General features: G+C 48.9%; 1 protein-coding gene across 7 annotated transcripts; it reads right to left on the reverse strand.

Moving 5' to 3' along the window:
• Nucleotides 1–8908: 8908 nt before the first annotated feature.
• On the reverse strand, nt 8909–100177 carry CIC (capicua transcriptional repressor). 7 transcript variants are annotated; one of them, XM_083162205.1, is made up of 22 exons: nt 100023–100177; nt 89080–91889; nt 26283–26432; nt 25990–26197; nt 25600–25729; nt 24518–24700; nt 24135–24300; nt 23402–23601; nt 20912–21140; nt 20704–20804; nt 19455–20601; nt 19158–19366; nt 18830–19002; nt 18453–18637; nt 17178–17465; nt 16685–16874; nt 15672–15936; nt 13482–13729; nt 13177–13328; nt 12526–12657; nt 12272–12403; nt 8909–11626 (listed from the first exon to the last, which is right to left on the reverse strand). In XM_083162205.1, the coding sequence occupies exons 2-22, from the start codon at nt 91856–91858 to the stop codon at nt 11352–11354; spliced, it is 7542 nt and encodes a 2513-aa protein (XP_083018331.1). In that variant the 5' UTR covers nt 91859–91889; nt 100023–100177; the 3' UTR covers nt 8909–11351. The 7 variants fall into 7 exon arrangements, with proteins under 7 accessions (XP_083018331.1, XP_083018332.1, XP_083018330.1 ...); XM_083162206.1 differs by having other exon boundaries at nt 12272–12406; nt 13177–13331; nt 20912–21107; nt 100023–100176; XM_083162204.1 differs by having other exon boundaries at nt 12272–12406; nt 100023–100176.
• Between the last annotated feature and the right edge of the window lie 44002 nt (nt 100178–144179).

Genomic DNA, 144179 nt, shown 5'->3' on the forward strand with positions numbered 1-144179 from the left:
AAGGCACCATCACAAGTCCTGTTTTGTCTCCTATTGGGAGGGTTTCAGTCAACATGTCGATATTCTGGATGTCTACATGTTCTGATTGTTGACTTATGTAAAATGTCCGCATCCACAATTTCATCATGTTGACGTATGGACTTAGTGGTAGGCCTAACAGGCTAAGGGGCCCATTTATCAAACCATATTTGCGGCTAAATCCCCGTAAACACCCGTTTTCGGGGTTTAGCCGCAAATATTAAGTATCCCCTAAATGTATCATAGGGGGGACGCAGCAGGAATCTCCGATCCCTGCTGCGATCCCCCCTGCAGCACCGCTGGCCGCATCCCTCATAGGTTTCTATGGGGGATGCGAAGCTGCCCGATGTATCAACATTGGGCAGCCCAGCATCGCAGCCCTGGGCTATCGCCATTCTGGGTGTAGCCAATGGGTGCACATCGCAATGCCCGAGCGACAGTGTGGTCAGCGGGGTCGCGGGGGGGTCAGCGCATAACCACGCATGTGCAGACCCCCCGGCTTCCGGGTTAGGGCTTCGCAGGGACGGGCTCCTTTCGGAGCCCTGTCCCTGTGCCCTTAAAATTGATACATTGCCCGGATATGATTGCATTTTACAATGCGATCCTGGGCGGTAATATTCCGCCCAGATCGCATTGTAAATGCGATCATGATAAATGTGCCCCTTAGTATTAACCTTAAAAACTGATGTGGATATTCTGACAGGGGTGACATATACCTAAACCCTTTTATAATCGGTTTGGTAATCTTTGGAGGTAGCCATTGTATGGGATTGTGACAGAGGTATCCGGACTCATGATAGATTGACTCTAAAGGCCCCCATACACTAGTCGCCCCCGACTTCCCCCTGAGCTTCCCCGGCTGCTCCCCGGGGGAGCTTGATTAGATTGGCACTTGCTGTGCCGTTTTTTACATGTGATAAATCGTCTCGAGGGGCTACAGAGCAGGGCTGCTGGTGGGAGCAGGGGGGGCTGGGGACGCTGCGGGGGACACAGGCGGCATAGAGCCGGGCAGAGGGAGCCGGGAGCTGTCAGTGCTAGAAAAAAAAGCCTATACAATGAATGGGCAGCCTGTGATTGGCTGAGCGCTCTCTCAGCCAATTGCTGACTGGCTGAGAGAGCGCTCAGCCAATCACAGGCTGCCCATTCATTGTATGGGCTTTTTTTTTTTTATTCAGTACTGACATCTCCCGGCTCCCCCTGCCCGGCTCTATGCCGCCTGTGTCCCCCGCAGCGTCCCCAGCCCCCCCTGCTCCCTCCACCGCCGCGCCGCCCCACTAAGTCAACGGTGAAAAGGTTGTTCGGGGTCAAAAGGTCTACATGCATTTTTTTTTACTAAATATTGAGCTGACATGTGCCGACAGGCGGCATTTCAGACCCTTCCATCCACTATGGCGTGGAGGGACAATTTAAGTGTGCCGAGCGCAGTGTCCATGTTGACCTATGTCGACAGACACCAAACAAAACCCTGAAAAATTCATGTCGTCCTTTTCCATGTTGACCTTTGACCCTGTCGGCCATTAGTGGTCAACCATATGACTATAGACCTAGACATTGTAGAATCTAATATACCATAACGGTGACAGAAGGGATCCGGTTGAATGGGTGACAGTCTATTGGTCGACAGTGAAAAGGTCGACATGGTTTAGGCCGACATTAAAAAATGGTCAACGTGAGTTTCAAATTATTATTTTTTTTAAACCGTCTTCTTCTTACTTCACGATCCAAGTAGGCACAGAGTCAGAGGTGCGCGGAGCATAGCGAACACAGCGGTACTAATATGGTGTCCATGTTGTAAGATTTTGACACGATACCATGAAAATTGAAAAAAATTGTGTTGACAGTTTCCTGTGTCAACCTAAACCATGTTAACCTTTTCAGTGTCGACAAACAGTGGTCGACCTTGTGGTCGACCCTGTAATGATCCACACCCATGACAGAACACCAAACTGATGTTATGAAAGGATGTATGTAACACTGGGCAAATGTTGCTGGTGATCTGTTACTCCCGCGGGTGTGGTATATAACACACCGACGTCAGAATCCCAACTGCCCGGACTCAGACAGCAGGGGGAGCGCAACAAAGCCCTTGCAGGCTTGCTGCACTCGCCATCTATTCTATTCTCCCTCTATGGGGGTCGTGGATGAGGGAGACTACCCGCTGCCCGTGTGTCGGGCTTTTAGCAGTCGGGATTCTGACTGTCAGAATCCCGACTACTGGTTAGTCCTCCAGCACCCGCACCCGCTTGCTTCACATGGGAGGCACCAGCCAGTCAGCTCCTAACTGCCATGTTACAGGCAGAGCTTACAAAGTAGCTAATAATAGCTACTTAGATTGGCTGGTACTTCCTTTCCTAAAGCCTAGTACATCTGCCCGCATTTCTGTTTCCCCTCCACATCTCCCTGAGTCACAGGTCCGACATTGTGCAAAGGGATTCACTTTGTTCTTAGGTGATGATCTTTTCCTGCACAGACTGCTGCCATATGGGCCCCTTTTGTGCTGTAGGGCCAGTTTTAGGCAACATTTTATGGATGCCAGTAATGAATTTGGTGCAGGCCAGGTTTTACATGTGCGACATTCTCTCTATTTGCAAGCTGCCAATAGTGGGCACATAGATTGCTGGGCGGGCAGCGGAGTGCAGGGGTGCAGCGGGGTCAGCAGAATTGAAAAAAAAAAAAGGGTAAACCATTGGGCGGCCCTCTGATTAGCTCTCAGCCAATCAGATCACCTACATCACTAACTTGCTTTAATATCCACTGGAACCAAATATAGTTACATCGGAGCCCTATCCTCTTTCTGGGACAACCTGCACAAACTTTTGGTATATTGATGCTGATCAGTACCTATTACACCATAGTTGCCCCTTATTCAGATCTGATCACAGTACAAAATTGTTCTCAAAATGGGCAAAACCATGTGCACTGCAGGTGGGGCAGATGTAACGTGCAGAGAGAGTTACATTTGGGTGGGGTGTGTTGAAACTGAAATCTAAACTGCAGTGAAAAAATAATGCAGCCAGTATTTACCCTGCACAGAAACAAAATAACTCACACAAAGCTAACTCTCTCTATACAGGTTACGGTACTCATGTAATATCTGGGCTCCCGTTTTTCTTATGAGACCGCATCCCCTCGCGGGGCTCGCCACGCTTCGGCACGGTGGCTCGCTGCGCTCACCACACTATATAAAATCAACTCCATGCGTAGTTGGATAGTAGGGGTATGAAAAAATGGGGTGCATTTAACATGGGAGCCCAGATAATACATAAGTACCTACGTTACATCTGCCCCACCTGCAGTGAACATGGGTTTGCCCATTTTGAGAACAAATTAGTACTAGGTTCTGATTTAAAAGCAGGATATTATTGGCTAACAACTTTCATGTTATTTGGGAAAGCCAATAAGGTCCTGCTTTGAAATCAGAACTTGCACATCTCTAATTAGTACTGCGATCAGATCTGAATAAGGGCCTTTATATAATGTACCCATACTGCTGTACTGTGATCTATTGCTGCTAATCTAACAACTCTCCTACCCCTCCACTGTTCCTTACCACACATTATACACTGCCCGTTTGACCACTATTGCTTTTTTGTTGTAACACATAGTATTTAATGTACTGTGACTGGAACACTCTCAGCAAATTGAGTATCCACACTTCAGTGTCTGTGTCCTTTGTATGTTACAATAAATCATATTTGCACCAATACCTGAACGCAACATACCGTACTACATCTTACCCAGTGAGGACCAGTATCACTGCAGGTATCGCCTGTACGGTTACTGCCATACACACACACACACACAAACACTTGGCCAGATTTATTAAGGCCTGTAGCAGTGTTTAGCCCATAACCACATTTTAGTTTATATGCCTGTTAGGCCTCATCCAGAGAGAAGTCACAGCTGCAGACGTTGCAAAGATCAGGTGTCACCCATGGGCCTTTGGGCAGTGGATTGCCTGTTTTAAAGAAGACTAGTAAAATCCAGCCTCCAAACCCTTCTGCAAGAATGACAGAATCCTGGCCAAATGGTAAGTCCTGGGATTTAAATGGCGAGTGCAACACCAGGAAAAGTAAGCACGCCAGATGTGATGGTAAGCACCAGCCAAAGAAGGCTTGTGGGCCTTGAGTAGAGTTGAGATGACCCTTCAGTTAAAGCCTTTGGCCGTTAACAAGGAGGTCTCAACATTCACCCTGTCAAAGCCAGACGCTGCAGGTTCGGATGTAGACACAGACCTTGTGTTAGCAGGTCTGGACGTAGGAGGCAGACTGATCGGAGGGGCCACTGATCGCGCCTTCAGATCCAAGAACCAGATCCGTCTGGGCCAATGTGGAGCCACCAGGATCAATGTGCCCCCTTCCATCTTCAACTTGCGGATTACTTTGACAGGGCGTCTACCATGCAAGCCCCCAGGTTGCGAGACCTGGACTCGTATAGGGTGACCTTGTGGTTGTGGTGTGATGCCATCAAGTCCACCTCGGGTCTTCCCCAATGGTGTACAAAAATCTGGAACACCTCCGGATGGAGGGCCCATTCGCCCGCATCCAGAGTCTGACCGCTCAGAAAGTCCGCCTCCCAATTGAGGACCCCTGGGATAAAGATCGCTGAGAGAGCAGGAATCTCCCTCTCTGACCATTAAAAGATGCTGGAGGTCTCTGCCATAGACACCTGCCCCTATGGTGGTTGATATAAGCCACCGTCGTCACATACTGGAAAACTGGACCTGCACAGGGCGACCTCAGAGCCAAGGTTCCGCCAGGCCGAGGGCCAGCAAGACTGCCCTCAGTTCGAGGACATTGATTGACAGATGGGATTCTTGTGCATTCCATAATCCCTGGAAAGATTGTTGGCAAGCCACCGCTCCCCAACTGTGGAGGCTGACATCTGTGGTGAGAAGAATCCACAGGTGAACCCAAAACTGTCTCCTCACTGTGAGGTTCTGGTCTAGAAGCCACCAGGATGGAGATCCGTGCGCCTGGTGACAAGACAATCAGGTGGGACCAAATATTGGAGTAGGATCCTGACCACTTGGTGAGGATCTCCCGTTGTAGAGGGTGCAAGTGGAACTGTGCATACTCCACCATGTCAAAGGCCGATATCATCGAGTCCAAGACACTCATGCAGACATGAAAAGATACCCATTGATATTGGTATCAATACCATTTAAGAATCTAATAAGTTGTGTGCAATTTCCCTTTTTCTAATACCATCCCTGTTTTTCCTCCCCTTTTTCTATAAAAGGTGAGGTCACTCATTGCGCCCGATTGGTTTGGTTTTTCCAACCTTAGTTGTTAGTTTTATGAAAAGATACCCGCCTGAGGGAGAGGAGACAGCGGACACGGGACTGTAGAATCCCACAACATTCAGATATATCAGAATATTCAGATATTCAGATATATCAGCTGACAAACTGTATCCAACTGGGCCCCCAGCTGGATCATGGATTGTGCTGGTAGCATGGAGGACTTGGGCCAATTAATCATTCAGCCGTGATATTCCAGGACTGTATACCCCATTGGCCAAATGAGCCTGGAGAACCTCTGGCGATTGAGCCAGGATCAACAGGTCATCCAGATATGGCAGCATCTGGATACCCTGATTGCGCATTCTGCTGCCCATCCGTGCCATGACCTTAATGACAATCCTGCAGAGCAAACCTGCAGAAACCATCAATGTTACAGTCTGATGGGTATATGCAGGTACGCATCCTGAATGTCCAGGGATGCTATGTCGTCCCCTGGTTGTAAGGCCAGAACTATGGATCACCTGGTCTCCATCCTAAACTTTGAGACTCAGACAAATTTGTTGAGCCATTTTAAATTGTAGATGGGGCGGAATGACCCGTTAGGATTCCGGACCAAGAAGAGGCTAGCTAGAAACCTGTGCTTAGCTGAGGCGCAGGGACTGGAGCTATGACCCCGGACAACAGGAGCTTCATGATGGCCTGCTCCAGAGCTGTGTGCTTTTCCAAGACCCTTGGAGAAATTATGGAAAAGAAAGAGCTTGGACGCCGCCGAAAGGTTGAGTAGCCTCGGGAGATCATGTCCTGAGCCAATGCGTCCGTTGTGGAATCCAGCCAAATGTCTGAGAACATTAGCAGGTGACCCCACCCCAGGTGGAGTGCCACCCCTTCATGCTTATCCTCTGGCTTAGAGTCAGGTCGCCTGGTGGCCCAGGGACCCTTGGAGGACTTGGCGGGCTGGGTTCTTGTAAAAGAATGTCCCCTACTCCGGGACTAGAGGGCGGCACAGGGACATGGCAGGGCTTGACAAATTTCTGAAAAATCTAGGAGCCAGGATGAAAATGTAGGAGCCAGAAAAAAAAAAGTGACAGTGTGCGCCACAAAGTAACACCATAATGCCTATTACATATGTCACATACCCATTACACATACCACAATGCCCATTACACATTATGCCACACTCCGAAAAACCTTTTGCATACTATACCACACACAATAATGGCCATTACATATACAACACACACCGCAATGCCCATTACACAGTGAACCAAACACCGTAATACCCATTACATATAATACCACACAACGTAATGCCCATGGCATATTATGCCACAGTGCTGCTTACTTACATGCTCAGTGCTATGGGTTTCTGGCTTGATGCCAGGCAGGGGCAGACTGAGAAAAAAAGTGACGGGGGGGGGGGGGGATGTGGTGGTGGTGCCTCTGGTGTCTGGTGCCTCTGCATGAGCAGTGGGTCCCCGTGGCTGGTTATACGATCAGCACTTACAGTAGCCTCGGGTGCCCCTGATAAAACAAAGACACGTAAACAGATGGCCCCGCATGTGGGATATTATGTTCAATATAACAGCCAGCACGGCGGCAGCCCGGCAGAGCGGTGCACAGCTCTCCCGGCTGCCGCTGCATCAATTAGCTTGTGAGCCGCCTTGACTTATGTAATAGTCGCGCCGCGGACCTGCTCTGATGCAGCGGCAGCCGGGAGAGTTGTGCACCGCTCTGCCTGTTATAATGAACATAATAACCCACCGCGGCGCCATCTGTTTACGTGTCTGAAACGGGCACCCCAGGCTGCTGTATGTGCTGAAAGGATAGCAAGCCAAAAGGGACCCACTGCTAACGCAGAGGATGCTGCCAGCTCCCTGCCTATCCATGTCACTCTCCCGGCAGCCAGGAGAGTTGCGCCCTGCTCTGCCGGCTGCTGCCGCGGTGGCTCTTACCGTATATCTAACAGTATAACCCACAGCGGGGCCCGCTGCTGTAAAGCCACCACTCTGCCCGGGGGTTCTGCTTCCTGGCAAATCTGGTCATCAGGAAGCAGAATCTGGTCGCCATGGCGACCAGGCCCCCAGGTTTTGTCGAGCCCTGGACATGGAGTAGGGGTGGATGGTAGGAAAGCTGCCTTGGACGCAGCAACAATTTGGTCTAGTTCTGACCCGAATAAGAGGGAACCTCAAAAGGAAAGTGCTTCTAGGGTTTTCATAGAGTCCGACTTCCAGGAGCGTAGCCACAGAGACCAAAGTGCAGGCTCTTGAGAGGATGCCATAGCTGTGGGCTGCACCTGTGCATCGTGACAGCTTGTGCATAAACCATTGTGTACAGTCAAGTGGGGATAGGCCAGCATTACAGGATGTACAAGACATCAATGCAGGGGCCCCAGTATCACTAATACTGCTATCCCTGGAAGACTAAACCTGTGTACATACAGGGTGATTTTAAGCTGAGCGACAATATTGCCAGCCATTTGTACGTGCTATGGGCGATAAATCGCCGGGTGCGCACTCCCGTATTCAGCAACTGCTGGTCGCAGGAGCTATTTCCCCCTGTGGCTCCACCGGCAGAGTCTCCTTTTCATCAGTGACCATCTCTGGTCGCTGATGAAAACGGGACACTGAGCAATATATTACACAGTGTGTAAGTCTTGTTTTGCTGAGACAGGCAGCTTAAATGGACACAGTTAACACAATATAATTTTGACAGGCAGTGATAGTGTTAAAACAGTACACAACATACAGCAAGCAGACAAGGCAAAGAAAAAAATGGTACTCAGCTCCTTTTGCAGCTATGGCTGACTGGAGCATAAAACTCTGTAACCTGTGTCCTTATAAGAGAGGTACAGGGGGGACTAACCCAAGTGTCCTGGCAGTGAAGGAGTGGTAGCAGTGAGCTCTGTGTCCCTCCACGGGTGCCGGACAGTTTCCCCGACGTCGGGATCCTGACAGTCAAAATACCGACACTTGGGGTCCCTACGGACCCCGGCTATGCTCCCTCGTGGGTGTCCACGACTCCCAAAGAGGGAGAATATTATAGGTGGCGAGCGCAGCGAACCCGCAAGGGGCTTTGTTATGCTTGCCACGTTGTCTGAGTCCGGCCAGTCGGGATCCTGACGTCGGGCTAATGACTGTCGGGACCATATACCACCCCCCCCCCCTCCACACGTGCAGCAGGTAGGCAGGCAGGATGGATCGGTGGTGGGAACCTGTCTGGGCATGCCTTCCTACTGTCCCCGGAGGAGGGGCTGTGTGAGGAGAGCCCACTCACCCTGCTAACAAATGGCAGCCAGGGAAGATTACTTCATGTGGCGCCGGTAAAATGTCGGGGATCAAGTGCGTGCCGGGCAACCCCACTGTCCACACACTATTCCTGGTGGTCCAGCAGGAGCTTGCTAGCGCAGCCCAGCAGTCCCTCTTGCCTGGCTGCTACAGCCGCTAAATGCTCGTGTGCTCTCAGCGGGAAGTTATTAGTGAATTACAGAATAACGATCTTGAGATCATATAAGCGGAAAGGTACCAATTACAAGACTTCACCCAACCTCTGATCACAGAGAACTGGAGGTCGCTATGACAGAGCTAAACATGGCCGCCTCAATGAAAAGCCAAGAAAAATTTTCGCTCACATAACACAGTGTAAATCTGCTTTTTAATGTTTTTTATTTCATTACAGTAAGAAATATTGCACATGATCAACATGTCTGTTCTGTCTCAGTCCTCTCTTTGAACAAACGAAAAAGTTAAGCGCAAGATGTCTCCACGGTCTGATCTGTGGGCACGCTGGTGGCAGGGGACTGGGCGCGAGGCTTCCTCTCCCCCTCCCTGTTCAGTCTTCCTGGCATATAAGGGCTTAGACGATACAGGTTTGTGCGGTGCCACCGTGAAGCAGTTCATCTCCTCTAAACACAAGTTGTCACATAAAGGAACACTGAGTATCAGCCCCCGCGGCACACACCCTGGTATATAGAACCTTGTCTGTATGGCAGCTTGTGATGGAATGCTCTGGGTGATGTACCCATCCTCTGCCACCAAACATGTGCACCCATTACAAGAATCCCATTTGTAGTCATCTTCCAGGCCTGGCCAGAGTCCAGAGTATATGTGCTGCAGCACCTTTGAGTAGCAAAGCTTAGTAGCACTATATAATGCAGCATGTTTTTGTTGAAGGGGGCTGATGAGTCACCCACACAAATACAGCATCAAAACTCAAAGCAATGTGATCAACAGGCAAGCCCCTCCCCGTTGCAGACTACGTCGTCACATGACTGGAAGGGGCCAATCCTGCGCCCTGACAGCACACATACATTCAAGGACATTTATGAAAATTGGTGCATTGCCGATAGCAACCAACGATTTCAGGGAGAGAAAAAAAAATAATAATCCTGGTTGCTACGGTCAAAAAAAATAAAAAATAAATTGCACCAGTTTCCATGAATATCAGTATAATAATAGTGCACCTTTCTGTATCCACCGCAGTCCACATCGCTCTACCCATTGTACATATTATTATGTACCACTGTGTCCGATACACATTAACACTATCAAACGTCATGTTATTCCAGGGCTTTGCTGCGCTGCAATAGATCCACAGCCCTTTAAATCTTCCTGTAGGTCACCGTATGGCGACAGCGAAGCGTCTATGGTTATAGCAGATGGTACATACAGCACACAACCACTCTATATGCATGGTAGCTGGTGAACCCTTGCTTAACAGGTAGCCCAGACAGACAGACTATCTATGAATAAAGCAGTAAGTGTGCAAGAAGAGCATACACCGTTCTCCGTATACATGTGCGTCTTGGCATACTGATGGTGTACACTCCCCTTTATATACAGCAGAGTACGGTCTGATTGCTGGGGGAGGGGGGGGGGGGGGAGGTCTATATATACACAGCAGGATTTACCCCCTGTATAGTCACCCTGTACAGACTGCACACATGGGGACATACAGAGAAACCACCATGTATTCCGATAAAAAGCTCCAGAAACAGCCCATGCCATCACTCCTGGGAAAATTATAGTATAACGCCATATGGTTGCTATGGGTTACAGTTTCCGTACACAGCAGTGTACGCCCGGACGTTCAAAAGTAAAAGTACTAAGAGGAAATCCAGGGGAGATGGTGCGCGACTCGCACTAAGATGTGTCTGTGTGCAGTCTGTACCCAGCCAACCCTCGCACCTCCCAGATATATCCACACACCCACATAATACAGACATACACATAGTGTATATATATGTATCTAGAAGCGTGTGTTTATATACGACTTGTTCTGTGATTGACATTCTTTCTGCATCATGATGTAATCAGGATAAATTTGTAACTTGTCTTGCATAAAAAGGTCTATATATATAATTATATATAATATATTTATATATTTATACAGCTCCCCATAGTGCAGCTGCTTCTCATTGAACTAAAGTGTCATAAGAAAATATGTTTTTTTTTCCGCTAAAAAGCCCCGTCCCTCCCCAGCACGGCACTTGTGTCCACATATGCAGGGCAATTTCACACCTACACCTGCAGGGGTCCTCTCATACCCCCCAACACACACACACACTCACACTCAGCTAGTACACGCGCACTGTTGCATCATGTAACCTGACCTTGCTGCTGCTGCTACACCAGTGCTGGACCGTCATACACCCCAATTACACCCCATTCTGCTACATCACTACCTGCCTCCTTTACTGCTTCAACTCCTAATTCTGAGCATCCAGTGCCTTACAGAGAGAGCCAAGGCTGCCCGTTTCCCCTTTACACTCAATACAGAATTAGTCTGTTTGCCATTTTTAAAATGGGAGAGAGACCTAGAAGTAACTTGAGCCGAGCCGGGCCGGGCTGGACCTCAAGACGTTGCTACTGCCTGAATTGTCTCTGCTTGCGGGAGGGAGCCGCTGCCCACACAGAGTGCACATTCTACCAAGGAACAGGTGGATTGTCTGTGCATGAGGGGGCAAAGTCTGATGCAGATAAGGGAGTAGGTAATCCCCATGTCAGCCATGGTTATTCCTCAAAAGGAGGCGTCTCCTTCAGTCTGGGAGTTTAGTGGGTGGCTATACACAAGGGGTCCCACCCTTGACCACTCATCTGCCGCTTGTAGGATCAGGAGGCTCTTGGGCTCCGTCCCAGGTGGCATCAGAAGCTTCGCCGGGCCGAAATACATGATCTTGTGGGGGCTGCATGTCAGAAGATCCAGTCTCGGAGGTGCTAGGGGAAGAGTGCTCAGGAAAAGTCGGAGGTTCTGTTGGGGTTGCCGCCTGCATGATCTTCTGTCTCACCTCACGGATTTTCAGCTGAAGACACACCTTTGTGGGAAAGATGTCCGAGAAGCGGGACTGGAAGGCAGCAGTGGATTGTGCTATGGGGGGAGGGGAAGAGAAGTTGAGTTTGCAAAATTCTATTGGAGACATATTCAAATAATCACTCTGAACCAACATCCATATAGCGTCATAGATTTCACCTTTCCTAGTGATTATCTGCACATTCCCCACCAGGTTATCAAAAGCCACCCACAACACTATTCTGTAAATCATTTCCATGGCTGCATCTCCACAAAGTCTCCTGTTAGTGTTCCTCTTCTACATTTCAACTCGCCAAAAGGCCCGATTCTGGTTCAATCGGTCCCTGGAGTATTCGTTTTGGGGACTGATTGTGCGGCTCTGCGCATGGCCGCTGTACAAATGCCTATGGCGCCATTTGGGGGGGAAGGGGGGGCAGAAGGGCAGGGGCTGGACTATGGAAATACCCAGCGGTTTAAGGGCAATCCTATGGTAACCCATGTGGACAATGCCTGTTGGGGGCGAATGGCTAACGGCACAGGAAGTGACGGACTTATTTCTGAAAGGCATCAAATCCCCTCGCATGGGGGGGGGGGGGGGGGGGGCAGTCGGCGTGGCGGCATTTCAGCACTCGGAAGCAGCAATTCTCACTGCTTACTGAGCCAACTTGAATCACCCCAATGTTCTATCCCTTGCGCTATATTCTTCCCTCCATGGACACTCACAAGATGGGAAGAATCCGTGCTCCTGAAAGAGTTGCATCACCAGGGCGCGGCGCTGATCCAGAGTCCGGCGTAGCGACGAGTAGGGAACTTTATCATACTCCAACTCCGCCAGCATGTCCTCCGCCTCACTGCCTGCTGGGGAACAGAGAGAGAGAGATACACCGAGATCTGCAGGAGGAGGAACGGGCGTTTGGATAAGGGAACGGGTTTGGCCAAAGGAATCAGCCAGGCCAAGAGAAGAAAACAGACTGTACCTGTTCGTTCAAATGTGAAGATGTCGCCCTCACATTTGGCGCTCTTCGGAGTGTTGGGCTCGGAACTGCAGCTGGAACGTCTGCGCATCTTTCTCTTCGGGGAAATAGGGTCCTCCGTAGAAGAGTCCAAGTCTGACAAGGAAAATACAAATGACATAAAAAAATAATTATTCTATTATACAAAGCAGAATATTTCTGTTGCCCCACCATGATACAACGATCACAATGATACTATGGGCCCAATTCATCTTAAAATGGTGATTACTGAAATTCACTATTAGGTAAAATGTGAACGCAGTCTAAGGGCCGACACAGGTGAAGAGGGGGGCGCGTCCAGAGAATGCAGGTGCGTCTTGAACGTTTGCGGGGCATGGCGTCACATGCGGCCGCTGTGACCCAAAACATGGCGAGGACTGCCTTCGGAGGCAGGGGACTACCCTTGTCATGCGAGTGTTTTGCAGTATATGCTATTGCAACAGTTGGGTGGCATTCGGGAAAGGGACCTGGCATGCGGGGTGGCCTTGCACTGTCCTAAGTACCCCTCCACGTTCTAGAGGAAGCGGCTGAAGTTTCGCAAAACTACAACGGATGCAGAATTAGGCCCTATGTCCTTTGTCCAGTCGTGCAGCCTCATATCCTCAAGAATCTTACCAGTAGAATTTTTGCGTTTCTTGCGATAGGAGCCTAGGATTGCCCGCGGGGAGGTGGCAAGAGACTGAAGCGTGGGTGACGGCAGAACCTCTTCTGGCTTAAACTCCGGAAGTTCGGCAAAGCGCTCTTCGAAGTCTACCTCTGACAGTACCCTGCTGGTGGTAGAGCAAGAGATATAAGTAGCTTAGTATAGGTGCCTGGTCATTCACTAGAGTAGGAGCAGATAATCACAGATAAGACAACGGCAGACGATATATCGCCATATTCTGTATGTTAGTCACATAAGTTACACGGCAAGGACTCACTTGTCAACAGAATCAAAAGTCTTCTTCAAGGGAGGGGGGCGCAGTTTGGGTTTTTTGACGGGTCCGTCCTTTCTGTCCGGGACATCAGAGGAGGTTCCTGCAGACCTGCCAGGTTCTCCTGGAGAGCCGCTAACACTTGCTGAGGCTGGAGGTGCCGCGGGAGAAGACGGTGGGGGAGGTGCAGGTGGAGCAGCACTAGGTGTATCGGAGCGATTTTCCGCTACGGTGACTTTCCATTCTGTAGAATACTGATCCCAGAAACACAGGGAAGGAATGTGCTCATTAATCAACACGTATTCACTATTCAGTCATGACAATGCAGCCTTTTACTTAACTGAAAGTAAACAATATAATAAAGAACAGAACGCTTATGTTATATTATAATGTGTTGTTTGATGTTCTGTATACTACGAGAACATACTATTCTGACAACACTTACACCTTTATGAATATTACATTAGGGAGAAATTTCCAAAGATGGGAGTTCTATGTCGCTATGGGCGACCAATCAGAATCTACTTCTTGTTTATTTAGCACCTTCTAGAAGATAATAGATAGTATCCGATTGGCCCATAGCAACATCCCAATTGAAATAGAATTCCCCCCCCCCCCCCCCCCCCCAAAAAAAAAAACTTGAACCCTGAGTGGTCTCTCTCAGCCAATCAGCGGTCTTGCTGCCTCACCGCTGATTGGCTGAGAGAGAGATCTCTCAGCCAATCAGCGGCATGCCTATCTTTTGAAAAAAAATTCACAGGTACTCTTTACCTAGAACGGCGCCCGCGATCAGAATCGCGGGCGTCGGGGGTAAAAAATCGCGGTAATCGCGGGCATCGCGGGTAAATCGCGGGTACATCAAAATCGGGTACCCGCGATTACCGCGATTTTCCCATAGGGAACAATGTTAAAAAGCCTGATTGACCGCGATTTTACTGTAAAATGCCTCAATGGCCGCGATTTTCCCATAGGAATCAATGTTAAATGGGCTACAGAGCCCAAATAGCCCCAATTAACCCTTAAATGTCCCCCCAATTTTTGTACGCCACCCCACGATCCACGCCAACCCGAAGCGTGGCGAGCGCAGCGAGCCCGCGAGGGGCGGCGGTACGCGTCCTCCGACCTTTTCATGCCCTACTATCCACGTCGGCGTGGAGTTGAGAATAGAATAGTGTGGCGAGCGCAGCGAGCCACCGAGCCCGAAGCGTGGCGAGCGCAGCGAGCCCCGCGAGGGGACGCGGATACCTTCACAGGTAAACGCGTCCCTTCGCGGGCTTCACAGGTGTCCGCGTCGCCACGGACACCTGTGAAGTCCGCGAGGGGACGCGTATAACTGTGAAGGTATCCGCGTCCCCTCGCGGGGCTCGCTGCGCTCGCCACGCTTCGGGCTCGGTGGCTCGCTGCGCTCGCCACACTATTCTATTCTCAACTCCACGCCGACGTGGATAGTAGGGCATGAAAAGGTCGGAGGACGCGTACCGCCGCCCCTCGCGGGCTCGCTGCGCTCGCCACGCTTCGGGTTGGCGTGGATCGTGGGGTGGCGTACAAAAATTTGGGGGACATTTAAGGGTTAATTGGGGCTATTTGGGCTCTGTAGCCCATTTAACATTGATTCCTATGGGAAAATCGCGGGCATTGAGGCATTGAATGCAAAATCGCGGTCAATTAGGCTTTTTAACATTGTTCCCTATGGGAAAATCGCGGTGATCGCGGGCATCGCGTCGCGGCCGTTTATGTGCTGCCCGCGATGTCGCGATCACCGCGATGGGCGCAGTTCTAGGTAAAGAGTACCAATTCACATTCTACCGCCGCTGTCTGCTCAGCGCTTCCCGGAGATTTTGGACTGCCCGCCCCGCCGTACCCAAAGCCCCCAGGGAGCTTCAGGCAGCCCGCACCTCCCGCCCCTGCAGCTCCCCGAGAATTACATGGGATAAATTGCATGCCAAATCGTAGTGAGCTCTTCCGGACAGCTGCCGGGGGAGCTCAGGGGAAATTAGGTGTGACTTGTCCTTTGAACAAGTTGGCCTAATGTATGGGGGCCTTTAGGTGCTGGTAAATACTGTACTGTAGGCATGAGAAAGCAAAGGATCTAGTACGATGTATGAGCCCAACATTCAGCAGGAAGTCGGATTATTATAAAAGGGAGTTGATTAACCATGAACTATTCATAGATAAAATCTTGTGCTCTGCATTTACCACCGATTCCTTCTTCACAGTGGGGGACTGTGGGGGTTCTCTTTTGACGTCGGCAGCCGAACTCTGCAAGGGGGATCCCACAGACTTGTCCTCAGATATATTTTTCGCCCACACTTCTCGTGTCCTATCATCTGTCGCCAACGACCTAGGCTTCCCTTGAGCCGGGTCTCTCTGTGGGGCTGCCGGGAAGGGGCCGGCCGAGGCGGATGGCTGCTCCGATGTAGCTTCTCGGACGATGGACACTCCACGAGGTTCTGTTGTGTACCTAGAAAGACACATTGGTAGAGGTGACCCTTTAGAGACTGGACTATAGGGTGGGAATGGTTGTTAAGTGTTCGCTGTGGGCATCAGGGACCTCTGCGGATCTGACAAACAGATTGTGCAATGTATCTGTGATGTTTCTAAGTTATTCAGCTACTAATCAGTTGTGTTCGCAGGCTGAGGGGGACATATTCAATGTCGGACGCTATTTCTGACAGGAAATAGAGGCCGCCGCCGTTTCAATGCTGTTTCCGACAGCATTGAAGGCGGAGTTCGACAAAACAGATCTGATCTGACTTGATTTAAAGTCGGATCTGTTTTGTTGGAAATGGCCAGGATTGTCGAATTCACGTCCGTTTCTCAACAATCCACTGCCGTTTTCGCCAACACGCCAACCTTTCGCCACTCAACAGGCGGATAATTGAATTCCATCGGTCGAATTGCAGTAGAGCATACCAAAAATGACCTGGGATTCCGACTGTCAATACATTCCGACATTCGGAATCCCACATTGAATCCCCCCTAAATGTTGTGGTCGCCTTTTTCTTTTTTAAATTCATTAGTTTTTACTGAAACTTCTTGTAAATAAATAAAAAAAAAATACATGCGATGAACAATTAAACAAAGCTGCGCATCACATACGTGTACATGGCATTATGCTAATAAAATGAGGAGGTTATACCATCAGAACAAGCTCTACTATGTGATAAAGGGAAATCACAAGCTGGCCGTACACTGCGTGGTGCTCTTACTTTGGTTCAGGTGTCTCCTCACGAGGCGGAAGTGCTGCAGGACGGGAGGAGGTGCGCAAGCAAGGAGAAGGTGAAGTCGCCTCATACGATCCCACAGGGATATTGGCGATTGCTGCCTTCACTTTCTGAGGTGGTTTGGAGAGGTTACGCTGAGGTTTGGGGGCTACCAGGCTGAAAGTCACCGAGGAGGCTACAAAAGGTGTAAGACAAAACTATAATCAATGAGGAGAACAGAGAACGACAACCTGGGATCCTAAAGATACAATAACAGCCTATTCAGCATTAGGTCACATGACTACTATCCCAAGGGGGAAAAAAATGTTCCATCCAAGATGGCTGCTATACTGGTGACATACCCTAAACAGTTTACCGCCACTCCCATATCATGTGCAGAGACTGGATTAATATTTTCTTACCACCCTGTATAGTTGATGGTGGTCATATGCTAAAAACAAAAAAAATAAAAAAATAAAAAACTTTGAAGAGGACCTACCCGTGACCGTGGTGACCTGGGGCGTATTGCCCCCTGTGGATGGAACGCTGATTGTCGGTGGGGAAGTGATAGCTTTGGGCAGGATGGTGGTTGGCGCAGCGTGCATGGTTCCTGTGCTTGCCACGGTGTACACCAAGTTCTGTGCAGGAGAAGTAGCTGAAACAGTCATCGTGGACCCCACTGAAGGGTAGATCGCTGTTAAGACTTGGCTATTGCTGGTAGGTGGCACGGGAGGTGTCGGGGCCGGAGAGACACCTACCTGCCCTTGGGCAAAAATCTGGCTTTGTCCTGAGAGAAAGATAAAAAGTGATAGAATTACTAGCGGCATCGTATTAAATACACACATATTCCCAATGTATCCTTTTCATTGCGCTTATACCGGGTTCCTAAATGGATTACGACATTAACATTTCCTGCATTACTAGTACCCCTTTCACATTGCAATGCCAGGCCCAAGATCCCGGGTCCAACTCGGCACCAACCCCAGCCTGGCGATTTCACATTAATCCTCCCTCTGTAGATCGGGTTTAACCCTCCTTATAAAAATGAGTCGAATTGCAAGGGTTGGTCGATCCGGGTTATAAGATTTGGTGCTTTCACACCGCACCTCGACCCGGCAATTACCTGGGTCCAAGCTGCTGTGTGAAAGGGGTATTATATTACAGCATTAACATTTGCATCACATGACCACGAAAATAACTGAGGAACCACTGCTGTGTGATCTTGCTCCATACAACATGATCCAGCTGTAAACTTTGGCCACCAAGGTGTGTGGTGCAAGAGCTTCAAGATATCATGGTGGGTAGCTGTGCCGAACACCCTGATCTCTCTACACGCGGCATAATACTGGACGGTACATGGGGCAACAGTGTTCATTCTAGCATCCTGCATCTTTCAAAATCCGTGCAGTTCCTCTTCCCTGCCTGGGGTGTGTATTTCAGCACTGATATGCAGACCCGACCTGTGCAAGAGCAACACCCCAGGCAGGGAAGAGGTACTGCATAGGTTTTGAAAGACGCAGAGTGCTTGATTGAACATTATGAAAACAATGGTCTGTTTGCAGCTGAGGCAGCTGTTATATACTTATGATAGATTCACTTCTCAATACAATCAGGAGCTAGTAGCATCAGTGGGGGGGATGAAGACCACGGCACCCATCTCCTGGCTAAGTGCGCTCACAAGCCCCTAGTGAATACGGACAACACAGATGCCAGCGTCACGTGTATGCAACATGTACATAACCCCTGAACACTGTAACGGGTTAGGTGCTCTTACCTGCTAGCAGTGGCTGGACTATGGCCTGACCATTTGGACTTATGGTCGTGAACCCAAGGGCCATGGAGCCAGCCCCAAGGGAAGGCTGTATACATGGGGCAGTGCCAGGTGCCGCCGCCTGGGAATGCGAGCTGGTGGTCACCAGAGGTAGTGTGGCTCCTCCCGCGGAGGGCACATAAGTGATCCTGGCCCAGAGAAAGAAATGCGGATGAGAACGGGGAGGAGGGAACGTCTGCACATCACACACACTACAGTCTATACAATTCTCTGCCACTGTAGATGGGAGACCCAATGGGTAACACGTGGGTAGAACTAGGGTTATCATTTAATGGCAGGGGGTGCTTGGCGGCATATGGGCAAGTCCTTCATATAATCACCTAGTGGTTGATGGTAGAATGACTTTCTGTGATTGAGAAGCCGCCGTCATAACGGTTGCGGTTGTCATGGTGACCGGAATAGCACTCTGGAGTGTTGAATTGATGGGGGGCATTAAGGCACTCTGGGATGGAGCCGTCTGTTGCACCATGGGCATAGGAGTGATCTGTATAATCTAGAATGAGATAAAAGGGAATAATAAAGAAGACACTAGGAGACGAATGACCATCGACAGAGGAGAGAGACGGTCCGAGGAGATGTAACTATACACGAGGAAGAGAACAGACTTGGATGGAGGAGCCAATAGACAGACATGAAAGGAACACTCACTTTGTTGGTGGGCTGCGCGCCGTTCTGCATGGGGAAGGGAGAGGTCACAAGCGGTAGTTGCGTTGCAGGGCCAGTCCGCACGGTCATGTGAGGTGCGGTCACAGGAACGAGCATCTTCCCCTGAACCTGAGCACTGGGAGAAAGTAGTCCCGTACCAGGTAGCAACTGTGCACAACTCCCAGGTGAAGGGGCTGGAGACACCGACTGGGCTGTAGGCGAGAGAGGACAGGATGAGACCATTGACGGATTAAGAATAAAATAAAGAGTCAGCAGAGGAACGGTAGAATAGACTCCTACCTTTGCCGGCTACCGACACAATGCCCAGGGACGGGCTGGCAGAAGGGCCAGGCTGGCCAATCGGTACAGCTTGAGGGGCAGTGATCACCTTAGCGTTTGCAGGAGGAAGGGTGAAGTGGATGCCCCCTGGCAGCTGTTGCGGGATGGTAGGCAAGATATACTGCACTTGGGTGATGTTGCCCCGCTTGCCAGGTGTTGCAGGAAGCAGTTGTTGTGGCTGCAGGATCCCCAGGGGCACTCCTCCGTTGGGGCTGCCTGCGGGATTCTGGGTGATGAACTGCAGAGCTGTAACGGGACCAGATGCTGCTCCATTTCCGGAGCCGGGTGCAGGCTGTCCGTAGCTTGGAGCCCCCACCAAGAGGTTTGTCACTAGCCCCCCAGCTGGTTTGCCTTGTGGGTGGGGGGAAGAAGCTGGAGATGTCAGCTGTTGAAGGGGTTTCCGGTCATGAGCATACACCACTCCAATGCCAGGAATGCGCCCGTCACACAAGTCACTGTTGCTGCTGCTCCGGGTAACAGGCAATGGTTTGCTTGCGATTGGCACGGGTGTGCTGCTAACTGGTTTCACTACATTAGTAACCACAGTGGAAGCTTGTCTCAAGCCTGGGGGCAGGACTCCAAATCCTTGTGGCCCTGACACAAGTACAGTCCCTACTGTAGGAATGGTGGAGCGGCTGTCAAAGGTCCCTCTCTGCCCATCATAAGGTCTAGGAGCAGGAGAATACACAGTGCTGGAGATGTGAGGCGACGGCAGACTGGGCAGAACGAGAGTCTGGGCTGCAGTGGAGGAAATGACCGACTGAGTGGTGTACTGACTCACAGGAGGGGCTCCGTCTCCTTGGATCTTGTGGATCCCCACAATCTCTGTGCTACGCTTCCGCTTGTAGGCGGCCCCAGGATCCACCATGGTAAAACGAACCTCCGGCGGTCTCTTCGATTGGTGTTGGGAGGCAGGCCGAGGAGGAGGTTTGGCTGGAGGAAGCGGCGGATACCCACGTGGGAAAGATGTTTGTGGATGATCACTTGGCTTGGGCGACTGAGCAATGTTCATGGGTCTATTCGATTTCAAGTCTTCAGAAGAAAGTGGAAAATTCCCAGAATGGGAGGAGGAACGAATAACAGGCGAAAAGACCCTTTGTGGCGCCACCTAGAGACAACACAATGGAAAAAAAACAGGATGTGAGCAAACGGCAGTTGCACATTCAAGGCCTAAACTAGAGGACTCTGGGAAAACTTCTCTGTAGCTCACCTTGCCCTCCACCTCGTCTCCAGATGCGCCTTCACTGTCACTGTCAGTCACGCGTTCCTTACATTTCAAGTCTATGTCTGCACAGCCAAACCCATCATCAGCTGGGGAGAGGATACAGTAACGACCATTGAAAACCGCAACGTATGAAAATAATCAGTAACACCAACAAGGACTAAGCGTCATCTTGCAGCTGTAAGTGAACACTCACCAATGACATCATCGTCCCCCTCCTCTTCACAGATGACCATCCGCTCCTCGTCGCTGGTCATGTCCTCACTGGCTGTGCGCTGTGAGCGGTAGGATCCGGGAAGAGGCGGACAAGCGCGGGAGGTTGGGCAGGCAGGACTCTCACTGTGCGTAGGTATTGGGAATGCCGAGGCTTCGGGGCCACCGAATGCTGCCTTCTGATTGGGATATGGAGAACGGCTTGAGCACATCTGTGAACAATCATCATTGTCACAGAATCACTACTGATAAGGATACACTGTCAGCTTAATAACTTAGGTTAACTTAATAAAGTCATATTAAAGCTTCTTAAACAGAACAAGGGAGAGGGCGCAAAACATACATTTCATCCTACACCCCGTGTAGTTCCTCATTCCTCCCTGACGTGTCTAGCACACTCTGGTCTGTATGTCAGTGCTGTGATATAGACCTAAGTGTGATAGAAGCACAGAGCAGACAGCAACACCTCAGGCAGGAAAGCGGAACTGCACGGGCTGTAACAGGTGCAGGGTTCTTGAAGGAACACCATTGGTGGATCTAATGCAGTGCAGGATGCCAGGCGAACGCAGGAGGGGTTTTTAAAAGGGCAATCTCTTACAAGTCATGGTTTTGCCCCTTTAAAAAAAACCTCCTAGTTCAGCCAGCATCCCGATTGGCTGCCCGACTCGCACTGCATTACATCCAGCCCATAGTGTTAATTTTACCACCCATCTCATCCCGTGCAGTTCCGCTGCAGTTCTATGCTTCTAGCACAGTTAGATCTGTATCATAGCACTGCCATACAGACCAGAGTGTGCTAGAAGAACCAGAGCAGGAAAGAAGAACTACGCGGGTTGTGAAAGGTGCAGAAGGCTAGCATGAACACTATACATGTAAATTGAAATATAAGCAAAAACTCCCACACACTTTAAATAGTCACACAGCCCTTTGCTAGGCTGCAGTCATTGCTAAAGATAGTGATGCTTTATAGGATGACTGTAACGGCAATTAGATTAGACCAGCTCCAGATGACACCCTGCACTCAGTATTGATTGCCATCTATCTTAGACCACATAACATTGATCATTACACTTAGCAGCGAGCTTCACCAATATACCCGTGTGCTCTCACAGTATCCATCCTATGCACACATTGACTAAGTATTAATGCAGACGCTGCAATGTAAAATAAACCCTTCTGATGTTGATTCACCACTTCCCCTGTGTTGGTGTGCTTACAGACACAAGCCTAGGACCAATTCCAGCCACAGGTCTCAGACCAGGAGAGAAGCTTACAGGCCCTAAGTGGAATGGAAATCAGAGGAAGCTCATGATGCTGGTATGCAGAGTTTCCACCAATTGAAAATGAGCCATCCCTACAGCACCTGCACTCCCATCGATGCGCCCTCACTGAACTTTGTTTATGTGGTTACAGCTACACCCTAGTTATGGTAGTGCGGTCACCAGTGCACGGGAGACCATGCACGCAACTGCTTCTCTAATGCTTGCATCGTCTTTGGTTCTAAGCAGTGGCGGTTTTAACCTATGGCCTGCAGCGCTGGCTTCACTGTGAATGGCAGTCACCCAAGGCAGTCCCATTGGGAAATGTTCCCTCTATGGGCTGCTGCGGGGGCAGCCCATAAAAACGGGTCCGATACTGTGCATGCGCCAGACCAGGACCATGAATATGCATCTATGCACTGCTGCCGAAGCAGCCCATAGAGCAGAGATGGGGAACCTTCGGCCCTCCAGCTGTTGAACTACAAATCCCAGAATGCTTTTCTACAGATTAAGCATGGCCAATTAGCAAAACTATAGCAGGGCATGCTGGGATGTGCATTTCAGCAACAGCTGGAGGGCCAAAGGTTCCCCATCCCTGCCATAGAGGCTGGAGGCCAGCGCATGCGCAATACTGAAGAAGCTACTGACCATGCACCGTTCCCGCAATGGGATGGGGGGGGGGGACCAGCAGCTGCAGCAGTGGAGGAAGGGGGGGGGGGCATCGTCCCCTCCTTCACAGAGGTAAAAGAGCTACCACTGGTTCTAAGTAAAGCATTGTGCAACAGCATGCAAGATACACTCCGCATAGTGACCTTTAAACCAGCTTGTGGGCCCACAGAGGGACTGATTCTGGTTCACTTGCTAAAGCAAATTCACGCTCTAATGACCAAAACCACGCTGCACTGCAGGGGGAAGATGTAACATGTACAGAGAGAGAGTTAGATTTGGGTGTTATTTTGTTTCTGTGCAAAGAAAATACTGACTGCTTTATTTTTACACTGCAATTTAGATATCTGTTTGAAGAACAGACCCCACCCAAATTTAACTCCCTCTGCCCCCCTGCAGTGCCCATGGTTTTGTCCATTAGAGAGTGAATTTGCTTTTGCAAGTGAACAAGAATCAGGCCCTGAGAGTCTCCTAAGACGACCTTTACTGTTTATGAACTAAGTTCTAGTAACTTGCAATGAAATACGCGGCTTGTGCAGCCCAGATACCTGTTTCAGCTCCTGCAGGGCCTGGCTGTCCTCTCTGTGCTCTATGCTCTGCACAGCACTGTGGGAGAAAGCCCGGGGCCGGGTAAGTTGGGCAGCGGAGCTGGAGGTCGGGGTCATGCGATCGCCTGGAGACAGGCCAGGTGTAGGGGCTCCATGTTTAGATTCCAGGAGCAGTCCTGAAGGGGCAATATCCGGGGGGCCTGTGTGAGAGCAGAGAGACTGAGATATACCTAAAACCTGATGCAAACCTTAAAAAACACAAATGGTTGTACATATATACATACATATAATAGCAGAACAGCATTATTCCGAGCTTGGAGTACAGTGAAAAAAAGTAAGTTCGCACCTGAAACAAACCAGGTTGCAATGTAGGGACAGCAAATAAATGTAGAGTAAATACAGGCTGCCCTGCATGTAGCCTATAAATGCTGGGCAACTTTACTATAACACTGCGATTTAGATATCAGTTTTGGCACGCCCCCTCACATACACTGCTGGGTACACACTAGGCAGATGGACCGATAGATCTACTGCCCGATTCTGTGAACAAAACCAAAGTTGGATCATTCACAAGGCCCTGTGACCTGGTTATTATTTAGGGGACCCACTGAGCCACCGTGCTTAATCTGGCAATAACCAGGGTCAAAGCGGTGGTGTCTCTCTCCCGGTTTGATGAATACTCTTCCAGAGTAGATGGAAAGAAAGAAGAGCGGAGTCTGCACATTTTGCTCACCTCCTGCAGCAGCGGCGGTTCCGGTCTCGGACATGCTTCGCTCCCTCATCTCCTTGGGCATGCTCCAGGGGCTCGGCATGACCTGTTTGACATCGGAGCTGGACTTCTTGCGGTCTTTGTTACACCACTTCCAGTCAGGGTGTGCTTTGAAGTGAGCTTCTTTCACCTGGGGGAAAAAAGACAACGGCAAGAATACGGAATGTCATACACAAGCATTACCTGGAAACATTCTACCCCTCATTATCCTGATCCCTCTTCCTTCCGTGAGCACCATGATCAATTCCCCAATCCCACACCATCATTATATTCTATGAGTATCCTGATGTGTAATCCGCCCATCTCCACCGTTAGCCTCATATTTCCCAGTCAGATCAGCGCAGTACCTGGAAGGCCAGGTCGTGGTACTTCTGTTTCTCCCTGGTCCCCAACGCGTACCACCACTCGCCCAGGATCTTGCTGACTGTACGGTTGTCCTGATTTGGATGACGCTGGTGTACCAGGGCACGGTGGCGCTTACTGAATATCATGAAGGCGTTCATGGGGCGACGGATATGATCCTTTTCCCGCTGTCCATGAAAAAGAAAACAGTGTTAATGTAGAGGGTACACACGAAACCGACTGATTGTACAGCCGCTTCTGGTCACTGCGCCCATATACCCATATACTGATGTACGCGACACTGGTCTAATCATATCCCCACCAGACTCATTGCTGCATTACTGCAGAGCGACTCTTTAAGAATAGATTATTTGCAGGCTGCTAACTTATCACACGGTGTATCTCCAGATGATGTGGTTGTACTACACATCCCAGCAGGTCCTCACAGATGGAGCCCTAGGGTGTCGTAGGCCGAGATACACAGACATTTCTTCCATACACGGAAATACTGGATTTATGTTGGCAGAGAACTTCAGCTTCTTACCAATGGTGGAACTCTTCACCCCACACTGCACCCAGGTCAAGGTTTGGTGGAAAAAAAAGGGTCATATCAATATCACCTGGGTTGCGTTACCTGGGAATTTGACCAGGTAGCCTGATGTGTGAAAGGTGTGTATAGTGGGCCACTCTATAAGCAGGCGAGAGCTTTCATTCGGAGATGTCATTTCCTAAGATTAGTAGAGGAAAGACCCGGCAATAAGCTTGGTACAGGCTGTAGTGTGAACCGGGTTTCAAGCGGCTTGAAACAGTGTTGAATAACTCTGGTTTTTGGTGCAAATGGGATATCCTTAAAAAGAGTGGAAAAGCTGGCCATTGTGGAATTGGGCCACATTAACCAATCAGCTTCTAGCCATCATTTTATAAATTAACATAAAAAAATTCTGCCTCGAAGCCGATTGGTTGATCTGCACTACTTCTCCACTCTTTTCAGTGTTTGACACCTCAAACCCACAACGGAGAATACACAGGAAATGAAATGAATGTGTTTCTAGTAACAACTGAAGCTTAATAGGATTTTCCAAAATACCTTGTTGGGGCTACGCCCGTCCTTCTCGGAGGAGGAGTCCCGCTCCTTGGGCAGCGCGCTGAGCGACTGAGTCCGGCGCTTCCCAGAATGCACTTGGAGTTGAATCTCAGATGGTACAATAGAGAAGAATCTGCAAGGGGTAAAGCAGAGATCCGTGAGTTGGGGGCGGGAACTTATGACATCACAATTAAGCACAAACGTCTTAAATGGTGGGGATATCAAAGGCTCAAGGTGAAATAGATATGTAGGTGATCCAGAGCCAAGAAACTAATGGCAAGTCTGGCTGTCATAATTCTGTACCCAAAGACACCAAAGGCTGCCAAGCTTTCTTGCTTTATAGCTATGCATCAGTAGACGAGAGCACCGACACTACTTGTTGAGTGCACTCACGCATCATCATGGTCACTCTCTGTCTCGCTGTCGGGTCTCCGCTCCCCGGTAGCAACCTTTGTTGTGGCCTCTTTGTGCTGTGACCGCCGTCCAGTCTCCTCGCTGGGCAATGGGGCTGGTTCATCGTTGTGGGGAACTCTACATCGCTCGTCCTCGCTGCTTGGCACGGGCACAGCCTCATGTGCAATGGATGCTGTTTCAGGGGGCTCTGAAGAACGGGAAGAGAGAGACGCGGAATGCTGACTGTGCTCCAATCCAAACACGAGTGGAGAAATCAATGGAGAGATCCCTACCTTTACTCTGGCTAGATACTCCGGGGTGATTAGCAGGCTGCTGCCCTTCAGTGGGTTGGACGGAAGAATCTGGCTGGCTTGGAGCAAGGAAAGGGACCAGGGAGTGCCATGGAAACACCGCAACAGACCTCGGTTCCACGTTAGTCCAAACTAGAGGAAGAAAGGAACATGTGATAAGATCTGTGGAACAGCGAGTGATTACATTAGGTGTAAATAGGTGTACAATGGAGCAAACCTCTTACAAGATTCTGGGGCAGATGTATTAAGCTTGTCGAAGAGATAAAGTTGTGATAAAGAGGTGATAAAGTGAAAGGTGATGACGCACCAGCCAATCAACTACCAACTGTCATATTTCAAACACAGCTGATTGGCTGGTGCCTTATCACCTTCCACTTTATCTCTTTGCCAGGCTGTCTGAGGGGTAGATTTATTAAGCTTGGTGAAGGGATAAACTGTCTATTTTTTAATCCCTGGCCAATCAGCTCCTACTTGTCATTTTTCAAACCAAGCCTGTAACTTCACAGGTAGGAGCTGATTGGCCGGTGATAAAAACCAGATAGTTTATCACTTTACCGAGCTTAATACATCTACCCCTGTATGATGCCATATAGAATCTGAAATGAACAAGCAATAGATAATGAAATAGTTATTATTTTTCAGACATGTCTTTGCTGTCCACCATGGATGTCCCCAAGAAACTCCAACTGTGTTAGGATGTATAGACCATTTCGTTCCACTATATCGCCACCGCATACTATATTAGAGATCACACATACACCTTGTGAACTACAATGCCCAGCATAAGCCTCTGGCTGCAACTGGGAATCCTAACAACCTGTAGCTGCAATTAAGCCTGTGTCATACTGTTCCTGGTTTCTACAGGGGTAAGCTGGTCGTACATCAGGACGACCAGCATTAGATCGGAGTTGTCTAACGATTTCCCTGGCAGCTTCCCAGGCATACTGTACAATAGATCTTATGTGACCATCGAATGATTTGGCCCGTGGGGGGAAAGCGGCAAGCGAGGAGAGGGCGCGGTGAGCCGTGCGCAGTACATCCACACGCAATGCATCACACGGCCCGTCAAAATAGTTAGTTCGGGCCTGAAATCGTTCTGATGTATGGCCAGCTTAAGTCACCTTGCCATATGTACCAGACTCTACCTGGGGTGCGATATAATAATAGGTAAACAATGAAAAAGTCAACCCCAAAATGAAACTTCGACACAAGTTATGTTTTTTTAGTTGTTAATCAGCACATGAAGCTCCAATTAGTGTGCCGCTTCGCCCGCCATGCTGCGGGCAAGGTGCCTCGCTACAGGAGAACGTTCCCCATTGGCTGTCAATCTATTGACTATCGACCTGAACTGCCAGCAGTGAGGGCACGATCACCCACTTCTCTGCTTAGCAGAGCAAGCGGGATATAGATGGCATGCACCTATGCACAGCATCTATGCACTGGAGAGAAACTAGGGGCATGCACAGCACTGTGTACATGGAAAATAACAGTCTCTGGCGCTGTGGGGCACACCACAGTAAGCAAAAAAAGTACCGCCAGGCGACTGATTGTCCAATATAAAACTCGCAACCTGATTCTGAAATCATTATGGAACCCTGACGGGCAGAGAGTTCCGGACACTGCGGCAGACGCCGCTGAGACCCTTCTACTATGCACAGTAAGGAGCAGTTATCTGGTCCTTAGCAACCATGTGACGCAATGGGCTGAATATCCTGCTGCACAATAATATGGTGTAGAGTATACAGCTCAGTCTGTGTACACGCTCAGGAAAGACTACTTTTGTCTTTGTTCCTGTTTTCTCAGACTTGGCGTGACCTTCCGTCCAGGCTCGGAGTGGCCGCTGGCACAATGAGTGAGGAGTGACAGGAGACGGAGGGGGTGTGTGTGTGTGGGGGGGGGCGGGGGGGGGCGGGAGGAGTGGGACTATGTACAGCAGGAGGGCACTGTAGTACAGGGGAGAGAGGGTTGTTGGCTGGCTGGCCAATATTGCAGGTTTTCTGGATCTCATCACAAAAGGCAAATTGGGGGTCCACAGGTGTCAACACAGCCACAGAATTTTTTTTTAAACTTATGTCATCCTTTCTCCAGTGTCCACCAGGCGTAGGCAACCTGTGACTCTCCAGCTGTTGTGAAACTACAAGTCCCAGCATGCCGTGCTGCAGTTTTAGCACTCCCTAATAGCAAAACAATGGCAGGGCATGCTGGGGCTAGTAGTTTCCCAACAGCTGGAGACCCACAGGTTGCCTTCGCCTGACCTACCACGCCTTTTATTATTCGCATGCTCTCACCTAAGTGCACCTGACTGTAGGACTAGGCCTGACAAAGAACTAGCGGCCTTGGCGAGGCATGAGGCACCGGTTACACGCAGTGGAAAAATACACTTTAGATACCATTTAAAAGCAGCTACAATCAAGGCTCTGACGCCGTCCCATAAACACTGTAATGTTGCACATACACGCAATGCCAGGACAGCGGAGGACGATACCACACACCGTTAATTACGGCGGTGTCATATTAAAGCCAAGGCACAGAGTAGCGCTCATTGCTATGTATGTGGCTGGGTAAATGGCGATATACACTGCACGGTTTCAATAAACATCTGAGAGATGTATTCACCACATATATAGGATGCCAAGACTGTGTGGAGTCTGTACATCACCCCGCTGCCAAACCATGACAGCAGCACACACAAGCTGTCTGCTACCATCCAGTGCCAACACACTGAGTGACATAACAGCCGAACTGTGATCTAACAAAGGCAGAAGTCAAAGGCCACTACTAGCATATATACACAACCAGACCACCAAGGCATAATATGGCAACGTTAAGGGACTAACCTCAAATCAATCAACCTCTTCATCATCCTCTTACATCTATATTGTGCCAAAATGGTTCCATAATGGCCTCACAAGGGGTAATGAAGTAACTAAAATAACTTCAGCTATTGAACCTCTCGTCCCAGCTTGCCCATTCTAGCCTCTGGTTCTTTGAAACGTTGATTTCCTATACCGGCGTATCAGTCTGATTTCATGCGGGAGTGCCAGTTTTCCGGTGTGTTATAACATTTTACATGAGCACCTTGTATTGATTTGCATGAGGATTTTCACAGATCCCACAAGAAGCCAATGAAAATGTCACTGGGATGGACTTTCCGAGTGTTATCCAATTATTAGGTCGATAATCAAATAATGTGTATACAGGAGCATCAGCAGACAAAAGCCTTGAAACGCTCCTGGAACAGTCAGATCGGGGATCAGAATCTGGTGTGCTGCATGCGCGACATCCTATTCCCGACACACACTCTCACCCCCCCCCCCCCCCCCCCCCCGGTATATAAGGGTGCACACATATCGGGTAATCTTTGGCTGATCACACTGTTAGTTTGCAGCCAACTTAACTCAGACATTGGGGGCAATTCCAATTGACTCGCAGAGCAGTGAAAATTTGCTGCTTAGCAAGCCATGCAACATCGCCAGTGGTTGCCAGCCTTTTCTTCTTCCATACCCCCTGATTAGACTTTTCAATTATGAGCAACCCTCCTCTCAATTTGAAATATCCACAGTATTTATGAGTGGAGTGGAAGTGAGTGGTATGCGTGTCCTTATATTAAGGAGTAGTGTGCGGTCAGGAATCGGGTCCCTCTGTGTCTGGCTGCTGGCTGTGTACTGTCTCCGGAAGCGGAGGAGCAGTGTGCGGTCAGGAATCGGGCCCCTCTGTGTCTGGCCGCTGGCTGTGTACTGTCTCTGGTAGCGGAGGAGTAGTGTGCAGTCAGGAATCTGGCCCCTCTGTGTCTGGCTGCTGGCCGAGTACTGTCTCCGGAAGCGGAGGAGCAGTGTGCGGTCAGGAATCGGGCCCCTCTGTGTCTGGCCGCTGGCTGTGTACTGTCTCTGGTAGCGGAGGAGTAGTGTGCAGTCATGAATCGGGTCCCTCTGTATCTGGCTGTGTGCTGTCTCCGGTAGCGGAGTAGTCTACGGTCAGGAATCTGGTCCCTCTGTGTCTGGCCGCTGGCTGTGTACTGTCTCCGGGGTTTCCGCTAACACCTGTAGGATTAATGCTGCTGCTTCCTCCACCTGTATCAGCGCAGGGCAGATGGGTGCTGATGTCTGAGGACAGCATGGGTAGCAACCAGTGGATTGGGGTCAGACAAAAGCACCAGGAGACGCTGAAGATGGAACCAAAAGTATCTCCACTCTATGCTATAATCTGTCCTAACGATCGGATGGGAGTGTTGTGTCTCTGCCAAATTGTAATGAACTAATCAGCAGAGATGCCCAAGGAACATTAATAACAACTTTTAAAGCAGAATGGCGAATCCAATCATTTGACCCCGCCAGTTTAATTGATAATAGCAGCTTGTACATGCATCGACGCTGCAACTTTCTGAGAATAACAATAATCATCAGTGATCTTGCATGCATAAACCAGGATAGTTTGTAATCAATAATCGGTGCTCGCATGGAAGTAGCCCTGGCCACTTTCTGATCAATAATCAGTGCTGGTACACGCGTGTACGAGTCTTCACCTGGTCACTTATAGATTAATAAATCGGTGCTCGTATGAGAGTACAGCTGCCCAGTTTCTGATCAATAAATCGGTGCTCGTATGAGAGTACAGCTGCCCAGTTTCTGATCAATAATCGGCGTTCATACAGGAATAGACCTGGACCGCTTATGAGAAATAATCGGGGCTCTTACATGTGTAGACCCGGTGAGTTTCTGACCAATAATCGGTGCTCATACAGGCATAATTATCGGGGAAATCATGCTATCATCAAGCTCATCTCATATGCTGGCTGTATTCTCTATATTGGGTTGAACAGGCTAACAACGGCACCCATTTACCTGTACCAATGCATGTCTAGCACACAGGGCTTGAACAGGGTATATTTTATCCTAAATAATAACTACCACAATCACAGACCCAAAAGCTATGAGATTTACCAAAACTGTACCCAGATAAAGGCCAGAGCTCACCCCCTATGACCTTGCCTACACACTGATCTGCAGTATTGGCTAGCTCCGAGCTGCTGTAGCTTGTCACCTGAACACACACAGGCAGCATAGTGACCACTTTAGTACATACAGTGAGGCTGGGCTGCTGGCTCTGCCCCCTTTTTGGTGCACGACTTCATTAAATCATTTACAACCAGGGGCTGGGCCAGAGAGGGGAGCAGAAAGTGGCAGGGAGCTGCGGGGGAGGCTGGCGCATTCACCAAGTCCTCCCACTCACTCCCTCTGCAAAAACATTAAACACACATCTACTAGCACCGCTTCTCTGACCCAGATCCGCCTAGGGTCCACACACACACACACACATAACAGAAGGCACTATCCCCTGCTGCGCAGCAAGGGCACCAGTAATGCAATGTGCCTGGAGGCAATGGTGGGCACCGGTAGTAAACAGTATGGTAGACATCACTAACCAAACATGCTGAGGCAGCGGGGAGGGGATGGCCACTCGGAGGAGAACATGCTGAGGACAGGTAGGTCACGATGCCCTGTGAGATGCCAGGATGCCCATGTCACACCACGGGTCTAGATCACAGGGAAGGAGGAGACATGCAGTAGATGTCTTGGCAGAGTCCACACTCTCTGGGTCACGCAAGAAGGCAGATGTGCGGGCAGAGCCCGGTGTGCCCTCTCAGGAGGAGCCACGAGGGGCAGAGCAGGAAAACAATAACAAATGCTTGTAAGAGCTGGCACGGAGGGGAGAGTGTACTGCCACCTTCACATGACAGCACCACACTGCACTGGGCATCCCCACAGCAGTCTCTGTGACCCCGGCCTGTAGGATAGGGGGGCTCACTAGGAAGTTGGTTTCATTACTGGACTGGCTGTCTCAGCAGGTAGGTGAGGTATCACTGCTTTCAGGCTGTCTCAGCAGGTAGGTGAGGTATCACTGCTTTCAGGCCGTCTCAGCAGGTAGGTGTAGGTCTTTGCTTCCAGCAGCCCTGACAGGTAGGAGACTTGTAAAAGGGGGTGTCTCTGTGCTATCTGGCTGTCTCAGCAGGTACTGAGGTGTCACTGATTTCCCAGGCTATCTTGGAAGGTGTCTCTGTGCTCCGAGGCGGTCTCACCAGGTACTGGGGTGTCTCTCTGTGCTCCCAGGCGGTCTCACCAGGTACTGGGGTGTCTCTCTGTGCTCCCAGGCGGTCTCACCAGGTACTGGGGTGTCTCTAAGCCACCAGCCGGTCTCGCCAGGTACTGGGATTCCTCTCTGTGCTCCCAGGTACTAGGGTGTCTCTCTGTGCCACCAGGCGGTCTCACCAGGTACTAGGGTGTCTCTCTGTGCCACCAGGCTGTCTCACCAGGTACTGGGTTGTCTCTCTGTGCTTCCAATGGGTCTCACCAGGTACTGGGCTGTCTCTGTGTGCCACCAGGCAGTTTCAGAAGGTACCTGGGTGTCTCTCTGTGCTCCCAGGCTGTCTCAGCAGGTACCGGGCTGTCTCTATGTGCCCCCAGTTGTGGAGTGTCTCTGTGTCTCCAGTTTGGGGGTGTCCTCAGCAGTGAGTGGCTGCCTGTGTGGAGATGGATGTGGGCTGCCCCTGCTGTGCAGGCAGGATGAAGGATACACACACACAGGAATCCCCGCTCTATACTGCAGCCTGTGAGAGTGAGTGGGGTCTCTGTGCTGCCCCCCTCCTCCCTCACCGCTCCCGGCTCTGTGGGTGTGTACTGGGCCCCGCTCTCCCTTCCCTGTGGCCTGTGACAGGGTATCAGGCACCATTCACTCGCTCTCTCTCCCCCTCTGAGCTGGGAGGAGGAATAGCGGGAGGAGTGAGGGGGGACAGGAGGGAAACCTCTCTCCCCCTCACACGCATGCCCATTTACCGCTCTGCGCTCCCATTGGCTGCCCGGGCCGTGTCATTCACATGCAAATCAGTCCTCTCACCCGCTCTGCCTGCTCATTGGATGGCAGAGGAATGTCAGTCATATGCAAATAACAGGCTGCGTTCTACGAGAGAGGTGATTGGCCAGGGCGCGCCCCCCCTGTACATTACGCTAATGAGCCAGCGTCACATCAGTGAGGGGGCGGAGACTGGTGAGGGCTGGCTGTGGCCGGGTCAGATTGCAGAGCAGTGACTGGGGAAGGAGGAGAGGGGGGGGGGAGAGCCCCCGGTATTGCTGTGACACAGGGCAGGGGGAGGGGTGCACACTCTGTCCTGCCACAACCTCCTCTCAGCACTCAGCTATCACTCACAGGGAGGGGGGTGGGGGGTGAGATGAGCTCACAGGGATGGGAAGGGAGCCTGGGGTCTGTACACTGGAATCAATGGATTCTAGATAGCAAGCTCTGTGGGTCAAAAGGGTAATCTCAGACTGGTGCATCACTGCATTACCTATGACCTTTCTCTTGCATTACTCCCACAATGCTGCCAGGGAATGTTGGGATTTGTAGTCCCACCATTGCTTTTCCCTGCACACCCCCCAGGGATCACACCGCTAGTAATACTAGCGGTGTCATTCCCACACACTGCTGCTATGTAATGTGATCCCTGTGCTTACAATCTACAGGAAGGCAGTGTAAACACATGGGCTGGGGAGGGGAGGGCTGTAGCCAGCCATATATACTGTACACTGCTGGTACTCCAGTGCTGGGGCCCTCCCATACCATAAAGCACATTCTTCAGTCTGCATACTGGGGCTAACCAAAGTATAATAGGATCAGTACATACTGAGGTGTATATAGGGTTATAGTGTACATTGTCATGCATCTAAAATATGACCCATTCTAGGTATATAGTGCAGTTTTCCTATAGGACTCCACACCCATAATACAGAGGTGGTGAGACGGACACTTGGGATCATTCGTTCCATCTACACATCCTACCCAGGAACAGGATACGGTCCCTAGGTTACCACTATGAAGGACAACATACATTATGTTGACCTGGCTTAGGGCCACTTTCCAAATTCGGGACAAAAACCCTCATGAAAAACTCATGTCAACCTTTAGTGGTCCACTTATGTTTGTCATACAGTCAATCTTATGACCCATTCCCCCCCTAGGAACATGAATCCAGGCTAGGCAGCCATTTGAGGCGCACTACATACAGCGGGATTATGGATAGAGTAGGGGTATGGGGGTGGGGTGCAAGATGCTAGACTACATGCACGAGCCACGCAAAAGCATTTGAACTTTGCATTATTTATCCGACATGAGACCGTGCCAGGTGAGGCAGCCATCTTGGGTGCGTTCATGAGTTATAATGACCCTTATTCTAAATCGTCACACTCCCCTGCATGTTCGCACAGGGAAGCGATGGTGAGCGACTGCGCATATAACGTTATACACGTGTGCAGCCGCTTTGTGCGAGTGGGTGTGGCTAACTGCTTGCTCGCCGTCCCGTTTGCACCTAGCAGGGCGGGGAGCCGGCGGCAATGTGACATACCCATGGTTCCGCCCAGCAATTCATGGGCGTGTCCATGCATATGTAAGACATCAGAGAGGTCATATTATATCTGCGAGCGCCTGCAAAATCATTCAAGCGGCCAGTAGTGTGAGCGGCGTTTGAATGACAGGCAAAGCTGCACATTTTGCATCTTTGAATGTTAACCAGAATAACCTCCAATGCCAATGAATGAGACAAGCAATACATGGAAATAAGACGTATGGGAGGGGGGTAAAAATGAGACATCCTGAATATCCTACACTCGCTATACGTAAACTTGTAACCATAACGGTATAGAGAGAACCAGTGGCAGCACGGTTCAAAATTAGGGCACACCAACTGCCAGTGAGTCAGGCTGGAATGGCAGTGGGTGTGGCTCTTTGATTTTTGAACTGTACTGCAGCCACACCCTCCTCTGGAGCCTCCCCTGGAGAGAACCGTAAAAGCGAACGCATTGCTGCTACTCGGCCACTACATAGTGGCTTTTAGGTGGCCGCAATGAGTACCTGAGTCTGTGTATAGTACAGCCTGTATACAAGCCCTTCTGTCAGTATACAGAACCGGCCTACAGCATCTGCACTCCGAGACCAGTAACGGGAGAGGGAAGTGGTGCAGGCAGCGTGCACAGTGTTGTCCATATACAACATCTCTTGCGGATGCTGGCGCCAGGTACAGGAAGAGACTATGACTGGTTCATGGCGTCTGACCTCCTCCCCTTAGTATATATAAATCATCAGGGTGGCTGCTATATTAAGTCATAGCCACCTAGTCACATTACTGATATTTGTGATTGGACTACAGCAAGACTCTCCTTTGATTGTTAATGGATAAGATATGTGCTGAACTGCATTTGTACTTCTCTTTTGCATCTGTCTATATTTAGTTACATTGTACATTTAATGCGGCTTCTGAAAGTAGGACTATCCGTTCAGACACGTTCTCCTTCTGTATATGACACTTTATTGCAGTAGTATATTGCGAACACACTGGGTAAGGTGACTACTAGCTCTAAGCGGCTGTAAACCATACCGACATGCTACTGTTTAATCCTGGCACGTATGGTACTGGCACAGGCATGGGCTCACCCGGAGCCTACAGACGGCATTGGATAGGTTTATGGGCACCAGCGCTTGTGAACATATATCGCCTGTTCTGCATCACCGACACAATAGGTCAGTCCAGCCCAAACATACCAGCCCACAGCATCACAATTCATCACCCTTTCTCTCTATGCAGTGGTGTCAAACTCATGGCCCTTCAGCTGTTGTGGAACTACACATCCCAGCATGCCCTGTCACAGATTTTATATAATGGGTGGCTAAAACTGTGGGACGTGTGGTTTCGCAACAGCAGGAGGGCCGTGAGTTTGACACCACTGCTCTAGTTTGTGCCCAGCTTTAGTAGACTGAAAATTACAGATATCGGATTCATGGTTCAAACAACTTCTTCTTTATGTTCAGCGCTAAATCTAATAGGCTGATGACAGCAATTTGGCTGGGTGTGGGCGTGCCTGCATTAGCCACCCACCATAACTGGGTGCCATGTGATCCTGTTTGGCTGTAGCAGGGACTGACCACATCTATCCAAATTGTCCAATCCATGTGTGGCCAAATGGCTCTCAATCCAGATCGCTCTTCTAGAAAGCGATCTTGGTGTCTTGGAGAGAATTACAACACTACAGTAGCACTTGGTTCCATGAATGGGCTGTATATGGTCTTAGCCGATACTCATATCATACGTCATAGGCACAGAGCATCGTTAATCCACCGGAGAACGTAAATGCGAAATCATTTAGGATCAGAGAATCCAGAAATAGGATCACAGAGGGTGCATTACTGTGAAGGCTAGAGGTGGCCCCACTAATACCCCTTTCACACTTGCAAAAATATCCTGGGTTTTTGCACATGAACGCGCATCAACCTGGGATTTAGCTCACTGTGAAAGGGTCTTGGGCGAATATCCCGTTTTCAGCATTCCGGGATTTCTACCCAGGTCCTGACCTGGGGAAAACCCGGAATCGACACGGGATGCGGTCAGTGTGAACGGGTATTCCGGGTCAGCGTGACCCAGATCCCGTTCACTGCAGTGAAAATGCGCTGCTGCGAGGTGCCGACACCTCCCAGCGCCGCCCTGGCCAAGCCTCCAGATGATGCCACCCACCCGACTTCATTCCGGGTCGGGTGGCCAGTGTGAAAGGGTACATTGCCGGGTATGACCCAGGTCTGCGAATGTGAAAGGGGTATGAAAATTCTTCAGGAACCATTTGTACTGGATTTACACAGCTTCTGGACTGGTGCAATGACATAGAATTAGTGTCATTCCGAGACAACAACAATCTATATATTAATAGCACAATGAGAACTTATAATGAGCGACCTAGTTCTATGATGCCGTATTTGGAGCACATCATATACCACCTTAATGCTCTTAGTCCGTAGCTATGCAGATTAGATTAGCCTCTGATTGGTTGCTTTCTTTCTGAGTTCTGTGGCAAAATGTACAGCTGCCATTTACATTGCATCACCATTGTGCTCTGGAAACTGTTACAGCAGTTGAGCACTCCCTGTGCACCTGCTAGGTGACCTGGAACATGTGACCTGTTGGGTGGTCTGGAAACTGTGACAGTTATTTGCAGCCCACCCACTAAGCAGGGATTTTTGAAATTTGATTCCTTAGTGGGTGAAAAGGGGTAAAATGTTCAGCCGGACAAACCGTCATCAGCTAGTTCTTCTGAATTACTGGTCATGGAAGCAAAATGGCCAAAATTTTGGGTCTGGATCTGAGTGACCAATCAGAATCTACTTGCTATTGCCGCCCAATCTACCAAACTGTGGCCCCCAGTTGTGGTGAAAATACACATCCCAGCATGCTTTGCCATAAGTTTTAGCATTCCCTAAAAGCAAAACTGTGGCAAGGCATGATGGGACTTGTAGTTTCACCACAGCTGGAGGGCCACAGTTTAGACATACCTGATCTAAAGTGATGGGAGTTCACGGGGCGTTATTCAATTGATGGAGGTGAACACATCAATGAACAAATGCCGGAGCCAGAAGCTAATCGCGCGCCATTGGAAACAGGGACTTGGCCAAGTAGACTGTGTTACCCATGTCAGAATGTCTCAGCCACATCATGCCGATCGTGCTGTACGGCGTGGAGATGCTAGCCGTATAAGGACCCATCTGAAGCCCCTTTATCACAATCAGCGCACATTTGCGCAAAGAACGATCCTTGGTGTAAGAGATCTCATTGAAATCATTTGAGTTTGCTCTGCCGAGATCTGTCCGCAAAATGGAACGTAGCAGCGTTGAATATTGAGCTGGGGATTGCTGTCCCATATGACGAATTACAGGATTGGAGCAGTTGCTGGAGATGGGTCACAGCTGAACAACAAACAGTTATAGCTCAGTGACTCATTATGACACAGCCTCTCTTTCCCACTCACCTCTCATCACCAATTACGCTAAAGACTCTGCTGAGGTCACCGCAGCAGCCGGAGCACCATGATGTAGAGTGAGACGCAGAACGGGCGCAAGTTACAGCGGGAAAGCAAAACTGCGCAGTCAGAATGTCTAAGCCCTTATGCAGAGTTCCACCGCAGGAAAGTGAGCAGCGTTGGGGTTAAACGAATGGTCTCTTCCTTCTACTTTCCACTTATGTGTATCACGGCGCAGGCTCGATGCCTCGTGCCTTATTGCCATTTCTTTATGCAGGCGACTATTTGAGTGGAAGGTGTCTTTGTCCCTGATAAGAGACGCTCGCACCGGTCAGGGTGACATTGCACTTGGGCGAGCTGACAGCGTAATTGCTCAGACGACAAAATAATGGCAGTATCACGTTTGGAAAGCAGGAGATACGGGGGCCGATGCTACAAACGCTGGCTGCGGTCCTACAGATAATAGATGACACCACAGGGGACAGCAGGTACAACGTGCCACAAGTTACGAGACAACTAGGTCTCATGTTCTCTACAGTGGATGCAAGAAGCTGCATTTATATGCGGTGTAAGGGCTGGGGGGCCCCCTGCTGAAAGCTCTGGGCTGCGTGCCTAGAAAATTGAAGAACGGGCAGAAGAGAATGTCGGGAAAAGAAGGGAGAGAAAATATGGAGAGAGTAGGAATTGTCTAAAAATAATATTTAAAATATGAAAATAAAAAAAATTCAAACATTTTAAAAAGCTGCCAGATATTTCTAGCTGGTAAAAAAATCTCTTGCCGATGTTGTTTTGGAGTCAGGCACCGCATGAAAGACTTGGAATTAAGAGCTCCCATATACAGAGAGGACCCCCCCTTCCCGCAATCAGGTGCAGCACAGACTAAGGAGCCTATTCTGATTCCGTTGGACCGATGTTTAGTGTCTGCGTATGTGCAGGCACAGGAGGTGTGCACCCATGGCGAACTTTCGGTTTGCCGGGTGTACGCACCCTACATGCCGAGCGGGGGGCGGAGTAGGATGAGGGGCGCCGGGCAGTCTCATTAGCTTATGGGAACGCTGGGTGTTCTCGTGGTAATGAGGCCGCAATGGACATGCGGGGGGCGGGCTGAATGTCAGCTGCCCGCCCCCGTCCTTGCACAGGGCGCCCGCAGTCTAGAGTGACTATATAGGTCACTCTGAACTGCGTGCACGGGGGAATCATTCCATGGTCGGCGACCACTGTATGATTTCTCCCCCCCTGCGAATGGACGATTATGTAAATCATCCATTCGCAGCTATGCAGGGAGGGGGGGCACAGCGTGTGGGGGGGGGGCGGCACTGTGGGTGAAGGGCGGCGTCTGATGGACTTGCCCCTTGCGAGTCAATCAGAATAAGGCCCTAAATACCCAGCATCCCTAGATGTGAGTAAGTCCGATGTAATCTTCACTATTAATGTGCTGGAAGGTTACCCGTACTACTGTATACTGTATAGCAGGACTGGCCACACCCATCCTCCACATCTACTAATCACGTTTCCCAGACCACCTAGCTGGTGCACAGGTGCAGTCATTACTAATGGTCACATTTCCCAGATTCCCTAGCTGGTGCACAGGTGCAGTCATTACTAATGGTCACATTTCCCAGATTCCCTAGCTGGTGCACAGGTGCAGTCATTACTAATGGTCACATTTCCCAGACTCCCTAGTTGGTGCACAGCAGTAGTCATTACTGTCACATTTCCCAGACTCCTTAGCTGGTGCACAGGTGCAGTCATTACTAACTGTCAAATTACCAGACCACCTAGCTGGGGCACAGGTGCAGTCATTACTGTCAAATTACCAGACCACCTAGCTGGGGCACAGGTGCAGTCATTACTAACTGTCAAATTACCAGACCACCTAGCTGGGGCACAGGTCTAACGGTCACATTTTCAACTGTGCTGCATTCATTCCTAACCAACACATTCTACAGATCCACAGGTGACCTGGAAAACATGAACTGTTGGTAGCTCTAGAGCAAGGCATGTCCAAACTATGGCCCTGCAGCTGTTGTGAAACTACAAGTCCCATCATGCCTTGCCATAGTTTTGCTATTAGGGAATGCTAAAACTATGGCAACGCATGCTGGGATGTGTAGTTTCACAACAGCTGGAGGGCTACAGTTTGGACATGCCTGTTCTAGAGGACTTGTTTGGCTGCCCTTGCAGTACAGCACAGGTCAGTGACAATAGTTAAAAAGACATAGCAGCTCATTATAATAGGTACTGGCTGAGTTGTCATCAAGACCCGGTAAAATGTAATGGTGCATTTTATTAGATGGAAGTAGAAGGAATGATGGGCATCACTTGGCCCCATTCTAGAGGGCATGGGTCATTACGTCGACAGTCAAAGATTATGCCCAGTGTGTATGGACAGTGATGATCGCGTTCATTGCTGGGGGAAAGTCGCTCAGTGCATACACACTGAGCGGCTTTCCCCCCCTGCCCTGTCAGCAGGGGGGTGGACGGCTCTGTATAGCACAGCGCTATGCAAAGCCATCCACAAAGCCGCTCATCTGCTGGTAATACAAGCAGATGAGCAGCTTTCCCGGCGATGAGCGCTGCTGCGCGCTCCCACATCATCGCCGGGCATACACACTGGTCGGCTTTGCGCTGAAAGACGCTCAAAAGACGAAGTTTGAGCGGCTTCCAGCTCAAAATCGCCCAGTGCATATGGACCTTTAGGTAGACATGGAAAAAAGGTCGACATGAGACGACTCTACACTGACTGCAGGTGCGGGCACACAGCACAGATATAAAATAGCCAAATTAAACCTAGAAACCGATTACGTAACTGAGAAAATGAACGCTTGGTAAGCTGAGCCCCTATATGGTATTTCTAGGTCAGCCCCTCCACAGAGACCACCACCTGTATGTACCACCAGCCCCTGCAATCAGCTTACATACAGTACACAGCAGATTCCACATATAGAAGCTGATTGGCTGGTTGTTTATCACTCTCCACTTTATCACTTTTTGAAGCTTGACTATTGCATCCTAGAACCTGATAGATATAATCTCATTGGTTGCCAAGGGAAACACCACTACTTTTAAAAGATTTAGTAAATTTACTCCAAAAGAAAACACGGTGTCTGTGCGGCAAGAAGAAGAAAAAAAAAATAATAATTTCACACATTCACACAAGAAAAAAAAAAAAAAGAAATCCGCACAAAAAATATTTTTACACTCGTCTGTCTGGAGCTACAATCTTCCCCTTTAAAAAGCTCCTCCCACACATGCTGTTCCCACGGTGACCAGGGCTGGATGTGATTGGTTGGACGACGCTCCCGCAGTTGTACTATCCGTGTAATTGTTTATCTGTGCTGTAGATAGCAGTGAGTCAGAAATAGGAGGCGCGCGCTGTAAGGGACACACACACACACACAGTCAGGGACACACAGAGAAAAGCCAACGCACGCACACACACGCCACAAAAACAAGGTAACGCTCGCTGCGTGCTGCGGATACAAAACAGATCCTGAATTCTATGGCAACTGAATGCAGAATCTACATTTAAAAGCAATAATAATTCTGAATTGTGTAAGTGGTCGCTGGCTGCCCAGAATAAACATATACCGTACCATGGACGCTCCTCCCCGATTCAGAGATGGAGGCAATGCTGATATTTACGGAGTGGTTATTATCCTACTGGGCAGGCGCAGCTATTTATTAGTGACAAATGGGCGCAGTGAGGATTTACTTGTAAAGCGACGGACACAGGCGGTTTGTGGGCGGTAACGGCGGGGGGGGGGGGGGGTGATGGCGATCCCTGCACAGAAAACATGGCACCTGCGCCTCCGTTCCCGCTTAAGCGACCAGTTAAGACGCTGCCCCGCTAGGGTGACATCCCACCTTGCTGGATAAAGGCGTATCCGGCCTGGAGCCGACGTCACACACCCACCCCATAAATGCTCAGGGGCGCCTAGTGTGTTCCTGGACACCCACGTTTTCCTAAACACGCCTCCATTTGTCCGGTCGCTCCAAGCATTTTTCTGGCACGCCTGCTTTTTCCTTAGCACTCCCACAAAACGTCCGGTTTCCACCCCCAGATATCTACTTCCTGTCAATCACATGACGAATAGAATAGCAGGCTTTCATCGCAGGACGGCCCCGCGCATGCTTACTACAGGCTGTACGCATGTGCAGTGTACTGATAATCATCCGCCATACGAATTCCCAGCCGTAACAGGCCCTACCTATTACATCCTTCTGCATGATCTGCTTGATGCCGAGGAGCATGCGCACCTACTTTACGTTCTGCACGGAGGGAACAATGGCCCTTATTCTGATCGGTGCGGACGGAGCCGATTATGCGGCCAGGACCGTGCGTGCGAAACCCCGCCTTCCATACGGATCGCCAACTCCGTCCGTATGCGGTAAAAAGCTGGCCGAACGGACCGCACGTGTATATTTCATGGAATACGCCTCCTCCATCTAAGGGAACCTCCCCCATCATTCGATGGTCGCAGACCATTGAATGCAGGACCGTGTGCTCCACCAGCTCCCGCAACCTCAGACCACACGGACATTTCTCCGTGCAAAAGCAGGGATCTGGGCGGGCAGCTGACATCCGGCGATGTCATATGTCCGCCCCCTACACGTGCGTCACGGCCGCATTACCATACGTACGCCCAGCATTTTCATGGGAACTCCCATGAAACGCGGGGCGTATGCATATGGTAATGAGCCCAAATAGCCCTTCACGCCCCTCTCCACCCCCTGTTCGGAGTGTTCACATATCATGCGGGATTTGGCCGTACGCCCCGCTCGCACATGCGCAGAGACGCCTCTGCACATGCGCAGACACAAAACATCGGCGGGGCGAACGCACGCGGATATTACCGCACCGATCAGAATAAGGGCCAATGTGACGAGAGGGCGCTGTTCTTAGGTGTAAATGACACTTATCAGATAAAATAATTATGTTTTTCCCATTGTTAAAAACATGTATAGAAAAGTGTGGTGCAGATCTACCAATATTATTAACTGTTATTTATTGAAATATATCCTGCAATACAGACTACAACCCAGAATAAGGCAGATTAGAACATATCCAAGTAGGGCAGACTGAGAGACTGGGATCATTAGAGCGTACACTGGGCTAAATCAAGTGCTAATCCCTGTTGCGCTGTAGGTGGGGCAGATTCCTTTGGAATGTATTGCACAGTGATCCCTATTGGAAGTCTGAGCAGCTGCAATGGTTAAACTCCCCGTGTCAGCCTCTACATTGGCTGCCGCTCACCCGGTCCTCTGCTGGCATATGACCAAAGTTGTACACTGCACCGGCATCTAAATACAGAGGATGCCTCCAGTTCATGCTGGAACCTGTAGTTTTCCCAACATTGCGTATAAATCCGAAGGTGGAAGGGGTGGCCGAGGGGGGGGGGGGGGGGGGGATATTACATGTGCACAATGCGGGGTTATTTTCAATGCCTCTTCCAGAGCCTTTATTTTGGAAGCGGTGACTCTTCTTGAGATCATCACTGCAGATGAGGCAACGATTTCCTAACGGTCATTATTTATACATTTCTGATGAGTCAGGATGGATCTGATGAGTCAGTACCTGTTGTTGTAGTTATGGATTAGTTTTGCACTATGCACATTCCGGGGCAGGTACAGAGATGTAAGCAGGTTGGGTGTAACTGCTCCGACATTGCGAGCCCAGAGCTAAACACCTACATAGGATACACACGATATCCCGGTGGTGGGAAGACGGTGGTTAAAAGACTGACAGGGTCTCCGTAAGGTACCTAACCCTCCCTTCTAGCTGAACCCTAATCCTTCCTGCTAGTGCCCAACTCCAAAATGTATTGGCCAACTCTCCAAAGCCTGCAACTCAGCCTTCAAATCCCATCAGTGGGAATGTGTACAAGTCAGCATCATTGCACGTACTTCCGGATGTGCTTGGTTCCGGTGTATGTGCCGAGCGAAAGCACAATAGATACGTTCCATAAACACTCATCGGTCATCGAAGGCTATACCATTGATGGGCGATGTAACTAAACCATCGGTAGAAACCCATTCATTCTCTAGCCATCGGTGGCTTGGTACTGCACAATAGCAGGCCTCAGGCATCGAGCATGGCTCTGCCAACGTGTGCTAAGGATCTGGTGCAAGCTTATTATTTCTCTTGCGATTCCGTGAGGAGATCTGGAAAACATGCACTGTATCCGAAGACTGGATTAGAGAAGCAATGAATTAGGCAAAGGGGAGCGACGCTAGCTCTGCTAACAGCCTGCGCCAATGAGTCCCAAAGAGGGGAAACAGTCACACTATACATTGCTTAGGTCTCCAGTCTCTGCGCCGGAGGGCTGATCGCTGTTGTACGAATTTGCAGTTTGAGCGATGATCAAATGACAGCTGAAGCCCAAACAGCGACAGAAATAGCGTATGGATCGTAATCGCAAACCCCCCCCCCCCCACACACACACACACATACACATACACACACACACACCTCATAGTTTGACTGACAGGAAGCCAGCGTTTGGGGGTGGTAACTGCCATTTTCTGTGAGTGTCAGGAAGAACGCAGGTGTGCCCAGGTGTTCTAAGGGATGGTCTGTGACATCAGCCGATCAGCCTGTATGTCACAGATGACAACTCGTTTAAGGGAAAGGATTGCTTCCATATGTTCATTAACAAGACGGTCAGAAAGTTATTCTCTTTGTCCATGACCTAGTCCAGCACCAACTGCACCCGAGGCGTATTCCACCACAGGTATTATATGCCCGCTGGCAGAAGAATCCACGCTCTAGAAAGATTAGGAGGGGACACAGAATATTGTAGTAATCTCTGTCTAAAGGTGGGCATACATCGAGACGATTTGGTCCGATTTCGGCCAATTGCGATCAATCGGCCCGTTAAATCGGACCAAATCGTTTCTTCATGACATGGTGTCGGGTCCGATGCGCGGTCCCGTGCGTATCGGACCCAGCCCCAGGGGTCGGACCGGCGGGACATAAGATCCGTCGCAATCGGTGGGGCGGGCGCAGTGCTGGGGCGGGCGGCGGTGACCAGAATGATCATCAGTGTCCACTGTGTCCAGCACCGTAGCGGGCGGGCAGCAGCCGCGGCAATTACAACTTTAAAATAGCATGTCAAATGACTGCCCGGCTAATGATTGGCTGAGATAGAGTACTGTCAGCCAATCAGTGGCCTCCCTCTGCGGCCGCTGATTGGCTGAGAGTGCTCTATCTCAGCCAATCAAAAGCCAGAAAGTCATTTGACACATTATTTTGAAGATGTAATAGCCGCCGCTGCGGCGCTGGACACAGTGAGTCTGATAACGCTGCTGCCCCACTCCTTCCTCCCCAGCCAGCCACTCATTTGAGAGCTGCCGCCGCCCGCCCCCACTGCTCCTCACCGCCCTGCAGCTCCCTGTTATTTTTTTTTTTACATGTGATAAATCGCATGCGATTTATCACATGTAAAAAATGGCACCTCAACTCCTAATCGTATGTGAGCCTGCCGGGTAGCTGCCGTGCGGCTCGGATGAGAATTGGGTCCGACTTGTCCTTAGAACAAGTCGGCTCTATGTATGGGGGCCTTAACATCATGACAACAAAGCAATCCTGGCAGGCCCAGAAATGTCAGTCCTAGACACCCCCTCATGATCTCACCATTAACAAGTTGTGATTATCAGAGCAGTATCTGGTTCCTCTGCTCTTCTGCGCCACAACAAAAATCAGCAGCTGCAGGTCCCAGACAGAAACCCGATTTCCTGCTGAACTCACGGCGAATGATGCAATGCATGCACGAAGGGGGGGTTTGTTAAAGACCTGCGTGGGGGGGGGGGGGAAGGGGGGGGGGTGGCATGTATCGTTACCGATATTGAGCATACATGCTGAGCAATTTTACGACAATATTACTCGGAAGGGATAAAAAGAACAATATCATTTGAAAGATCACTTATGCTGCATTCTCATTGCCGCCCCTGCAAAATCCCGGGTTTTTGGCGGGGCACAGAGCATCTCAGCTCTACAGACCCCATTCATACTGCACCTTAGACCTGGGAAATTCCTGTGTCTGCCCCGTTCACACTGCTTCCCCTGGTCTGCCTGCCATCAAGTGTGTGGCATCTAAGAGCAGCTTTGATTGGATGTTTAAAAAGCAGGTTTGAGCAATGCAATGAACTTGCTTTTTTGCATTTTGTGAGAAAAACCCGGGTCTAGCCTGTTCACACTGCTGTCACACACCCGTGTATTACCCAGGAAAAACCCTGCAGAAAACCTGTGTGTAATTCCCGGGGCATAACACCTGGGAATTTCACAAAGACTCGACACGGGAAATTACTGCTCGCCCTGGCAAATACCCGGGTTTTTGTGGCAGTGAGAACAGGGTATTTGTATGTATGGGGCTTAGGTCCCTCTGCTCCTATCATAATCCCAGAGTACAAATCTCTACAATACATCCCAGATACCTCTGGTGAAATGAGAGAGCATACCCCAGCTGGTCTGGATGGGGTCATTAATACCCCGTTCTCACTGCCGCAAAAACCCGGGTATTTGCCAGGGCAAGCAGTAATTTCCTGTGTCCTGTCTCGGTCAATCACAGCAATTTGTACAAATTTCCCAACACCCAATCAAATTCCACACACTTGTTGGAAGGCAGACCATGGAAAGCAGTGTGAAAGGGGCAGTCACAGGAAATTCCCGGGTCTGAAGGGGGTCTGTTGAGCTGAGAAGCTCTGTGCCCCGCCAAAAATCCGGCAAGAAAACCCTGGATTTTGCCGTCCTTTGTTTGCCAGCTCGGTCTGCAGCTCCCAGTTTTGTTGCTCTATGTACATTTGTCGTGACACTGTCTGCACTGCAAGCCCACGGCAGCAGCGTAATGCTCTCAGAGAGCCGTCCCTGTGCAGGTGGTAGCGATTTCCCAGCAGGCATTTAAAGTGTTAAATGGCTGGTAGGAGAAAGCAGAGTAAAGGCTGCAGTGCCAACCAATCCTGCGTGGCGCAGCATTCAGCCAACAGGGAGAGAAGCAGGACTGTAGCTCCTCCCACTACAGCCTACAGGAGTCAAATCAGTTCATGATAGTAAACAAGAGAAGTGGAATAGAGGAGAGGAGGGGGGGGAAGGGGAGGGTGAGTACGGATAGAGGGCTGGGTGCGAGCAGGGGGGTTATGCTGAAATATGCAACAATAAAAACCATAAAGGCAATCAGAACAAGACATGAAGGTTATGGGGGGGGGGGGGGGGGAGACATATAGACAGGGAGGGAAGGAGGGGAGAGAGCGAGAGTCTCTGAGTCAGAGAGACGTACGCAAAGAGTGAGACACACATACACCAGGGTTACCAACCCAATGGCAGATATTAGCTCAAATCGGATTGGTCACCCTGGGCAACATTTCCACTTTTTAAAAAACATCATTTTAATGACAGGCACTCACACAGAGTAACAGCAGCAGGTACACAGAGGCAGAGAGTGCCAGAGGGACATAAGCCAGCTACACTTCAGAACATCATGCACCCGGCTCATCAGGTGGGAGAGGGGACCCTGTACCAGCTGGGGCATACACACCTTCCAATGCAGGGGGAGTTAGAGCAAGGAGGGATGCAATGATGCATTTGGCAGGTCTTCTGGTTAACCCCGCAGCAGGGCCGACCAGTAGTCCTCATCACTAAGGGATGGGCGAGTGCGCAAGTCACAGGTACACACTGCCCAATCTGGCCAGAAACTACACATTGGGCACAGATTGCTGTAATGTGTACCCACCCATTGTCAGCTTCCCACTGTACTCCCACCCCCTTCCCTCATCGGGCCCCATGACCTCTTCCCATTTCCAACTATACTGTTGGATTTTCCTCATCATACACTATTATCTGCACATCCTATAGGGTCCACTATGCCGTTGGTTACATGTGTGTGTATGTACACATCCATGCGGCCATGTGTCAGCACCTCAGGAAGGATGCTGCGGCCTAGTGGGGTGCATGCGATTGCACCCTCACACTATGCCATTGTAGTAAATGAGAGCAGGTGTGCACATGCGCTCGCCTCCCATTCACTTCAATGGGACTCTGCAGCGATACGGACGAGCATGGTGTGCAGCGCTGTGTTCCTGCTACACTAAGTGGCTATACACAGCAACAACATAGGGGGCCCAAGACTGACTATATGGCCCCTTCTGGAACCCCCAGCATGCCTCTGCTGTTCCCAACACTGGTTCTAGTAATCTACCTCTACATTGCTCCAAGGGAAATGTGAACGTTTTCTGTGACAAATTATACATGACGGTTCTGGGCCCCCTTGTGGTCCGGGGCTGGAGTCCCTTCAGTCCCCCCTTGATTGCAGCCGCATGTCCAGCCCCCCCCCCCATCACATGCCTTAAGTTAAGGCATGCGATGCGACCGATGCGATTGACGCGATTTTACATAGGGAACAATGTTTAATGGGCCAATGGACCCGATTTTTCATTGTATACCCACCCTTATGGGTATTTTACATGTGAAATCCCCCCCCCCCCCCCATTGTTAACGCCACCCCACGATGAACGTCAACCCGGTGTGGCAAGCGCAGTGAGCCCGTGAGGGGCGGCAGTACGCGTCCTCCGACCTTTTCATACCCCCACTATACACGTCGGCGTGGAGTTGATTTTATATAGTGTGGCAAACCACCGAGCCCGAAGCGTGGCGAGCGCAGCGAGGGGAGGTGTAATACCTGTGAAGTAATGCGCGTGCGCTCGCAACGCTTCTGGATCGGTGGCTCGCTGCGCTCGCCACACTATATAAATTCAACTCCACGCCGACGTGGATAGTGGGGGTATGAAAAGGTCGGAGGACGCGTACCGCCGCCGCTCGCCACGATTCGGGTTGGCGTTCATCGTGGGGTGGCGTTAACAATGGGGGGGCATTTGACCCATCAGGGTGGATATACAATGAAAATTGGGGTCTGGGGGCCATTTAACATTGGTTCCGATGTAAAAATCGCATCGATCGCATGGACGCAATTTTTTTGGACCGATGGATACAATCAAAATCGCAGGCGCTGTGCTAGGAAACAAGTACCAACATTTCTTCTATTGAATCCTAAAAAAGGTTACGAGAGGGGACAGGTGGGGACACAAGGGTGCGTCTGAGCTGCTTCCTCTGTGGGGACAGGCAGCAGGGGTGCAGTGCTATTGAGGCAGTCCTGAAAGCTGCATATTTGAGATGTGACACATTTAAAAGGTGTGATTAAAAATAACACTGTAAAGGAATCATTGTAATGAACCACAAATGACACCGCTAACTGGTTACAGTAAGAAGTCTATGAGGAGAGAGAACAAAACAAGACTGAATGTTGGGATACAGAAGTCCCAGCTCTGCCCTCTGGTGGAAGCAAAAGGCATTTCACTTAATCTGATGCAAGAAACAATAGATGTGGGAGGGAGGCACTGAAGAGGTCATTGTGTTGGGGAGGTTAGCAAATCTAGGATAGACTGAGGTCCTGGAGCTACAGAATGGTTATTCTCACTCAGCAGGGCATATGTGATAAAGAAAGACTATTATGAATCGTTTTATGTGCACAACAATTGCTACAATCCCAGGTGGGAAGCTGCTGCAATCTGGGACACAGACTCTTACAGCGAAGATGAAAAATTAAACTTGGCAGCTGGAGAAGGACGCAGGGACAGTGATCGCACTCAGCAATATAAATGTGCGAGTCCCAAGGACTGCGCAGTTTAATGTATGTGTGTGGGGGTAGGGGGGGCAAGGTGAGGGCAGGCAACAGTTGGGATCGTGCTGGGGTCAGATGACAGCTTGGGAAGTTCTGGGGGCAGGTAACAGCTGGGGGTTGAGGCAGGGGGCAGAGGGGTGTAAGGGCATATGGCAATTAGGTTAGGAAGAAGAATAAGTGTAGATAGCAGCTGGGACAATACTGGGAGAAGGGGGTTAGGGGAACGAAATTCTGAGGGTAGCAAGGTGATAAGGGTAGACTGGGGGTATTACTGGGGGTAGGCAGTACTGGGGTTAGGGAGGGAAAGGAGTAGATATCCACTCCGGGCAAGGAGGGGGTTAGGGGGGGGGGGGGGTAAAAGTATATATCAGCTGGGACAGCAATGACCAAAGTGCTGTAATGCGGTAGTTCTAGTCCGTGTAGAGAGAAACAAAAGGAGGTTTGTGAGTAAGAGGAGCGCATTACTGGGGGTAGGCAGTACTGGGGTTAGGGAGGGAAAGGAGTAGATATCCACTCGGGGCAAGGAGGGGGTTAGGAGGGGGGGGGTAAAAGTATATATCAGCTGGGACAGCAATGACCAAATTGCTGTAATGCGGTAGTGCTAGTCCGTGTAGAGAGAAGCAAAAGGAGGTTCGTGAGTAAGAGGAGCGCATACAGAGGCCCACGAGGAAGAGGAGCACGCACAGAGGCCTGCGAGGAAGAGGAGCACGCATAGAGGCCCGCGAGGAAGAGGAGCGCACACAGAGGCCCGCGAGGAAGAGGAGCGCACACAGAGGCCCGCGAGGAAGAGGAGCGCACACAGAGGCCCGCAAGGTAGAGGAGCGCACACAGAGGCCCGCAAGGTAGAGGAGCGCACACAGAGGCCCGCGAGGTAGAGGAGCGCACACAGAGGCCCGCGAGGTAGAGGAGCGCACACAGAGGCCCGCGAGGTAGAGGAGCGCACACAGAGGCCCACGAGGTAGAGGAGCGCACACAGAGGCCCACGAGGTAGAGGAGCGCACACAGAGGCCCACGAGGTAGAGGAGCGCACACAGAGGCCCACGAGGTAGAGGAGCGCACACAGAGGCCCACGAGGTAGAGGAGCGCACACAGAGGCCCACGAGGTAGAGGAACGCACACAGCGGCCAGTGAGGAAGAGGAACGCACACAGAGGCCAGTGAAGAAGAGGAACGCACACAGAGGCCCGTGAGGAAGAAGGGTGCGCACACAGAGGCCCGTGAGGAAGAAGGGCGCGCACACAGAGGCCCGTGAGGAAGAAGAGCGCGCACACAGAGGCCCGTGAGGAAGAAGAGCGCGCACACAGAGGCCCGTGAGGAAGAAGGGCGCGCGCACAGAGGCCCGTGAGGAAGAAGGGCGCGCACACACAGGCCCGTGAGGAAGAAGGGCGCGCACACACAGAGGCCCGTGAGGAAGAAAGCGCGCACACAGAGGCCCGTGAGGAAGAAGGGCGCGCACACAGAGGCCCGTGAGGAAGAAGGGCACGCACACAGAGGCCCGTGAGGAAGAAGGGCGCGCACACAGAGGCCTGTGAGGAAGAAGGGCGCGCACACAGAGGCCCGTGAGGAAGAAGGGCGCGCACACAGAGGCCCGTGAGGAAGAAGGGCGCGCACACAGAGGCCCGTGAGGAAGAAGGGCGCGCACACAGAGGCCCGTGAGGAAGAAGGGCGCGCACACAGAGGTTCGTGAGGAAGAGGCGTGCACAGAAGTAGCACTGCAGTGGAAGGAAGAACATAGATCACAGAAGCACTGAAAAGAGGAGAAACCTACAGTACATTCCAGAAGAGAGGTCAGGTGAGGACAGACTCCCTGCATCCTGCAGGAGAGTTCAGTTCAAAGCTCACACCTCCCACTGCCCTGCATTATAAATCAAATCCCCCCTCCCCCCCCCCCCCCTCCCAATTCTCTGGAATCTTCACTGTAGTCGGGGGACCACCAAATAATTTTTGGGCAAGGACAGAGACTTTCTACAGTCACTAGTATGACTACTGTCTGGGACCATCAGCCTCTGCTTTGGAAATTTTGACGATCTCTTGTACAATAAACAAGGCCGGTGCAAATACGTGCTGCTGATCATGCGGAGGACTATTATGGCTACTCTGAGTAGCGGTTGGATATAGCTGCTGGGATCCCTCAGGTGTGGTTCAGGTCGGAATAGACGTGCATCTCTGAATCAGGCCTCAGAAAGATAAATTGCCCCTAGTGCCAACACCTGGAAAGCAGTGGCGTAACTATAAAATCTGCGCTCTCCAGCCGGCAGCCCACCCTCGGGAATTTCGTCCTGCCCCCAGCCCTGCCTTAAGGCCCCCATACACTATGCGATTTGGGCACGATTTTGCCCGATTCGGATGAATCGGGCCGTAAAATCGTCCCAAATCGCATGTGGAGACATGCCCTCCGACCCGATGCGCGGCCCCGTGCGCATCGGATCGGAGTCGGCAGGTCGGACGGGCTGCACTTAAGATTTTATAAATCTTATGTGCTGCCCGGAGCCGTGCGGGGACTGCAGCTGCGGGGGGACCTACCAGAGCCGGGCGGAGGGATCAGGGGGGGCAGCGCATGGAGCCGGGCAGAGGAGGAAGAAGCTGCCGTCAGCGGGAGCAGGGGGGGGGGGCGGCGCAGAGCACCAGAGAGCCGGGCAGGAGAAGACACTGCAGCGGCTGGCGAGTGGCGCCGGGAGAAGACCACTTAGAAAAAAAAAAAGCCCATACAAACGCATAGGAAGCCATTGATTGGCTGAGACCTCTCTCAGCCAATCACTAATTGGCTGAGAGAGGTCTCAGCCAATCAATGGCTTCCTATGCGTTTGTATGGGCTCTTTTTTTTTTTTTTTTTAGTGTTCTGCTCCCGAGTCCCACTGCTGCCCGGCAGCGTCTTCTCCTGCCCGGCTCTCTCCGGGACTCTGCGCTGCCTCCCCTGCGCCCGCTGACGGCAGTGGCTTCTTGCACGGCTCCCTGCACCCCAGCCCGGCCAGCTAAGTGCTCAGGGACCCGCCGCCCGCCCCACTGCTCCCCCTGATGAGGATCACCAGCGCCCCACTGCCCTTCACCACCTGCCCCCTGCTCCTCACCGCCCGTAGCTCCCCGCAAGCGATTTATCACATGTAAATTTGGCTCATCAAGTGACAAATTGTATTTGAGCCTCCCGGGGAGCTGCCGGGCGGCTCACAGGAGAATTGGGTCCGACTTGTCCTAAGGACAAGCAGGCCTAATGTATGGGGGCCTTTACCCCTCCACCTGCCCCCGCTGCCGGTCTGTGGCCGGGATCCGCAGATCTACAGTCTGCGGTCCCGGTGCTTCACCTAATGAAAAATTACCTTCATAAAAATGGCTGCCCCTAACAGCAGACCATAAGGTGTCTGCGGTAAGGGGGCGGACATTTTGTTAAGGTCATTTTTCATTAGGCAGAGCAGGAGACAGTGACACTAGCAGCTCGCCGGGACCGGTGCAGACAAGCAGATCTCCAGGTCCTGGCAGAGACGGCGGCGAGCAGGGGGGGTGGGAGGTAAGGCAGGTCCCAGCAGCAGTGCTGCGCAGCAACAGCCCACAGACGCCCGGCACCCTCACTTACTCAGCGTCTCCCCGCCGCCGCGGGGTCTGCGGGATTATAGTTACGCCACTGCTGGAAAGCCATACGATCAAATATACAAGAATGAATTATTCTCGGCCCTATGGACGATGCTGCTGGTTACAGGTCTACAGTAAACACCTGCAGGCACACATACTACAAGGCAGAGCTCCAGGCTGAATCATCGGCTAATATTAGAGGCAGATTAAGAGCGAGAGGGGGTTGCTGGACATCCCTGTGATGCTCGCTGGCCACCTCACACTCACACCGTATCCTGGCAACCTGCCCAGGTTCACTCACACTCATTGATTGCAAGTAGCAGCTTCAGGTTAACTCAGCACTCCCACGCCACGAGGCCTAGCCAGCAGCAGCTCTGACGCAGCATTTCATGCTTTGTGCTGGGACGAGGAGGGGGAGAGGTCCACACACACACACACACACAAGTCTGTTTGTTTTCTACCACATCTGTGGTCAAATTGACAGCTTTGGTAGTTCACCAACAAAACACAATTGTGTACATTAATAACAAGTAGTGCCTGCAGGAGTCTGAATGGTGCCATGCATGCAGGACCGCTGCTTACGCAGAAATGCTCAGTAATTGCATACGCACAGAAATGCCGGATCTATATAATAGTGCTCAGTGGTACGTCCCGAGACCGGCATGCGCAGCAGGAGTAAAGGCCCCCATACACTAGCCGATTTTGGTCAGATTTCAGCCAGATCAGTCGGATCTGGCCGAAATCGGACCAAAATCGGCTAGTTTTGATGTCCCCTCAGATCCGATGCGCGGTCCCGTGCGCATCGGATCTGCGTCGGGTGGTCGGACCTGCTGCACGTCCGACCACCCGACTTGGGACCTAGTGGGGCGGCGAGGCGGTAGAGGGAGCAGGGGGGGCTGGGGACGCTGCGGGGGACACAGGCGTAGAACCGGGCAGGGGTAGCCGGCGGGAGCTGTCAGTATTGAATAAAAAAAAAAGCCCATACAATGCATGGGCGGCCTGTGATTGGCTGAGCGCTCTCTCAGCCAGTCAGCAATTGGCTGAGAGAGCGCTCAGCCAATCACAGGCTGCCCATTCATTGTATAGGCTTTTTTTTTCTAGCACTGACAGCTCCCGTCGGCTCCCCCTGCCCGGCTCTATGCCGCCTGTGTCCCCCGCAGCGTCCCCAGCCCCCCTGCTCCCTTTACCGCCTCGCCGCACAGACGCTGTCCCCCGCAGCGTCCCCAGCAGCGGAGGACACAGACGTGTCCCCCGCAGCGTCCCCAGCCCCCCTGCTCCCCGGGTTTTTTACATGTGATAAATCGAGACGATTTATCACATTGAAAAAAATCACATCAAGTGCCAATCTAATCAAGCTCCCCCGGGGAGCAGCCGGGGAAGCTCAGGGGAAAGTCGGGGGCGACTTATCCTAAGGACAAGTCGCCCTAGTGTATGGGGGCCTTAAGGGTGCATACACGCATCCCGCTGCTGCAACAGAAAGACAGGACAGACCACTAGTCTGGCTGATCGCATACAAGTCAGCAATCGCCAGATGAAATGGGCGAATAGAGATTTAGCACAGATCATATAAAGCCATGTATGGATCTTCTGTAAATAAACAGGTTACATTTTTAAACGCCATCCCCTCCAGCTGTTGTGCCAGCATGCCTTGCTATTAGGGAAGGCTGAAACGTATCACATGCAATACCAATGAAATACTCGCCGTATGATTTGCCAGGGTAACGCATACAATACCTCGGTCTAGTGTATGGGGCCCTTAAGGCAGTGGATATCCCCTGTACACCAGTGAGCCAGTCTAACCCTGCACAGTGGTTCACATCCACTTCCAATATCTACCATATAGGCCTGGATTTATATTATCCTCCAGTATAGCGATGTAGTGAAATTCTATGTCGATATCAATAGCTATAACTGTTACTTTTATTAGTCTTCTTTGTTGGATAAAGTTGTGCTAAAAGGCTACCTTCATAATATTAGCTGGAGTCCAAAGACCTCATATCTCAAAATAGATATAATAAATGGGCACAATTGAAGGAAGGGTGACATCCAGCTCCCAGCATGTAGTGCAGGTGTCCGTCAGTGCATCCAGCCAGCAGTTTTATGAAGGTAGCGTTTTAGCACAACTTTATCCAACAAAGACGACTAATAAAAGTAACAGTAAGATCTATTGATATTGACATAGAATTTCATTACATCGCTATACTTTGAGGCAAATATAAATCCAGACCTACAGTTGTGCTCATAAGTTTACATACCCTGGCAGAATGTGTGATTTTCCGGCCATTTGTCAGAGAATATGAATGATAACTCACAAACTTTTCTTTCACTCGTGGTTAGTGGTTGGGTGAAGCCATTTATTGTCAAACAGAAACTACCCAAATGACCCTGATCAAAAGTTTATGTACCCCAGTTCTTAATACCATGTATTGCCCCCATTAACATCAATGACAAGTCTTTTGTGGTAGTTGTGGATGAGGTTCTTTATTTTCTCAGATGGTAAAGCTGCCGATTCTTCTTGGCAAAAAGCCCCCAGTTCCTGTAAATTCTTGGGCTGTCTGGCATGAACTGCAGGATTGAGATGTCCCCAGAGTGGCTCAATGATATTGAGGTCAGGAGACTGAAATGGCCACTCCAGAACCTTCACTTTATTCTGCTGTAGCCAATGACAGGTCGACTTGGCATTGGGCGGTATTCAATGACCTGAATCGTTGGTCACAGCGATTCAGATTTTACATTCGCCAGCCATTCACCGGTTTTTTAACGTCGATTCGCCACGCGTAGGGATTCGTCGGGAGTCGCCGGGACTAGCTGTGTCACCCTATTCAACGTGGCTGAGAATCGCCGCCCCCAACGGCGATTCTCAGCCAATCCGGTGTTTCCCTAAACAGCTTCAGTACTGTAAGAAATTGCAGTGAAATGCAAGAAAAATGCAAATTACCCTGAAAAAACGATTCCAATACAGCAGACTGCAAAAGCTGTGTAATCTCCTCAAAGGCCAAACGAAGGAGTGAGGTGGGGAGGAGAATCATGGGTAAGTGAGGTGCACCATGGGTAAGAACAGTGCTTTGTGGGAGAAAAAAAAAATACCAGAAAAAATTAAATATATATTTGTATAGCACTTCTACGACCATCACATCACACAAGGGCAGCAAATAATAATACATTACACTTGCAGAGTTAAATTGAACACTTAAAACCAATTATTTCACAGGTTCCTATAAAAGTTCACCATAAAAAGATGACGAGGGACACTCGGTGAGGAACGGCGATATGAAACAAGAAATAAGAATCGCCAACTTCTCATTGAATACACTTTTGGCGATTCATGGTGATTCCCGTCGACTACCGGCGAATCCCCATGAAAATTCCTATAGACAAAAACCGGCGATTTGTAGAGAATAACATTTGGCGATTGGTGCTTCATTCACCGGTCGTCATCGGCGAATAGAGGTTGTTGAATAGGGTGATTCGCTTTTTCAGCTCCAAAAATCGCCGGCACACACGAAAAAAACACAGAATCGCCATAAAACTTGGCGATTCTGCCTCATTGAATACCGCCCATTGTGTTTTGGATCATTGTCATGTTGGAACGGCCAAGTACGACCCATGCGCAGCTTCCTGGCTGATGAGTGTAAATTTTCTGAAAACAGGCTGCATTCGACTTACCATTAATTGTGGCCAAGTTTCCAGTGCCTTTGTAGCTCGCACATCACACAGCGATCCACCTCCGTGTTTCACAGTAGGATTGATGTACCTTTCATCATAGGCCTTGTTGACTCCTCTCCAAATGTAACGTTTATGGTTGTGGCCAAAAAGTTCAGTTTTGGTCTCATCACTCCAAATGACTTTGTTCCAGAAGTTTTGATGCTTATCTCTGTGCTGTTTGGAGTATTGTAAGCTTGATGCTTTGTGGCATTTGTGTAGTAATTGCTTTCTTCTGGTGACTCGTCCATGTAGCCCAGTTTTCTTTAAAATGCCTCCTTATTGTGCATCTTGGAACAACCACACCACTTTTTCAGAGACTCCTGTATTTCAGCAGAAGTTATTTGTGGATTTTTCTTTGCATCCCGAACAATTTTCCTGGCAGTTGTGGCTGAAATTTTTGTTGGCCTACCTGAACGTGATTTGGTTTCCACAGAATCCCTAATTTTTCACTTCTTGCTGATTGGCATTCTCAATTGCTTGGATATATTTTTATATCCCTTTCCTGTTTTATACAGTCCAATTACCTTTCCCGCAGATCCTTTTGACAATTCTTTTTCTTTCCCCATGACTCAGAATCCAGAAGCGTCAGTGCAGCACTGGATGAAAGATTCAAGGGTCTTTCAGGAGACCAGAAACTCACTGACCTTTTATACACATACACTGATTACAAGCAAACAGATCACAGGTGACCTTTAGTAGATATTCAAACCTGTTTGTGTCAATTTGTGTGCATGTTATCAGGCCAAAATCTCCAGGGTATGTAAACTTTTGATCAGGGTCATTTGGGTAGTTTCTGTTGTCATTACGATTTAAAAAGAGTAAACATTTTTTGGCAATAAATGGCTTCACCCAACCACGAGTGAAAGAAAATTTTGTGAGTTATCATTCATATTCTCTGACAAATGGGCAGAAATCACAAATTCTGCTAGGGTATGTAAACTTTTGAGCACAACTGAAGCAATAATGGCTTTTTAAGTGAGCAGCCATATTTAATGGTCGAGGTGGTAGTGTAGCTCCGCCCCCTACTAAGTGTTGCAGTTCCGTTCAATAACACATCACCTGACACCATTGTGCTAGTTTACAAGGCCATTACACAGGAATACAACAGTAATCTATCAACAGGATAATACGCTTAAGGCAGGTCTGTGCACAGTGATTAAAATTCAATACCTGGATACAGACCATTAGCATCCCTTGTCCGCGGGCACTCTGACACACTAATCTATGCCGTATAATGAGTTACAATGCCTCAGATGGCCGGAATGAGCAGAGTTCCACAAAGGGACCAGCGGAATAGGCAACAACTAATACAGTGGTGTCAAACTCATAACACAACAGCTGTTGTGGAACTACGCATCCCAGCATGCCTTGCCACAGATTTTATATAATGGATTACTAAAACTGTGGCAGGGCATGCTGGGACGTATAGTTCCACAACAGCTGGAGGGCTATGAGTTTGACAACACTGCCCTAATACATAAAAAACATAAATGTGTAATTTCCTGTACTAAAATATCTGCCTCGTCTAGGAGGTGAAGTGCTGCCAGTGACCACTCCACGGACCAAATAACTCCTTTGTGTGCTAAAAGAGGTCATAACAGAAAGTGAAAGCAACTTTTGCAGGGACACTGTTCTGTTTCAAACTTGCTTCATATGGGGATAAGGAGCTGGGAAGACAGATTGGAGGCAGGAGCGGATATGGACCTGAGGGTGAGGTGGAGAGTTTTTGAGCTAAAAACTGTCACAGCTCAAAGTACATTGCAGAGGCCATCACAAATGCATCTACCTCCAGCCTACATGCGGCTCCGGGCCCCCACGTAACAAATAGGCCCATCATCATGACTTACACGATGCTAAGAAACAACCTCTGAATAGGGACGGACCACCACCAGAAGACCCCCCAGTCCCTCACCCCACCATCCCCATCCTAGATACAGCTATTTATCTAATCACTAACACCCCTTTCACACCCATGATTTGGACATGGGTCTGTCCCGAGAGCGACCCGGCCTTTGCAAGGTGAAGCTCCCTATAGCGACCCAGAAATAAGCCAGGTGGCTGACATCATCGGGGGGAGCGGGAGGAGGCAGAACTTGGAGCAGACGCTGCCTCCACCCGACAGTGTGAATGGGACCGGAGTCACTCGACTGTGTATGGGTCATAGGGTTGACACTATGGAGGTCGACATAAATTAGGTTAACGTGTCTAAGGTCAACACTAGCATTAGGTCGACAGTCAAAAAGGTCAACATGAGTTTTTCACTTTTTTTTCGGTCCTGAATTTCGACGTCAAGTCGACATGGACATCGTATCCGTGTACCGCTGCGCTCACCATGCTTCATGGTCGACACGCCCTAGTGGACAGTAGGGTATGAAATGCTGCCTGTCATCACAAGTCGGCTCTAAAAGTCGACCTTTTGACTACCAACCTTCCCATTACCAACCTAATGTTTGTGTCGACCTTAGACCATTGCTATGTCGACCTATTTGATGTGTCGACCGACTATGTCAACCTTCATAGTGTCGAGCTAGCGACCATATCACGCTCGACTCGGGTTACAGCTGTTTACACTGCCCAGCAACCAGGGTAGGATTTATTATTAACCTGGGTTGGAATGCGGGGTTGCTGCACACGGGATTTTTCAAATGGACCTTTCACACCGTACGGTGACCCAGGTCGACCCGGCAACAACCAGTGTGGGACCCGGGTTACTTGTGTGGCGTGAAGGGGGTATTACAAATACCGCTGTGTTTAATGGTCTCTTACGGTCTTTCTGCGGAATTATTACTCAGCGACCATACACGCAGGGGGAGATAGAATTTTATTTTGACACCCCCATATCGCACACAATGTGTAGAATAAATGTGCCCCAAAAACATAACTAAGAAGGGAGCTACTTCCTGCGGGAGCGGAGAGACAGGACTCGCCCATCGCTCACACTCTGGCTGAGGCTGTGCATGGGGGGTAATAACACAGGGTAATACTTTAAGCTGAGCCCAGTTGGAAACGGGAAGAGATGGTTATGGCTGGACCCGCACTCCTTTTACGTGATGAGCAGAGTTCTAGGGGAGAGGAATCGGGTGAAAAGTTGCAAATCACATGTGTTTTACAATCTATCCGATGCGCAGCCCCGTGCGCATCGGATCGGAGCCCGTAGATCGCAAGTGCTGCACTAACGATATATCGGATCCGGCAGGATCCTGCAACACTTGCTGGGGTTGCATACGATACACTGTATGCAAAAGGACCGCTTGCGGTTTATTTAATGCGATTCTGTCGCCTGGGAAACTTCCAGGCGGTTCAAGTGCGTTCGGGTGCGACTTCTCCCCTTGGAGAAGTTGCATGCAGTAGTGTATTGGGGGGGGGGGGGGGGGGGGGGGGGGGGGGGGAGTCCTTAAGAATACGGATGTCGATAGTTGTAAACCCTTGTAGTCTCTGTAAAAAAGGTAAAGGGAGGCAGTGTCCCGCCCTCTTATTGCCCCGCCCTCTTATTCTATTTAAAGTTGGAATTTGCTTCTTTTTCCAGTCTGCAAGTGATTATAGATACCAACAGTTATGGAGGTTCCAACGGCTCTGGGCTGGCTAATGTCCAGCAAATGCCCCTGTATGGTGGTGCGCCTGGTCTCTCCCCGTGGCATAGTCACATGTGTGAACTTCACCTCAGCCTGGGGAGATGCTAATGGCTTCAGTTAAGTAAGCTTTCTACCACCCGCCTCACGCTACAGAGACACCTTCCGACCATGCACAGTCATTGGTGCCCTCTCCTCCTTTGCTCTTTGTGGTGCACAATAACCGGCTCTCCCCTGCTTCCATGTGCGATGCTTCTGGAATGTGGATGGTGTGTCACTAGTGTCTTCGACAGTGGGAGGAGTAAGTGGCAGTGGGAGGATTGCAGGCAGAGATTGAAGCGGTTTAACAAATTTGTCAAGGAGATTAGGTGCGGTAGGCAAACCAGGCAACCTTAGAGTTAATAAAATACCCAATGGTCATGGGGTCGAATTTAGACTTGATAGCGGGGCAAATTTGTTTTTCTTAAAATGGGAAAAATCAATGCTGCACTGCAGGTGGGGCAGATGTAACATGTGCAGAGAGAGTTAGATTTGGGCGGGGTGTGTTCAAACTGAAATCTAAATTGCAGTGTATGAATAAAGCAGCCAGTATTTACTCTGCACAGAAACAGAAACAAATAAACTTCGCACATGTTTCATCTGCCCCATCTGCAGTGCAGCATGGTTTTGACCATTTTGAAAACAAATTTGTCCTGCGGTCAGGTCTGAATTAGGCCTACGATTTAAAACGGATACTGCAACTTCTGATGCAGGCAGCGGATATGAGAAGCCAGCACTGGGCGCCTCATTACTGACTATCGGCAGACAGAGTGGAATTGCAGCCGCGTTCCTGGTTGGTTCTTGCCAGCAGATATGTTGAGTCAGGGACTGCGTCATCGGAAGACGCAGTCTACTCGCACTGGTGGCCATGTACCATCAGTCATTCTGAGCCACCATAGAGTTGCTGTAGTGTCTCATAGTGCAGCACATATCCGCTTGATGGTGCGACTATTCATGCGCAGCAGATTAGGGCCGCAGCCATTGGTCATCTCTGTAGACAGCCCATTGGATGCAGGATTAGCATAAATTAGCAGTACCGGCTATATAACAGTCACCTCCGCCGCTCTAGGAGGACCTCTGGGAGGAGAGCTAAAGGCAGCATCAGATCATTCACTCCAGGCCAAATTCCTGCCACATTATCTCAGGTGGCGTCATTGTAGGGGACTAATTATATTGCATACAAGTATAAATCCACTACCATAATATGTCTGTATAAGGTACAAGCTGAGGGGGTTACCCTCATTTTCCCCTAACTATAGGAATAGCCACCAAGTTCAGACCTACACATATTACAGCTGTAGTGTCCAGGGGAATAAAGGAACATCCCAGGCAGCCAGGGTCCATGTGACCTGTGTCTGAGGCCAAAGGCAGAGCCGGGGAGGAGGAAGCCCCGTGTCAGGCAAACCACCACCTAATGCTGGGTACACACCAGGACGACTAGGGCCCGATCCCCTCAATCTAGATCCAATTCCGACCAATTGGATGTAGATTGTGTGCTGATTGGGCCCTTTTCTGTCCTGGTGTGGACCGATACCGATCCGATGCGCGGTCCCGCGGGTCGGTCGGTCGTTATTGAGATCCTACCTGCTGCAGGTAGGATCTCAATGACGACCATACAGCCGGGTGCGGGTCGCCATCGGATCGTGAGTGGGTCACCAGTGTCTCGTCCGACCCGCTCACGGTGACGCGGGAGGGCACGACCCGCTCACGATGTGCACCGTGAGCGGGTCGGACGAGACACTGGTGACCCACTCACGATGTGCATCGTGAGCGGGTCGCCCTGGTGTGTACCCTACATAAGACAGGCGAGGTAAGCCCCTCCCAGGCCGCCTGGGAGAGCTCAACGTGTACTGAAATGGTCTGTGCTGCTGTGAACATTCCATGATGGAGTAGGGAATACCTTGAGGAGCAGAAGATGAAAAGTGAACATATAAGGTTTTGGGTCCTAGATACATGCAAACACGGGTACATTTAATAAAGCTTCTAAAAGTGAAAAGTGGGGATGTTGCCCATGGCAATGGACTGTGTCTATCATTATCTAATATGCCATAGAGAAATTAAAGCTAGAATCTGGTGGTTGCTACGGGCCAACATCTTTAAGTGTATAAACACACACTTTAGTAACTATACCCCAAAGTCTACAAAGCAGCGAGGGTCAGTTACAGGCACACACTGAGCACCATCAGCCTAAGAGATCACATTGTACCCAGACACAGGGTCCCATTTACTAAAGGATCACATATACAAGGCCATCTGGACGGGATCTTAATGTCCAAGATCACACTGCAATATGCGATCCTGTTGGTGGGATGTATGTCCCTGCAGAGACAGGTGCTCTGAAAAAGGGGGGGGGGGGGGAGGCTGCAGCGCTGACTTCCTGTGAGCAGGACATGAGGGGGATCTCCGCAGGAAACGGAGATTCCCGCTGCAATCCCTCAAAGGTGCGTAATATTGCAGCAAACCCCCAAACCGGTGTATTCGGGGAACTTGCTGCAAATATTAAATGCTAAATGGGCACCATAGTGACAGGGGAGCAAGCTGAGCTCACTTTCAAGCACAGAACTACAGTATATACACCTCAGCCGGCATGTGAATATGGGCCACTAGAGGGTGCTGTGAGACTTCCAATCTTACTCAAGTCAATGAAAAAAAAAAAAATGAGGGCAGTGAGCAAGATTGAAAACTTGAGAAAGTCCCTTCCCAGGTAGCGATAATACTGCACCCAGATGGAGCTCAGGACAAGTGTGTTCTGCCATCCCCTCCCCAATCTGCTGGGCGTGACCCCTCGGGGCGTCATGTCTGCAGCCTTAGCTCATGAGGTTGTGTGACTGTGACTCAGCGTCTGAGCAAAACAGCCACACGACAAAATACTAGCACTACGTCACAAGGAAGCATAGTGCAACACACAACTACAGGTCAAAGGCAAATAGTAACTGCATGGCTGCTAATGGTCCACAACTCACAGCATGCTCCGCCATCTGGTAGCTGGGAAATTAGTGCTGTGCTACGCCCCGGCCTAGGCAAACACATTTATAACCGCAGGCTAGGACAGAACAAGGAGGTGCCTGGATCTGTGACAGGACACGCACTACTCATTACACAATTATAGCGGATAATCACATTTCATAGCGGCCTACCCTCCTGCATTCTGCAGGAGACTCCCTGAAATAGCAGCAATCTCCCTCTCTCCCTCATTAGTCTAGCAATCTCCCTCATGTCACCTGGGCCACATTACACGGTTACATTTTTGGGGGAAAAAAAGGAATGCGATCGATACATTTACATTGAATCATCAGCGCCATTTCCCAGCACTTTACCAAGTATAGTAGCTCTTACTAACTGCTTTGGGGGATTATCTACATTTGGATATAAGTCGTTTTAAAAGATTCCTCTCAGATGTAGTAGTACACACCCACGCTTCTAGGTGCCACGTTCACAATCTCTCCATATATGGAACATGACACGCCCCCTCAATGGGGCGCTGTGCAATATTCTACTACAAACTATAATCTCCATGAAACTAGTTTTCAAAAGTTGGCAAGTCACATTTCACCATCGATACAATGAGTATCATATAGAGAGGGATCCGATACGTAATCCCGGCAGTCGGGATCCCGGCGGTCGGAATCCCGACACTGGAATCCCGACCGCCGAAATCCCGACATGGGGGGGGACGACGTGGATCGCCCCCGCTTGCGGGCTCGCTGCGCTTGCCACGCAGCAGGCCCGGTGCCTCGCTACGCTCGGCACGCTATTTTACTATTTTCACCCACGGAGGGAGAAAGTTTCGTGATTTCGGCGGTTGGGATTCCAGTGTCGGGATTCTGAACGCCGGGATCCCGACCGCCGGCAAATTGACCGCATCCCATAGAGAGCATTGTACATGTACACAACATTGATAGAGCCTAGGCCTAAACAGACAGGAATAGGGGTGGCCATTGGTGCGGTCACCATCGATGGTTTGCAACCAGCCATCAATGTCAATAAACTATGTGATGGATGACCATCGATAGTAATAGCTATAGATCAGGCATGTCCAAACTATGGCCCTCCAGTTGTTGTGAAACTACAAGTCCCATCATGCCTTGCCACAGTTTTGCTTTTAGGGAACGCTAAAACTATGGCAAGGCATGCTGGGATGGTGTAGTTTCACAACAGCTGGAGGGCCACAGTTTGGACACGCCTGTTATAGTAGATGGTCTTCCATTTTCTTTGAATGACTGGCCTGTGCACCAATCAGAATGTGGGGCAGGGCTATGCTCTGTGTCCCAGCACCTGAAAAAACACACACACATCGGTTCTGCTGTGCCATCGATGGAGAGAAACCATCTGTCTCTCCCCACCAATGGCAAAAGTATTCAACATCGGCCATAAACCATCAATGATTTTGAATCATCGATGGTCATCCCTAGAGTGGATTCCAGACATGTAAATGAAACACTCATAAATCACTGTTTGTAGTGCCAAATGTGGGGGCCTAGTCTGTGTAATATTATATATCGCTATAGATTGTAAGCTTGCAGCAGGACCCACCTACCTCCAAGTCTGTCTGTTGTTACCCCAGTTTGTTTTATCACGGTCTACCATTGTGAAGCGCAACGGAATCTGCTGCGCTATATAAGACAAGGTTAACAGAATCTTCTGCGCTATATAAGACGCTGTAACAGAATCTGCTGCGCTATATAAGACACTAACGGAATCTGCTGCGCTATATAAGACACTAACGGAATCTGCTGCGCTATACAAGACGCTGTAACGGAATCTGCTGCGCTATACAAGACGCTGTAACGGAATCTGCTGCGCTATACAAGACGCTGTAACGGAATCTGCTGCGCTATACAAGACGCTGTAACGGAATCTGCTGCGCTATACAAGACGCTGTAACGGAATCTGCTGCGCTATATAAGAAACTGTAACGGAATCTGCTGCGCTATATAAGAAACTGTAACGGAATCTGCTGCGCTATATAAGAAACTGTAACGGAATCTGCTGCGCTATATAAGAAACTGTAACGGAATCTGCTGCGCTATATAAGACGCTGTAACGGAATCTGCTGCGCTATATAAGACGCTGTAACGGAATCTGCTGCGCTATATAAGACAAGGTAACAGAATCTTCTGCGCTATATAAGAAACTGTAACGGAATCTGCTGCGCTATATAAGAAACTAACGGAATCTGCTGCGCTATATAAGACGCTGTAACGGAATCTGCTGCGCTATATAAGACGCTGTAACGGAATCTGCTGCGCTATATAAGACGCTGTAACGGAATCTGCTGCGCTATATAAGACGCTGTAACGGAATCTGCTGCGCTATATAAGACACTGTAAATATATATATATAGCGCTAACTGCTCCTCACCTCTATGAGGTGAAGTAATGCCATTGACCACTAAAGGACACTCAATGGACTAAATGACTCATCCGTGTGCTAAAAGAGGTAATAACAGAAAGTGAAAGCAATTTTGGCTGGGACACTGACCTGTGGAGAGAGGGAGCTGTTGTGAAGACAGAGATTGGAGGTAGGAGCAGATAGGGACTGGGGGTGGGGTGGAGAGGTTGTGGGCTAAAAACTGTCACAGCACAAAGTGAGACTACAGTGCAGAAGACGGGCTTTTAACTAATCTAAATAACAAATAGAGTGGGAATATAATAGTATACCAGGGACGCAGCAAGCCGCGGTGTCTGAAGCATAGCAAAGGAAGCAGTACATAAATACGGTGTCCATGCCGATGTACAATTACTCCAAAGAATCCTGACAAACTCATAGGCTTGCGTTGGTCTTTTGGTAGAGTTGACCCTTTTTCAGTGTCGACCATGAGTGGTTGACCTAGACATGGTCTGTCATCTATACCGTAACCCAGTGGTGGCCAACCTGAGGCTCTTGAGCCTCATGTGGCTCTCCCCATTGTAAAGTGCGGCTCCTGCTCCCACTGCTGCCCGCCGCCCACCGTCCGTCCCAGTCCCCACTGCTCCCGGTTCCCTTCTCCTTCTGAGGGGAGGAGAGCGCGCATTGCGCATCTCTCCTACCCCTTACTGTGCATCCTTGTGACTGGGCCGTGGCCAGCAGCCAATCAGGAGCCGGCCAGAGAGCTTTGATTGGTGGACGGACCAGTCACAGGGAAGTGAGGGGGGAAGGAGACGTGCGCTGTGCTGTGCTTGTGTGCTCTCCTCCCCTCCCCTCGGTGACATGACAGGAGTCGGCCTGCAGGGGGACGCCAGACTGTCCTCTCCCTGCCCGGCAGCAGCTGCAACAATGGTGAGTGCTGCTGCTGGGAAATTTGCTCTGTGGAGGCATAGCAGTTTGTGGCACTGTGGGGGCATACCAGCTTTCTGGCACCGTAGGGGCATACCCGGCACCGTGTGGTGCATACCTGGCACCATGGGGGCATATGTATATATGGCACTGCACTATTGGAGGCATATTTGTATCACACCCACCCAAGGGGTCAAAATAGACTACACCCCTTTTTTTGGCGCATGCGCCTTCGGCGCGCGCATGATGTCGGCTCTTTAGCTTGACTACCGATATTTTTCGGCTCTTTACCTCTGACCGGTTGGCCACCCCTGCCGTAACCGCTGATTCCTCTCCCTATGTACCAGGCATCTGACGCGCTGTGTTACACTGCTCACCCGCCTCCGCATCACCTGCAATAGTGACTCCCAGATCCCTCTCCTCCTCAGAACTCACCCAGCGTGGCAGCTGGCACCCAATGCTGAGCCACAACCGGTTCCCTGCATATCTGGTGCCAGCCAGCGAGATACCAGGGACATGGTGTCTGCCAGGAAGTAGCCGTATCGGGAGGAAACCACAGAGTGGACTCCTGTTTGGTCCAACTGTCTGCACAAAGCAATGCGCTATATTGTCGCCTACACAACCATGGCTTCCTGTTCTACAAAACACGGCTCTGCGGTACAACAATGAATGAATACAAAATACACACAGAAGATAACGTGGTATATATGTAACTGTAGCAGTCACCGTATGTGCACAAACCACCAGACAATGCGAGTCCTTGGTCATAAAATCAAGCTGAAAACCATACCTGCCAATTAGAATGTGGCTTTCAGATTCCAAATCAAACCAGGATAATAGCCGGTATCTAATTGGCTGTCATAGGTTACATCAGACCATTAATAACTTGCAGTCCTCCAACACAAGGACAAGTCGCTGCAATGACGCTTCTTTCTGTCACTGTGGTAAATACTACTCTCAAAATGTAAAAAGGTGATTTTGTCCATAGCAACCCATACCGTTCTGGATAGCAACCATAACATCTGATTGGTTGCTATGGGGAACATCAGCTCTTTTAATTTTAAGAAGCCTTAGTAAATGTCCCCCTAGACTTGTATCTTGCGCTTTTTCCACCTGAATCAAATTGCGTTTTAATTAGAACGGGGGAGGGTATCGGGATTACAATGAGCCGGCGTCTGTAAGCGCCTCACAGAAGCCATCGATCACCTTGGTCTTTCCTCTCATTAATTAATGATCACACAACTGACTCAGCAATAAATGCAGATTCCAAAGAACGAGATGGGCAGAGTAGTACCACGCTCCCGATCAGGATCCTCTGTTTACGAACACGCTTTTTAGTAGAAATTTGGGGCCCGATTCAGGCCCAATCGCTGCTGTGCAAATTTGCAGCGTCCAGGTAAACTTCGCCCCACTATAGTGAAATCCCACCGTGAGAATGAATGTGCTTGCCGTGCTAATACAGGTCACAACCCCTCCCCAAAACCGCTTGACATGCCTGTATTTTCCATCGGGCATGTGAGCAACCCAGGCGGTCCAGATAAATCACGCAGGTGGCGTCAGTGAAGCCGTGTTACAGCCAATAGCTTTGCCGCTTTTTCGGGGATGTCCACCTCTCCGCCCGCAGACAGTCACTCTTCGGACATCTACAGCTGCACTGCGTCCAACATCGCCAGTCCGGATCTGCACGGTCGCCGCGCGGCTCCTGCTCAGACAGGATGTAAAACCGGCAACCTGTGAAAAACTTTGCACCAGCGTGCGACTCTAAAGAACCGGCCTATTTAGTCTTTAGAACTCCCACTGACCCAGCTGCACAGGAAGGTTCTGCGACTCGGAAAACAACATCAAAATCCATGGCTACAAAAAAAATGGGTACTTGTTTCCTAGCACGGCGCCCAATATTTTCATCTTATGGCATCTTATGCGATCGCATCGCATGCCATATAGCCGCATACAATGCATGTGATGGTATCCGATTTTTTTATTGTACATCCACCCTGATGGGTACTTACAATGTTAAATGGCCCCCCATACTCAATGCCACCCCCACGATCCACACCAACCCGAAGCGTGGCGAGCGCAGCAAGACCGCGAGGGGTGGTGGTACGCGTCCATCGACCTTTTCATACCCCCACTATCCACGTTGGCGTGGAGTTGATTTTAGATAGTGTGGCAAGCGCAGCGAGCCACCAAGCCCGAAGCGTGGCGAGCCCCACGAGGGGACGCGTATTACTTTACATGTATTGCGCGTTCGCTCGCCACGCTTCGGGCTCGTATTCCGCGTCCGCTCGCCTCGCTGCGCTCGCCACACTATCTAAAATCAACTCCTCGCCGACGTGGATAGTGAGGGTATGTAAAGGTCGGAGGACGCGTACCGCCGCCACTCGCCACGCTCAGGATTGGCGTTGAGTATGGGGGGGGCCATTTAACATTGTAAGGACCCATCAGGGTGGGTGTACAATCAAAAATCGTATATGATCGCATCCTATTCCATTGTATGGCATACGATGTGATATTTTATTGTACATCATCGCATCGCATACCATCGTATACGTTATTTAGTGTTATGGTATGCGATGCGATGGGCGCCGTGCTAGGAAACAAGTACCAAAAAATGAATTATTTTTCAGCATTTACTTATTTTTATTGGTTGTTACCTCTCAGGCACAGCTGCGGTAATGGGTGAGGGTGTCACCAGGCTCGCACCCTTCCTCTTTACGTTACACATAACGTGATAGAAAGCGTGGGCCCAAATGACATGTCTGCGGCAGCAGTAAAAGAATAAAAGAAATGGCGTGTAGGTGTTCTAATGCGTGCACATTCTCCGGCGGTTAATAAGAACAGGACTAGCCGATCTGTGCAACCTCCACCCCCTCACATCCTCACCCTTTTGGCTTGCACGGTTGTAGGCCCGACTGGGAGGGAAGAGGTTAATAAGACTCCCACACACATACACTTCCTTCTCGCACTAGAACCATCCCTTCCCTGCTGTCTGCAGCTATTGCCTGCCTCTCGGATCCAGTGTGAAACCTGGGAGAATGAGAGGGGGTAGTGGATTCAGGGAACAGCCGCCCGGCGTAAGCCTGTGGGGACAGCAAGCAGAATAAAGGAGGAACTCCTACTCCCCAATCAGGACCTGACCCTGGTATTGGATTGATCTGGATACATTCCTATGCACAGGGTTTAAACCCCCCCATCAGATGACAGCAAAACTTGTAGTATATATCTTACAGTAATAACAAGGACACAATGCTGCAATAAAGCACAGGAGACGTACACAATGGCATGGATTGGCGACAGAGGCCCTAGGGCTAACCTTGACACTCCAGCTGTTGTTGAACTACACCTCCAAGCAAGCCCTGCTACAGTTTCAGCATGGACAAATAGTAAACCTGTAGCAGGCCTAGAGCTGGAGTGTAAAGGCCATCACTGCCCTAGGGCCACAAGCAGCTCCCATCTAACCTTCACTTGTGGCCCCCAGCTCCTTACATCTGCATGGTCTCATTGAGTTGTTGTAGCTGGTAGGTCTCCTAATATGTTATTACAGATTGATGTCCGTTTCTGAACTGTATCATGTAATCATATTAATGGGAAAATGCTCATATGCAGCCCCTCCGAAAGCTAAAGTCCCCCCCCCCAATGCTGCCCCAGGGGTACAGAATATTGCCCAGCAATGACCTCATAGCCAAAACACATTAAAGCACTCAGCCTCAGCTTCTAGTAGCAGAAAGCCGAAGGGAAGACCTTGTGCCTGTGCTCTGATGGGAAGGCCAAGATACACCCGGGGAGACTGTATCCGGGACACAGCAAGGTGAGAAGATTTACAGTGGTGGGGATTGTGTATGTATAGCCCACCTGGATGGATAAAGCACAAGGGCCTTCTTCGGCTCTGGTTGCTTGGAGAATGTCCTACTTTAGATAAAGACCAAAGACAGAAAGCTCATGGCCAGAGATTGGTGCCCAAAGATAGGGCTCTCCATGGTATACCGGGCATAACATGCTGGCCCTGACCACAGTGTAGGAGTACCCGAATGAAGAAGTCCTGCATAGTATACCGGACATCACATGCTGGGCCTGACCACTGTGTAAGAGTAACCATATGAAGAAGTCCAGCATAGTATAGCGGGCATCACATGCTGGGCCTGACCACTGTGTAAGAGTAACCATATGAAGAAGTCCAGCATAGTATAGCGGGCATCACATGCTGGGCCTGACCACTGTGCATGAGCACCCATATGAAGAAGTCCTACATAGTATACTGGACATCACATGCTGGGCCTGACCAATGTGTAAGAGCACCCATATGAAGAAGTCCTGCATAGTATACCGGACATCACATGCTGGGCCTGACCACTGTGCATGAGCACCCATATGAAGAAGTCCTGCATGGTATACCGGGCATCACATGCTGGGCCTGACCACTGTGTAAGAGTAACCATATGAACAAGTCCTGCATGGTATACCGGACATCACATGCTGGGCCTGACCACTGTGTAAGAGTAACCATATGAACAAGTCCTGCATGGTATACCGGGCATCACATGCTGGGCCTGACCACTGTGTACGAGCACCCATATGAACAAGTCCTGCATGGTATACCGGACATCACATGCTGGGCCTGACCACTGTGCATGAGCACCCATATGAAGAAGTCCTACATAGTATACCGGGCATCACATGCTGGGCCTGACCAATGTGTAAGAGCACCCATATGAAGAAGTCCTGCATAGTATACCGGACATCACATGCTGGGCCTGACCACTGTGCATGAGCACCCATATGAAGAAGTCCTGCATGGTATACCGGGCATCACATGCTGGGCCTGACCACTGTGTAAGAGTAACCATATGAACAAGTCCTGCATGGTATACCGGACATCACATGCTGGGCCTGACCACTGTGTAAGAGTAACCTTATGAACAAGTCCTGCATGGTATACCGGGCATCACATGCTGGGCCTGACCACTGTGTACGAGCACCCATATGAACAAGTCCTGCATGGTATACCGGACATCACATGCTGGGCCTGACCACTGTGTAAGAGTAACCATATGAACAAGTCCAGCATAGTATACCGGGCATCACATGCTGGGCCTGACCACTGTGTAAGAGTAACCATATGAACAAGTCCTGCATAGTATACCGGGCATCACATGCTGGGCCTGACCACTGTGTTAGAGCACCCATATGAAGAAGTCCTGCATAGTATACCGGGCATCACATGCTGGGCCTGACCACTGTGTAAGAGTAACCATATGAACAAGTCCTGCATAGTATACCGGGCATCACATGCTGGGCCTGACCACTGTGTAAGAGTAACCATATGAACAAGTCCTGCATAGTATACCGGGCATCACATGCTGGGCCTGACCACTGTGTAAGAGTAACCATATGAACAAGTCCTGCATAGTATACCGGGCATCACATGCTGGGCCTGACCACTGTGTAAGAGTAGCCATATGAACAAGTCCTGCATAGTATACCGGGCATCACATGCTGGGCCTGACCACTGTGTAAGAGTAGCCATATGAACAAGTCCTGCATGGTATACCGGGCATCGCACTGACCTACCGCTATGTATTTGCCATTAGCTTGGAGTCCCTTCCCCCGGGACCACAATACTCAGGAGCTGCAGGACCTGGCATGAAAGCCAGCCTGGATGAGGGTGTCCGGGCCTGGACAGGAGGAAACCCTGGCACACCATTCTGCTGCTTCAGCCGGCCGCGCAATGACATGTAATTGTGATTTAACTTGATGGATTCGTTCTCTTTAGTATTTGAATATATAAACAATCTAAAAGCACTTTGTACTTGGGCCGGCTGACAGATTTTTCCACAGCCTAAAGCCCATATAATAATAACAGCCATTGTCTGTGCTACTCGTGTCTGTACTGCGGAATTACCACATGGTAACTCACGGCGACAGATCGAACTACGATCCTGAGAACCAATGAGAAGCTGCAATCTTACTCGCCTCTTCTCATTGGTCACTTTCTCCCCTGTTCTGCTGCCACTTTAAAAGTAGTGTCCCCTACTCTGAGCGGTAGTGTACCTTTACTATGGGAGTAAATGTTGGTTTATGCAGTTACTACTAAATATATAAATATTTCCAGCTGTTATTTCTATAGCAACAGTAGCTGTGACTATCCCTGGTTATAGAACGACCATGCGTATGATAAAGCAGCTTTCTGTGTGCAAGCTGGGGGATCTGTGAGCTCCCTGGCAGCCGGCAGCCCTTCATGCGAAAGGTTATTGGCATCCGCCCCTCCTGCTCACATATCTTGCACAATCTCCCAGCAGTGATTTCCAGGCGTGAGTACAATGTGAAGTATGAACACTCCCCAGCACAGCCAATCGCCTTCCCGCAGCCCCCAAAATACGGCTACTACACATGCACCAATTGCAGCAGAGCACGGTGGCATGCACAAGACTCGTGGAGGAAAAGGGAGGGGGCGGCCGGCGCTGGATGGGCCTTTTAGGAAAGTGCCAACAATTTATTCAGTTTGCTTTTTGTGCTGGAGTCAGTGAATATTTGGAAACTTCCCTCGGAAAATTGGATTCGGTTACTTTCATGGGATCGAGTGCCCATCTGGAAACTCCTAACATTTACGTACGGCCCCCATTACCTTCCCAGAAAATTGACAGTTTTAGAAAAGCAATTGCATTGGTACAATGGGCCCGATTTTGGTTCACTCGCAAAGCACATTTGGTTTGCAGATGGACAAAACCATGCTGCTCTGCAGGCGGGGCAGATGTAACATGTGCAGAGAGTTAGGTTTGGGTGAGTTATTTTGCTTCTGTGCAGGGTAAATACTGGCTGCTTTATTGTACACTGCAATATAGATATCAGATTCAAGTACAAACCCCCACCCAAATCTAACTCTCTCTGCACATGTTACATCTGCCCCACCTGCAGTGCACATGGTTTTGTCCATTAGCAAACAAAATGTGCTTTGCAAGCAGAGGCGGTGCAAGGCACCGGAGCGCCTCAGGCGGGGGGAGGAGAGTGAAGGAGCAGCGTCTTGCACCATGGGATGTGGCGGATGGCCACAGCGGAAGGGGGGTTGAGGCTACGCTCCACACCGGGGGGGGGGGGGCTGAGAGAGAGCAGCGTCTCGCTCCAGGGGCGGGTGTTGAGATGCGGCGATGGCCCTGCACTGCACAGGGGGGGAGGGTGGGCGGCTGCTCCAAGTGGCCGCCCTCCAGTTTAAATGCCTTAGGCTGCCTAGTGGTGGCGCCGGCCCTGTTTGCAAGTGAAACAGAATCAGACCTAATGTCCAGTAAGTCTAATAAGACTTTGATGTCTAATGCAGAGGAAGAATATGGCGCACATGAGTCACGCTGTCTCTCTGTACTTATTGGGAGCAGAGTTGGGTAGCCATGTTCTCTTTTGATACTCGCCGAGCGGTGACCGGTGTATCCCGGGCTGTGCATGGAATATCGGCCAGGAATCCATTCCCATGCCAGGGTTTGGAAAACACCCTAGGTAGGAGCGAAGAAACACTTGACCGGACGCTGATTGGCCAGCTGCCTGGAGCCGGAGGTGTAGCACGCCTCCAGGGAAACGCTGAGGTGCCTTAAACGTTCACTGGTGTCCCCACCAGCACGCTTCGGCACTAGCACCGCGCACTTCCCTTTAAGTAAGCATTGCAAGTCCTTGCCCTGGTCTTTTTGGCCTGTTCAATTTTTCCCACCCCCACCCCGGCCTTCTGGCTCGAGGTCTCTTTATTTTTTATTCATTTCTCTTCACCCCTCTCACGTTTTCCATTTTTTTCGTTAGTTTGGTCATTTTTTGGGCTCTGTGTATGACCCTTATGGGCTTCCCTCCTACCGAGGGTATCTCCAAGCTTTGGCAAGGAGAACCCACTGATCCCTATTTTCCCCTCTTGGGTCTTCTGGCTGAGAGGGGTCAGGGGAGGAAGGAGGCTTTTCTCCTTGGGAGAAGGTCCATACTACGTACGTATGCCCCTATAGGTCACTGCACTGGGTGTTTGGAGCACCACCTCGGGCTCCAAGTTATAGAAAAAAAAAAAAAAAACAACCAGGAATAAGACCACCAGGAGCACTATGGGAGCAGGTGAAATAAACTACAGGCAAGAGGCAGAATAATGCTTATCCGACATGGTAACGCCTTCGTAGGAAATAGGCGATTTGCAAACAGGCAGAAGTGCAACAGGCATCTGTTCCCACGGACAATCGCTCATGTCACTGAACAGAGCGACGCCAACGTACCCAGACGCCAAGTACAACCAATAGCCTGGATGAAGGTAATTCTGCTGCCAGCATACCTCCGGGTCTGCCACGAGTAAATCATCTCCTGGCACAGTGCAGGTTACTTCATATTAAAAATACATTAAAAAGAATATATCTCTAAAAGGAAACAGCAGATGCGAAACGAGGGGTGGAAGACGGCTCTTCTCTTAAAAGCTTTTTTTAGGAAACGGTCGCCCCGGGTTACCTGTTGCCGAGAGACGGCTTTGTCACCGATGACGGGAACGAGGCTCCCTTAACCCCCACCCAACCGACCAGACAACCACAGGGAAAGCCATGCGGCAGACTGTTATTACAAAAGTAAAACATTTCCTGTGTATGACCCAATGCACACAGCCTGGCTCCGGGCTTCTGGGAACAATGAGGACTGGAGCAGAACTGTCTGGGAACAATGAGGACTGGAGCAGAAAAAGCTCATAAGCAGCTTTACGAGTAAGGGGGTACTGGTCGGTGAGAGCAGCCCTAGATATAGGATTCCAACAACCACGTGCGGCACAGAAGTGATATCCAGGGCACTAAGCAGAAGTCCGCACGGCAAGAACGGCGTTACATAGGACAAGGCCAGACTGTTCTCCTACAGGTGGGATGCAAGCCCTCCTCTCACCAAGTCATATAGGCCCTTATTCTAGTCCATTCTTTCTGACAAAATCCTTCTTAGATGGACAAAACCATGTGCACTGCAGGTGGGGCAGATTTAACATGTGCAGAGAGAGTTAGATTTGGGTGAGTTATTTTGTTTCTGTGCAGGGAAAATACTGACTGCTTTATTTTTACACTGCAATATAGATCTCACTTTGAAGTAAAACCCCACCCAAATCTAATTCTCTCTGCACATCTTACATCTGCCCCACCTGCAGTGCACATGGTTTTGTCCATCTAAGAAGGATTTTGCCAGAAAAGTGAACTAGAATAACCCCCATAGTTACTTAATAAACTGTTCAGGAATAGGAGAACAATGCCCCAAAATAACTGAAATAATGCCTTCCAACATTGGGGAAGCCTTTTTCCTAGCGCACACCAGACTTCCTGTCTGTAAGATCACTAGAGACTGGCACAGACCCATTCAGAGGCTAACATGACGGATTACACATGAATACCCATCGGGTGTACCCGCAGGGTTCACAAAACCGCTGTTCCACCCGACTATCAGAGCGTCAATGATCTATAGGGGTTACAGTCAAACAGCCAAAATAGTCTCCAGGCCTATATGCTCAACGACTGTGCTTCTGCCTCACACTTCATCTACTCCGATTATATGCATGGAACTAAATGCCACTGAACGCCGCCTAGGAGAAAACTAGAGAGTGGTTCGGGTTCGACTCTCTTAACACTCAGATCTGAACGGTCATCTTACTGGCGATCCGGCTCTCCAAGTGATTTGTACAGCCGGTAAGAGGATTGATCCGAACTTGCCCAAAGTTGGCGTAAAGAACCGTCAAGCAAATCGCCTCTCCAATCGAATGATTTCCCCTGCCTTCGCTAAGAAAAGTCAGCCTGGACTGACTTTTTCCTGTGGCGCAGTTCTGTGAATTTGGGGAAGGTACTGATGTCATGTGAGACCAACAGGAGCCCCAGGGGACCGGTCATCTTTGAGGAAAGGAGCAACCCCCCCCAGAAATAAGATCGACAGGAGCCTATAAGATCTCTCCTATCCTCCTTTGGTTCTTGTTTTGCAGGTTTGGCTGATCTAGAATGCAAGCCAACAATTCGTAACGGAGGAAGGAGGAAATTAAATTAACCCTTTGAGTGCCAAGTGAATTTGGCAAAATAGGTGTGAAAATTGCCAAGCAAACATTTGTACTCATCATAATGACCTGGAATGTGAACTTGTATAGGAAATATCTTTTTTAAAAACACATTTTTTTATTTGAATTTATTTACCAAAATTTGAGACGGCGGCATTTTTAGTGGATATTTTGCATAGAGATGTTGGCACTCTGATTTGCAATTGGCATTGGCATGACATTTTGTAACATGCCGCCTTCCCAGATGGCTCCACGCCACGGAAGAGGTGAGACACGAGGCCCTAGACTAAGCAGCTTTCACACCCAACGGTCTACAAGAGGACACTTGTGAAAAATAGCCCCAAGTACACATACTCAGAACACAGAACTCCCTAAGAAAGTCTCCAGAACTTATACTGGTCTGGAAGCTGCTGCTTTGAGGACTACAGAAGCTGTACGTGTGTCTGGGCAAACGGACAAAGATAGGGTTAAACGGTAGGGTGGCTCTCTGCGGGAGCTGTGGGGTCCTGCAGTTTCCTGCATGCTTTGCAGCCTGGGAAAGGCGGGTTCGGCATTAGAAGCTAGTCTGGACATGGAGGGGGGGGGGGGGGGTGACGATGCTCAGTGAGAGCCAGTTCTCACGCAGAGGCCTGTACAGAGAGCGAGGGAGACTCTGCCAGCAGCAATGTCCCGTACAAGTCCCAGATGGCACTCTGTTGCCCTCAGACAGCAGTAAAATAGTGATTTCTTCCCACTCTTATGCTGGGTACACACCCGAACGATTTGGCCTCAATTCCCCCAACTTTGATGCAATCTCGACAGATTGTATGTAAATTGGGAATGTTTTCGATCAGATTACGATCCGCATCCCCGCTGGTCGTTTTGGAGAGCCTACCTTCTGCAGCACAAGCCGTTCAAACAATAACAGTCTGTAAATGTGATTTCTAAAGGTGCCCATACACGGTGCAATGCAATGCGCGCTCCCGCGGGCATCTCATCGCACAGTACAAAAAAGTATGTGCTGCACATACTTTTTGTATTGTCTTCTGATCGAATTGCATCACACTCAAATTGCATGCGTTGTGATGCGATCCAGCCCATAACAGGTGCGAACATCGCACCGTGTATGGGCACCTTAAGAACACATGGGTGGAACGCTTCAAGCGAGATAAAGGACTTACTTCTAATCACATACAATGAGTCTATCTATAGAACCAACTCATTTGGAGGCCTATTGATCAATGATAGTGGCCCCCCCCGAAACTCCTCATTCGTTATCACCGCATATGGGAGGAAGGCGGAACCATTTTCAGGGCTACTTATCAGAAGGAAAAAAAAAAAACAGCCCTTTGTGGTGACAGCAGGTATGTCATCAGGAGTGTGCAACAATTGGGCCTCATCCTTAAAGTGCCAGTGGGTGAACATGAACCCTACCGGGGAAGGGATCTTCTGATCCCTCTCTGGCGACGTTGCCTCAAGAACATAGTGGGACTGAACACCAAATAGGTAGGTAGGATAATAATAGGTGCAGTTCTAGTTAGCCCAATGCAGGACATATCTTGCATTCACGTTTTGGTAAGCTGCCATGATATTTGGACCATGAGGAAACTGGCGTTTCTGTCTGGTTTTGCAATGGTTTTTATTTTTCATGTTCAGAATTCCATGCCAACATAACAGCTGCATAGGGTACATCCACTCAGTAATCCTACCTCTGCAAAAAAGTAAGCTGATATCCCAACAGATGGATCTATGGGCCTAATTCAGAACTGATCGCAGGACAAAAAGTGCCGATTTCGGCACTTTGGGCTGATAACCGGGTGAAATCGTCCCAAAATCGCAGATGTGTGACATCTGATCCGATCCGATGCGCGCTCCCGTGTGCGTCGGATCGGATCAGGGAGGTCGGACGGTCAGCACATAAGATCACGTCCGACCTCCAGACTGACCGGGGGAGCAGTGGGATAAGCAGCGCTCATAAGGGGGACGCCGGAGCGGACAGCGGGTCCTGATGCTTTAAATAGATGGCGGCGCCGGCGAGTGCTGACCTGGCCAGGCGGTGTTATCAGCAGCGCTGCGGGACGGGCAGTGCAGTGGTATTAGATTTTTTTAAATACTTGTCAAAAGATGGCCGTTCTCTGATTGGCTGAGAGTCAGCCAATCAGAGAACGGCCAGTCATTTGACAGGTATTTTAAAAATCGAATGCCCGCCACTGCACTGCCCGTCCCTGCTGCTGATGTCTGTGATCACACCGCCTGGCCAGGTCAGCACTTGCCGCTACCGCCAGCTAGTTAAAGCGTCAGGACCTGCTGCCCGCTCCGGCGTTCCACTGATGAGTATCGCCGCCCGCCCCCTGCAGCTCCCCGTTACATGTGATAAATCGCAAGCGATTTATCACATGTGAATTGGCTCATCAAGTGCCAAATTGTAAGTGAGCCTCCCGGGGAGCTGCCGGGCGGCTCACAGGCGAATTGGGTCCGACTTATGTATGGGGGCCTTTAAAATGGGCAAAACCATACTGCACTGCAGCTGGGGCAGATGTAACATGGGCAGAGAGAGAGTTAGATTTGGGAGAGTGATTTGTTTCTGTAACTCCCCCTAGCACTGTGTGTCACTATCCCCTGCTGTTTGTATTCCCAGTATGGCAGCTTTGCTGGGTCCATCACCCGATGGGTATATGCTGTCTGTTGTAGTGTACTATAGATTTATACCGCTTTCACATCGCAAAATGCAGGGTCGCACCGGGACTTTGAAACAGTTCAGTTCCGGTGCAACCCTGCATTTTGTGCTGTTCAGATCACTTCAGCGAACCGGTATGCTGACATCATGCGGGGGCGGGGCAGAGCGTGATCGGGGTGGGGGAGGAGCCGGTGCTGCTCCAAGCACTGCCTCCTCTATAGTGTGAACAGGAAACGAGTCGCTCGACCCGATTAACCTCTTAACACCGCAAAGCAATGAACCGGTAAGAACCATAGGTCAACATGGCTAGGTCGACACAAGCATTCGCTCTACAGTCAAAAGGTCAACATTCATTTATCATGTTTCGGTCATGAAGGTCGACACAGTCAACATGGACACTGTCGAAATGTACCACGCCCGCTCACCATGCTTCAAGCACGGTGCCTCGCTGCCTGTCGGTACATGTTGGCTCAAAATAAAAAGTGAAAAACTCATGCGGACCTTCCCATTGTCAACCTAATGATAGTGTCAACATTACAACCCTGTCGACTTTAGCCATGTTGACCTAAGCATGTCAAACTAAATTTGGCCAACCCAATGACCCATACCAGCCAAATATTTTCAACTAGGGCTGTTGGAAAGGTTACGCCCCATACACACTAAACAATAGGGGCCACGGCCGATATAACAATAACGTCCACGTGTCCCGATATGCACAGCCTCTCTCCCCAGCAGGGCCTGGCAGGACTCTCGGCACCGATGGGTTCTGCGTATGTGTACACAGTTGCTGAGGACCTGGCGGTGAATCGTGGTGGGTGGCAGCGTCACTTGCAATGATATCTGTACTGTACAATGAAAAATTGGAAATTGCATAGGTCTTTCCAGAAAAACATGACTTCGGCCCTATACACACACAAAACAAATTAACGTATCCCATTGGCTAGACCTGGTTTGTGCAGGATAGCGGGATTTGGATAGCGGCTAGACCTGGTTTATGCAGGATAGCGGGATTTGGATAGCGGCTAGACCTGGTTTATGCAGGATAGCGGGATTTGGATAGCGGCTAGACCTGGTTTGTGCAGGATAGCGGGATTTGGATAGCGGCTAGACCTGGTTTGAGCAGGATAGCGGGATTTGGATAGCGGCTATACCTGGTTTATGCAGGATAGCGGGATTTGGATAGCGGCTAGACCTGGTTTGTGCAGGATAGCGGGATTTGGATAGCGGCTAGACCTGGTTTGAGCAGGATAGCGGGATTTGGATAGCGGCTAGACCTGGTTTATGCAGGATAGCGGGATTTGGATAGCAGCTAGACCTGGTTTGTGCAGGATAGCGGGATTTGGATAGCGGCTAGACCTGGTTTGTGCAGGATAGCGGGATTTGGATAGCGGCTAGACCTGGTTTGTGCAGGATAGCGGGATTTGGATAGCGGCTAGACCTGATAGCGGGATTTGGATAGCGGCTAGACCAGGTTTGTGCAGGATAGCGGGATTTGGATAGCGGCTAGACCTGGTTTGTGCAGGATAGCGGGATTTAACGCATCACTTTTCCAGCCCATATTCAGTAAGCAGAGAACAACCTTGTATCCTGAAACATTCATTTGTGTGATGCAGAATGCAGTGGCGGGTTTGGTCGACATTAGAGGCTGCTGGAAAGGGGAGGAGTTAGGATTGTTACACGCCCCCTAAAAAAGTCTAGATCCGCCCCCGCCTGCAGTGTCCACCTCCACATAGCTGCTAGAAGATCAGAGGCGTAACTCAGAGAGGCAATGGAATCATCTGCTGCTGGGCTCCTGCTCCCAGGGGGCACCTCTCCTCCCATTCAAGTATAAAGCAGTTAATTGAAAGACATCGATTTCGCTCCCATGGCCAACTCCCCTCCTAGCAAGAGAATAGATGTTCCTGTAGCTGATATTACAGCGATTAGTACTAAGTGTAAGTGTTGTCCTCACCCTCAGCACTGTGCAGCTGGAAATAAATATAATGAGCCTGATCTACCTCACATGCTGCCGTACAGACACCTCCTCTACAGGAGCTGCTAGATTACATTCACACTTCCAGGCACATTCGCAGCTCAGGGTCACAAGCAGAAAGTTGAAGGGAAAACAAGTGCACAAGACATCCAGGAAACCAGCAGGAATGCGGCATGGGATGGTGCTGGGAAATGGATACTGAGAGGGCAAAGATGCCATCTCTCCAAGTAGAGAAGCACTGCTGGCCAGTCAGGGCTGGAAGAGGCCTGGAGTTGGACCAGCAAGGGAGTAAGCAGGAGAGGGGAGGGAACAAGCAGGACTAGGTGTCAGATAGCAGAAGAGGGGAGCGAGCAAGCAGGACTAGGTGTCAGATAGCAGGAGAGTGGAGCGAGTAAGCAGGACTAGGTGTCAGATAGCAGGAGAGGGGAGCGAGCAAGCAGGACTAGGTGGCAGGGCAGAAAGCAGGAGAGGGGAGAGAGCAAGCAGGACTAGGTGTCAGCAGGGCCGGCAACAGAATGGGGCCCCCCATCCCCTTAAACACTATAAACATGTTTCCTTACCCCAAGGCTTGCGCTCTCTATCACACTACGCACTCCCTTACCCTACGGCCTGCGCTCTATCACAGTGATGAACTCCCCTCACACTGCGCTCTATCCCCAAGGCTTGCACTCTCTATCACACTGTGATCTGCGCTATATCACACTCCTGATGAACTCACCTCAACCTGTGGCCTGTGCTCTATCACACTGGTGATGCAGGGGATATAGGAGGGTTTGAGGGGATGGCGGGTGAGAAGGGGTGAGGTGACCGGGCTTAAGGGGGTGATGGGGTGAGGCAACGGGGGGCAAGAGGTAGGGAGGTGACCGGGCTTAAGGGGGTGATGGGTGAGGTAACGGGGGGCTAGAGGTGGTGAGGTGATGGAGGCTTGAAGTGATGGGGTGGGTGAGGTGACAGGGAAAGGGGTGAGAGAATTAAGTGATGATAGTGAGATGAGGTGACAGGGTGAAGTGATAGGAGAGGAGGCAGGTCTCCCTCTCTCCCTGGCCAGGCACGCACCACTGCTGCCTCTCTCCCCCAGGCCAGATGATCATGCCGCTGCTCCTTCTCTCCCATTCTCCCCTCTCTACCATGCTGGGAGCCGCTACTCACCTTCTGCCCGGCCAGGAGCCGCTGCTCACTGTCTCCCCGGCCAGGCGCCACTGCTCCCCTGTCCCCCTTGCCGGGCGCCGCTGCTTACTATCTCCCCGGCCGGGACCCGCTGCTCCCTCTCTCCCATGCCGGATGCCACACTGCTCAAATTCTGCCCGGCCGGGAGCTGCTGCTTACGGTCTCCCTGGCGGGGCACCGCTGCTCCCCCTCTCCCCCAGGCCGGTCGCTGCTGCTCCTTCTCCCCAGGCCGGAAGGGGGGACCTGAGAGGGGGGTTGGCAGGCCTTGGGGCACCCTCAGGACATCGGCTGAGAAGGGGAATGGCAGGCCTCGGGGCCCCTCAGGACGTCGGGGCCCGAGACGCCTGTCCCCCTTGACCCCCCCTGTCGCCGGGCCTGGGTGTCAGATAGCAGGAGAGGGGAGCGAGCAAGCAGGACTAGGTGGCAGGGCAGAAAGCAGGAGAGGGGAGAGAGCAAGCAGGACAAGGGGGCAGTAAGCAGGAGAGGGGAGCGAACATGTGACTTATAACATACGGTAAAATGTGTAAAATCACACGTGTAAAAGAGAAACTAAAATCTGCACCACCAGTAACACATATGTTGTCGATGCAAGTCAATTAATAATAATAATAATAATAATAATAATAATATTCTTTATTTCTATGGTGCCACAAGGGGTCTGCGGTGCTCATATAGGTGAAACAAGACCACAGTGACAAGGAACATAGGACAAGTACATGGTGTATAGCAATAGGAGCCTTAGCAAACCTCAATGACATAAGCATCGGGGTGGCAGATATCTGGGGGATAAGATGCCCTCAAAGGGAGTATGGAGTAGAAGATAGTTTCAATTACAGAATGAAAAGCACACGGGGGAAGAGGGCCCTGCTCGTGAGAGCTTACATACTTAAGGGGAGGAGCGGACAGACAGGGGTCAGTGCGAGGAGTATCTTTAGGGGAGGGGAGACACAGACTAGAGGGCTTACGTAATAGCCAGCCATGTGCATGCAGCAATCCCAGCGTCTGCCTGTGTGACTAAAGCAATAAGCATTTTACAGTCAGAAACAGGTCGCTTTTACCTTATATAAAAGGACTGATGCTTGATAAATACGAGCAGGGATTTGTGTAAGCAGAGATATACGAATAGTGCTAATGAGGTGATTAACAGAGGTCACAGACATAGGAGACCTGGGAGCGAGATGGACTGACAGGGAAAGGACCCAACAAAGTGACTATTTGACATGTGAGATCAGTAATACACATTTTGAAAGTGGGAATAAAATAACCCTTTAATAAGTCAGAGAGAAAGAACAGAGAAATGCAGCTCACAACTGGCACTCTGGGACCATTATACCACCATAGGACCTTATTCTTGTCAGTTTCGCGTAGGCGCATTTCTGTGCATGCGCTGGTTGCGCGCGGTCACAGCGAACAAACTGTTTGCTGGGTGCACACACCTATCCGTGCGAATCGGGGGGGGCGGGGGGGGGGGCGGGGGATTAGCATATGGGAATGCCCAGCGGTTCATGTGCATTCTCATGCTACTGGGCCAATGAAACAGGTGTGGGGAGCGGACATCACCGGGTGTCAGCTGCCCGCCCAGTTCCCTCCGAATGTGCAAGAAGATCTAATGTTGCTCTGAGCAACCTCAGATCTGTGTGCACGTTCCAGATCACTCGATGGTGTAAAACATCCAATCGCAGCCAGTGTGAACGTATCGCACCTTGCGAATGGTCGGCCGGCGTACCGCCATGCGCAAGGCGAGATCTGACCCTACATATAATCAACACACAAAGGAGTACATTTACTAAAGCTTCTACAAATTAAAAAAGGTGAAGTTGCCAATAGCAACACGATTCTGCCTAGCGTTGCTCTATTGCATTCTAGAAAATGATAGACAGAATCTGGATTGGTTGCTATTAGCAATATCACTACTTGTCATTCTAGAAGCTTTCATTTACCCCCCAAAGACTTCCAGGTAGGTGTTGCCCTAAACAACCACTGTCTTATTGAAGCAAGGACCGAAGATTAGTTTTTGGTGTTACCCTATGGACGTAATACAACACTGAAGATTAATATCACATATCTATTCCTTAACCCTCACATCTCTGTGAGATGTGCAAAATAGCCACTAAAAATGCCGGCGTCGCTCACATTTGTTATATTAATTCAAATAAAAAAAATGTCATGTAAGAAAAAAAAAAATTCCAATATAAAGTCAAAATTACAGGTCATTACGATGAATATAAAAAGGTTTGCTTGGCAATATTCACACGTATCTTGACAAATTCACTTGGCACTCAAAGGGTTAACAGACAGCTGGAGACGTGGCCCATATTCAGTTAAGGACGATGTCCTGACTCGGATTTGATTAACTTTAGGGGTCCAGCTGCCGAGTAATAATCCACCAATTCTCACATTAACAGACAGCGCCCTGCCAGACTGTCACTTCATCTGCCTTCTCACAATTACACTAGGATTTACATAGAGAGGAACAGCTCCCGTCTTAATGCAAGATCAAATCTATCGGTCATTCCATGTGACTCACGTTACATTTCCGGTTACTTTTGAAAAATGTAAATGCACTACTCAAAAAAAAAAAATGCTGAAATTCAACATTTTAAAAATATGCCTATAATATATCAGTTAGGTAGTCATAATTAACGCTTAGAAGCAGAAAAAGAAAAAATGGATACTTTCAGTGGAATCACTGTGGGGGTGCGGGCCTACTTTGTGTAATTTCTTTTAGGAGTAACCTATTCCACCCAGGGTAATCCAACGCAGTGCGTCCAAGATGGCTGCCTCACCTGGTACCTTGTTAGGGTGGAATATAAAACCCATGGGAGTTATTATCCAAAATGCCTGCACCAATCCTGCATTCTGCTTACTGTGCTCGCAAGGTTTTCTTTTATGTCAGGTGACCGGTCTATTGCTGTACTACCCAAATCCTCTGTATTATATGGATGGTTTTTGTTGTGCCTGTAAAGCACCTGTTGGACAAAGCACGCTATATAAATACAACTTAAGCTGTGTACACACGGGGGCGATAGGGGCTGAAATCGCTGGAAATATGGTCGCAGGCGAGCATATTGCCAGTGATGGGAGTGCACACCAGCGATAAATAGCCGGGTGCGCGCTCCCGTTTTCAGCCCCGTTCTAATCGGCGACCAGCTGATTACCTCTGCTGCTCCCCCGGCAGGTTCCCTTTCATCAGCGACCATCTCTGGTAGCTGATGAAAAGGAGACACTGGGCAATATATTGCTCAGCCATATATATATATTGCTAGCAATATATGGCTGAGCAATATATCTCCCCCGTGTGTACGGGGCATTACTCACATCCATGCTTTCTATCCTATGTTTTATGGAATCACCCATACACTTAAGTATACACAGTTGAAACATTTAAAGTTTACTAACATTTAAAAAAAAAAAAAAGTTTGCGGTGTATTAACCCCTTCAGTGTTTTTTTTTTTTTTTTTTTTTTTAAGGGAGTGCTCCCTAAACTAAACCCGCCACGCTGTCTTCCGGGGCCGGGCATCGCTGTTGAGCACTATGTCAGCCGTTGCCCAGTCCTGACCCAGGCTACCCAGGTGCCACGTTACAGTCCCATCGCAGACTGTAACAGCCAGGGGGGCTGGGAGAGGAGGAGGAGCAGCTGAGCAGAGGGAGCTGGGCAGCGCTGAAGCTAGCCGATTTCAGTGATCAGCTCAGCGGCGCTGCCCACTGCTAAGCAGTGGCAATCCTGAGAATTTTCCGGGTTTGCCAGTCTGGGTACTGAAGCATAGCCCATAAATTTTTGGGATTACCGCTGAAGGGGTTAATTTCAAATAATGTCTTCACTTGTTCTTTAAAAATGTTCTTTCCTAGTGATCTCTTCATTGTATGGGATCACTCCCTTCCAATCCTGCCAGAATCTGATTAGTTGCTATGGGCAACATCCCCTCTTCAATACAACTCCCATCTTAGTAAATTTACCCCTGTGGATCCAAATTAGAAGCTGCCAATTCTCTTTAAGCCGGTACCTCATTTAGTGATGTCACAATTCTAAACGGATTAACCAAATACAATCTTTCCCTGTATGTATGGGAGATCCTAAGTACTGCTCTGTTACACCCACTCTGCGGAGATGGGACAGATCCATACAACTCTGAATTGCCGCAGTTGCACGCAGGCCACACCCCTAACAATGGCAGCATCCATGCAACTCTGAACCAGGCAATACATCTCTTTATCCAGATCAATACACGGATATGCTCATAGTGCCACACACATGTATATATAATGGGATGCATCCAGGAAAACAAACACTTATACCATTTCTATCAGACTGTAAGCTCCTGAGAGCAAAGCGGTCTCTCCCATTGTGTAAATGTTATAATTAGCTCAGATTTCTATTATCTCCTGATCACGGAACGCCTTATACATTATGTCCAAACTGCGGCCCTCCAGCTGTTGTGAAACTACACATCCCAGCATGCTTTGCCATAGTTTTAGCATTTCCTAATAGCAAAACTGTGGCAAGGCATGCTGGGATGTGTAGTTTCACAACAGCTGGAGGGCCACAGTTTGGACATGCCTGGATTAATGATATACAATCAATGCCAAATAAACCCCAGCCGATCAGGCAGCACCTGTCTGGGTAGAGGATGCATTGCTTTGCGTAATACAGGATATCTTTAGAGGACTAGATTACCCAACCATACGTGCTCACAGATCCACACATTACGTAATAGAAAGGCTTATTTTATAACACAGGGTACGCAGCAGAACTGTGCTGTAACTGTAAATAGTCCTCTGCTTTTCTCAATCTATACTCCCTCTCTTGGCAAACTAATCAGCTCTTTCGGATTTCAGTATCACTTGTATGCGGATGATACTCAAATCTATCTATCAACCCCAGAGTGGTCACCAGTGGTTTTGGGCCGAGTCTCTGATTGTCTCTCTGCCATCTCATCTTGGATGTCTTCTCGCCAACTCAAACTCAATATTTCCAAAACAGAATTACTTATATTCCCACCAGCCCAGAACAGTTACCATCCTGACATCTCCATCGCTGTTGACAACTCGATAATCTACCCTACCCCGCAAGCTCGTTGCTTAGGGGTCATCCTCGACTCTGAACTGTCCTTTCTTCCCCACATTCAATCTGTCTCCAAATCATGTTACATGCATCTAAAAAACATATCCAAAATACGACCGTATCTCACACTACTAAAACTCTTATCCATGCACTCATTATATCCCGCATTGATTATTGCAATAGTCTCCTAACTGGTCTTCCCAAGAACAGACTCTCACCACTGCAATCCATTCTAAATGCTGCTGCTAGGTTGATCTTCCTTGCAAGACGCTCATCGTCTGCTGATCCGCTCTGCCAGTCCCTCCATTGGTTGCCTGTATCTTACCGTGTTCAATATAAAACACTTATACTCGCATATAAAGCTATTAACCATTCTACATCAGCATATATCTCCTTACTTATCACACAATATCTCCCATCTCGACCACTCCACTTTACACAATATCTGCGTCTCTCTTCTGCATGGATCACTAGCTCCCATTCACTATTACAGGACTTTCATCGGGCTGCTCCCATCCTATGGAATGCCCTTCCATGCACAATAGGACTCTCCACTAGCCTCCAAACTTTCAAGCGTTCCCTGAAAACTCACCTCTTCAGGCAAGCCTATCATATTTAAGTTCTACACGCATAACCCTCTGAGGCACTTATGTATTATATAGCTTCCCTTCTGGACTTCTAACTTGGTGGGACTTCTATGCTATTACTGGTGCCTGTCCTTGTGTTTCCCTCCTATGTCCCTATAGATTGTAAGCTTGCAGCAGGGCCCTCCTACCTCCAAGTCTGTCTGTTGTTACCCAGTTTTTTTCATCACTGTCTACTATTGTAAAGCGCAACGGAATCTGCTGCGCTATATAAGACGCTGTAACGGAATCTGCTGCGCTATATAAGAAACTGTAAATAATAATAATAAATAACTGTAAATAGTCAAGCGTATTCAAGCAATGAAATCAATGTCTGATTGGAGGAAGGTTACAAGATCACTATATGGATTTGTAGATGGAAGATCTTAAAAACCTTGACTGCTCTATGTAGGTATATCCTGTACTCTACACAGCACAAAAGTCCCACCTTACCCTCTTCTATACCAGTGAGAGGGAACCTTTGGCCCTCCAGCTGTTGTAAAACTACACATCCCAGCATGCCCTGCCATTCTTTTAACATATCCCAATAGCAAAACTGTGGCAAGGCATTAGAGGACTTGTAGTTTCACAACAGCTGGAGGGCCATAGTTTAAACATGCCTGTTCTAAACCAATGACGACATAAAAGGGATTCCTTACCGGTGCCTGGCCGTCCCATAATGATCTCCTTCTTGGGAGCAGGGTGGCTGCTGTAATCGCTGGGTACAATAACTGGTAGCAGGGCTGCAGGAGACGGATGGAAGGCCACAGGTTGGAATGGCGAAGACACGCTGAACACGGTTGGAGGATGATCTGTGGTCCCAGATGATGTGCAGGTAATGGATTCCCCAGCGCTGGTTTGCCCAGGTGGCAGAGAACGCACAACACTCTGGATTTGGGTAGCATTGATGGGTACAGGTATCTGAAGTTGTGTTTTGGAAGGATGCTCCTTGGTGCATACTTTAACCATGCGCCGGGGACTGCCACCCCCTGACGCTACTCCGCTGACACGAGATCCCCCATCTGGTGGCTTTTCCACAAACTTTGAGGGCATGGGGACATCTGGGTTCCGTACTATAACAGGAGAGTCTCTCTGCACGGCAGGGACCCTGCGCACCGATGGGCTAGGGTCGGAGGTCAAGCCAGCAGGAGGGGATAGAAGCAAAGATGGCGAAGCCTGCTGCGAGCAAGAAAAGATGGTGGCCGGTGACACAGAACGAAATCCAGCAGGAGTGGACGGGGTTGGGGTATGAGAGACCGAATCCACCCCGGAGTCCATGCTATCGCTCTTCTGGAAGTCAGCAGCAGAACTGGCACTGCAATGGTGGGAATCTGGTTTTCTCTTGCTAGGGCTCATGGGCACAGTGAAGGTAAGGTTGGTCTGGAATGAGGGCAGTATGCCAGTCGCTTGCCTATCTCTATGGTGGGAGTGGTGAAGCATCTCCGGAGTCAACACGGCTTGACCTTTGGGGGTGCTTGCACTCACATGTCGGCTCCGAGCCGCACGCTGGATGACCGGGGAAGCATTAATGGGGCTAAAATTGGCTGGCCTAAAGCCAAAGAGCGGAGAAGGTGAGGGCGATGGAGTTGGGGAGAAAGGAGACTGGTTGGAGACAGGCGAGAAGGATGGGGTTCCAGAGCGGGAACTGCCCAGAGACACCAACATATTGGCAGCTTCACACTCATCAAAGTCAAAGCGAGAGAGGTCCGTGGGGGCTAGAAGCCGCGGACGAGAGTCTGTGCGTATGCTGCTGACTTCGCTGTCTCGTGAGGTATCATCCCATTCGAACTCTGCGCTGCCCTCCCGGCCGCCCCGGCCTTCAGACATGTTCTCCATCTCCTTGGTTCGCATGGACAAGTGCCTGGAGCAGTAGCCTCTCCGCTGTGATTCCTTCATGCAGCCGTCCCGAGAACACAGTCTCCTCCACTGCTTCCCGTTAAATTTCTTACGGATGCCATTAGGGGTGCAAACTACGTCTCCCTTTTTGTACTTCTGCTGTGCGGCTGTCAAAGGTGTGCGGGATCGGGATCCAGGGGTGCTGCACTTATCCAGAGACACGCTGCTGCAGCTGCTTCGGCTTCCCGCGTCTGGACTCAACAAGGGGGACGGCTGCTCCGGCAAGCGGCCCATTATCATTCCATAGGCGGGCGACTTAGGAGGGGAGAGAATACAGTGTTGCACAGCGGTCAACTTCTCCTCACTCACTGGCATGCTGAAGCTGATCTTTGAGACTTCAGCATCCTCAAGGTGCTTCTGTTCAGAGCCACGTGGAGATCCAGGTATCTCAGCCGAGCCACCCGGTTGGTGCTCTGAAGGATGAGGCGTTGAAAATCTTCCGATGGCCTGCTGCGACTTCTCCTCTGCCGCCCGTGGAGCCACCAGCATCGGCTCTTTACACCAAGGAAATCGCACAAGTCGGATGCTGCTGTGCGGCACCCAGCCATAGTCACGCTCTCTGCGGCCTGGGCTCTGCTGAAAGCATACTTTGTAAGACAGTGGACTCTGGACAATTTCTACAACGTTCCCCTCTCGGAAAGTTGTGTTTTCAGGTCCGACGCAGGCACACACTGCAGCACCCACTTCTACCTCACCCGGCGTCGGGACCTGGTCTAACAGAACAGGTTCCTGCATGATGTCCAGGAATGTAATGGTCTGTGAGCCGGGAAACAGAACTCCGAGTTCCTGGTTCCTTCGGACCTGCTTCACTTGGCAAAGATGGAAGGCGTCCTCCTTCCTTGCCAGGACTCTCTGGGGCTGCATGTGACCTTGTACATCAGTCTCCGGCCAGGACGCGGCAGGTGCCTCGAGCTCTGTTTGAACTTTCTCGGCTTCCTCTTCTAGATCAGCAGAATGCTCGCTGGCCGTGTCTGTAGAAGAAGACCTCACTGATGGACACATATCCTCTGTATCAATGGCGGGTACGACTGGCTGTTCTGAAGCGCGTTCCTGGGCTGCAGCAGTTCCTTCGCTGCTACTGGAAGAATCCTCTTGCGATCCGTGGCCTTCCACGTATTTTCTCTTAGGGGCTTTAGACTTAAAAGTGGCAGTTTTCCTGCTCAGAGGCATCTCCCACCGAGGTGGGTCATACGTTACTTTCGCTTGCTCATTGTTGGAAGTTTCAATGCAACCATGAGATGTCCCAGCTTGCGCCTCAGCCTCCATCGTGGGTTCCGGGTTATGTGCTGGCAGATCTTGCTGCTTTGCCAGATTCCCTGCATCAGTCTCTGAAGGTTCCACTTTTACCTGCATCTTCCTGGCACCCACATAAGCCAGGGGTTGTCCTGAGTTGTCAGCTGCCTCCTCGGATGTTGCCTCCTCCTCCTCTTCCTCCTCTTCCTCCTGCCGTCCTTCCTCCACCTTTCTTTTCTGTTTCTTGCTGCGGGTGGAGTTTGTGCCTTTGCCGTTTCCTGGACCAGTAGATTTCTTTACTGGTTTCATGTTTGGGGGTTCTTTCTTAGAAAGACGGCACCTGGAAACAAATATAAAAGAGCATTAAACGGTATAATGAGAAAAAGACTAAAGCTGGACATAATCTGGTGCGATTTGGCCACTTTTCACCCGATTCCGACGGCTGGGGACGAAAAATCGGGTGAGCAGTGACCATATCACAGGTGTTTGACATCCGCCCTCCGGCTCGGACAGCATATGATATATCATATGCAAAAGGACCACATACAATATATCGTATGTGATCTGGCTGGCCGGAAAGGTTCCTTGCCATTTAAGGGGGGGGATCGGCTGCGATGTCTCCCCTCGGAGAAGTCGCTGTATTGTATGGGGGGGGGGGGGGGGTGTTAAGTCCAAATACGATTTCCGGGAACCAGTAATGCTGGGTACACACCAGAACTATTTGTTCTCATTTCCCCCAATTTCTATACAATCTCGATTGATTGTATGTAAATTGGGCATTGTTTGGCGTGTTTTAGATCCGATTCCGATCGGATGCGCGTCCCCGCTACAGATCCTTCCTTCTGCAGTCAGGATTTGAAAACGATCCCTTCTACTGGGTACAGATCATGATCAGATCATATGCAGATCCTGTGCTCCAACAGATCATGCGACCATCGTACGATCGTCTCACAATCTGCTCGTGATCATGATCGTTCTGGTGTGTACCCCACATAAGAGGTTGGGAGTTCTCTTTTGACATAATTGTAAGGCTCCTCTGACACCAACTTGTCCAAGATGGACGGCAAAAAAAGTCACCTGTGCTCAAAAAGCATGGACTTTAATGGCAGAGTTTGGAAAAATCTGCTGTAGTCGAAGATTTAAAATAGATAATTTTTTTTTCCCCTAAAAGTCCAGGTTTTAGGCAAATCCAGCAAAAGGAGCTAGATTAATCTTTTAGTCAATTGGATTTAACCATCTGTGCTCAAGTCTGAATATCCTTAGTCTGCCTTGAGGAGAGTGTGGGAACCACTGACAATCAATGCGGGGCTCAACGCAAGTTGGCCACAATTGCCCCTCCCCCCACCATTGTGCGCACAGAGCTACGTTCATATGTTGTCACACATACGCCAGTCTACACAGCCTGCAATTCTACCAACATGCCCTGTCCGAAAAAGCTCGGTCACACATACGCCAGTCTACACGGCCTGCAATATTACCAATGTGCCCTCTCTGGGAAAAAAAGCACGGTCCACATGCGCCAGTCTGCACTTCTACCACCGCGCCCTCTCTAAACTTAACCTATCCGATAAAAGTCTGGTTCCAGCCCAGTTCAGCCAGAAGTATGGCGCCTACAGGTATACGACTCAGAATCACCCGTAACAGTGTACGCTGGGATCCAGAGAATGCGCAACGCAAGTGGACTCTTGTTCAACTCCACATCAACCCCATGAATGTGGAGGTAACTCGCTCGTGCCAGGTCTACCCTACCAGAAGTGGCTCTTCACCTCCAATTCACTTGGGCATACCCTCCAGCCATTGTTTACTGAAAACCAACGGTCTCATTTGGCATTAGGGAGATAGGGGGTCAATGTACTAAGCCTTGGAGACCGATACAGTTGACAGACAAAAAAAATGCGACCAACCAGCTCCTAACTATCATTTTCCAAACAATCAGTAAAGTGGCAATTATGAGCTTATTGGCGGCTACTGTATCTCCATCCACTTTAGCCCTCTCCAAGACACAGCACACAGACCCCTGTATCGGGCTACAAAGAGCAGATTTATCCCTTGATAAAACCCCATTCCAATATTTGCAGATAGCGTTGCAAGGGGAACATGCCCTAACTCTAAATGACAATGCTGAAATAAGGCGGTCCGGTATTCACACGCCACATAATAAGCAGCCAGCACTTTCCCTAAATACAGGAACAACGCAATGCATTGATCACCCCTCGCACCGCGATACGGATGGTCCAGGTGTAATCCTGCACCAATGAAATTCATCTGCGCCGAATCTGAGGCCCCAGGTTCTTATCTTTCTGGCATGGTTTTGGATTTAGTAAACCTTGGAGAAGGTTATCCAATCCTGCACTTTCCAAAAGGACCAAGCACCAGGCTGTTCCGGTGAATGCTGGGAGTTGTAGTCCGAGTACAGCTAGAGACCCACAGGGTGTTAGATCATGATCTATGCGAGGGGTGATGTGACTCATATAACGGGTGTAATCGCTTCCTTCCACCACAGCAACCACTATAAATAGCTGAAGACATCTACACCTATCGCTGAAAATACAGGCACGGTATCTGTGGAAGGACAAGTGCAGACATGTACACACACACACACACACAGGCACCCTTGTCACCACAAAGCAGGGTGGAAATGAAACACATTTGCGTAGCAGTGAAATGGTTAAATCCCGTGTCCTCGCCAAGCATGCAAGGTACCGTAAGGCAGTGTGCATGTGTTATCTACGTGATCAAGGCATGGTCTGCTGATCATACACAGCAAGCAGGCATGTCCGGACACATATAGCCGAGCACACACACACACACACACACACACACGGAGACATGCACAGACAAATGCCGACTGCAAGCAAGGTGCACACTACAGAAACACCTGGGCTTCACACAGACCGGGTTCATGCAAACCGCTAGGCGTGAAATGGTTGCATACCGATGTTATCCGGCCGACCGATGGTCTGCATGACTGATACTCGGAACACATGCATACATACAGCAGGGACGGCGCTTTCACCCCCTGCTGCTCCATCTGATGATGTGTCTGCTCGTGAGCATCACTGAGATGATCTGTGCCGTCCACTGGAGCTCCAACAATGAACCCAGTCACTGGGATCTACACCACAGCTAGGCATGACTGTACGCAGATGCCGTACAGCGCTGAGTAAACCCGTCCGGGCGTCCGGATACTGAATATAGTCACAATTCCTCCCTTATAGAAGTGGTTTTGCTTCTTTTCTTTCTTTTTATGCCTAATATCCATTTAATACATGCGGTGGATCTCCCCGATTCGGACGCATGGTGTATATGTGCCTAAACGCACACAGGGAACCTTCCGGCACACGTACTCCTCCAGAGAACACGTTCAGACACATCTTCGTGCACGTATGCAGATTGGGACATGTACCCACACACCCGTGTGCACACAAGAAAGGCTTAGCGCACACCCACGCACGCAGCAAAAATAGCTACAAATTGTAGGTTTATGGGCAGCACAGCATCGGATGGGGAGATACACTGACACGTAATGCACCTACATCCAGAACACATCATATGCCCGGATTCACCAGCAGACAGGCAACCAGACAGTCTCCGACACGTACACAGAAGCCTATCACCCACACGTTCTCACCCCCTCATGTCACTGCACAATACCGTACACCGTCCATACGCGGATCACCCACTGCCTGCTCCCATCTCCCCTTCTCAATGGGGTATATTCAATGATTTCTGCGCTCGCACGGTCTGTATTCAACTGACCCCCTGCACACGCCATTTCCCCCGTATCTAGGTTTTTGCGGCAACAGGGAAATGGCGTGTGCGGCGGATAAAACATTAGTAGCGAGCATCGCTGTTTGGGGGAATCCTCAACGTCCTCTGACAGAGAGTATTCCCCAATGAACGTAGAATAGGTGAGTGGCCGGCACGTGGGGTTAAACGGCGAGGGTCGCTTTTTTTCGGCAATCCCCGCCGTTTAACCCCCTCGCCGGCTGCACTGACTACGGGCCAATGATTCCAAGCAGGAGGCTGCCACCACAAAATCGGATTATATAGCTGGAGTAAAGGGGGGGGGGCTAGACTTTCATTTGGAGAGCATGCTGTAATATTTTTTACGGTGTGATAATCGGGTCCCACAGTCAGGAATCTGACATTAGACCGACTGCTGGTACTCCAAAAAGGGGGCGCTACGAGGGAGAATAGCCCCTGTAAATCGTGATCCCGACTGTCGGGAGGTCATCCGGCACCCATAGTTTATCCTAGTCCCTTATGCACTACACTAGCGTTTATCATACCCCCACATACACTACGGTGGTGTTCCCCATACCCCCACATATACACACACACACACACACACACACACACATTACACTATACTAATGATCACTCACCATTACTAGCAGAATCGTTTTCAGCACACTCACATTAAATAACAGGATACTACAGTCCCCCCTCCCATTTACACCATACTCGTGTTGAGCACACCCTCCCCAACGTACAATATACTAGCAATCACTTGCTCCTCCCCCCATGACTTATACCATACAGACCAATAACATGATCTTTGTGTCCAGCATGCCACCTAACTAAACTAATGTGTAGTAGCACCCTCCTACCGTTCAGCACAACCGTCCCCATACCTACACTACTAGTGTTCAGCAAAACCGTCCCCCTACCAACACTACTAGTGTTCAGCATAAGCATCCTACCAACCTGCACTACTAGTGTTTAGCATAAGCGCACCCCTACCTACACTATTCATTTTCAGCATTACTGTCCTCTTATGTCAACACTACTAGTGTTCAGCATAGCTCACCCCCCTTACTTATACACTATACTAATAGTCCGCACAGCCGCAACCCCTACTCACACACTACACTAGTGGTCAGCACAGCCACCCCACTACTCACACACTATAATAGTGTTTAGCATAACCGCCCCACTACATTAGTGTCCAGCATAACCACCCCACTACTCACTCGCTATACTAGTGTTCAGCCTAACCGCCCCACTACTCACTCACTATACTAGTGTTCAGCCTAACCGCCCCACTACTCACTCACTATACTAGTGTTCAGCATAACCGCCCTACTACTCACTATACTAGTGTTCAGCATAACCGCCCCACTACTCACTCGCTATACTAGTGTTCAGCATAACCGCCCCACTACTCACTCGCTATACTAGTGTTCAGCATAACCGCCCCACTACTCACTCGCTATACTAGTGTTCAGCATAACCGCCCCACTACTCACTCGCTATACTAGTGTTCAGCATAACCGCCTCACTACTCACTCGCTATACTAGTGTTCAGCACAGCCACCCCACTACTCACTCGCTATACTAGTGTTCAGCATAACCGCCCCACTACTCACTCGCTATACTAGTGTCCAGCATAACCGCCCCACTACTCACTCGCTATACTAGTGTTCAGCATAACCGCCCCACTACTCACACACTATACTAGTGTTCAGCATAACCGCCCCATTACTCACACACTATACTAGTGTTCAGCATAACCGCCCCACTACTCACACACTATACTAGTGTTCAGCACAACCGCCCCACTACTCACACACTATACTAGTGTTCAGCACAGCCGCCCCACTACTCACACACTATACTAGTGTTCAGCACAGCCACCCCACTACTCACTCACTATACTAGTGTTCAGCATAACTGCCCCTTACTCACACACTACACTAGTGTTCAGCACAGCCACCCCACTACTCACTCACTATACTAGTGTTCAGCATAACCGCCCCAGTACTCACACACTATACTAGTGTTCAGCAGAACCGCCCCAGTACTCACTTACTATACTAGTGTTCAGCATAACCGCCCCACTACTCACTCGCTATACTAGTGTTCAGCACAGCCGCCCCACTACTCACACACTATACAAGTGTTCAGCACAGCCACCCCACTACTCACTCACTATACTAGTGTTCAGCATAACTGCCCCTTACTCACACACTACACTAGTGTTCAGCACAGCCGCCCCACTACTCACTCACTATACTAGTGTTCAGCATAACTGCCCCTTACTCACACACTACACTAGTGTTCAGCACAGCCACCCCACTACTCACTCACTATACTAGTGTTCAGCATAACCGCCCCAGTACTCACACACTATACTAGTGTTCAGCAGAACCGCCCCAGTACTCACTTACTATACTAGTGTTCAGCATAACTGCCCCTTACTCACACACTACACTAGCTATCAGCACAGCCGCCCCCACTACACTAGTGGTCAGCATGGCCACCCCACTACTCACTCACTATACTAGTGGTCAGCAGAACCGCCCCACTACTCACTCACTATACTAGTGTTCAGCATAACCGCCACAGTACTCACACACTATACTAGTGTTCAGCATAACCGCCCCTTACTCACACACTACACTAGCTATCAGCACAGCCGCCCCCACTACACTAATGGTCAGCATGGCCACCCCCCTACTCACGCACTATACTAGTGGTCAGCATAACACATGGCCTGACTTACACTAAACCAGTGTTAACCACCCCTCCCTTTGCACCATACAAGTGAACCACACACACATATTTAACTCTACTACAATGTCCGTCAGGGCACACACGGCAGCGCCCAGTACAGACGGATGAGGTCAGTAGAGTATATATGACCGACCTGGGCAGGGACTATCTGCAGACATGTTTGCCAATCCGTGAACTAAAGTTAACTCTTAACATCCTGCAATCTATTAACACTGCAGTCATGGACAGTACACACATTAACCCCTGCTGCTGCATTATGTGCCCTGTGTGTTTATTTGATCTCCGGTGCAGTTGTGTAACAATAACTCAGTGACATGGCCGAGTGGGCAACTCCCACATTCCTTGCCACATGGCACCGTACGGATATATCCTGGATAATGTGGGCCGGGTTACATAGTGGCACAATGACTGGTGCCTTGCAGCTCAGCCTGGAATAACGTGAGATAAAAGGTATACGAATCACATTATCCCAGCGTATGGAGCGGCTACAGACTCCTAATGGGAAAGGTCAATATTGCATTTATCCGGGAACATACGACCTAGATCAGACACTAACCCCCCCCCCCCCCCCCTTCCATTATTTTTAATTCCAAGCAAATATTTGCTGATGTGACATCATTTCCTAGCTCTAGAGTGGCAATCTCCTGCCTGCACCAAACTTTATGCCTGATCTTCGTGTTCCCACAGCCAGCCCACCCAGCAGCTCTCATCTAAATGCAAAATGCATTACTCGCTGCCACTCTTCCCCGTTCCTCCCTGGCTGCCATGCACAAGGTGCGGAAAGCTTCCCTCTGCTCCATAACAAAGAGGGATTTTTTTTTTTTTTACGCAATGGCAAATCAATTACACGAAGACCGAACCATTGTCTCCCAATGATCAGAGGCAGCAGTTTTCCTCTTGCCAGAACTCAGTGCACCCTAATAATATATCAATAAATAAATATATAACGGTGCAATGTGCTTTCTGGCGTGGGGAATCTGCTTGGGATATAGAGAGGAGATGTATATATATTTTTTCCCCCAAAGTGCAGCCCTGCAGCATTAAGGGATGGGGGGGGGGGGGGGGGGGGTGTCTAGTAAGTTTCAAAGCACCCATCCCAATGCAGACTACCCCCAAAATAAGGACAGACATGAGGGGCTGCTACTCCATGAAGGGGTCACATGCACACCCACAGGCTGGCTCAGGGCAGAAGTCTGTGCACACACGATACCACAATCAGGCAGTGAGCAGACACAAAGCTGGATGCAGGGGGCAGTGCACCACAGAGGTACATCCAGGCTGAGGGCTCGGAGGAGCTGCTCTAGGTGACCGGAGGGGAGCCGCGGACACTCACCTGGCCCTCACCCACGGACATCCACACACTGCTGCCTGGCCCCCTTACTCCAGGAGACAAAATGGTGAATGAAGCAGGAACAGCTGGAGGAGGCGACCAATCACAGCCCACAACTAGCCCAGTGACAGATCCCACGGCCAATGGGAGGCCACCTGTCATCTCCAAAGGGGCGGAGCAGACTGACAAGAGGAGAAAAGCTTGAGCAACACGTACAGTAACCAATCAGAGGTTGCTAGCGGGGAAAGGAGGCGGAGACACGCTAATAATAGGTGATAGGCAGGTACAGTAGCCAATGGAGAGCATGGTAGGGCGTGGCTACAGCCCACCAACCACAGGGAGAGATTAAGTGCCTTGTTTATCAAGAGCGGTGTCTGCAGCAGGGCCTGACGGGAGTTGTAGTTTGACAGAGAAAAGGTTCGCCTAGACAGCAGGCTGAAACTACTTGGTAAAGAACTACAACTACCAGCAAGTGCAACGATGAGAGGCTAGTGTGAGGCAAGGGAGTGGAAGAAGTGCAGAGATTCCTTCGGCTGGCCGTGCGGGGCATCGAGTTCGGAAGTGAGGGAGGCTGTGACAGAGAGCCCCATAGCAGCTGCTGGGAGCGGGTACAAAGTGACTCACCCCTCTTTCCCCTCTCCCGGCTCTTCATGAGATACCGGCAGCTCCAGTCGTCTCTTCCCCCACACACACAGCAACAGCAAGAGCCCGTCGGGATTGACCAATCAGCTTCTCCCCTCGGCAGTGGCGTAATCGCATGGAGGGAGGGGCTTTGCTCGTGGTGGACCCACACTGCCCGGCCCGGCCACGCCCCCCTCCTTCACCTCCTTCCCCTCTATCGGCGCGTGCCGGGGGATGGTTGCTAGCTGATGTCACCGCCGCGGCGGGCCATTGGCCGAACGGGGCAGAGGCGGCAGCCAATAGCGCGGAGCGGCGGTGACGTCGGCGAGCGTGTTGCCATCAAACTGGAAAGAGTGGGCGTGGTCCGCCTTGGCGATGAGGGACTGTTACACACAGAGGTGGGCGGGGTTGGTCTGAGCCAATAGACTCGCAACAAGTGAACATTCAGCCAATGGCTGCAGGGCAGGAGGCAACTTTTGTAACACTGCGCTAGAGTTCGTTAACCTGATCGCTGCCGGCAGAGAGAATACTCTGCTTTGTGCAGCGGCTGAGCCACCCAGCAGTAAAGGATAGCAGATGATGCTGGGACTTGTAGTTCCACAGCTGCTGTTATACATATTATATTAATACAGTTGTGTAGATCAAGAGTTAAGGCCTGCCTGGTGTGATAGTGACTAGTTTAGAATTGGCCATTGGAGCAAACTAGTTGCCACCAGCATGTGATAACCACATACCTCCCAACATGACCCTCTCCAGGAGGGACACAATGCTCTGCTCCTGGGATTTCTTCTTAATGCATGATTACCTTCATCTGTGTTAAACATGTAAATTACTAAGAAAGGTGCTTCAACACAGGTGATGGTAATCATACATTAAGAGGGAAGTGCAGGAGCAGAGCAATGTGTCCCTCCTGGAGAGGGTCATGTTGGGAGGTATGTAACCACCGATGGTAAGGTGTTGCGTTTGCGCAATAGACATCAAAAGTCTGCCATGAAATGGATGTCTGCTGCCGTAGGATGATCCATCGGAAACATTGCCAATCACATGGAAAAAGCTAATCCAACGGGTCAGAAACATGGAGAGTTGGAAACCACTGGTTTCTCATAGCATCCCTAGGCCGATAAAAGGCAAAACTCCCTTCCCGATACTCAGAGGCGAGTTTGGACCTCATGGGGTCAGAAGCAAGACACCCATTTGGCCTCTTTCATGATTGATCAGGCAGATAGGCCCTCACCCAGTCACTGTAAGCTGCCAACCAGTCAGTGTATACACCTCCCCTTCCGAATTGTAGCAATGGGTGCACACATCTGCACCAGAACATGTACCACTTCCTCTTCAGTCTTCACTCTTTTCTGGGCTGGCTCGTCTCACTGTGCATGTGATGTCATATATGCCTGGATCATGACATCACATACACAACACAACACAATAAATAGGACACAGACGCGCACTGGAGCCGGAACCCAGCAGCTGTGTAATCATTGACATCCTGTTGGGAGTATTCAGCCAGTCAATTCAGACATTTTCAGTGGAGCTTGTGGTCTATCGGGAATCAGAATTGCATTCCCGGCTCCATGAATCAACCTAAGTGGCTGCCTTGTTTTCCAAGTGGTAAATCTGTTACTGCTGATACACCAATATCACCCATGAAGCCCTCCACATTGTCAAGCCGCTGTTTAGCATTAAAGTAGCAATTACCATAAGCAGGGGAATTTATAAATAGTTCCCTGTTGATGGTTTTCCATAATTGATGTTGACCACCAACTGTACCATGGATGTAGACCATTTATGATTAAACCATTGTTTGCAATCTTTACTCAGGGTATACTTTCTGGCCCCTGGGGTCGCTGAGATGTGTTGTCCCTGACCTAGTAGGTGTGGTTACAGCTACCCTCCACTGGGGTGCATGGGTGTAGAATTATGGGGGCGGGGGGGGGGGGGGAGTGGTGCGCTAAAACCCCCCATTCCCCCTCTGCATCCTGTGTTTGTTTGACCCATATACCACTAGGTTATATAAGTCCGAACAATGTCACCAACATCAGCACCTCATAAGGTACAAAATGGCTCCTTGCCTTCTTTATGGTCCTTGGTATAAACACTTTACAGTATAAATACTTGCATTAATGGACAGTTAGGAGATACGCAGACTTCGAAGGATTAGGGCAGGCATGGGGAACCTTTGGCCCTCCAGCTGTTGTTGAACTACACATACCAGCATGCACTGCAACAATTGTATACATAGCAAAACTAACAAGGCATGCTGGGATTGAGATTTTCTAACGCCTGCCTGAGGTATATTAGAAGAACACCTTCTGCTTAGCTGAAGTTCTAAAATAAAGTTTTCTCAGAACATTATTCAGGTAAGTCTCCATCTTATGGACCGAGTTATGTAAGCGGCTGACATATTTCTGGAGACAAATCTGCCTGTGACTACTGAGTTTGACAAGCAATGAAGAGAAGTGTCAGACTGACTAATGTCTATTCACCCGCCTCCCATACCTCCCAACTGTCCCGCTAAACGTGGGAACGTCCTGGTTTTTGGGGACATTCCCGCGTCCCTCCCGCGGCCGGCAGTGTCCCGCTGCGGGAGGGGGCAGTTGGGAGTCCCCCCCAATCTGACAGAATAGACGCTGTGCGCATGTGCACAGCGTCTAATCGCGGCCGAAAACGGAGATGTGGCTAATTTGCATAAGCCACACCCTCATTTGCATACGGCACGCCCCTTTTCAGGCGCGGGCGCGCGGCTTCGCCGCGCAAGTGTCCCTATTCTGAAATTCACAAAGTTGTGAGGTATGGCCTCCTCCCCAATGTATGTCATGTATAGTTGTGCATGACAGCACAGCAGAAAGGTGTCCATAGAGATTATAATGAATGCACCAATAGAGATGTGGAAACGGATTGGCAAAGATGTAATTAAAATGAAACTAAATCACACAATACTGTGGGACTATTCTTGACTTTACACCTTTTCTCATATACTGCTGTTGCCCAATAGCTAGCTCCCAACTTTGGCTGTCAGGCAACGGGGATCTGCCTTATCCACCCATGTCCGAAAAAGTGTCAGGGCCTCAGGAGGGGTGAGCTTGGCCTAGCACTGCAAGCCCTGTTTTTGTCATTTTGGGGGCATGAACAGTGCTCCCCAAGCAGCTGTGCAGCCACCCGGCTCCCGCTCCGCACTGATAGTAGAGGTTGAAAACTCCTCCAACCAAACCCCCCCCCAGGCCGCAGAGTCAGTGGGACAGCGAGACAGTGTCCAATTAGTGACACTGTCCTGCTGTAATTAAATACCTAGCAACTGTCCCGATTTTTGCAGGGGGGGGCGGTTTTGCATCACGCCTAGAGCTGGCAGTGCTCTACGGTGGGGGAGCAGTTGGGTCCGGGTGCATGGCCAGCAGCTCACAGAGCCACTGGCCATGCCCTCACAGCGGCAAAACAGGGGTGTGGTCTTGCATGAGTGCCAATAGCATAGGCCATGCCCCCTTGCTGCTGGTACACGCCCCCAAATTCCGGACACGTGCCTTCAGCACATACAGGGTCCCGAGTTGGCTTTAACACAAGTTGGGAGGTATGTAATCAGTTAGTTGCCTACCCTCCTGCATTCTGCAGGAGACTCCCTAAAATAGCAGCAATATCCCTCTCTCCCTCATTAGTCTAGCAATCTCCCTCATTTCATCTAGCCCACATTACACTGTTACATCATAATTACCTCCCCTCCTGCATTCTGCAGGAGACTCCCTGACATAGCAGCAATCTCCCTCTCTCCCTCATTAGTCTACCAATTTCCCTCATGTCACCTAGCCCACATTACACTGTTACATCATAGTTACCTCCCCTCCTGCATTCTGCAAGAGACTCCCTGAAATAGCAGCAATATCCCTCGCTCCCTCATTAGTCTAGCAATCTCCCTCATTTAATCTAGCCCACGTTACACTGTTACATTTTTTGGGGAAAAGGAATTAGTGATATATATATATATATATATATATATATATATATATATATATATATATATATAGCCATCCAATGCTGCCGGCACTCCCAGTGTCTCACATACAGCTGCTCCAGGTGCCAGAAGAGTAATCAATATCAGTCCAATGAACCCACTGAAAGCGGGAATAAACGGCACTCGGGGAGACTTGATAACTGCACAAAAAAAGTGTATTGAAGAATACAGGTGTGTGGGGGACGTTTCGGGGTATCAGCCCCGTCCTCAGCCACAAACCTACAGCAATCTTATGCAATACAAACGCACAATATATACTCACCTGGTCCTGGAGTCACCGCAGACGCATCCACAGCCCGCCTCCGTCCACCGGAAGTGACGCGCAACATACTTCCTGTCAGCGGCACAAGATACAGGTTGCCAAGCAACCTGATGCTTGCGTTCCACCGCACAGCAGCATGTGCGTGCCATCTATCCGGACATGACAAGCGCTAGCTGCGGTTTGTCCTTAGGTTCCCCAGGCCAGGTGTAACAATACAAAAACATACAAAAGACACTACTCACCACCTGGATCCTGCTCCCGATCATCGCCAATCATGGGACCTCATGTTGGAGTCGACCATCCCAGACCCAATGTTCCCTGTGACACCTATTTGCGCCACCCTGAGTCATGGTTACCAAGGGACCAGTCGACCGATCAGAGTGTCGACATGGTGTTGATGTCAGGGCATCTTGAGCCAGGTTAGGTGATGTGTCTGAAAAAAAATAAAATAAAACATTAGAATACAATAAAAACACAAAACAAGCAAAGAAGCAGGGTAAATAATATAACCACAACAATGAGAGAAGTAAGCAGAAAACCTTAACCTAAGGAGTTCCAATTGATCTTCTCATTGAGGCCATCAGGATAGATGGTACCCAATCTGAAGATCCATTCCGACTCACGAATAAGCAATTTTTTGGACCTATCACCGCCACATTGGGATTCTTTGATATGGTCAATCATAAAATATTTGAGATCGGAAATGGAATGCCCACATCTCTTGAAATGGCGTGCCACCGGCTGGTCAACATCTCTGCCCCTAAGTGACAGATTGATGGCCGACCGGTGAGCAGCCATTCTTTCCCTGAAAGTACGGGAGGTTTGTCCAACATAGTGGAGCCCACAGGGACAAATGATAATATAAACCACGTGTGACATCCTGCAGGTGAGTACCTGTCTGATATCATACATTTTGGACCCATGGGGATGTTTAAAATGCTTACACACAATTAGGTGCTTGCAGGTCTCACACGAAATGCAACTATAGCAACCTGGTGCCTTCGTGTGGGTGTTGGGAGGTTTAGGCATGCCTCGGCCGGTAATGTCAGCCTTCACTAGACGATCCCTCAGGTTGGGGCCCCTGCGGAATGCTGCCAGCGGTCTGACTGACTTCAATCCAGATAAATCTGGATCCGTTTTCACAATGGGCCAGAGGGCATTGGTGGCATGTGTAATAACTGCACTGGAAGTCGAGAATGAACTCGACCAGGGCAGGACAGCTGCCTGGTTTCTGACCTTAGGCGTAAGCAAATCATTTCTGGACATTTGCAGAACTTCTTGTTTCTGGGACAACAGCGTGTCCAGATTGTAGCCACGAGCCAAGAATTTAGAAATAAGAAGATCCAAGCGTGGTTCAACAGCAGAGCGGTCACTGATGATGCGGGCAACCCGAATCATCTGTGAACGCGGAAGACCACGTTTGAGGGCTGGTGGATGATGACTGGCGCCCATCAAAAAAGTATTTCTGTCTACATCCTTAAAAAAGACATCCGTTTTAATTTTGTTATTAATAATGGATATAGCAACATCCAGGAAATGTGCTGAGACTTCACTGTAAGTAGCCGTATATTTAATGGTGGAGGGACCAAGATTGATGTCATGCAAAAGGTTAAGTAACGCCTCCTGTCCACCCGTCCACAAGATGAAAATATCATCAATGTAGCGGGTGAACAGGAGTAGGTGGTCCCTGACGGCGGGAACATGGAGGAATCTGGCCTCTTCCTCAAAAAACATGAAAATGTTAGCATAAGAGGGGGCCACAGGAGAACCCATGGCACACCCTCTTAGCTGTAGGTAATACCCACCGTCAAACAAAAAATAATTTCTCTGTAACGTAAGGGACAATAACTCAACAAAAAGCTTGTGGTCAAAGATCAAAGGATCCAAAAACTGGCTAATGAATGTTTGTACAGCCTCCAAGCCACCAGTATGTGGTATGGAGGTGTACAAACTGCATACATCTAAGCATACCATAATGGTACCTTCAGGTACCTCATCCACCTGCCCTAGTAGTTGTAAAAAAGTGGTGGTATCTTTTAAAAAGGAAGGTTTAAGATGTAGCAGTGGTTGTAACAAATGATCCAATAGTTGACATACATTCTGGTACAGGGAGTCCCGGGCCGATATAATGGGCCTGCCAGGAGGTAACAAAGGGTCCTTGTGCACTTTAGGCAAGGAGTAGAGCACAGGAACAACGGGATGTTCCCTGTACAGCACCGACTTGAGTTTAGAAGAGATTGTCCCATTGGTGACGGCCTTGGACAGAATGTCTAGCAGTTCCTGTTGGTATTTTGTAGTTGGATTAGCTTGTAATTTTTTGTAGACCAGAGATTCTGATAATTGGTTCTGTAATTCTTGGCGATAAGAGGAGATGTCTTGGACGACTATCGCCGGCGGGTCTGATAACGATATCTTCGTACTTACTTAAAGCACTCAGCGCCTGTGTCTCGGGCCTAGTAAGATTATGTTTCATCTTAGCTGGTGCTGACGAAAATTTTGTGACTGATTCGTCCAAGAGTCTGCCAAAAGTCCGGATCGATGGATTAAATTGAGTACTCGCATCTGCCAGATCACTGACACGGCTGTGAGCAGCCGTTTATTGCCCATAGACTCAGACACTGGCTTGTCACGGGTCTCTCCCCGCAGCGCTTACTGACACACCGCAGCTCTCCGTTCACAGTATCTCCGTGGTCCGCCCTGATTTTAACCTTCCCTCACTTGAGGTTTACACTCTACGGGGGTTCATATTTCACACGCATAGTATTTACTTTTTCACCTTGGTTACCAGGTACACGGTGATGGACACACGCCCCCGGTGAGTCAGAACCTGTCGGTGCAGCAGCGCCGATGATGTCATCAGTTCCCCGCCGGGGGCCAGCACGGTGGTGGTGTGCACAGAGTGATTTGACAGTTTATCTGCTATAAATGTAAGTAATGTTTGTACACTTGTTATGTCTTGATAAAGGGCTACCCGCCTGAAACGTTGGCTTTGCACTATACCAGTGTCTTCCCGTTTTTTGCATAGACTGCCCCCTGCAGTCCTGAATAACGTTACTTGTGCCTTTGTGTCCTGACGACGGGGGCATGACCCCCGAAACGTAGACAGGCAATGGAATAAAAATTCCTCCAGTTTTTTCACCTGCATCAAGCCTCTGAGTGCCTTTGTCCGTTTGGAATATTGTACATGGATGTCTGTGTGTCGACACAGACCATCGACTCATGGCAACAGAGCAAGCCACATGAAAACGCAGCTCACGTCAGTCCTGAGTGACAGGTCCTTCTCTTGGTATATATATATATATATTTACATTGAATCATCAGCACCATTTCCCAGCACTTTACCAAGCGTAGTAGCTCTTACTAACTGCTTTGCGGCTCATCTACATTTGGATATGTCATTTTAAATTATACACCCACGTTTCTAGGTGCCAAGTTCACAATCTCTTTTCACAATCTCTCCATTGGCGGGATGTACTAAAGGGAAAATGCGGTAAAACCCCCGTTTTACCGCATTTTCCTATGTACTATCACCGGTTCGCCCCGTTTTCGCAGGCCAGGGTATCGCCACCCAGAGGGTGGCGATACCCTATAGAAGCCTATGGGCTTCTTTCGCCGCCCGACGTACGCCGTCCGCGCGCCGCCCCCCCTCCCGTCCTCCTTTAACCTCCTCCTCCCCCTGGTGTGACAGCCGGGAGGACATCCGGCTTCAGGGGGGAGGAGGAGACACAGGGGGACGCTGGCAGCCGCCGGGAGGTGACGGAGACCCCCGCAGCCCACATCACAGGTATCGCGGGGGTCTCCGTTACCGCAGCCCGATGCTGGCCGCATATGTTAGTACATATGCGGTAGCATCGCGGCGGCTGCCGTGCGAAGGGCGCGGATGTATGTTGATACATCCCGCCACATATGTGGAACTAGCCACGCCCCTTTAGGTGGTGCATGACACGCCCCCTCAATGGGGCGCTGTGTACAATTCTATTTCCAACTATAATCTCCCTGAAACTGGTTTTCAAAAGTAGGCAAGTATGGTAATCGGGACAGTCGGGAGGTAGGCAATAGCAGCAGAGGCACTATAAGAGAGGAGGAGGCCTGTGTGCAGCTTCCTCCATTCTGGCCCCCTCCTCTCTCCCCATCAGTGCCGCTCTAGCGTAGTAGAGTCTGAGCACTAGAGGGCTCAGACTCTACTACGCATGCACAGAACTCCAAAAAAAAGGCCGCCGCTGCCATTTTTGGACAAATTCGTCAGTCCTGCTGCCTTCATCACAGGATTATAGAAGGGTAAGTATTAAAAATGGGTGCAGTGTGTGCGTTGTGGGCCCCCCTGGGACTCAGTGGCCCATGTGCATCGCGCACATTGCACCCATTATAAATACACCACTGAATAGCATGTCACTGTTCATGTCCTGTGTTTTAATTATAGTGAGATGTTTTATGTCTAAATTGTGCGTGTGTGTGTGTGTTATTAGTACGCCGATAGTTAATGATATTGCTGCTGCCTAGCAGTATATCCTGTTCATGTTTTCACAAGCAGCCGCTCAGCCAGGATTCTGAATTTGCAGCTCATGCGCCCTCTTGTGGCTACAACTCCAAATATGTGTTGACTTGTAAGGAAAAAGTTCCAAAAATATCAGACTCGTCTTTATTGGCCAGGTATACTTGCGTATACTAGGAATTAGATGTGGATTGACAGTGCAGATATATATCACATGTACAGTATGCACCAGGGTTTCCGGGAGGGTCCCGGAAATCTAATCCCCCTCCCGGACCCCCCCCCCCCCAGAAAGAAGGGCAACCCTCCGCAAAGTTGGGCAGCTCCAGTGACCCACCGCCACCACACACGATCCCCCCTCGACAGGGGGATCTGCGGGTCAAATGGCGCGAATCGTGCCGTTTTAGCCCGCCCACCGCAGTGCAATGCCTTAAAAATGGCATTGCACGTCGGGGCATGGCTAAAATGGCACGATCGTTCTGGTCACGCCCACAAGCAAGTAGCCACCTGTGTAGCTCCGCCCCTCCCCACCCCTCTTCACTCCCTGCAGCCATAGTAAGGCAGAGGGCCATAGTTGGGTCCTCTGAGGTTACATTCTGAGGGGGGCCGTTGCTAAATTCTCCTGGTGCAGCCTGGAGCAGGGACAACGATGGGGGAGGAGTGTTTAAGAGGGACACAATCTGTGTAGCAAGCAGGGCTGGTCCTGGAAGTACACAGGTTACAAGAATTGGGAACAGTCCCAATCACAGCATCGGGAGAGCCAAATTCACACACACATACTGTCCACACCCACGCATTTACTGAACACAAGAAACTGGATTTGGACACAAACTCTCTTTATACTTCATTCATGCATTTAACTTTATCTTATTCAGTTGCAATACCCTTTTTTAATAACACATTTCAATATACTGCCATAACCAGGATTCAAACTCATAACCTGTTGTATTCCAGTTAAACACCATACTCATTGATCTGTATGATCCTGCAAATATGATGTTTCTAACTATATAAAGGTTCTTGTACTTTTTAAAAAAATAATCAGCATTTTACTTGAGCAGATATATACAGTGTGCAACCAAACATCCAATCTCCTGCAGGCACACACTACATGGATCTGCTCAGCTGCAATACAATAGGATGAGAGAATCAGAAAGTCAGAGATTTGGTAAGAAATCTCCTTTTTTTTTAAAGCGGCAATCATTTACACTTCAAAACCGGTTTGATGTTGCAGTGTAAATGATTGCCGCTTTAAAAAAAAAAAAAAGATTTCTTACCAAATCTCTGACTTTCTGATTCTCTCACCCAATTACATTTCACCCAAGGTGCGCTTCAAATAGTTGGAGTTCTCTAGCTCTCTATGCAGGATCAGATAATTAATGAATAGAGTGTCTGTCTGCAATGACACAGACTATGGGTTCAAATCCCTGGTATGCCAACATATTGAAATGTAATAAAGGACAGTGTGATCAGATAACAAAGAGCTCTCAACTTAAGTTCGTGAATGTTGTATGGCTATTAGAGATGGAAGGGGTTGGGGAAAGGAAACAGTCAGTAGACGGCAATCTTCAAAGTGGAAGACAGCAATTCAAAAGTAATTAACAAGTGCCAAGAGTGCCCCTCAACCCTGCAGTGCTTCGTTCAGTGGCACACTCCACACTACCCCAGTTACAGCCCTGCCTGCCACGTTCTTGACCGTTTCTCCTGTCTACCTACGTTAGCTCCTCAATCATTTGTTTTACCCTCCAAGAGTGTCTACCCTGTTGCATATGTTTGTGTCATCTACAAAAAGGCATACTTTCCCTCAATTCCGTTTGCAATGTCACCAACTTAGATATTAAAGAGCACTGGGCCCAAGTACAGATCTCTGGGGTACTCCACTTATGACATATTCCTTCTTCAAATGTCCCCTTCATATTGTACCACATTACATGAGCAGCACGGTTGGTGTAATGGTTAGCATTACCAGAGGCGTAGGGAGGGCGGAGCCACCGGAGCTCTTGCTCCGGGCGCTGATTGGTAGAATGGCGCCGCCGGCCCGCCCCCCTCTGCAAATGATCCCTGCATATATCATACTATAGTAGTAACGGGCAGCGTGCGCCGGTGGCTGCCCTGGCCTGCCCGGCGCCTGCCTCCTGGCCTGTTCGCCCCCAGTCAGGCATGTAGTGAAACCAGCAATACACTACACAGCCCAGGCGAGAACACGCCGAGGAGTGAGAAGTCGGAGGTGACAGGAATGCTCCGCACCACTCTCAGCCTTTGCTGCGGTGCACCCGTTCTCCCCGCCCAGCCCATGAACTAATGAATATTTCATTTTCGTGCTTCATGAGCAGGTGGGCATTGGCTGTGGGGCCTGACCATGATCCCCTCAAGACCACCGCCACTTCCGGCGCACCTTCCTCACTCTGAACAGTGCAGTATCACCTGCACTAGCAGCCTGACATTTGCCGGCGCCGCAGAAGGGAGGCTCTAGCCTAGCCTGCCCTCTTCTTCCTACAATATGGTAATAAAGTGGAGAGCTGCATTTAACTAAAACGCCAGACTCGGATCCCCCTGTCTGCTCTCCTGTACCTGCCTGTCCTGATCTGCTGTCTCAGCATGCCGGCTGCCAGACCCCAGCCCACCACCACTAGGAACACCGCATAAGATGCAGGGTAAGTACTGCCCCAACACCCCCCCCCCCCCCCCTAAACACTCTCTCCTATAGTACAAACTATGCAAGTTGAGCACTCACATTCAACGCCCGCCCCAAATATGTGGTCTGACCACCCCACCTAATGAGTACTGACAACCCCCACCCACACTGCAGGGTAAGGAATGACCATCACCCCCCCAATATGTCCTCTGACCCCTTCTCCCAGGGGAAGAGAGAGTGAATCTATCTGGCTTCTGCTGCTGCCCTGCTGTGTTATATGTATTCCGTTACAGTGTCTTATATTGCGCAGCGGATTCCGTTACACTGTCTTATATAGCGCAGCAGATTCCGTTACAGTGTCTTATATAGCGCAGCAGATTCCGTTACAGTGTCTTATATAGCGCAGCAGATTCCGTTACAGGATCTTATATAGCGAAGCAAATTCCGTTACAGTGTCTTATACAGCGCTGCAGATTCCGTTACAGTGTCTTATATAGCGCAGCAGATTCCGTTACAGTGTCTTATATAGCGAAGCAGATTCCGTTACAGTGTCTTATATAGCGATAAAAGGTGGTTTTAGGAGCGCTTTGTAGGGAAAATAGAAATAAAAATAAAAATAAAAATAAAATTAAAGATTAAATAAAATAGAAAATAAAATAAAAATAAAAATAAAAATAAAAATAAAGATAAAAATCAAAATAATAAATAAATAAAATAAAAATAGCCAAATTTTATGCAGTTGGAAAAAACTTGATTAGTATAAATGTTTACACTCTTTTGAGTGAATACTTCATGGAGGACTGGTTCAGTCAGGTAGATTTAGCTTACCCTATCCTTTCCCTACCTGGGCCCAGGTGAATTCAGCTTCCTTTTAGCACCGGAATAGGAAGGTTTACTACGAGCAGATGTCCTTGCTCCCACTGCTTTTGAAGTGCAGCGCTGACAGGAGGTTGTGTTTCGCGGTGTTCAGTCTCTGCGGCCGCCGCTTTGAGCTCCGTGCGGCGCCGCCCGGCAGATGACGTCACTCTCTTGCCGGAGATGTAGAGAGATGTTTCCCGCTTGCGTCCTCCTTCTCCAAGTCCACGCTCCAGTCGGCCAACGCGTTTCATGTACCTAGTTCACTTTATCAAGGATCATATAGTCTTATATAGCGCAGCAGATTCCGTTACACTGTCTTATATAGCGCAGCAGATTCCGTTACAGTGTCTTATATAGCGCAGCAGATTCCGTTACAGTGTCTTATATAGCGCAGCAGATTCCGTTACAGTGTCTTATATAGCGCAGCAGATTCCGTTACAGTGTCTTATATAGCGCAGCAGATTCCGTTACAGTGTCTTATATAGCGCAGCAGATTCCGTTACAGTGTCTTATATAGCGCAGCAGATTCTGTTACAGTGTCTTATATAGCGCAGCAGATTCCGTTACAGCGTCTTATATAGCGCAGCAGATTCCGTTACAGTGTCTTATATAGCGCAGCAGATTCCGTTACAGTGTCTTATATAGCGCAGCAGATTCCGTTACAGCGTCTTATATAGCGCAGCAGATTCTGTTACAGTGTCTTATATAGTGCAGCAGATTCCGTTACAGTGTCTTATATAGCGCAGCAGATTCCGTTAGTGTCTTATATAGCGCAGCAGATACCGTTACAGCGTCTTATATAGTGCAGCAGATTCCGTTACAGTGTCTTATATAGGGCAGCAGATTCCGTTACAGTGTCTTATATAGCGCAGCAGACACCGTTACAGTGTCTTATATAGCGCAGCAGTTTCCGTTAGTGTCTTATATAGCGCAGCAGATTCCGTTACAGTGTCTTATATATTTGAAATGTAACATGCCAACACATGTTAGCCACGCCCCCAATTCATTCCCGGGGGGGGGGTGCCAAATATGCCCTTGCTCCGGGCATCATGGCACCTAGCTACACCGCTGAGCATTACTGCCTCATAGCACTGACATCATGGCCCTAGCTGTGCGGAGTTTGTATATTCTCCCCATGCTGTAGTGGGTTTCCTCCAGGTACTCCAGTTTCCTTCCACAATCCAAAAATATACTGGTGGGTTAATTGGCTCCTAACAAAAACAAACCCTAGAATGTCTGTGTGTGCGTGTACATGTGGTAGGGAATATAGATTGTAAGCTCCACTGGGGCAGGAACTGATGTGAATGTTCATATATTCTCTGTACAGCGCTGCAGAATATGTGTGTGCTATATAAATAACTGGTAATAAATACAATAAATAAATTACAGTGCCCCAGATCTTACTATATAACATCATACCTTCCAACATGACCCTCTCCAGGAGGGACACAATGCTCTGCTCCTGGACATCCTTGGTAATGTATGATTACCTTCATATGTGTTGAACAGGTTAATTGCTAAGAAAGGTGCTTCAACACAGGTGATGGTAATGAAACATTAAGAGGGAAGTGCAGGAGCAGAGCAATGTGTTCCTCCTGGAGAGGGTAATGTTGGGAGGTATGTAACATTATATATATATTTGGTACTTATGTAATATCTGGGCTCCCGTTTTTCTTATGAGACCGCATCCCCTCGCGGGGCTCGCTGCGCTCGCCACGCATCGGGCACGGTGGCTCGCTGCGCTCGCCACACTATATAAAATCAACTCCATGCGTAGTTGGATAGTAGGGGTATGAAAAAATGGGGTGCATTTAACATGGGAGCCCAGATAATACATAAGTACCATATATTTTATACCACGTTACCATAAGCAGGTCCAGGGACTAACTAGACATATTGTAAGTTCCAATATATATCACCCTATTGTGAAAATTGTATATAACACATGTAACTGTGACAGGGTTGGTGGCCCATCTCAGATCTGGGCCCTATAGCAGCTGCACGCCCTGCACCTATGGTAGCTACACACCCTGTATATACAGTGCCAGATTAAGCCTTCGGTATATATATATATATATATATATATATATACACACACACATACATACATACATACATACATACATACATACATACATACATACCATATGAAAAGCCTGTGTTTGTCCCTCTGCACCTTACTCTGTAGGAGACCTCACAGTCCCAGAGCTGCCTCTGATTAAAAACCCTCCCATGACTAGGCTGCTGCTGCTGTTATCCATGGGCCTGAGAAGCATGTAATGAGCTCCACCAATCAGAGCTCAGCACAAACATCTCAGCCTCTGCCCTCTGGTGCAAAGTGTCATGGGACCTAGTCAACTCCCAGTAATGCACTGCACACTTGTCTCCCAATGCTCAGCACCATTAATCATTGTCACATTGGCAGATAGGTGAAGCTGCAGCACTACCCCACTCCCATGCACAAAACCTTTAGCTAAAAATAAAAATACATGCCAGCCACAGGGGGCCCCTAGCTAGAGGGGGCCCAGGGGCACTGACCCCTTGTGCCCCCATTTATAATCCGGCCCTGTGCATATAACACATGTAACTGTGACAGGGAAGGTGGCACCTCTCAGCTCTGGGCCCCAGAGCAGCTGTACTCCTTGCACCTATGGTATCTACACCCCTGTATATAACACATGTAACTGTGACAGGGAAGGTGGCACCTCTCAGCTCTGGGCCCCAGAGCAGCTGCACTCCCTGCACCTATGGTAGCTACACCCTGTATATAACACATGTAACTGTGACAGGGAAGGTGGCACCTCTCAGCTCTGGGCCCCAGAGCAGCTGTACTCCCTGCACCTATGGTATCTACACCCTGTATATTATGCATGTAACTGTAGCAGTGAAGGTGGCCCCTCTCAGCTCTGGGCTCCCTGCACCTATGGAAGGTACATGTTCCATCTTGTCCACACAGCATCCTTTATAGTGCTGCAGCTGCTCGTGCACTGAGACACCCGCTGGCGCGCACAGAGGCGCCGGCTGCAGCTGCTGTGAGATGTCCGCTGCGGCTGCTGTGAGATGCCAGCTGCATAAGGGTCAGAGCTGCGTCAGGGGGAGAGTTATGTCAGGGCAGGGCTGCATTGGGAATGGCACCAGGGGAGACCTGCGTCAGGGGTGAGTGCTGCGCCAGGGATATGACGTCAGGGGCACACTTTTATCACACTTTTGTGAAAATTGTACAGATGGAGCATCTCACATTGAATCCTGGCGATTCTATTGACATTCTCCAGGTCCTGCTACCCACTGCCAGCCGACGGAAGGTGGCACACAGACACAAGACACTGGTGCACCCTGTTCCATCAGAGCTTTCTGCCGCCCCTCTGCCATCTCCCCGCTGCTCCCCCATCACCCCCTGCAGCCCCCACTAACCCTGCCCATTTTCCTTAATTGGAGACAGCCAGGAAATCCGCTCCGCCCGTGCTGATGTGGTCACACAGGCGTGTGAGACACTCGCGCTTCCCCATCAGATGGAGCACCTGACTGCCAGCCTGTGCCAGCTCAAGACATTTGGCGGTGCTGCAGGCTGGCTGGGAGCCGCTCCATCTGTATATAACACATGTAACTGTGACAGGGAAGGTGGCCCCTCTCAGCTCTGGGCCCCATAGCAGCTGCACTCCCTGCACTGTGGGGGCATATATAGCACTGTAGGGGCATATGTGTGGCACTGTGGGGGCATATCTGGCACTGTGGGGGCATATCTGTGGCACTGGGGGGGCATATCTGTGGCACTGTGTGGGCATATCTGGCACTGTGGGGGCATATCTGTGGCACTGTGGGGCATATCTGTTGCACTGCGTGGGCATATGTGTGGCACTGTGGGGGCATAGTTGTGACTGGGGGCATATATGTGTGGCACTGTGGGGGCATATGTGTGGCACTGTGGGGGTATATCTGCCACTGTGGGGGCATATATGTATGGCACTGTGGGGGCATATCTGCCACTGTGGGGGCATATTAGTAAACGGCATCAGTTGTGCAGCAGTGGCGCGTGGGGCATAATGTGTAATAGGCATTACGGTGTGGGAAATATTGTGTAATTGCCATCACAGTGTGGGGTGTAATGGGCATCACAGTGTGGGGTCTAATGGGCATCACAGTGTGGGGTCTAATGGGCATCACAGTGTGCGACATAATGTGTAATTGTCATCATGGTGTGCGGCGGAATATGTAATTGTCATCACAGTGTGCGGCGTAATATGTAATTGTCATCATGGTGTGCGGCGTAATATGTAATTGTCATCACAGTGTGCAGTGTAATGTGTAATTCTCATCACAGTGTGCGACATAATGTGTAATTGGCATCACGGATAAACAGTGTACAATGATTTAAGTAGCCTGTCATTGTTTGGCCTTGATCTGTGAGGCGTACTAGGTCACTGTGTGGGCCTTTATATTTTTATGTCACTGTGTGGCCTTCAGCCCGCCAACTTAAGTGCGGGAGGACAATGGAACTTCCTGCCGTAACCAATGTCTGGTCATGCAGGTTGCAAAAGTGAGATGTAAGGTAATTGTTTTCCTGCTAGACCACGCCCTTATATTAAGCCACACCCCTTTAAAAATAAACCACACCCCTATTTCTTCTATGCCATGTTATGTATTTGGGACGGGGGGACGGGGGGGCGCATTTTTATTTCTTTGCCCTGGGAGCTAAATTGCCTAGAAACGGCCCTGGTAGTGCCCATACCGGAAGGCCTCAATACGTACCGTATTGAGGCCTTCCGGTATGGGCACTACCAGGGCCGTTTCTAGGCAATTTAGCTCCCAGGGCAAAGAAATAAAAATGCGCCCCCCCCCCCCCCCCTGTCCCAAATACATAACATTATATCTATGTGACCGGGCCTGCAGACACTCGTGAGCTGATGATGTCACTATCTCGCGAGCGCGTCCGGGCAGGTCTGCAGCGGCAACGGGGAATTATGTGGGGGGGGGGATGGACCTGAGTCTTTTTAAGACACCCGGATTCCCTGGAGAATCCCAGAATCCGGGAGACTGGAAAAGCCTCCGGGAAGGTGGCCACTGAAAATGGGAGAATCCCGGAAAGCTGGAAGAGGTGGCAACCCTAGCTACACCCTGTATAACACACATAACTGTGACAGGGAAGGTGGCCCCTCTCAGCTCTGGACCCCGTAGCAGCTGCACTCCCTGCACCTATGCTAGCTACATCCCTGTATATAACGCATGTAACTGTGACAGGGAAGGTGGCCCCTCTCAGCACTGGGCCCATAGCAGCTGCACTCCCTGCACCTATGGTAGATACACCCTGTATATAACACATGTAGCTGTGACAGGGAAGGTGGCCTCTCTCAGCTCTGGGCCCATAGCAGCTGTACTCCCTGCACCTTGGTAGCTACATCCTGTATAACACACATAACTGTGACAGGGAAGGTGGCCCCTCTCAGCTCTGGACCTCGTAGCAGCTGCACTCCCTGCACCTATGGAAGCTATACCCCTGTATATACCACATGTAACTGTGACAAGGAAGGTGGCCCATCTCAGCTCTGGTATAACAAACATAACTGTGACATGGAAGTGGCCCCTCTCAGCTCTGGTAGAACACATGTAACTGTGACAGGGAAGTGGCCCCTCTCAGCTCTGGTAGAACACATGTAACTGTGACAGGGAAGTGGCCCCTCTCAGCTCTGGGCCACATAGCAGCTGCAATCCCTGAACCTATGGTAGCTACAGTACACCAAGGGGCGGATTGGCCATAGACCTTACAGGGAAGATTCCCGGTAGGCCAGCACTCTTGTGAGGCTACCTGCCAGCCAGTGACTTCTTTTTAAAAATGCAGCCTTCCCAGAGTAGTGGCCCCATCCCCCTTCTTTCTTCCACACATGCAACCTTTGCCGGATCACAGAGTAAAAAATGCTGCAAATACCTATGTTGGGGTCCCAGCTATATCTATTGCGATGTCTGCTAAAGGGACAGAGGTGGGTGCTATCTGGGGGTGTAACAATTTTTGGGGTGTTTCTGGGCTCCATTTGGGGAGGGGTGGAAATATTTGTGATTTTCAGTGGATTATGGTAATGAGTTGTTTGCCTGCTTGATGGAGGTTTTGGGGTCTGTGTTTATTCTCAGTGTGGGGAGGTGCGGTATTATTTGAAATATGGAGGTTTGTGGTTTGTCACAGCAGCTTCAAGTTTGAGGGGCCATTAGAATGCCAAGCATACTAAAACCAATGGCTTCCACCCAGGTGCGGTGATGTATTAACCCCGCTTAATTTGGTGTTGGTTTCACCAACATGTGATTTGGTGCCGCCAACGTGAGGCCACTCCTAGAAATTTTTCCAGGGCCACTTTCAGTTCCCAATCCGCCTCTGAGTGCTGTATATAACACATGTAACTGTGACAGGGAAGGTGGTCCCTCTCAGCTCTGGGCCACATAGGGTTTGAAAACACAGTTTTTAACATTAATTTAGTCAAAATAATGTTACTTACTAAAGTTATTAGGGAACCATGGCGCTGCAAGGTGTCTAGTTGCCTCACACTGGAAAAACCTGGACCCCCCTCCCCCTCAAGCAGTTACAAATAAGATTTCTACAGAACAAATCCTTAAAATGTATTAAAATATGGAATCCTTGGTTTGTTTTTACCCAATCTCTTTGTGGCAGAAATACTCTGACCATCTTGAGAGTTATGTAATCTAAAACTTAACTGAGACCTCTTCCATGGTAATTCCTTACAATTCCACTCTAAATTTCGTATTTCCCTTCAAATATCCCCCGGGTAAACCCTTTCTATTTCTTTAAACCTTATTTTTCATTTCTCCTCCCATACCATTCACCCTTATAACTTAACCCCTTCCTGACGCAGCATGTTTTTGCCTTCCTGACAGAGCCCTTTTTTCAAATCTGACATGTATCACTTAAGTGGGGATAACTTTTTTTTGCTTTTACTTATCCCAGTGATTTTGAGATTGTTTTCTCGTGACACATTGTACTTCAAGTTAGTGGTAAATTTGGGTCGATACAGTCTGTGTTTTTTTGTGAAAAATACCAAAATGTCGTAAAAAAATGGAAAATTTAGCAATTTTCAAAATGTTAAATTTTCTGCTTGTGAGACAAATAATCATACCACTCAAAATAGTTAATAACTAACATAGACCATATGTACCTGATGTGACTTTGAGGGACTTGTATGTGAGACACCCCCATAAATGATGCCATTTCAAAAACTGCACCCCTCACAGTATTCAAAACAGCATTTTGGAAGTTTGTTAACCCTTTAGGTGTTTCACAGGAATTAAAACAAAGTGTAGGTGAAATTTCAAAATTTCATTTTTTTTGCAGATTTGCAATTTTAATACATTTTTCTAAGGAACACAGTAGATTTTACTAGAGAAATGTGACTAAAAATTGATTCCCCCAATTCTTTTGTTTTCATAAATATCCTATATGTGGCCCTAGTGTGCACGTTGACCAAACCACAGGCTTCATAATAGAAGGAGCACCTACTTGATTTTGGAGCCTCCTTTTTATGAGATTATTTTTTAGGCATCATGTAGGTTTCTAGGCACCATAAGATGCTAAAAGTTAGGAACCCCTCCACAAGTGACCCCATTTTGCAAACTACACCCCTCAGGGAATTCATCTAGGGGTATAGTGTACATTTAAAACCCCCAGGGGTTTCACCAATTGTGGTACAACTGGGCAGTGAAAATGAAAAATTAATTTTTTTACACAAAAATGCAGTTCTGGCTCCAAATTTTTCATTTTCACAAGGAATGAAGGAGACAAAGCACCCCAAAATCTGTGCCCCAATTTCTCCCGAGTACGGCAATGCCTCACATGTGACCAAAAAATACCATTTGGGTGCATGGCAGGACTCAGAAGGGAAGGAGTGATTTTTGGATTTTGCAGCTCAGATTCTGGTGGAATGTTGGTGGGTGCTATGTCGCATTAGCAAGACCCCCGAAGCACCAATACAGTGAAACCCCCCCACAAGTGACCCCATTTTGCAAACTACACCCCTCAGGGAATTCATCTAGGGGTATAGTGTACATTTCAAACCCCCAGGGGTTTCACCAATTTTGATACAACTGGGCTGTGCAAATGAAAAATTACATTTTTTACACAAAAATGCAGTTCTGGCTCAAAATTTTTCATTTTCACAAGGAATGAAGGAGACAAAGCACCCCAAAATCTGTGCCCCAATTTCTCCCGAGTACGGCAATGCCTCACATGTGACCAAAAAATACCATTTGGGTGCATGGCAGGACTCAGAAGGGAAGGAGTGATTTTTGGATTTTGCAGCTCAGATTCTGGTGGAATGTTGGTGGGTGCTATGTCGCATTAGCAAGACCCCCGAAGCACCAATACAGTGGAACCCCCCCACAAGTGACCCCATTTTGCAAACTACACCCCTCAGGGAATTCATCTAGGGGTATAGTGTACATTTCAAACCCCCAGGGGTTTTACCAATTTTGATACAACTGGGCTGTGCAAATGAAAAATTACATTTTTTACACAAAAATGCAGTTCTGGCTCAAAATTTTTCATTTTCACAAGGAATGAAGGAGACAAAGCACCCCAAAATCTTTGCCCCAATTTCTCCCGAGTACGGCAATGCCTCACATGTGACCAAAAAATACCATTTGGGTGCATGGCAGGACTCAGAAGGGAAGGAGTGATTTTTGGATTTTGCAGCTCAGATTCTGGTGGAATGTTGGTGGGTGCTATGTCGCATTAGCAAGACCCCCGAAGCACCAATACAGTGGAACTCCCCCACAAGTGACCCCATTTTGCAAACTACACCCCTCAGGGAATTCATCTAGGGGTATAGTGTACATTTCAAACCCCCAGAGGTTTCACCAATTTTGATACAACTGGGCTGTGCAAATGAAAAATTACATTTTTTACACAAAAATGCAGTTCTGGCTCAAAATTTTTCATTTTCACAAGGAATGAAGGAGACAAAGCACCCCAAAATCTGTGCCCCAATTTCTCCCGAGTACGGCAATGCCTCACATGTGACCAAAAAATACCATTTGGGTGCATGGCAGGACTCAGAAGGGAAGGAGTGATTTTTGGATTTTGCAGCTCAGATTCTGGTGGAATGTTGGTGGGTGCTATGTCGCATTAGCAAGACCCCCGAAGCACCAATACAGTGGAACCCCCCCACAAGTGACCCCATTTTGCAAACTACACCCCTCAGGGAATTCATCTAGGGGTATAGTGTACATTTCAAACCCCCAGGGGTTTCACCAATTTTGATACAACTGGGCTGTGCAAATGAAAAATTACATTTTTTACACAAAAATGCAGTTCTGGCTCAAAATTTTTCATTTTCACAAGGAATGAAGGAGACAAAGCACACCAAAATCTGTGCCCCAATTTCTCCCGAGTACGGCAATGCCTCACATGTGACCAAAAAATACCATTTGGGTGCATGGCAGGACTCAGAAGGGAAGGAGTGATTTTTGGATTTTGCAGCTCAGATTCTGGTGGAATGTTGGTGGGTGCTATGTCGCATTAGCAAGACCCCCGAAGCACCAATACAGTGGAACCCCCCCACAAGTGACCCCATTTTGCAAACTACACCCCTCTGGGAATTCATCTAGGGGTATAGTGTACATTTCAAACCCCCAGGGGTTTCACCAATTGTGGTACAACTGGGCAGTGAAAATGAAAAATTAATTTTTTTACACAAAAATGCAGTTCTGGCTCAAAATTTTTCATTTTCACAAGGAATGAAGGAGACAAAGCACCCCAAAATCTGTGCCCCAATTTCTCCCGAGTACGGCAATGCCTCATGTGTGACCAAAAAATGGCAGGACTCAGAAGGGAAGGAGTGATATTTGGATTTTGCAGCACAGATTCTGGTGGAATGTTGGTGGGTGCTATGTCGCATTAGCAAGACCCCTAAAGCACCAATACAGTGGAACCCCCCACAAGTGACCCCATTTTGCAAACTACACCCCTCAGGGAATTCATCTAGGGGTATAGTGTACATTTCAAACCCCCAGGGGTTTCACCAATTTTGATACAACTGGGCTGTGCAAATGAAAAATTAAATTTTTTACACAAAAATGCAGTTCTGGCTCAAAATTTTTCATTTTCACAAGGAATGAAGGAGACAAAGCACCCCAAAATCTGTGCCCCAATTTCTCCCGAGTACGGCAATGCCTCATATGTGACCAAAAAATACTAGTTGGGTGCATGGCAGGACTCAGAAGGGAAGGAGTGATTTTTGGATTTTGCAGCTCAGATTCTGGTGGAATGAATGGTGGGTGCTATGTGGCATTAGCAAGACCCCCGAAGCACGGTGAAATGATGAACCTAATAATCCATAGATGTGTGGTATATTTTAAAACACTCCTTTATACATAGGCCGGGTTTGTCGGGGCAAGTTTCACAGTGGAAAATAGTATCCTTTCTTATTCCCTTTTTATAGCAAACTTTGCACCTTTTTTGTGTCCTGCCCTTTCTTGCAGTGGAGGGGATTTCGTTAGGAAAATGCTGCCCTAGTACAATACGGGGGCCAGTACTAGAAGTACTGGGGCCCTCTGCCTGCTGGTTCCCAAATATTAGGCCCTTTATGACTTCCTCTTGAAAGTGCATAAATGTCCCCCTCTGGCTGGTAGAACGGAATAGCACGTAAGCGTTATACAGTGCCATCTGGATGATATACACGGCCAGCTTCTTGTACCAGATTTTTGTTTTCCGCAGGGGACTGCACGGCTTCAGTACCTGATCTGAAAGATCCACTCCGCCCATGTACTTATTGTAATCTAGGATACAATTAGGTTTTGAGGTGTGGGTACTGGTACCTCGTACAGGGATGGAGGTGGTACTGTCTCCATGAATTGTTGTCAGTATAAGGACATCCCTCTTGTCCTTATATTTGACCAACAACATATTTTCGGTAGATTGTGCCCTGCTTTCACCCCTTCTCAGTACTTGGGCAATGTGCGTTTTTGGGAGGCCTCTTTGGTTCTTGCGCACAGTATCGCAAGCTGCTGTACCTCTTGAACCAAGGGCCTTATACAGGGGGATGCTAGTGTAAAAGTTATCCACATAGAGGTGATAACCTTTATCCAGGAAGGGGTGCACTAAATCCCAGACAATTTTTCCACTAACACCTACGAGGGAGGGGGGGCATTCTGGCGGTTCAATTCTTGAATCCTTCCCTTCATATACCCTAAACCTGTGGGTGTACCCTGAGGTGCTTTCACACAGTTTATACATTTTTATGCCATACCTTGCCCTCTTACTGGGAAGGTACTGGCGGAATTTAAAAGAAAACGAAAATTTGCAGCTCTGGAAAATTCAAAATTGATAAAAACCAATTGGCAGTTGGATTGACTTCACAAATTTATATAAAAAAGATCATAACAATTTAATAGGCCACATGGCCACACATATACATAAAATATTGAAATAAAAAAGCATGGGTATGGTAGCAGAATTGGGATAAACTGGGGTAACTGTCCGTTCCTATATTGCCTAGAATGGTATTTTTAGGACCGCCTTTAGTAACCTGAGCAATGAATATATTTACCGTCCACTTTGCTCACTTGAGGGGGGAATGGATCCTGATGGAATGGAATTTCCCTTGATAAGTCCAAAGTCCCTTCTGAGTTGAACGTGGAGTGGGGCTTGCCACTTGGTATTGGGAAAATGCTGGTTTCCTGGTCCTTTATAGGCTGGTTCGGGCAGTTGGATTGGCAAAAAGAATTGGTAGAGCGAGTGCTCCTGCTTCTGCTTCCAAAGATAGGTGTCCATCTAACGCGTTTCGCTTGAAACAAGCTTTATCAAAGGTATAGTGGATCCACTATACCTTTGATAAAGCTTGTTTCAAGCGAAACGCGTTAGATGGACACCTATCTTTGGAAGCAGAAGCAGGAGCTTCCAAAGATAGGTGTCCATCTAACGCGTTTCGCTTGAAACAAGCTTTATCAAAGGTATAGTGGATCCACTATACCTTTGATAAAGCTTGTTTCAAGCGAAACGCGTTAGATGGACACCTATCTTTGGAAGCAGAAGCAGGAGCACTCGCTCTACCAATTCTTTTTGCCAATCCAACTGCCCGAACCAGCCTATAAAGGACCAGGAAACCAGCATTTTCCCAATACCAAGTGGCAAGCCCCACTCCACGTTCAACTCAGAAGGGACTTTGGACTTATCAAGGGAAATTCCATTCCATCAGGATCCATTCCCCCCTCAAGTGAGCAAAGTGGACGGTAAATATATTCATTGCTCAGGTTACTAAAGGCGTTCCTAAAAATACCATTCTAGGCAATATAGGAACGGACAGTTACCCCAGTTTATCCCAATTCTGCTACCATACCCATGCTTTTTTATTTCAATATTTTATGTATATGTGTGGCCATGTGGCCTATTAAATTGTTATGATCTTTTTTATATAAATTTGTGAAGTCAATCCAACTGCCAATTGGTTTTTATCAATTTAGAATTTTCCAGCGCTGCAAATTTTCGTTTTCTTTTATTGTTTGTATTTTCAGGTCTGACATATCTGATTTCATTGCAGCTGCTCTTGAGTGAGGCAGGTCACATCTAGCGCCCCTAGGGTATTCCTCCCCTGCCACACAGCAGGAAGAGGGACCCAATTCCTTTTCCAATACTGGCGGAATTTAACCCTTCCTTTAAAATGTATAAGGGACTCGTCGATACAAATAAATTTTTAAGGGATGTACATCTCTGCAAATTTGGCACTGAAATGATCAATGACCGGCCTGACTTTGAATAGCCGGTCAAAGGTGGGATCATCTCTGGGTGGGCACTGTGCATTATCGGTGTAATGTAAAAATTTAAGGATTGTCTCAAAACGAGTCCGAGTCATGGCCATACGGTAAAATGGGGTGCTGTACAGAACATCTGTACTCCAATATTGCCTAATTTCTGGCTTTTTTACTATGCCCATATGTAACACCAGACCCCAAAACGTCATCATCTCTACTGCATCTACAGGGGTCCACCTAGCAAATGATGACGTGGGGTTTTGAGCAATAAACTGCTGGGCATATAAATTACTTTGGTCCACCATTAAATTTATAAAATCATCAGAGAAAAATAATTTGAAAAAGTCAATTTCTCTGAGACCTGTTGAATCAAATTGGATTCCTGGGATGGCCAAAAACTCAGGAACCTGGGGCTCAAAATTGTCTGGTGGTGGGGTCCATACGGGATCAATCATTTGGGGGGGGGTCTCAGCTGCTCTACGGGGGCGTCTTTGAGGGGGTCCCTCATCACTAGAGGAGGAAGAGGAGCTTAAGACGAATCCTTCAAATTCCCCGCTTGCATCACTGGCTGTGTCAGAGTCAGAGGCAAGCATGGCATATGCCTCCTCCGCTGAATACATTCTTCTGGATGACTGGGATGACATTTGGGATGACATTTGGGATGCCATTTTTATTTTTGTGTTTCTGTAAGTGTAATGTTTCAACACGTGTATAGTGTAGGGGGGGTACAAACTTTATTTCAACACGGGGGGTATGTAGTGTGTAGTGTGTATGTAGTGCAGAAAAAAAAATACTTTATACAGGAATTTGATCCCAATAAAAAAAAAAAAAAATTGAAGGGGTTAAAAAAAAAAAAAAAAAAAAAGGTCCTGCGCCAAAAATTGAGCACAGATGTTGGTCAGTAACGTCCGTCACTGAACAGCGCTCAAAGGCAACAGGACACCCACAAAAGCAACGTGGGTGTAAAAACAATAAAAAAATAAAATAAACCACAGCACTCTCCAAAAAAAAAACTGCAGAAAAAAAATTATATCAACCCTGTGCCAAAAATGCTGTTCAGTGATGTACGTCACTGATCAGCGGCCACAGGACACCCACAAATGCAACGTGGGTGTAATAAACCACAGCACTCTCCAAAAAAAAAAACAATTTAAAAAAACTGCAGGAAAAAAATTATATCAACCCTGTGCCAAAAATGCTGTTCAGTGATGTACGTCACTGATCAGCGGCCACAGGACACCCACAAAAGCAACGTGGGTGTAATAAACCACAGCACTCTCAAAAAAAAAAATTTTTTAAAAAAACTGCAGAAAAAAAATGATATCAACCCTGTGCCAAAAATGCTGTTCAGTGATGTACGTCACTGATCAGCGGCCACAGGACACCCACAAAAGCACCCACAAAAGCAACGTGGGTGTAAAAACAAAACCCCACTGCAATCCCCCCCCCCAAAAAAAACTGCAGATCAGTGATGCAGTGATACAACACTGATTAGCAGTGAGGGGCAGCAGGCAGACAACTGTGGGTGCAACCTGACAGGGTATAATATAAAAAAAAAACCTGGACCCCCAAAAAGTTGCTGATCAGTTAATTAATTTAAACTGATCAGCACAAAAGGGGGGGCAGCAGGGGGGGGGCAGCAGTCAGTTGCACAGGCAGCACAACCTTTGGTGCAACTGACAGGTATATATATAAAAAAAACAAACAAAAAGTTGCTGATCAGCACAGATATACTGATCAGCACAAAAGGGGTGCAGCAGACACAAAATATAGCACTCTCTATCACTCTCTATCACTCTCTGTCACTCTCTGTCACTATCTCTCACGATCTGTGACTCTATGACACTGCAGCAGCAGCACACAGGAAGTCACAAGATCCAGGAAGCATCCAGCTGCTGGCAGCACGCTACCAGCGGTGATCAGCGGTGATCAGGTAAGTATCAGGCAAGGTTCAGGTATGTATAGCACGACAGAGTGGCCGGTGACCGCTCTGCACGCAATTCCAGACCGGAATGGCGTCTGCAGCGCAGTCACCGTTAGTTTAAATGACGCGACTTGGCTGTGATTGGTCCGTCGGTCCGACGGACCAATCACAGCCTTGGGGGCAGGTGGGGTGAGGTGGGGTGAGGTGTGGTCATCACCGGTGACCCCCTCATGCCCCCTCACACCCGGCGGTGATTGACACCTGTGTTACCGAGCGTCTGATTCGCCGGTAACACAGGAAAACACTGCGACTGGCTGTTCACATTGAACAGCCAATCACAGCGATCGCCGACGGGGGGGAGGCATCGCCACCCCCCCCCCTGGGCATGCAGGGACATGTCTGCTGTCAGGGACAGCAGACATGTTTAAACTGTCACCGCGTCTATAGACGCGGGGACAGTTTAAAGTCATGACGTATATATAAATGTCGGGAAGGGGTTAAACTGCTAATTAGGAACTAATATGTTTGCAACACATTTGACAATTCAAAGAACATGTCTTAAAATACATAGTTTATTGCAATACTTCATTTCACTATTTTTTGTTTAAAAAAATAAGATTGAGTTAAAAATTTATGGCGCCATGTACTTTGCTATATTTTGAACAGTCACAGTGTATTTTGCAATATTTTGAAGGACATTGTCCCTTTTTATTATACATATTTCTTGTAATTCTTGTCTATTGTAAAATGAAAATCAAAAGATTGTCTCAATAAAATATATTGATTTAAAAAAAAACAATAATGTTGATAAGTAGGGCGCGGCCATGCTGGCGCCGTGATACTACACAAGTACCAAATCTTCCCCCAAATCTATACTGTGAGGCTACTTTCAGTCACCCACTAGATATGGAACTTTCATGTCTCTATGGCGAGGGGGGGTGGATTACAAATTCAGGATTACAATCTGCAAAATTGTGAGGATTCCCCACACTCCAACAGGGGACAACATCTCTTCCTCCAGCGTGATCAAAAATCCAGCAAGGTAAATGGACCCATTAACCATCTAGTAATTTGATGGACTTACCCCAGGAAACCAAAAACATTTCCATACCAAAAAAGAATCCAAAGAGGGACCCCATACCAATAAGTATCAGACCCATTCTTTCATTTTTATACTTGTAATTTTTATTTACATTTTATACTGTAATGTACACAATTGTGACCTTTGAATAATATATGTGTTTTTTATAATCATATACCCAGTGCTTAAAGGCACAGCAGTCAATAAATATTACTATTAAATCAATTAACCATTATACTGATTTTTAGTGCTCCACCCCTTTTTTCGTTTTCTGTATACATTTCATAGGGACGTGACACCCCCTAGTAGGAGCAGCTTGACAAACCACCCTGTTAGGCGCCCGTAATACCTTTAGCCGCAAGGCTACTAGTTTACCCCCCCCACCCCTTCGAGCCCCAAAGCAGTTAGTAAGAGCTATAATGCATACTGCTGATTAGCAAATGTAAATGTAACTGTCTCTCATTACTTTTTTCCCCCAAAATATAACAGTGTAATGTGGACTAGGTAAAATGAGGGAGAATTTTAGACTAATGAGGGAGAGAGGGAGATTGCTGTTATTACAGGGAGTCTTCTGCAGAATGCAGGAGGGGAGGTAACTATGATGTCACAGTGTAATGTGGGCTAGGTGACATGAGGGAGATTGGTAGACTAATGAGGGAGAGAGGGAGATTGCTGTTATTTCAGGGATTCTCCTACAGAATGCTGGAGGGTAGGCAACTATGTGATCGATATACATTAATCAACTACAATTCCCATGATCCTTTGCTGTGCCAGGCCAGTCGTTTCCGCTGTCACTGAGATATTTCCTGTGTTGTCTAGGTGATCTCTTTCCTTCATGTCATTTCCAGTCCATTGCCATAGTGACGCCTCCCATAGTTCTAATACAGCAATATATCATGAGTATATTCTCCACCATAAATACGCAGAATATAGTGATCCTTAATTGCGATTGGCTATCAGTTTTCTGTACGTAGTAGAACGTAATGGACAACTTGTATGTCTCTGCATGTACCTTGTTAAAATAGATGAGAGCAGAATTATGCAACATATTATACAAATACATTAGGCCGAATTCAGACCTGATTGCAGGCCGGGCCAGTGGCGTAACTATAGTGCCGCAGACCCCGCGGTGGCTTGGGGGAGCCAGCTCCATGCTCGTGCAGCGCATTTAGCCATCCGCTGGCATGCACAGAGCCACCGAATGCAGCTGCTGCGAGATGCCCGCTCTCAATCACCGTGCCTCCCCGTCACAGACTCAGCGTCAGCCCAGGCCTCCCTCAGTCACCCTCCCATGTTGCTGGCAGAGAAGAGATGATGCAGCATCTATCCCGCAGCATGGTGAGGAACCGCCGTCAGGAGAGATTAGATGGATCTGGACACATACCTGACAGGAAGCGAATGTGTGCGAAGGAGGAGTTCTGACGACAGCATGAGACGCGCACTAGAGAAGCAGGTTGGAATGTGCCGCTTGAGGGGGTCAGCAACATGTGGGGAGGGGGGGGGGGAGCTGCATTAGTTTATATAAAGTGTATGAGGGCCTGGGGAGAGTAGTAGGGCCAGTGTGAGAGCTGAGTGGGGTATGGCGTCAGGGGAAGAGCTGCATGAGGGTCAGAGTGTCAGAGGAAGAGTTGTATCAGGACAGGGCTGGGTTGGGAATGGCGCCAGGGGAGACCTGCGTCAGGGGTGAGTGTTGCACTAGGGATATAGCGCCAGGGGAAGAGCTGTGGTAGGAGAATGGCATCATGGGGAGATCAGGGGAATGGTGCAAGTGCTGCGTCAGGGATATATATGATTCATTTAATGGGGGAGATTCTCTAAACTAAAAATGTGGTAAAAACCCCGTTATCGGGTTTTTACCGCATTATGGGATGCTCTAAGCATCCCCCTGCCGGGTTTCCGGGTTAGATTTTTCTGGAGATGCCCCATAGAAGCCTATGGGCTTCTACCGTGACCCACCGCCGCCCCGCATCGACCCCCGCAGCCCCGTATCGACTCCCCCTCACCTGTGTCCGGGCAGCACAGTGCTGTGCTGGCCGGACCTGTGACCTCCTCCTCCCTTCACTGTGCATCCACTTCTGGGTGCAGGGAGGAGGAGAGTCCGGCGCAGCAGCAGCGCAGTGTAAAGGGCCCCATACATCAGCAATCACAATTTATGGATTTCCAGATACAGGGATTTTTTGGCCAGATAAATGGATTTTACAATCTATCTGACTTTGCCCACACATTACAGATTTATTTCAGTGATGTTTATGTGTAATGTGTGTCATTGTTTAAATGTTTTGTCTAGTCTATTATCTTAATTAATAAACGATTAAAAGTTACATTTTAGGGAACCACATTCATCAGGGGAACCCCACTTCAGGGCGGCTCCCCCCACTTTTGTCTAGACTAGTGAAACACTATTAACCCCGGTATAACTGCTACTAGGGTCAACCTACATGGGAGTGGCCCGCCTCAAACTGCGATCACGCCAAATTAAGGGCAAGGGTGATGGTGGGTACCTCATAGCCGATGTAAACTAGGATTAACAACTACCACTAGAAATTTACAGATTACCTTGAGTAATCAGTCTTAAAGAGTGCCCCAAAAAAAGAGAGAGTCTTTTTTCTTCCTTTCTTTACAGCAACATTTACTCTCCTGGGTGCACCTCCACAGCTTCTATAAATAAAAAAACACAGAGGGAATTTACCCCCTAAAAATTAACCTTGACTATTGTGGATCTACATACTGTATCATAATTGCCATATTTGATTCAAACTTGTGCACTGGTCGCCATCCCCTTCCCCTATCCCCCCAAATAGTGCATTAACTTACCTGGGTTATCCCAGGATTCTTATGGACCAGTCAGCACAGTACCCATATACAAGTTAGACCTCACACTGAGATCAAACATAACTCAATAAATCTAGAGGACCTTACCCAACTTACCCAACTTGCCAGACTGAACAACATGGCGTTTAGTCTCAGAAAAGAATTGACATCCAAATGGAATACCAACGACGATTTGGATGACATATTCCCGTCGACATTGACAGGATCATCCACAGGAGTTACATGGGAAGACGATCTACGATCCCTCAAAAGTGCTATGCAGAAGCAAATCCGATTAAACTGGGAAATCACTACCCTGAATAATTATGTAAAACAAAGAATTGTACCAAGAGGCCTACGACCTAGGATTTTCCCTACTTTTGAACTGGCCACAGATGCCCTCAGGACAGAGTGGGAAACGTGTCTCTTAAAATGTTCGAACGAACTCATGGGGATTCTCATCAAACACAGTATGCTCACACTGAGCAACTGTAAAAAACTGATTGATGATTTGGGTACCAAACTAGAGGCACATGAGAAAGATTTACAGTTTCAAAGAAACTTTGAACAACCTAGAGATGAACTTAAAAAATACGAGGACACAATAATAGAAAAAAGAGTAAGTTTTTAAGGGACAAAAAAGATTTCTCCAATGGAAGTATATTCAAATGGACAACCAAAACTCGTCATCAGAACTATAACCAAAATCAGAGATATGTACATACGTACAGCTCTTCGGAAACGGATATATCCGAAGGAGATGAACCAACAACAGTGCAATCTAGATCCCAGGTTCCTTTTTTAGAGGAGGGTCAAGGCGGTCGGGGATACCGACGAATACAGGGAAGAGGAAGGTCCGGAGAGGACAGAAGAAGAAGAGATTGGCGGACGTGGGATCCACCTCAACCCCAACGCCAATCCTCTCGGACACGGAAACCGAATTAACAGGAGACGCGGAACTCACAGTGATTAATCTGACCCAGAGAGAATTATCTCCAGAACATCTAGAACTTTTGAGAAAAGGTTTGTCCTTCTCCCCCAACATACCCCTGGACCGATTTACCTGGGAAAAAGACCTGCGCCTGTATGGCAGAAAATTATTACTGAAAAAATACTTTACCAATCAGGCAAACAGCACGTTACCCTATCCCATGAACCCCAGCAGCTCCTCGTCTCCGGAGGAACAGGAACTATCTACACAGGATCAACAGATGATAGAGATCCTGGAAGAACTACAGGACCCTACCACCATCCAGAATACGAGGACAGGACGACCCATTCTGAGAAAGAAAAGTAGCTTTATGCCACAAGAAAACCTCAGTCCAGAAATAAAAATCTTTCTGGACACCGTGTCGAGGGATATGAACCACCTTACGACCCAGCTTGATAAGAGAAAGAACTACAATGATAACCTAACACCAGAAGGTAGAAACACCCTCAAAGAAATCATGTCCTGGGAGGAACTGGTCATTAAACCCTCGGATAAAGGGGGAAATATCGTGCTATGGCCCAAGGATCTCTATATGCAAGAGGCAAGGAGACAACTATATGACCACAGATGTTACAAGCAATTGACCCTTAACCCTACTGAGAATTTCAAAGTCATTTATGACAGGCTTATCAACCGAGCATTTCAAGAAGGAACCATTCTGAAGAGTGAGCACGCATTTCTCTCCACGGAACATCCTAAAACACCTACGTTTTATATGCTCCCCAGGGTGCATAAAAACCTTCAAAACCCCCCGGGGAGACCCATTGTAGCAGGAATTGGGGGGCTGTCAGAACAGGCCAGTGTCTTTTTGGACAAACATCTGAGGCACCATGTCCACACACTTCCGTCCTATGTCCAGGATACACGTGATGTGTTGAGAAGAATCCACGATGTACAACTGGAGGACGACCAAATCCTAGCCACGCTAGACGTGGCATCTCTCTATACATGCATTGAACATGACCTGGGACTGGTGGCAGTGAGACATTTTCTCATGATGGAGGGGATGACTAGCTTTGGAGAGTTCCTTCTCACCCTCTTGGAATTTGTTCTCAAAAGGAACTATTTCACATTCGACGACAAATTCTTCCTACAGACCCGAGGAACAGCGATGGGCGCGGCTTGCGCGCCCACGTATGCAAACCTGTTCCTCGGGTGGTGGGAAAGGGAGCACGTCTTTTCAGAGGGAAATGAGATGTATACCAACAAGATAATTGCATGGGTCAGATACATCGATGACATCATGGTGATCTGGCAGGGCGATCAAGAAAGCCTGGTCCAATTCATAAACCATCTCAACAGCAATACCCTGAACCTAAGGTTGACATATCACATCCACCACGATGAGATAACCTTTTTAGACCTAACTATTTACCGCTCAGAAAACAACCTGTTGGAGACCAAGCTATACAGAAAGGAAACATCGACTAACAGCCTCCTAATTAGCGATAGTGCACATTTCCCTCCCACCATAAGAAACCTCCCCAAGGGAGAATTTTTACGTTTAAGGCGGAACTGCTCCACAAGAGATATGTTCGAACTCCAAAGTGGGGAACTGTGCCTTAGACTCCACACGCGGGGGTATAGCCGAAGGTCCATCAAGAACGCAAAGTACCAGGCTCTGAAATGTCATAGGGAAGATCTCCTCTTCTCAGAATCTAAAAAACCAACCATCAAGGAACCAGTCACGAGGTTCATAACTAATTTTTGCGACCAATGGAGGGACTTACAAGGCATAATTCGTAGAAACTGGCATATCCTCGAGATGGATCCAGATCTGAAGGACATCACATCTGTAGGTCCACAATTCAGTTGGAGCCGGGCTAGAAATCTCAGGGATAGACTTACTCAGAGTCACTTCCAAAGAACACCTAAAGTTAAACCTAAAATCAAGGGCACATTTCCCTGCGGAAAATGTAAAGCCTGCAAACATATCAACAAAACCAATAAAGTAACCGATCGATTTGGCAAAATCATCAATATACAACAATACATGACATGTGAGACATCAGGAGTGATATACTGTCTTGAGTGCACCTGCGGACTACAGTATGTGGGTATGACCAGCAGAAAACTAAAACTACGTCTGCTCGAACATGCCAGTAATATCCGGAATGCCGAATCGGATCGTCAAAAATTTAAAAAACTCACATCTGTGGCCAGAAACTTCTTGATCCAACACAAAGGATCACCACAAGATCTGACAGCCTTTGGGTTAGAACATGTCCGTTTGGGAGTAAGAGGTGGAGACCTAAGTAAGGAACTGCAGCGGACAGAAAGCAAATGGATTTTTAACCTGAACTCTGTCAACCCACACGGCCTGAACGAGAATAACACCTTTTGGGTCTTTCTTATGAACTATCCAATAGTTAATTACAATATGACGGTTCTACGCACAATATATTTACTTTTCCGCTTTCCCCATCATCCCCCCATTTCTTTTCCACCCCTCACCCGCCCCCCCCCCTTTTTTCTTCAAACCCCCCCCCCCCCCCTTCCCCTCTGGCCTTTTTTGTAGTTGATGACCTTGCTAGAGTCACTTTGCACACTCACTTATATGGTACAAGAACCTTTCGAGGTAACGCTAATTAGTACCCTTTAGCTACTCCACTTCACCAGCTCACTACTCCTAAATATTCACTATAATAAGGCAGTATCATTCCTAGGCACACAGTCACACCGTAGTAAGCACAGTATCACACCTATTTTGCCACATATCCACGAGTTAGTTTTGATTTATTTCACATGTTTTTCTTTTTTTCACTTTCCCCCCTATGTAAACTGTCACGGTAATGACAGCCTATACTATATACTAAGATATTCCTATGACGTTTCACAGCATAAATCAGTTACACTGATAGCACCAGGCACAGATCCATGGAGGGTATGTTTTCATAAGCTCCATGGACTATTGAAATTACTCCCTACCACCACGCACCTATTTTAGCACTAGGTACTAGCAACCATCAACTCCTGCCCCTAGAATCATCACAGGTATCAGGGGGACAGCATAGCATGAGGCTACAAACAGATTTAATCTATCGGATGTCACAGTCAGATAACCGTGACACGGACCGAATATGACCCAGTTGACGTATGGGCTGCGAGGAATCCCCAAAAAATTAACATACCATGAGGCTATTGTAGCATGGGACCCTGCTTAAGATTACATAAGAGACAAAACTATATATTCCCTCGAACATATAGAATAAAATGGACTGAATGACTTAAAACTCAGCCTCTCTAGGGATGTAACAAATACCTGTAAACCCCATACATCCAACATCGATTGATGTAAACACTACACCAGTTGTGTCGACTGAAGTCGACACAAAATAATATGTATCCCCTTCTTCCTCTCCGTTCATTTTACTGTCCCTTTACCTCTTTCCGATGTTATTTCGTGTTGCTCCATTGGTTCCTTTATTAGTAAGTCCTATACAGAAATTTATATATGAGAGGAATACTCATTGAGTGATCCCAGTGTGCTTTTTCTTCTTCTTGAACTAATCTCGCTATCCTTTACCCATTCTTTTTTACCTAGGTTGCCCCTCCTTTTTGATATTTTTAGTTACCCGCTACACATGAACTCACGATGTCGACATAAACCTATGTTGACTTCCATGATTCCAGGCTGTACAGCAGGGGAGACTACATGACCATGAGTACCTAGGGTAATGAATGAGCAATGGAGTACTGTATGACGATGTCATGGTAGTACCAGTATGACAATCCTGATAGGTATGTGTATATATAGATACTGTAATCATTTATATATCCAATGTGGGTCACAGCCACATGCACCCCCTGTGCACTCCATATCAATTCAGGAAGCACACCATCACTATTTGATTGGGTCTAGTACTGCCATAACCATTATGACTTAAACCGTTGAGTACACTAAAGAAATATATAGGTCCAGACACTAGTGTCGACATGCGACCCTATTCAAGGCTAATCCCGCCTACATATATCAAAGTAGAGGTTTGAACCATCATTAGTAGAGGATTATTGAGGGTGATTTCGCTGCCCTTAAACACGGAAGGGTCCCAGAAATCAGCGGCACTAATATAGGATTTAGGGGTTAAAACCCTGTACTGAACTACTTAAACCCGGTAAGGGTTGCTCAAAAACAGTCTTATTTATTTAAAGGAAATTTACGCCTTAGGTGATGAAAGCATATGGCTATAATATACAACAAGGTTTAACAGTGTTACCAGAGAGACTAACGCTGTTTACAGACATATATTAAACCCCGGGCTCTCCGGGCTGTATGTATGTCCCTCATATCTCCCACTTTCATGTCCCTCTCCTTCTTTGTTTTAAACATATGTAACTCATTAAAATCTTCTGAGACTAAATGCGTGCAGCAAGAGGAATAGTGATTAATCAATTAACCAATGGCACGCACTTACAATAAATAGGCTGATCACAGCCTACTACCCACACACACACACGCACCCTGAGGAAGCCTTTCTACAGGTGAAACGATCGTTGGTGGTAAAGTGGAGTGACGCTACTACAGTGCGCACGACCGCAACTAGCAGCAGCACACAGCTGATGGGCAGCTTGACTGACGGTGTCGGGCGCAGCGAACGCAGCAGGCGTTCAGGACAGGTATCATCTAGTGCATTCCCGTGACTAGCAGCCGCTAGCGTCTGACGGGCAGACTGACTGACGGTGCCGGGTGCGGGGAGCGCAGCATGCGCTCAGGACAGATATCATCCTATGCATCCCCGTGACTAGCAGCCGCTAGCATCTGAAGGGGAGACTGACTGACGGTGCCGGGTGCAGGGAGCGCAGTAAGCGCTCATTACAGGTATCAGTTTAACGATATCCCACATTTGGCACTGACGCTACTTTAGGGCTGAATTGCCACTGACCCCTCCAAAAGTCCTATACTTAGGACATGCACTGAGTCATACCGAGTGCATTTAACTCCCTGGCCAGACACTCAAAACTATACCAGCAAGCGTTCATTACAGGTAACTGTTTAACTATTTCCCGTATAAAATACAGACGCTATTTGGGGCTGGACTACCTCTGACCCCTCCAAAAGTCCTACTCTAAGGTCATGCACTGAGCCATATCGAGTGCATTTAACTCCTTGGCCAGACACTTAAACTTATACCATTTTTTCTGCAGAGTGTAGGCTATAGTGTCTAGGATTAACCCTAGCATAACTGCCTATCTTTTCTTTTCTCTACCTTTCAAAAGTCACTTTTTCTGCTGGATTGAAGTACCGCTCACCCTTCACCTCTGTACTAAGTTACAAGTGGAGGACAGCAGCATACTGTCCAGCTCTATCCTTTTCACTTCTGGCTCTCCCACCGCTCCGAGGGTCGCTCACCCAGACGGTGCCCTCGTGGACCACCCTGCACTGGAGATTTATCTAACCAGGGGGACAGAGGGAATCACCTGGGCAGCAGTACTCCCATATACCGGCTCGATAATATAGGAACCCCCTTGATAGGTGCACACAGGCCCGCTCACCCGCAATACCCATAAGGCCCATCAGATTTAACTTGATGGCAGCCAGTCAGGGTGTAGAAAACATCTTCTGAGGGAAGGGCGACCTCCCCCAGAAACTTATGTATTAATTCCACCCTGACTTCTCGGTATATAAAGCTGGGCAGCAGCCGCCTGTCACCCTAGGGCACCCAGAGCCAACTGTACTTTCTCCGACATCCTAAGGGGAAAAGTGTTCTCCCACAATACCCACAAAAGCCCACTAGTTATTAGTGGCAGCTGATAGGGAGATTAGCGGTCTCTGCGGGACAGGAAGGGGACTTCCCTGTCTAACCAGACCCTGCTACCCCTTTTATATCGGGTATATAAAGTCGGTTTGGGAACACCTCTAAGTACCCTTTTAGGAACCTTGGACTCTGATATTCTATTCTATCTCTCCTCTCATACACGTTTCCTGGCCACTGAGTCTTCAGGGAGTGAGTGCGGTGTCCGAGAACAAGGGAGGCACCTTCTATACCTGCATAGACACCTAGAGGGTCAAGAACTGCTAAGAACAAATTTTATAGATCTGATCTGCTTGCTAGCGGTGTAACAAATTATTGTTGAAATTTGCGCACTTGTGTAATGTTTGAATACGAGTTGTGACGCACTTCCTAGCTCGTAAATTTTAAAATTTCACATTATGACAGTGATATATGTGGTTTAAAGGTGTACGAGCCCTCCGTGGCGTAGATTAAAAGTGTATGTGCATACTATACTTGTTCCACCAGTGATTATAGGATTTTTTCACTTTGAAAATGTTATGGTGATGTTGACGCCCTTCGTGGCGCATGAAAAAGGTATTGATGCACTGTGACTTTCTATATACACTTGAAACTTGCCCATCCAGGGTTTCCTGGTAATAAGTGTAACTATACAGGGTAAGCATTTAACTGTATGTAACAATCTGTGACACAGTATCTTTTCAGTATCCTTGTTCAGGATTACAAGGTGATACAGTTTCTATCTGGTACACCATCTCACTGTCATATATGTTTATGTGTAATGTGTGTCATTGTTTAAATGTTTTGTCTAGTCTATTATCTTAATTAATAAACGATTAAAAGTTACATTTTAGGGAACCACATTCATCAGGGGAACCCCACTTCAGGGCGGCTCCCCCCACTTTTGTCTAGACTAGTGAAACACTATTAACCCCGGTATAACTGCTACTAGGGTCAACCTACATGGGAGTGGCCCGCCTCAAACTGCGATCACGCCAAATTAAGGGCAAGGGTGATGGTGGGTACCTCATAGCGATGTAAACTAGGATTAACAACTACCACTAGAAATTTACAGATTACCTTGAGTAATCAGTCTTAAAGAGTGCCCCAAAAAAAGAGAGAGTCTTTTTTCTTCCTTTCTTTATTTCAGTGATCGGCAGATTTTTCCATCTAAAGATTGCATCTTCATATCTGGAAATTGCCCAATCGATTGCTGTTCATAATGTAAATAGATGAAGAAGACGAATTGGGAATGCCCACACATATAAAAAAGATCTGCAGATAATACCAGATTATTAAACATGTTTAAAAATCCGATTAAGCAATCGATTGGCGATTTTGATTGGGATTGCCAAAAGGGGGAGCCCACACATCTAAAATTAATTGTGGCAATCATCTCCATATCTGAAAATTGTCACAATTAATTGCTGATGTATGGGGCCCTTAAGGGAGGGAGGGGAGAGACGCGGGGTCCCCAAGGGACCAGCTGACTCTCACCGCAAAGGACAGCTCTTAACGCAAGAGCTGTCCTTTGCCATAATTATCGCATATGTTAGTGCATATGCGATAATTATGAATGCGGTAGCCGGCAATAGGTAGCGGTAAGGGGGCGCGAATGTTAGAACACTCCCCCACCCCCAATGTCCTTGATGCCAGGGGGGGGGTCACAGTAATCTTTATTGGCAAGGGGAGCAAAATTGATAGTGGAGCCACGGAGCCGGGCGATTATCGATAGACTGCACATGTGTACGGTCGGTAGTATGCATACGTGAGACCGTCTTGCTATAAAATCCTGCTACTATTTTAAATCCATGGCTTTTGGCAAGGTGATTGAGAGAAACACAGCATTTGGGGGTGGTAACCGTCTGTTTTCTGGGAGTGACAGGGAAAACGTAGGCGTGCGCAGTAGATTTCAGGGAGGATGTGTGACGTCAGCTCTGCCCCCGGTCAGCCTGCGTCTGTCCCGAGTAAGTCCTGGGCTACGCACACACCGGGCACACTGGGGAATCATTACATGGTGAGCGGCTGTTATCTGGGAGTGTCAGGTAATACGCAGGCGTGGCCAGGAGTGTGAGGGGAAGTCATCTGATGTCAGCTCCGCCCCCGATCAGCCTGATTCTATCACAGCCGCTGAGTAAGTCCTGGGCTACGCACAGACTGCACACACTGGGGAATCATTACATGGTGAGCGGCTGTTATCTGGGAGTGTCAGGGAATACGCAGGCGTGGCCAGGTGTATAAGGGTAAGTCATGTGACATCAGCTCCGCCCCCGATCAGCCTGCGTCTGTCCCAGCCGCCGAGTAAGTCCTGGGCTACGCACACACCGGGCACACTGGGGAATCATTACATGGTGAGCGGCTGTGTTCTGGGAGTGTCAGGGAATATGCAGGTGTGGCCAGGTGTGTGATGGGAAGTCATGTGACGCTAGCTCCGCCCCAATCAGCCTGATTCTATCACAGCCGTGGAGTAAGTCCTGGGCTACGCACAGACTGCACACACTGGGAATCATTACATGGTAAGCGGCTGTTATCTGGGAGTGTCAGGGAATATGCAGGCATGGCCCCCAAAAGCTCACTATCTTAAGAAGCCGCCGAGTCCCTACGGAGGCGGGGAAACGCGTCATTGCCAAATTTGTATATTGAGCAACACTCATCTCCGGAGTTCTGGAGAACCATTGCCCTGTCACCTACAATAAGTCCATTGGATCTGAAGACTCTACCACCTCCAATTCAACTAGGAGTCCGGGCTTCTAGGAATCCATAAACACTGGACTATTGCTGAAATACAGCTACAAACACACGTTCCGGTATTTACACTGCAGGTACAGGGAGGTCTCTCCCTTTTCCTCCTCCCCCCCCCCCCTTTTTTTTCTTTTTTATGAAAAAGGGGTGAAAAAACTACTATTTTACTGTGCCTAGCCAGACAAGTTTCAGAGAGCCTTTACCTCTATGCATCACATAGGTGGATACTAGCCTCCCCACCCTCAAGTGGGTCAATAGAGTATTCATATCCACCCTACGTGGATTTTATTGTATCAGAAACTGTCTGTTCATAATAACTTCATATTTAATTTATTTTTAATGTGTATTGTGCTATTTATCGCTGGCCAGTGAATTTTAGTTTAATAAATCACTGTATAATTATATATATAGTTTCAAGCACGTTCTATGTTTTTTTCTGTGTTTTTGCATTGTTGGGAATTAGGCAATTCCTTTATTGAAGCTGATAGAACCTACTGTGAGTGTTACATAACCCTAATAGTATTCGCACGCAGCAGTATATATGGTCTACACCTAAACAAACTCATATTTAGACACTGTGCTTTTTGGGTATAGCGCCAATATTTTCCTTGTTCTTGTGTTTTTAAGTTTTGGCCCCCAACCAGCCTGATTCTATCGCAGCCGCTGAGTACGTCCCGGGCTATGCACAGACTGCGCACACTGGGAAAATCATTAGATGGTGAGTGATTGCGAATGGATTTGCCGCTAATCGCCGATCCTACTCATTTCCGCAAGCTGTGCTAAGCACCTGGCAGACTTTCACTGGGCAGGATGGCGCTCTGTCAGGGCGGCGTATACCTGATCTCATGGCTCCGAACAATAGCAGCCTTGCGATAAGCAGTAGCGCACGCAGGGGGGGGTTCCGAGTACCCAGAAACTCCCCCAGGAGTCTAAGGGACCTAGGCTGAAAGCTGAGGGTCCCCTCTTTCCAGGAGTACAAGAATTTTTAAAATCGGACCTTGGGAACCGGAGATATCTGACTTCAAAGCAGTGGTCCCATCCAAGCCTGTTAATTGCACTTCCCAGTCAGATATTTTAGGTTCTGTCAGACATAGTTTTTCTGAGGGTATATTCCAAAAGCTGGGACTCTCCCCCTTTAAAGGACACTAGAAGCTTGCCTCTACTGTTCCCAGAACCAGAGATATCAGCCTTCAAGCAGCTGGTTAATGCTCCATCTCCACACACCTGGTATGTAGTTTTATATGCTCGTTGGCAGATTTTTCTGCCTCCTGAACTCTGATCCCCTAGTCCCCAATAATATTTGGTAGGTGGGATTCTCTAGTTTTTAATTCCATACAAATCTAATAAATCTATTTCCGGGAACTGGAGATATCTGCAGTCAAGCAAGCTGTCCTCCCACCAGAAAATTAGGAATAAGCCCACTCCACTATACACCCCTCCTCTGCGTATTAAACATCCTCTACCTCCCTGGAAGTTATGTATCAGGGCCCCTTCATTCAGCCCATTTCCCCCTTCTCCCACCTCATCTCCCACCATCTGTGTAGTACTGATTACTGATCCAGGCCCTATATGCTGAGCGGTTGATATAATACCCCCTACCACCCGCGGAACATCAAAGCATATACTGGGTCACCTAAGTGTCCATCTCCGTGCTTTGCTCCGCCCCTCTGGAAACCCCCTTCTGAAAATCCTGCGTTTGCCCCTGATAAGGTCTGAATTAGGCCCATTATTTTAAACATATTACAGTGCATATATATCCCATATATCTTGCATTCAGTTTTATTCATATCTAATAGTAAAGTAATTTAAATAGTAGGAGGAAGCATTAGAATAGTCTACATGTGAAGGCCTCCATACACTTGTCCGAGTTGATCTGATCCGATGCGCGGTCCCAAGTGCATGGAATCGGAGTCAGAGGTCAAACAGGCTGCACGTAACATAAATCGTATGTGCAGCCGTCAGCAGCACGTCAGGGGGTGATTTTTAGCACCTGCGATGTATCGCATCCGATTCCCAAGCAGGGAAGCGTCGTAAAGAAGAGGCGCTCTCCCCACTCTGCATCCCAGGCAGGTAGCAGTGGAATTCAATAAAACCCATTCAAAAGAATGGTCGGCCGCTGATTGAATGAAAAAAGGTCTCTCAGCCAAGCAGCGGCCGCCAGAATGGGAGGCCACTGATTGGCTGAGAGAGCTCTCCATTCTTCTGAATCTATTTTATTGAATTCTCCTGCCTCCCACGTTCAGCTCCCCAGAAGTATTACATGCGATAAATTGCATGCGAATTATCGCATGTAAAAATGGCACATCAAGTTCTCGATTGTATGTGAGCCCTCCCGGGGAGCTGCCAGGGGGGTGCTTGGGGGAATTGGGCCCGACTTGTCTTGGGACAAATCGGACAAGTGTATGGGGACCTTAAGGAATGGACCATGATAAACAGAAGGCCCCAGGAGGATATTGTTGTGTAGGTTAAAGGGACAACAGACTTGTACATCACAGTGGGGGATCAGCAGTGAGCTGTTTTGTACAACTACAAAGAGTAATACAGAATAGCTTCAAAGGGACACTGCCTATAGAATCCCAGAAGGGGGTAATGTAGGACAAAGCAGACATCAATGGGGGCCTATTACAGGTTTACCAAATGCCTAATTACAGTATACACCAATGATCTCAGTAATACTACGTATACAATACAGGAATCTCTCGCTAATGAGAATGCCCATTACTATAACAGCCAGAAAGAGATATACGGAGACATTCTGGGAATCCAGGGCAGGACAAAAGTGATATTAGAACATTCCTAGAAAAATAACATCTTGTGATTTATAGCCATTAGTTCCAGCTACTTTCTCCTTTCTGCTGATTATGATAATGCCCCTATTTGGGATGCGGTCATTTGGTCTACTGCATTATGGTCGACAGTCATTAGGTCGAATCCATTAGGTCGACATGCTAAAAGGTCGACATGACTCTAGGTCGACATGGAAAAAGGTCGACATGATTCTAGTTCGAAAGGTCATTAGTTCGACATGTCATTAGTTCGACAAGGTCATTAGTTCGACATTGTCTATGTCGACATTCACAAGGTCGACATGGAGTTTTTCACTGTTTTTTGAGCCAACATGTGCCGACAGGCGGTATTTCATGCCCTACCATCCACTAGGGCGTGGTGGGAGAACAAAATAGTGTGCCGAGCGTAGCGAGGCACCGTGCCCGACGCATAGCGAGCGCAACGAGCGATGCGAGGGGATGCAGTGCACTTTAAACTGTGTCCATGTCGACTGTGTTGACATTCAGGTAAAAAAACAGTGAAAAACCCCATGTCGACCTTGTGAATGTCGACATAGACAATGTCGAACTAATGACCTTGTCGAACTAATGACCTGTCGAACTAATGACCTTTCGACCTAGAATCATGTCGACCTTTTCCCATGTCGACCTAGAGTCATGTCGACCTTTTAGCATGTCGACCTAATGGATTCAACCTAATGACTTTCGACCATAATGCAATAGACCAAATGATCCCAACCCCCCTATTTACAAACTGAGGTGCCCATGCAGGGTGCGAGGGGGTGGTGCGATGCCATGCGCGCTCCTGCGCACATCCCATCGCACCGCTCAAAAAGTATGTGCTGCACATATTTTTTTAACTAGGTCCCAACCGCATCGCATCGCGCGCAAGACATATGCAAACTGCGTGTGATGCGCTGGGAACCAAAACGCATCCAATAATAACACTGTGTATGGGCACCTTTACCATTAACAAAAAAACTATTACGCTTTCCAGGAGTAACCCAGGCACATATACTACTACTCTCTCCTGGTGTAACCCAGGCGCATATACTACTGCTCTCTCCTGCTGTAACCCAGGCACATATACTACTGCTCTCTCCTG

The sequence above is a fragment of the Crinia signifera genome, chromosome 19 (assembly GCF_055691185.1).
Source record: "Crinia signifera chromosome 19, ASM5569118v1, whole genome shotgun sequence".
Lineage (NCBI taxonomy): Eukaryota > Metazoa > Chordata > Amphibia > Anura > Myobatrachidae > Crinia > Crinia signifera.

Coding starts and splice junctions, on each gene's coding strand:
- CIC (XM_083162200.1), bottom strand. CDS start 91,858: ATGAAACCAGTAAAGAAATCTACTGGTCCAGGAAACGGCAAAGGCACA. Junction 19,367..19,454: donor TGTGTCGGTAGCCGGCAAAG/GTAGGAGTCTAT, acceptor TCTCGCCTACAG/CCCAGTCGGTGTCTCCAGCC. Junction 12,658..13,176: donor GAAACGCAAAAATTCTACTG/GTAAGATTCTTG, acceptor TTTCCTTGTCAG/ACTTGGACTCTTCTACGGAG.